The 116,716-nt window shown below is 40.4% G+C and overlaps 5 protein-coding genes across 5 annotated transcripts; 2 read left to right on the top strand and 3 right to left on the bottom strand.

The window, feature by feature from the left end:
- Nucleotides 1–26,871: 26,871 nt before the first annotated feature.
- Nucleotides 26,872–35,350, top strand: LOC127656239 (C-X-C chemokine receptor type 3-like). Its single transcript, XM_052144454.1, has 3 exons — nucleotides 26,872–26,951; nucleotides 31,479–31,859; nucleotides 33,728–35,350. Exons 2-3 carry the CDS (start codon nucleotides 31,482–31,484, stop codon nucleotides 34,439–34,441), a joined length of 1,092 nt encoding a protein of 363 aa, XP_052000414.1. The 5' UTR covers nucleotides 26,872–26,951; nucleotides 31,479–31,481; the 3' UTR covers nucleotides 34,442–35,350.
- A 23,080-nt stretch (nucleotides 35,351–58,430) lies between these two features.
- LOC127656388 (C-X-C chemokine receptor type 3-like) lies at nucleotides 58,431–64,553 on the bottom strand. Its single transcript, XM_052144702.1, has 3 exons — nucleotides 64,534–64,553; nucleotides 61,965–62,345; nucleotides 58,431–59,295 (listed from the first exon to the last, which is right to left on the bottom strand). Exons 2-3 carry the CDS (start codon nucleotides 62,340–62,342, stop codon nucleotides 58,582–58,584), a joined length of 1,092 nt encoding a protein of 363 aa, XP_052000662.1. The 5' UTR covers nucleotides 62,343–62,345; nucleotides 64,534–64,553; the 3' UTR covers nucleotides 58,431–58,581.
- A 7,749-nt stretch (nucleotides 64,554–72,302) lies between these two features.
- On the bottom strand, nucleotides 72,303–82,473 carry LOC127656000 (C-X-C chemokine receptor type 3-like). Its single transcript, XM_052144116.1, has 3 exons — nucleotides 82,200–82,473; nucleotides 80,684–81,076; nucleotides 72,303–75,018 (listed from the first exon to the last, which is right to left on the bottom strand). The coding sequence occupies exons 2-3, from the start codon at nucleotides 81,029–81,031 to the stop codon at nucleotides 74,239–74,241; spliced, it is 1,128 nt and encodes a 375-aa protein (XP_052000076.1). The 5' UTR covers nucleotides 81,032–81,076; nucleotides 82,200–82,473; the 3' UTR covers nucleotides 72,303–74,238.
- Nucleotides 82,474–90,869: 8,396 nt separating this feature from the next.
- LOC127656245 (C-X-C chemokine receptor type 3-2-like) lies at nucleotides 90,870–94,443 on the bottom strand. The gene is made up of 3 exons (XM_052144463.1): nucleotides 94,396–94,443; nucleotides 93,061–93,178; nucleotides 90,870–92,952 (listed from the first exon to the last, which is right to left on the bottom strand). The coding sequence occupies exons 2-3, from the start codon at nucleotides 93,094–93,096 to the stop codon at nucleotides 91,852–91,854; spliced, it is 1,137 nt and encodes a 378-aa protein (XP_052000423.1). The 5' UTR covers nucleotides 93,097–93,178; nucleotides 94,396–94,443; the 3' UTR covers nucleotides 90,870–91,851.
- A 15,622-nt stretch (nucleotides 94,444–110,065) lies between these two features.
- Nucleotides 110,066–114,291, top strand: LOC127656066 (toll-like receptor 13). The gene is made up of 2 exons (XM_052144226.1): nucleotides 110,066–110,131; nucleotides 111,045–114,291. Exon 2 carries the CDS (start codon nucleotides 111,118–111,120, stop codon nucleotides 114,052–114,054), a length of 2,937 nt encoding a protein of 978 aa, XP_052000186.1. The 5' UTR covers nucleotides 110,066–110,131; nucleotides 111,045–111,117; the 3' UTR covers nucleotides 114,055–114,291.
- Nucleotides 114,292–116,716: the final 2,425 nt, after the last annotated feature.

The raw sequence follows: 116,716 nt of genomic DNA, 5'->3' as shown, positions 1-116,716 counted from the left end.
TGAATGGCAGTTAGTGCACTATATCTCAGCATTAAGTGAACGAAATGAGCGAATTTGGACGTGAGTGTCGGAGCTCTGGGGCTGGTGCAGAAATGTCACATGTGAAATGTTTAAATACTTGAGCCTTGTAAGTTATTCTTATTAAATAATATATTAGTACAATAAATCTTCATTCTGTTTGTCATTTAATATATACTGAGTGTTAATATAAAGAGTAAACATTTTAAAATGCATCTGTATGTTTTGTCTCTCTATATGTTATTTTAATCCAGTAATGATTTGTCAAAAAGTAATTTAATACAATTCAGCATGAAATAAAATATTGCAGGAGTGAAGGAAGTAGTAAAGTCCTAGCTCGTACGTCTTCCCCATGGTGGATTGTGGGCAATTAACCATCATCGAGTGTACTTGAAATGTACACTTGAAATTAAAGTGCATTGTGGGTAAGAATGAGTGAACAAAAGTAGGGAACGAGTGGCTCACTCAGAATTCAGTCACTCCTACAAAATAGCGAAAACTCGAAATAGTGCTCTTTTTTGTGGATGGGGGTGGTTTCACACACAGCGAGTGTTCCACGATCAGGGTTTGTGCCCTATGTAGGTTGTGTACTCATTTAGAGAGTGGCGGTATGGCTGTACAGAACTAACGATCTAAATAGTTACTACACTGAAAAAAGAATCTACACAGGACTTTTGAAGCTATGAAATAGCAAAAGAAGGCATTATATTTCAGCATTTTATATAATGTCCTTGTGGGACATTTTCACGTTTTCACGATAATAATTACTAGAAATGTTTCCAAACCTTTCATCTTATTGACAAATTCATCCAGATCTGACAAGAACCCTTAAAGGAATAGTTCACCAAAAAATTACAATTCTCATTATTTACTCAACCTCATGCAACCCCAGATGTGTATGACTTACTTTCTTCTGCTGAACTTAAATGAAGTTTAAATGAAGAATTTCTCAGCTATGTAGGTCCATACAATGCAAGTGAATGGGTGGCAACCAGAGTAAGTGAGCAGAGTTGGAGCAGAGCGAGGAGTGGGGCTTTATGATTTTGCCTGGAGCGAGGAGTGGGTTTGTGTCATTGGAGTGCCATTGTTTTCTTTCGCTCCAAGAGTGCTCCACTAATGCTCCATCACTGGCAAAACACCTGTTAACGGACCTTAATGCAATAATTCACCACGTGTTAAGCAGTGTTAAACACTATTGGTATAAAGGAAAGATGGAATTTCTGATATAACCTGAAAGAATGTGATAAACAAAAAAATAGTAATTTAAAATCTAGCAGCACTTGGTAATGTTCGACCTCCAGCGCAAAGGTTACTTTCTCTTTCCGTTTTCGCGCTCCCTATTATTGAGTTAATCTTGTGGTAAAGCTTGACTTAACTACATGCTTGTGTCTTGTCTCTTTATTCCTGCATCAACTGCCGTTTATTGAAAATTAATGACGAGATGGCGAAGGAGAACACAAATGTGGAGGTCATTGCCATGATCAAAGGGTTGTTGTGAAATCCTAAAAGCTGTGTCCAGAAAACACAGTATAATCCATTCATATGTGGAGAGAAAATCTAAACATCATCAATACATACATTTATATCTCTCCCCTATTAAATATTTTGAATAATCATATCATCATTCTAATCTAATGCATCACAAGCTTAACTGTAGGCTATTATGTTTCACATTAAAAAGAATGTAACTTTTAATAACGCAAAACACCAACTGAACTAATCAACATGTTAATATTGCATAGTTTGAATTTAATCGATTGCCATCTGAATTTATTTTAGTGATGTAGGCTAATTTATGCGTTATACATTTGCAGATGAAGAAGCTCAGCAACTGTGAATAGAGGAAGACGTAAAAACGCTAGTATTTCTAAAAGTGAACTCTGTGTTAAACATATAGTTTTGACAGTCTTATCTAGATTTGATTAAAAAAAAAGAAAGTGTATAACATTCTGAGAATGTATTTTTTATTTTTTTCTCACAGAACTATAGGGCAAGGTTAATTAAAAGAAGTGCAATATTGAAAATAATAGGCAATAATACATAGACATTTTTTTTTTTGTAATTTATTAATTTGTTCTGGTAACTTTACAGTGGAGAGTTCATTTTGCCATGGAGCAAACACGGAGCAGGGTTTCTCTAATCCAGGAGCACGAAGTGGACAACCCGGAGTGGAGCTGGAGTGGAGAGATTAAAGAATACTTTGAGCGGGTAGGGGAAATTATTACCTCTCCACTCCACTCACATACTCTGGTGGTAACATTTTAAAGCTAAACAAACAAACACAAGTCAGCATAAAAGTAATCCATAAGATTCCAGTGGTTAAATCAGTATCTTCATAAGTGATGTGATAGGTGTGGATGAGAAATAGAGAGAGAGATCTCTTTCAAATTCTTCTTGTGTTTTTGGTTATTCACATTCTTCTCTGCATATCGCCCCCTGCTGTCTGGCAAAACAATGACAAATATTCTCACCACACCTATTTAATCCATGTGAGACATGGATTAAACCACTGGAGTTTTATGGATTACTTTTATACTGTTTTATGTGCTTTTTGGAGCATTAAATTCCTACAGAACTAAAATAATCTTTTAAAAATCTGAATTTGTGTTCTGCAGAAGAAAGGAAGTTATACACAACTGGGATTGTATGAGGGTGAGTTAATAATGCGATGATTTACCCAAAAATGAAAATTAGCTCTTTAAAGTGATAGCTCAGCCAAAATGTAATATTCTGTTATAATTTCTCTACCCTCATGTTGTTCCAAACCAGTGTGAGGCTTTGTATTATGTGGAACGCAATATATGTTAGACAGAATGTTAGGGACTGACAGTCTCGGTCACCATTCACTTTCAATATATATATATATATATATATATATATATATATATATATATATATATATATATATATATATATATATAAAACATTCACTGAAAGTAAATAGTGACTCATGCAAACACTGTCTAATATCTCCTTATTGTTTTGCATGGAAGAAAGTCATACAGGTTTGGAACAACATGATGGTGAACGATGACAGAATTTCCAATATTAATAATAATTCTGTAGTACGTGTTCAATGTGTATTATGTAATGGAATATAGGGGATTAAATGTCTATTATGTCATTTGTGAAACAAAAAATAGGTATTGTTTTAAAGATTACAAGCTGTACCTTACAATGCATGTAGGACATGACCATAACTAAACAAGTGCTTTTAAATTTGCAGACATATCAGAAGTCTTCTGTTTTGACTATTTATTAATAATTTTGCACTGCACATATTATTTTAATCAGTAAAATTTGTTTTACTCTCAGAAAGAGATATAGCGAGTAATAGCTTATAGCGAAGTACATGTTTTTGACATACATGTTACATGTAAACAGGTGTTGCTTAAATTCCACGTTTTCACCTATAACTTCACGCATCATATCAGTAATGTTGTTCCATTTAAGACTGGATAAAATATTAGTTTTATTTAAGTTTAATTAAAAAAATTACACAATTCAATTGGATGGAATTATGTGTCCAGATTAACAGTACATGATCTTCAGTGTTATGCAGCGGCTTCATGATATGCTTTGACAATTATGATACATTTATTTTTTAAAGGAACCTTACAATTTTCATAATTTTCTGTAAATATGAGTGTTGAAAAAAACACTATACAAATTAATATGACTTGACTAGGCTTGACCTCTTCACTGAGCTGCTATTTGTATCAATGTGCAGCACCCATTGCGGATTGTTATTTTTGTTGCATTGCAGCATTCTATTTACTGTTAGGGACCACTGTCTTAATGGAAGGATGGCATTTATTCTTTTACTTGAAAAAAAAATATATATATATATATATATATATATATATATATATATATATATATATATATATATATATAAAAAGGAACCCTTTTTACCATTATTATGTGGTGACAGTTTTATAAAAACAACAAGGCATTCGAGGCTGTGTCGTCATACTGTGAATACAGTCACGGCTGAAGGACGTTCCGCTTTGCATCATGCCCAACAACGTTTTTCAGCCGTGACTATTCACAATATAACAGCCTCTTGTAATTTATTGCTTGATTATAATCTGTCCAACATGAGCACTGCCATTCACAATCAGAGGAAAACAATACATATACACACACAAGCAACATCCTGATCAGTAAATCTATTTAATCAAAAATTATTATATTCATTGTCTGCAATAGCTGAATACATGACTGTATTAAAAGCTCCAACTAGAAGACAAGTTCATGATGTTCTCCAGTTTTCAAATATTAAAGGTAACAAAGAGTTGCTGACTCCACTGCTTTCTGTGTGTTTGTAAAGACAAGGAAAAGGCTATTTAAAATGTTTTGAGGGATTTTATTTATTTTTTTAATCTGAAGAAATTTGTGATTAAGAACCTGCATACAGATTTATGTAGAATCAATAAAGTATTACTATATAAACAGCGGTGTCTTGGCAATCAATATTTCTGAACAGGTTTACATAGCATATAATGTTACTTTAAAAGACACATTTTCTGATTGTAATCGACAAATAGATTTGCTCCAGATGTTTTTTCTTGATGTGCTCCAGATGTTTTTTCTTGATGTACTCCAGATGTTTTTTCTTGATGTACTCCAGATGTTTTTTCTTGATGTACTCCAGATGGTTTTTCTTGATGTACTCCAGATATTTTTTCTTGATGTACTCCAGATGGTTTTTCTTGATGTACTCCAGATATTTTTTCTTGATGTACTCCAGATGGTTTTTCTTGATGTACTCCAGATGGTTTGTGTGTGTGTGTGTGTGTGTGTGTGTGCTCCAGGTGTTTGTTTTTCACATTTTGAAACTCTTTTCACCTCAAGTAGCCCTAAAAAGAGAAAATCAACATTAAACTTATGTATTAACTATCTCTTCTGACTTTAATCAGCTTATAATAGTAAACATAGAGGGAGTGCAATTTCACTGGTCATTTGTACCTTGCTTTGGTGATTATGTCTTTAATGGTCGCTTTAAGGACTGGATCTACAGATCTATCCACCATCATTAAAAAATGTTCATGGCTGGCCAGAAATGTAAGGGTGGTCCGGGCCTGGTATCTATAAAGACAAGTTTAGTTAGGTACTTTTCATTTACAGAGCTACATCCCAGGTAATGATTAAAAATGTAACCTTAAATCTCAGCATTTTAGAGAGCATATACTGTAAAATAAATACCTGACTTCTGAAGCAGAGTCTACAGCCAATTTGCAGATGGCGTTAAGAAAGCGACCACTGTAGTTCTTCTTGGAACTGACTAACTTTGATGGTCCCAAACGTTCTGCCAGTTCTTTTAGGCAGCGAGCAGTGCACTCCCTAACTGCTGAATTTCGATGACTGTGCAATATTGCAGACAAATGTCCAGAACAGTTAATGCACAGCAGATAATTCTGATGTACTCACTTTGCTAATGTTCATTAATGTTGAAAATTAATGAACTTGAAAAATACATTCCATTAATGTTGAAAAAGTTACAAGTTCATTATTAGATGATATTATCACTTGTATTAAAAAATTACTAAAACTCATACTTCAGTCCCTCCTCTAGGACTGCATGCAGGACCCCGGCAGGACCACAGTTTTGTACCATTTTACGAAGGGCCCTGCTGACATCATCATGGATGAACTGACTTTTATCCACAGCCTTCTGAAGAAGGGCAGTGGCAGTGAGCTTCAATTCTGAGTTCATGCCACCCTTCAAGTGTTCGTAGAGGTGCCCCAGTGTTACTATAGCCTCTTGGGAAACAGCAGAGCGAAGGTTCTTAACCTAGATGGTGTCCAATTATGTGTAAGTTAGTTGAATCTACTAAGCATTTAAATCTGTATTTCAATAAGAAATACAGATTTAAATATCTTTGGGAATGTAATAAGAATAATTTATTCTTGTAGTTGTACTGTGAAATATTGTCAATCACCTGTTTCGAAACAGCAAGGCAGATAGCATCCAGATTTTCCACCAGGATGCCCGGCTGATGTTCTGCCATGACACGCACTTGCCTCAAACCTTCTATCTTCTTCTCCCTTTTTTTGTTAAAGACATAAACATATCGTTTTTAAATATGATCAGACTGAAGGTCTTCTTTTCTACTTAATGTCTATCTTTCATGGTTTAACCCTTAAAGTGATAGTTCACCAAAAATTCTCTCATCATTTAGAACATTGCACCAGTACAGATGTGTATGACTTTTTTCTTCTGCAGAACACAAACAAAGATTTTTAGAAGAATATCTCAGCTCTGTAGGTCCTCACAATGCAAATGAATGGTGGCCAGAATTTTGAATCTCTAAATATTACATAAAGGCAGGACAAAAGTAATCCACAAGACAGTGTTAAAACTATATCTTCTGAAGTGATATGATAGGTGTGGGCCAGAAACAGATCAATATTTAAATCATTTTTTACACTAAATCTCCACCTTCACTTCCACATTCTTCTTCTTTTGCTTTTTTGCCATTGCATTCTTCGTGCATATCACCACCTACTGGTTGAGGCTAGTCAAAGGTGGAGATCTGGAGACTTTTATTTTATTCATTTCCTTTTCTCCCCAATTTGGAATGCCCAATTCCCAATGCGCTCTAAGTCCTCATGGTGGTGTAGTGACTCGCTTCAATCCGGGTGGTGGAGGACGAATCTCAGTTGCCTTCACGTCTGAGACCGTCAAGCCGCATCACATGGCTTGTTGTGTGCATTAACGTGGAGATGTATTCTCGGCGGCATCCACGCACAACTCACCACGTGCCCCACTGAGAGAGAGCACCACACATTATAGCAAACATGAGGTTACCCCATGTGACTCTACCCTCCCTAGCAACCGGGCCAATTTGGTTGCTTAGGGGACCTGGCTGGATTCGCTCAGCACACCATGGATTCGAACTCGCGACTCCAGGGGTGTTAGTCAGCGTCAATCCTCGCTGAACTACCCAAGACCCTGAGATCTGGGGTCTTTTGGATTACTTTTATGCTGGCTTTGTGATTTTTGATGATTTAAAGTTCTCTTCACCATTCACTTGCATTGTATTGACCTACAGATTTGAGATGTTCTTCTAAAAATCTTCATTTGTGTTTTGGAGAAGAAAGAAAGCATATACATCTCGAATGGCATGAGAGTGAGAAAATGATGAGAACTATCCCTTTAATATATATTGTTACCATTCTTCGTTGTCTGTTGCCAGCAGCCGAAGGGCTATTCCTGGACTGAACAATGATCTTTTGTGTTCCGGGTTTTTCTGCACCTCAATTTTTTTCCTGATGTGGAACATAGGGGTGACCTTTCTGCCAGAATTCTCCATCTTCGGAACATCTACAGGCTTGGTCACTGTTTTTACTAAAACAACACAAATAAAAATTGTCCTCAATTAATTGACCAAACTTTAAAATCAGGAACAATTTCTTATGGACTGTTTGGAAGATGTTAAATGATGGTTGTCTAATAATTGTCTCCAGCTTTATAAAAGTAAGTCTGAGATTATCATATTTGACCACCCAATATATAAAAATATGAATGCTAGTGTACTTGCTCCCTAAGCAATGACCATGAAAGACTTTGTAAGAAATCTTGGTGTCACAAATGACTCAACACTTAGTTGATAAACAGATACATTCTGTTGTAAAAGGTAACTTTAATCAACTTAGAAGTATTTCTAAACTAAAACTCTTACTCAGTTTTAAAGATTTAGAGACTGTTGTTCATGCTTTTATTATATACGGCCTGGACAATTGTAACTCACTTTATTCGGGAATCTGTCAGTGGCACCTATCCCACCTGTAGCTTGTGCAGAATGCTGCAGCCAGTCTACTGACTACTGTATAGTCGGAACTAGCTATTCATTACTGAGTTTTTTGCAATGATGTGCTCTTGGCCTTGGTCCGTTCTTATCTTATTTATCTTTTAACCAATCTATAATGCCATTTTTCTATACGGAGACTTACCTGATATTTTCCGTTTGAACAAACTTCCAAGCCTGGGTATCTTGCTCGTCCATTTTACAGAGGCAGGTGGATAATAAAGTGGAGAATGAGGTGGCATATCCGGAGGTGTGTTTTTAAAGGGCAAGGGTGGCAGCTCTGGTGAAGTGTGAAGCTTTACTGGACTGAGGCTGTCCGATAAACACACTTCTTCTTCCACCTCAACTGTATGTGCGCTGCAGGCTTCAATTCTGTGTGCTACCACATTTGCCCCGTCACACATCCTGTCCTGAAGCGCTGTCATCTCTTCCAACAGGCCCTTTACATTTAGATTCTCCTTGTGGAAAGGAGAACTTTCTATTTTCTCAGGTGGAATGAAAGGTTTGACCTTCCTAAAGCACCTGTGAAATATTTTATGCCTGTTGAAAGGTGGGGTGGGACTCTGGTGCCCACTGGCCTGAAAAGGTCTTGAAGGTTGAGCAGCAAAGTTCTCATTCAGACAAGATGCTGCGATTCTGTTGATCATAGCATCCTGGCTCTGTTCAAACCTCTCTGCCAGTTGATGGCCCCGGGATACCAGAGATGCCTGGTACTCCTTTTCCATTCCCTGTAGGTTTACAGGTGAACTGGTCTGTGAATATAGGAACAAGAGAAAGGATTGTATTGAACATAGGCGTTGCATATATATATATATATATATATATATATATATATATATATATATCTCAACAACTGTATTCATGTATAAAACCCCATATTCATGCATGCCAGCACATTCAAACTTTGTATAGAGGACCAACACTATATCATTAACCTAATATATCGTTATCCAATGCTCTAGTTTAGAGTTTGATAGTTTTAGATTGTTCAGAATAGTCATTGGGCTATTTTTGTTTTAAATTTACAATGAAGCAGAGGTTTAAGCGGGAGAGAGATCTGATCTTGTTTTTGTTTTTATTTTGTATTACTTATTTTTATATTTGTTAAATTGTTCAACTAAATGTAATAGATTAAGATGTAGTTCTGTCTTAAAACAGCCTCTGCTTTAGCAATATTGCATTGTTTGCATTCATGCCAATAAAGCCACATTGAATTGAATTTATTTGAGAGAGAGCGCTCTCCTCGTAACTTACCTTAACCGGTCTGCTACCGCTCAGGAGATGTAGATCCTGTCGGATTTCTTGTAGCAGACTGTTGACATCCTGTTGTTTGGCAAAAATGTTGCGAAGCAGATCTAAATCCATTTTATCACTCAACGATAAAACAAAATGAACTGAAGTTTGTGAAAGATTGCGCCTTCATACAGCTCAAATGACGTTATAATTGATTACTGTGTCACCATGCATGGACGTTCCATGATGTCAGATGTAGAACGTCTGAGAAGTTTGTTTACATTCGAAACATTTCAACGTATTACCTGATGCAAAACTCTCGGGCCTACAACTCAGTCATGATATTTGTATTTATATACAGTATAAATATGTACATTTTTTGTATCATGACCAGTTTCTTTTCAATAGGATCGATACTACATTTATTTATGATTGCGCAGATCTCAGTAAATGTATAATTCATGTATGATACTTTGAGTCAATATGTTTGAATAGGTAGCCTAATAATCGAGAAGAAAAAAAAAGAAAAAGAAAATATAATAATATAATAATATATATATATATATATATATATATATATATATATATATATATATATATATATATATATATATATATATATATATATATATATATATATATATATATATATATATACATATATATATATATATATATATATATATATATATATATATATATATATATATATATATATATACATATATATATATATATATATATACACACACACATACATGGTCTTAGGAAACTTTATAAACGCCACATAACTACACACACACACCCTCTACTTTATGCTATACGTTTCAAATGTATTGATATAGACCAACGCTTTCAAAAATAATACAAAATCCACCATAAAACATTAATTATTACATTCATTAAAGAGATGTAATACAAACAGTAAACAAAGGGTGAATAAAACCATTAGGCTAATTTTGGGGAGCAAGTAAATAATTATACACATAATTAAATAAATTCTGGTTATAAATATAAATATTTAGACCTATAATTGTAAATCCTGAATATATAAATGTAACTCTGAAAATATAAATATAACTTAATATATTATATATTTTCCATATTTCCTTATGATGATAGTAGGCAAGCTGTCAAATTTAAGGCAGGATTTTATTATTATTTATGAACATGAATTGGGCGGGTACTCACCAGTACATAGTACCTGCACTTCTCTAATTTACATTGAGATCAGAATTGCATACTACCATACTACTCTTACTATTACTGCCAATGACCGATATGGCAGAAGTAGTACAGTAGTATATGGTGTATAAAATTTCAAACAAGTCTGGGTTGTACTTGCTTGTTCTGATTATTGGGTGGGTTACCTCCCCCTGAAATCTATGCCACTGCCCAAATTAGACCCAGGCCCACACAAAATAGTAGTTTATTTTTTTATTTCTGAAAGTGTGAAAGAACTGTTTGAAAGCACCACCTTTATGTTGCAAAGGAAAGTTTGGAGAAAATTTGGCCCAACCATTTTTATAGAGGCCCACCCAAATGTAATTTCCTGGCTACGCCCTTGCAGCAAACATGCATATGTCCTGATTGAGTTTAGTTCTAAATGGGAGGATAATAGAGAAGTAAAATCAGACAAAATACTCTTTTTCAGTTTTAAGCTACAATTATTTTTACTACATTAGATTGTCATTGTTCTCTTATGTGGGGTGACATTGTCAAAGATTCAGACTTTTGCAGATCTAAATGTTCTTCCACAGTTTTCATAAACAACACTACATTGTATGTTTTTATTTTCAAAGTACATTTAATGTTTTAGTTGAGGTCATGTTTGTTCTTCAGCTAGATCTTAAAAAGCAATTTATGGCTAGACTTTGAGCATGTTAATTAAATTCCTCTTTTAATTAAATACTATTTTGAAATGTAAATAAATGCAAATTATAAATCGTTTTGTTTTTCATGTTAACATGTAATTTACAATGAAAGTTAGGTAAGATGAATGTGGAAAATAATAAACAGGCCCCTGCAAGAAAGTAGTTTGAGCCCTGCTATATAGTATAAAACCAGTGTATTTTTTTAATGAAAATTTTTAATTTTATTTAATTAAAACAAGCACTGTTTTCAGGCACTGACAACATGTAGAGCAGATTGGCTTTTTGCCATCAAGCCAGCATTTGCCAATAGAAATAAACTAGGTTGCAAGTTAACATTCTCTCCACTATGTGACAGTAGAGCAAATAAAACGGATTTAATTTCTCAGGTATTGAAAAAAAAAAAGTGATTGCATATTCTGAATCCAGACTTATACAGAAACTGATGTTTCAGCAGTTTTCGTTCTATACCTTATATCATCTTATATTATATTAACCATAGAAAGCCGGTCTGCAAAGAAATTATCAAACAAGAAACTAACCAAACATGAATAATAGCTCACAAATCTGAAATGAATCAGCTACGTATGTTGTGAGCTGGAGTAAAAATACTGAATGCCAACAAAGACACAAGTTGATGCAGAAGCTTTTTAAATCTATGACATAAACATTCTTAATCATTAGAAGTGAAATGCCAGTGGAAGACCACATATGAAAGCTAACTATATCCAAAATGTGCATTTATGATGAAAAAAAAATTTGAACAGAGAAAAGATCTTTGAACACCGACTTTTTCCGCTGTACATAGTAATGAAGTGGCAGCAAACATACACGTTGACTAGAAATGAATCTGTACTTAAAATCAAGGCAGCTCAGTCCTGCACCTGGAGATTTACCATACTGACTAGTTTACTTTGTGTAAGCTTGAATGATTTTCTTCAGAAAGTTAAATCAAGAGTAGGACTTCACACTCTTTTTTTTAAACTGATCGTTCACCAGAATAAGTAAGCAAGTAAATAAACTGTTAGATTAAAAAGTTAATTAAAAATGTGATCAGAAAATAATCTACTATGACCATCTTGTTGACAAAGAATAAAGTTACATATTAGGGAAAGTAGATGTTGAAGCGTTAAAATAGGTGACATATTGGGGGGGGTCTTTGGAAAGAAGTGATATTTCCTGTCTGTAGGCCTTCATTCTATTTCACTGCACAGGAAACCGCAGAAGTGTAGCAGGCAGAGAGACCCATGCACATGAATTGTTTTTAAGTGACATTTGCAATTGTCATCTGCAGAGCGCTTGCAAAGTTCACACACCACTTGCTAGATTTAAAGTCCAGGGCAGAAAATGGAGAAATATTTTGCCCTGCGATCATACTCACTGACCCAGTACCTCTATCCAACCTCTAAAACAAAATGGGTGAGAACGTGGTAATGTGGTGATGTGTATTTTCTTCTGATCGTGTAGGGTGAGGAAGTGAGGGTTTTTAAAGCCATCAGCTATGGCAACGCTTGTGGCTGTTTACAAACGGAATTATAATTTTGGATCAAACAGCATTTCCTGACAATAATCACAAAGCATTCAGCTGTCATTACAATTAAAGGGATAATTCACCCAAAAATGAAAATTCTCATAATTTACTCACCCTCATGCCATCCTAGATGTGTATGACTTTCTTCTGCCAAACACAAATTAAGATTTTTAGAAGAAACAATCCATGTGAATGGGCCCTGACCTCCAAAACATAGATAAAGTCAGCATTCGAGCTGTAATCGAACAGATTACGTATAAGCGTGAGGAAATTATAAGATAATAATTTTTTATTTTGGGGTGAACTATCCCTTTAACTGCTTAAAAAAGGTCAAAAAGACCTTGGTCCAGTTGCAACAAATCCCTTTGTAATAATTGTAAGCTTATAATCACTACAGGTTTTATAAACCTAAGGATAACTATGGGGTTTGTTGCAAATAAATCCAGATTGATAAGCATTGGTGCTTGCAAAAGAAAATTCACTATAGGCACTAACTGGTTTGAGAGAGAGACCGCCAAATTTGTCAGGGGACTATTCAGACCCACCTAAATCAGTGTGCCAAATTTCACACTGGGTGGGGTTGTCCTGTGCCTAACAATGAGTATTTACTGATAATGTTGACATTTTCCCATCAAATTACCATGACAATGCTACAACAGTCTTTTTTATGGAAGTTGTGTAGTGTCACAAAAATGTGTTACTTGGTGTTCTCAGTTCCTTAATTAAATTAAACCTGGCTCCAACACCTGCAGTCAATTCTGCTTCATATAGCTGTGTGGTTTTGAACAATCCAATCAGCCATAAGACACTGTACTTGAGAACAAGTAAGAACAACAGATGCATGCTAAAAATACAAATTATAATGAAACCATAAGTAAGAATTTTGGTTGGATGTGTAAAAAAATAAAAGCAACACTTGTTGAACATTTCATACTGAACCTTTATTTAAAAAAATATATAAAATCTTCCTCACAATAAAACTACTGAATTTATTTAGTTCTGTAAATGAAAGCACTCTGTTCTTGATAACCTTTTTTGCATTGTATTTGGTTTTGTTAACCATTCTTCAGTAAAGACATTTCTTATTCTTTGATAAATATATTTTTACTTTTTCTTGGTGCTTTATTCTTTGAACCGGTTTCCCAAAAGATTCCCAAACGTATACTTCCAAGAAAATTTAAGCTAGTATTGAACTGAATTATGTGTTAAAGGCATGTTTTGCATATCTTGGAACTCAATAAAGTCAATAAAGCTGGATCCAGAACTGCTGACAGAAGCTTTTACAAAGAATCTTACAATCTGGCAACTGTCAATCTTGTTCTGACATTCTATATAAATAATTATTGTACAAGCAGTCCATTCTTTCACTTGCATTTTCAATATCATGACTCAAATGATAATCAAGTAAGCCTTGGCACCTTCATTCTGTCCTGCATCCCTCATGAATAACCCCAATCTTCAAGTTAAGGGTGTTTCAAGTTAAGGAATGTCACTTTACTTTTTCCCTGCACCACCAAAACATCACACTTGGTCTGAGCTACAGCTAAAAACACAAGGAGATCACACAGAAAGTCGACATGTTGAGATTTTTGCATTAGTTTAGATATGTGAACCATTTCCTGTGGTGCTACTGATAATGCGCTGTGTCAGCAGCCTCAGAGGCACAGGTGTGAGTCCCTCGTGGAAACAAGGAAGTAATCAGATGGTGAGCGTGGTACACAAACAATGGTGAGCGTGATTCTGAGGTTAAATTTTCCTTCTATATTTTTACTCCTCTGACAGTTAGGTTCAGGGTGGGGGTTTGGGTTATGGCTAATAAAATGTTGATTCCTCCTCACTGCATTACATAGTTTACAACTTACAACAACTTGCTTTAGAAGTCACTTTTAGCGACCCTCTGTGGACATTTCAACCAGAAACTGGAACATACACATATCCATACGTTCAACAACACTTCCCACTTTGGCCACCGGAGGCAGTGGTTTGAATTTCAGCAAGTACACAACGGTTTTAGCTGAAGACCTTTTAACATACTGTCACCAGATTCACTGTGAGATCAGTCTGTCAAACATAAGAGCACCATAAAAATTATCACAAAAATCCATTCTATTTGTGCAATATATTAGTCCTCTGAGCCCTTATGGTAAGAATGTGTGAGGAATAGGCCCAAAGTTTCATTGTCAGTGATGTCAAATGCCGTTGGCACTCATGTCTTGTGACCGGTTGTGACAAGCTAAAGTGTGCATGTATCATTTGAATGCAAACTGGCCACATAGAATCACATTACTATTGCTAAATGAGTTTTACTTGGCCCTTTCGGCAAAACTGGCCCAGTCAGCAGTTTTGGTCTCATTTAAATTTACGCTCACACAAATCACAAGTACACTAGCAGAGTATCAGTTCATAAATGCTGTTCCTCACACAACTCCCTGTTCCTCAAACAATGTTATTTTACAACATCAAAACACTTTTGCTTTAGCACAGGACTTGAAAAATGATCAATTTTAACGTTTGGATTACATAACTACATTTAAATGCTATTTATAGTGTGATCAATTGCACTAGTATTTTACTTCCAATGTGAACTAGGACCAGGGTACAAATCCAATATAATATGTGATTTGAGACGTGTGGTAAAATTGTCATAGAAGCACCCCTTAATGATAGTTGCTTAAGCAATTGTGTTTTCACCTTGCATTTGCTGGCAAATTACACTATCGGTTATGTTTAGTTTTAAGGTTTAGGGTAGAGAAATTGGTTTTCTTTATTTTAAACTCAATAGGTCATTAACCTTAAAAACCACATCTGTATTTCATCTAACACTTGCTTTTTATGATATTGTTGGTAAGGTAGAGATGTAAGTTTTGTTGATTTAAAACTTGATTGAGAATTAACCAGAAGTGACACGGTATGTGTAATGAACAATGTAATTTTATTTAGCAAAAATGTTGCCACATTCACATACTTTTCATTAGATGTTCACTCTGCTCCTCAGACAGAATTATTACACAATTTCATGGACACTTGGACTTTTATTGGACTTCATTGTAATTTTTTTATCAAATTGTTGTGACTGTACAATTTTTCTTGTTTAAATTGCGTGGTTAGGTTTAGGTGTTGGGAAGGGATTGGGTGCTCAAATATCTATACAACAGTATAATGTAGCGACAGTTATATCTGCTTGTTACATGTTACATATTGAAAAGTGGTTAGGGGTGGAATTAGAGGATCTAAAATATCGATATGATGCATTTAAGCATTATTAAACAGATTGCGGTTAAGATAATCATCCGAACTGAGAGACCGTTCAGTGACATTTGCATGCTGCAGGCAAAACGTTTCAATATTGACACCTCACTTATGAGACAGCACTGTTCATTCCCACCTGCTATATAACAGTCCAGTGAGTGCATTTTTCTTTAATGTCACAAAAACAGTTGATTCATGTACACTGCAACAATATCTTACAACTCATGTAAGATATTGTAATATTACAGTAAATTAATAATAAACAGTGCTATTTTCTAATGTTATAGATGTGATTTAACAGGCACTTTTTATAGTACACTTACAACAGAAATGGTCCATCTGCAGCAAACATGAGGTTAAGTGCCTGACTTAAGGACACAATGAGATCTAAAGGTCATGATTCACCTCATGTGAGGTTTGAATCAGTAACCTCCAAATTACTAACACAGATCTTTAACCATGCATGTCAATAACCATTTATATTACCTAATTTTTAAAAACTATTTATTTTAATAAAGTGCTTAGCTTGGAGTGTATTGGCAGAAATACCACATCTGAGGGGTATTCCAGAAGGCAGGTTAAAGGGTAAGTTCAACCAAAAATGAAAATTATCCCATAATTTACTTGCCTTCAAGCCATCTTAGGTGTATGACTTTCTTCTTTCAGCCAAAAACAATCATAGTTATATGGAAGAAGAAAGAAAGAAGAAAAGAGGGGGAGAGAGGAGAGGGGAGGAGAGAGAGAAGGAAGAAGGAAGAATGAAGAAGAAAAAAAATTGCTGGCTCTTCCAAGTGTCATGTTTATGTTTTGTTCTTGTTTTCATGTCTTTTATTTTGTAAGTTTAGTTGCTGTTCTGGTCATGTGGTGTCTTGTCAAGTGTCTTGTTTTCATTGGTCCATTGTTTGATTACTTTTTTATCAGTTCAAATTTGTCATTGGTTTAGTTTAATATTCTTGTTATCTTGTTTATAATTCTGCCTGTTCATTGGTTGTCTTGTTACCTATGTTTGTGTATTTAAGCCCTTGTGTTTGCCATTGTTTACTATTTGCCAATACATCAGGTGTTGTAAATGTAACTTTGTTGTTTTTTCCTAGTCAAGCCAAGCCAAGTCAAGTTTTAGTCAAGTCATGTTTTGTTTGTCAAGTTTAGTCTAGTCGTTCTTGTTTCTGTTTTGTTCATGTTTATAGTTAGGGTTCTGGTTATCACGATTTATAATAAACTACACTTGGCTTCACCACATCATCATCGTCTTTGTCATAACCAGCATCAGCATCGTTACACCAAGCTTTATAATGGGAGTGAAAGGTACCTTAGATTTTGAAGACCAAACATGCGCATCCATCCATCAAAAAAGTAATCCATTCGGCTCCAGGGGGTTAATAAAGGCTTTCTGAAGCGAGCGATGCATTTTTGTAAGAATGCAAGACATTTTTGGATAATTATATAAACTATAATCACTGGCTTCCGTTAACGGCCATCCGCACGTTCACAAGAGAGTTAAGTTCTGTCGTGTGACGTAGCGTAAGCTCCAGTGAGAAGTGACTACCGCGGAAGCACCCGTTGTTTACAGCAAAGGAAAACGGCGAAAAGTGAGCTTTTTCACTATAATGTAGATTTGTACTTAAAATGGTGTTTGTGCATCTATCCAGTCATTCCAATAGTCCATTAATGGCAGCAAACACTCTCAGCCTCTGTTGGCATTACCTCGCAATTCCTGCATGAGCACCACCACGTCTCCTGTACTCTCCGTCTACCAGATTCTTCTGTTTTTGCCGCTGCTGCAGCCTCCATCTCCTGGAATTCCTGGTTTGTGTACTCCGGTTCAGACAAATAGGGCTGGGCAAAAAACTCAATCTCCTCTTCTCTTATATCGAAATCCTCTTATATTTTTCATTAAAAATCCTTGTTGTCTTGTAACTTGTGACCAGCGTTTTGTTTTGCTCTATCCTCTGTGCTTCCACGTTTGTCATTTCTCTCTGGAGCTTACGCTGCGCCTACATCATGCGCCTACATCATATGCCAGAACTCGACTCGCTTGTGAACGCGCAGACGGCCGTTACTGGAAGCCAGTGATTATAGTTTATAAAGTTATAAAAACTTATATTTTTCTTACAAAAACACATCGCTTCGCTTCAGAAGGCCTTTATTATCCCCCTGGAGCCGTATGGATTACTTTTTTGATGGATGGATGCGCTTTTTTGCGCTTCAAAATCGAAGGTACCCTCCCTTCCTACGCTCCCGTTATAAAGCTTGGAAGAGCCAGGATATTTTTTTTACAGTATATAACTCTAATTGTGTTTGGCTGAAAGAAAGTAATTTACACCTAGGATGGCCTGAGGGGAGTAACTTATGGGATCATTTTCATTTTTGGGTGAACTAACCCTTTAAGTGACTTACCCGGGGTAAGTTTACTCCGAATAGGCGGATAACCACAGCTTTCTGTTCCAAAACTGAGGGAACTTTCAGGGTGTGTTGGTAGCCATAGCAACTTACTCTCTGAACATAACCGGCTCCGGAGTATGTTATGTTCCAGAGTTAGTTTGTCTCAGGTAGATGTTGGTACGTTTCAGAGGCTGTCAGTGCATGCGTGCCCTTTTGATAGCAACATGGTGGGTTCAAAAAGTTCAGATTACGCACAATATTATACTTTTAAAGCAATGTTAGTGTAAATTGCAATCTTTAATTTACCTTACAAATCTTCTTTACACTGGCATTTCCAGTCTCATACTGCAGATTTGCATAAAAAAATGAACAAACATTGTACATTGTGCTTTAACCTTTAATGGGAAGGTTTTAATGCATTACGCAGAACACATTGGAAAGTATTGTACTCACATTCTACTCTCTTTATTATCTGAAAATATAAATGGACATGCTGTCATTTAGAGTCACAGTGCCCTCATTTAGCTGGTGGTCAGGTGATTCAATGAAAAGATGTATCTTTCTGATGCTCAGCCTTCTCTACTCCATCAGAAACTGCACATGGTCCATCTCTAAATAATACATTTTGTTCTGCCTTTCAATAGGGATGATTTACAGCTTCCTATTAACAAGGAAGTGATGAGTTACTTTTCCCTAATGCTGAGGTCATGAACATCTATAATGTATAGTCAGACACATGATCTTCAATTAAAACAACATAATTTAATTCCATACCAGTTGCTGGAGGCAGATGGACCCTACGGAGTGGTGGTGGTGTAGTGATCTAAGCACATAACTGGTAATCTAGTAATCAGAAGGACGCTGGTTCGAGCCCCACAGCCACCACCTTTGTGTCCTTGAGCAAGGCACTTCACTCCAGGTTGCTCCAGGGGGATTGTCCCTGTAATAGGGTCTCTGTAATTCGCTTTGGATAAAAGCATCTGCCAAATGCATAAATGTAAATGTACTGTACATGACAACACAACATGAACACAATGGACATGTAACTCTTATCATTGTCCACCACTGTTACAGCAGATCTTCATCTTTTAGTAGTGGCCTACTAAAAAACATTATATTAAATCTATGGAAAATAATGACAACAGTGCCTACAATTGAAAGAGGTTATATTAATACAATGAGACCATCAGCAACTGTGGGAAATTAAAGTGATATGATTGAGTCTTTAGAAACCCCAACTGGGTACATCAAATGTATGGTAGAACTTATAGATTTATTAATGAGAAAATTCACGCAATGATTCAGTATAATTTCTGTCAAGCAAAATCTCAGTCCTAACCAGCTCCTATCGCTATGGCAGGCCTTCTTAGCGTCTGTTTCCATGGTGACTCGTGGATTCAGTGATCTGCTGAGAATGCCTTTCTGAGTTCACCATGAACGCGCACAAACTCTGAGTTTCAAACTCATGGTTGAGTGAACTAATCTGCCGCAGGTGTTCTGGAATCCACATACCGCGAGTAAGCAAGTTTTGGGTTAATCAACCGAGAGTTCAGGGTTTATGTCACGGTAAGTTCACCTTGCTTTCTGGAATACCCCTCTGGCCTTTTTATCTTTGTGAATTTTAGAAAATTATAATTTAAAGGGGTCATGTCATGAGGAATAACATTTTCCTTGATATTTTGAAATATAAGATAAGATGTGCACTTCAGTACAAGATGGTAACTATATGAGTGTGTGTGTCTTGTTCATCCTGCTTTGGACTATTGTTACAACCCCTGAGCTGTAGAGGTTGTTGGATCAGGGTGCTCCTGCATTTGACTTGGTTACAGAAGACTACAACACGCAAATGTCTGACAACATCTCCCATTGTGCCTTGCAAATCCAATCACAAGACTCCACCTCAACAGTTCTTCTTGGTTTTAAAAAAGCCAGTTGATGACCTTATGTTGTGATCTCTTCTCCCTATAGCTTGAATAGGGGTGTTTAGCCATTGACAGTAAAAATTACATTGTGGTGAAATAGGATTTTGTATACATTCTTAGTTTGTATAAATTAATTATTCTGGGATTGTGCTTCTTTGTTAGGATTTTGCTTTTTGTTGTAGGGGTGAGTTGCCTTTTATTTTCCTCTTCTCTTTTCTCCTGGTTTGCTAGTCAGGGAGGGTAAGAATTGTATTTTTGTTAGTTTTGGTTAGGTAAGAGTTTTTTGTTGTTGAAAAACAGTTAGAATTGTTTTTATTTTTTTGGCCTAAGGCCTGTACCATGAAGGTCACTGAATGAAATCAGGGTTTCAGGACTGGTTTCAAATTCAAACCAATCTAATCAGGCTTAATTGGTTCCATGATGCAGCTCATCAACTTTCTCTGTCAACTCAGGCTTTGATCCTGACTTAGAGAAATTATTACACGCTCAAGCACATGAATGAGTGACGTTTGCTGCACACAACCAATCATGTGAGAGAACGCGATTCACTTCTCGCAAGAGATTTACCTCTCTGCTGAAAGGTGATTATTATGAAAATAAGAATTTAAATTAATTTAAACTGTGCGCAACACATTGCTTAAAAAATCTATAAAAAATCTATATATTTTTTAAATGCATTTACACTGACAAGAGTTCAGCATGAAATCATGATGACTTAAAACACACGATTTACACAGTACATGGGATAACTGTAAAATGATGAAGCAATTAAAGACAGTTACACAACAAGGAGAAACAGCAGCTGCTATGAGAGCTCAAGAGGACTGCTGCAAACAAATTCTTAATGTGATAAAAAAAAAAAAAAAACAGCTGGTATATCAATGCGTAAGTGAATTCTTATATTGCTTGCTTTATTGAGAAAAGGCCAATGAAAATTGCAGAGTGGAATTTGCATGCCACTCTCCGCCCACCGACATATGGGTATAAATGATATGGGGTGAATCACTCATTCAGATTATTTCTTCAGAGCCGAGCACATGTGTGTGTGTTCGTCCTCTCACCTTGCTCTCAGCTGGATCTACGGCACATTACAGCGGTCACCCTCGCACGGAGTGTTGTACTTCCCCTGGTCTCTTCGGCGACCGAGCCATTTTCAAATCTAAAAGAAGGTGATTATGAAGATGAACATTTATCTTTGTATCACTGGATGTGGCCATTATCTCTCCCCACCGGATGGCCACAAAATCTGCCTTGACTGTTTGGGTCGCCAGCATGCTGAGCCAGCATTTGTGGAGGGGTCATGTTCTCATTATGAGAACATGCCCATGAGAACATTGTGGTCGCGGCTCTCTTACTTCTTCGTGAAGCAGAGAGCCACCGTGGCTGCTTCCTGACCGGTTCGTCTTAGGTGGGAACCCAAGCAGCGGGGTCAGTGAGCACCGCGGGCGATTTGGATGCAGAAATGGGAGTGCTTCCGCCGGGTCAATCCCTGCGGTCCTCCCACCCTCCAACATGCTCGTTCTTCCCGGTAGAGTATACAAGCAGGGCAGGCGGTCCCCATCTGGGTGGATTTAATGTATCGTTCGGGGCTCGTGACGAGGATGAGATTTCAATTGCAGCATCGGAGAGTAGGCTGCTGCTATCAGAAGCGGACGAATCTCTTGAGCTCCTGCCCTCAAGCAGTAGAGCTCAGGATGAGGCGGACGCTGAGATGGCAGCCGTGCTTGCCCGGGCAGCCGTAAACATCGGGCTCGAGTGGAACCCTCTGCCCTACCCTGAGTGTTCACGGCTAGATGATTGGTTGCTGGGCACGGATCATGACTCACAGCCAGACCCCACCCTTCCCGGAAGTGCATGAGGAGCTTGCGGAGTCATGGAATGCACCTTTCTCTGCCCATACCCGCTTCGTCGGCTCATCCATTCTGACAGTGGGGCGGTTAAGGGATATGTCAAACTTCCCCAGGTAGAGCGCGCTGTTGCGTTGCATTTATGCCCGTGGGACACAGCCACCTGGAGGAACTGAACATGGATCTTCAAGAACATGGTACGTTTTCTTCATCCCTAGGAGTGAAGGCTTACAACGCCGCAGGTCAGGCCGCCTCTGGCCGCAAGTCCACCAGGCCAAGACGCTCAAAGATTTGCAGGAAGGTAGCGTCAGACAATGTCCACTATGGTGGTCCAAGAGCGGCACCTGTGGCTCAACCTTGCTGAGATGCGTGAAGCCGAGAAGGCTCGCTTTCTCAATGCACCCATCTCGCAAGAGGGGCTTTTTGGCGACACTGTCGAGGACTTCACCCATCAGTTTTCGACAGTGAAGAAACAGACAGAGACTATCAAGCAACATCCTGCTGCGGCACGACTTGGCTGCCAACAGGCCTCCGAGGTCCCACGCCCCATCTACTGCAGCATCGGCTCAGGCTTCCCCACCACTGGAGCCTGTGAGCCGGTTACGAGTCCTTTTCGCAGGAAAGAGGCAACATCTGCCTTTTAGCCTTTAGCCAGCCGGCAAAAACCCCGGATGGGCTTCAAGCTTCAAAATTCTATCTTTATTTATTTATTATTTATCATTTACAGGTAAGAAGATATTTATTAAGAGAAGTTAAAGTCAAAGAAATAAAATGGAAATACATCCATTAATATATTATATAATTGATACATACAATAAAACTAATTCAATAAAAATTGTAAAAAGTGCACTTGCAAGAGATTTACAGGACACTCTGAATTAAATGATTCTGTATGTAGGTGGGGAGGAATTAAAAATACAAATTTATCAGCAAGACTGGGAAGAAATATCATATAATACATTCCATACTACTCAATCCAGTGTTTGGAGGGAATCTGCTTGGAAGATACAAATTCGATTTTTTTACAACACCTGCTATTCAAAGTAAATACAATAGCATGGTAAAAGAGTTCTGAGAAATTGTGGAGAAAAAAATGCTCATTACAGTCAAATTCTATATAAGTGCTCTAAATTGACAACTTATTGGAATTAAGTGATTAGACAGATTAATTTATTATTTAACTGCACAATAGAAATACTTCCCGAAAAACTTATTTTGGGTACAATGCCATTGTATCCTCTGCTCTCATCCAACAACAAACTCAGTTTGCCAGACACTACTGGATAGGGTGACCATACTTCCTCATTTTTAAATTTGCGAAAATGTCCGGGATACGGTTTTAGTTGCATTATGATGTGCGTCTGGTCTAATACTTAATTGTGTGTGCGGGTGCATATTTGCATTGCTTTAACCCCTCTTTGTAAGTCCCGCCTTCTCGCACACTGTAAAGGGATCAATGGAAAGGAGGCGAGAACCGGCTTTTCAATATAAATAATAGTTTAATGATAAACTTAAAAGACAACATAAACATGTTGGGACCATCAATTTACACCAGCGTTAGACATTTTATTTTTTAGAAACAAGCCAGGGGTACATAGTACACAATACTACAGATGTATTTTACAATAATGCCAAGACATTATATTCATTACATAGTGCAATGGTTTTCAATGATTTGGAGTTGTTGGAGGTACAAAGAGTATTTAAATAATATTTCAAGTCTTTACAAAAAAGTGCAAATAAGAGGCTTTATAGACATAAATTTACACTTATGTATTAAAAACTTGGCAAGAAAAATAAACAGATTAATCAGAAAATATTAACTTAAGTTGTCAAATCTGTGAAAACCAAATAAAACGTCTTTATAAAGCAAAGAAAAACTAGTTAAAATAGAGGTACGTACAAACAAACAATCTTTTCATCTACAGCATTACAGAAGGAGCAAAGTGGATCTATTTCAGGGAGCATGTTTCTTAAATAAAGATTTACTGGGTAAAAACGCTGTAACAGTTTAAAGGACACCTCCTTAACCTTGTTGGTAATTAAATATGTATGAGGTAAAGACCATACGACCTGCGTCAGACATGCTTGTGTCACGTCTCGGGTGTGTTGCGTCATAAAAATAAAATGTTTAGGTCACTGTATCGAGTTAAATATAGTTTAATACTCAATCTTTAAACACATCTTAAGATCCCTTAAAGATCGCATTTACGCTCCAAGTGTTTTGAACGCAAGAAATTGTTTTCTTCACTGTATAAACTGTATGTTGCTCACACAGCTGGAATTTAAATTACAGCCCTCTGGAGTAAACAGGTGGTACTACAAGCTTGAATTTCTCAGTTAAGCATTGCGATTAAAGTGCGTTAATTTATTTAACGCGTTAATTTTTGTCAAATTAATCGCACGTTATTAACGCGTTAAATTGACAGCCCTAGTTACAACCTGAATCCACCTAGGCTTAGTTTGAACCCCCCCCAATACTCCCCGTAACTCCAACAGATCGGCCTAAACCTCATGCCCACACCAGTGGCGGCAGCTTCCCCCACCTGAGGGGAGAAAAGGGTAGAGACAGGGGAGAGAGAGAGACAGGAGTGTTAGTATGGTGCCCCAGCCTTGGGGGATTGTTCCACCATTTCTGGGGAACGGGATAGTTTGGAAAGAAGGATGAGATGGGGCGGGGGAGGGACCACAGAGAGAGAGAACCGCTCTATGCAGCTAAATGTTCCTCCACCACCTCATGGCTTCATCCAGCAACGCCGGTCAGTGGCACTGGACTCACTCCGCAGTTCCTTTCGGTAGTTGGGAGACTAATTGTTCCAGTACCACGAGAACAATGACAACCCCCAACGTCACTGGGCTCCTCAGCCAGCACCCACCGCTTGCAGGCATTAAGGAGCAAAGGCAAATGGGTGGCCGACTTGGCTCAGCATCAGACAACGGAACCACTGGCGATGCAGGATGCGGGGTTGTCCTCCACCTCCTTCCTGATGACCGAGGATGCCTGACTCATGGCCCAATAACTCCTGGTCGAATACCTCCTGAGGTACCCTGAGCTGATGAAAGCCATCAGAACCAGCAAAGTTATAAGGCTGTGCGCTCCAATAGAGGGCCAGAGCTCATCATGCATATACTGTACTTGCAAGGACACTACGTCTGAAGATTGAAGGGATCCACCTCGATTTCCTCCAACTCAATTCTTCAGCCCCACCATACCTCCTCATGTGGTCCATCGGGATCAAACAGAGGAGGCAGGTGGGAGGGCGCAAAGATGGGACCGTCCCTCAGAAAGAGGGTGATCCTTTAACGTAGTGTCCGGAGACTCATGCCCTTGCAATTAAGGCAATCTGTCTCCATGACAGCAACTTCAGAGAAGGTGCAGCCCAGGCCGCGAAAGCAGCTCTCATGTTCATCTGATGGCAGGGTGTGTTGCTTGCTATGGGAAACACTTGTGGAACGACATATTAAAAAAGACATGTTGCAGGCAAGTGCCTCTTTTTTTTTATATATATTTATATCAACATATCTATGAAAAGGATACAATATATAATGCCTGAATGCTGCAGGAAGCAGGTGGAATCTCGCTGAAGCTTGCGTTGTCGCGGCAAGTGTCGAAGCGCAGAACCTATTCACCAAGCACGACTTTGATGGTGAACTCTTCACAGGAACACTGCAGGGTAGCAATAAGTCGTCCTGTCCGTTTCATAGCAGAGACGATCCGTCCGCTGAGGTATGTAATTCTACGACAAAGCGTAGAGGGTTTCCAAGACGATGTCCTCGGTCTTGAAGGAATATAATGTGAATGAGCACCCGCTCATACAGGCAAACTACATGCCTAAATGGCGGAGCTAAAAACACCATTGCCAATCAGAGGATTGGTGTGATTGTATAAGGGTTTCAACGAGCTCATCCAAGAAGGACTCTCCATAGTGCTACTAATGTCAAGTGAATTGACTCTAAGGGAACAACAACAAAAAGACAGGTGGAACTGATGCATGCACCAGTTTAGATTGGATTGTGGTGCACCCCTAAGGTGCAAATACAACTAGTGACAGATTAAGATTTTAGTTAGGAACTTCACTTTTTATCAGACTGCCAGTCTTGAATCTAAATCTGTCTGGATCTGATCATTTGAGCTCAATGTCCATTTTTGGCTACCCAGTAAGATGTAAAGCTCTGCTCATCCTCTCTCAGTTCCCTTTTCTTTGACAATGAATAATACAACTCTCCTTGATTTCTCTTCTCTATTCTCCTTCAGACTTTTATTTGTACATTTCGCTTTGCTGTCTACAGCGACAGGTACACACTGACACAAATAACAAAATCTCTGCTCATAAGGTAGAAAACCAATAATCAAAAGGTTCACAAAGAGAACAAATGGTGAGAGAACAGGACGTGGTGTAAAGGTGTGAAAAAAAACATCCCGTTGCACAAGCAACACACAGAAGGATCGGGTAAGTCATCGGGGGAAAAAAGAACGTTATACTTCCAATTAACTATTTTCTACTCAGTTGTTCAAAATCTCAATGGAGAATTTCATAACCATACTGAAAGAAAAAAAAAACACTTTTAATTAAAAAAAAATATATATCCAAGATAAACAGATAATTGCCTATAAAAAGCTTATCTCATTAAAAAAAACTAGTGAAATGTTGAAAAAATAAAACATCAACAACTGACTGTTAATTGCAAATACACAGTACTGATCAGTTAGAACACAGGAGTTACAATTTCTCTGTAAGTAAGGTTTTTGCTGGAGAATTACAGATCCCTACAAATGATGAAGCTCATGAACAGTCAGTAATAAACAATGACTGTTTAGCCAGCATGTTACATGTGTATATTTCTGGACATTTCTAGAGCATAACATTTCATTGACAAGAATGTTAAAGTGAGCATTTAAAATAGAATTGTGAATGAAAACTGATCGTTATCATATTTCCCCTTCAAACCATGGTGCTCCCTGACACTGACTCCTCCCTCTTCCTACCCTTCTGCATACTTTGACATATATTATTATAATTGAGCAACTCTCAAAGTGTCAATCATTTTGGTACCTCTCAACTGCTGTGAGAATCCACATTTGCGTAAGTTTTTCATTTTTAAACCTTTCTCAATTTCAGGCTACTTATTTTGTATCTTGAGCCCTCACATTAATGCTCTCATTTTATACACTCATAGAAAAATGTACTCATCTGGAAAAAAATTTGATCCCAAACTGTTTTTTTGGGGAACAAAATGTATAAATGTCCCTTTAAATGTACACAATAGGTCCTTAGGTTACTTAGGTTATAAAGGTACAAAGGGTCCTCTTGGGCATACATCCCTCTGACTGCCCTTGTCCCTTAAAAGGTAGTGTAGTACTTTTTTCCCCCCTGAGAGTGGTATACATTTTTCAAGGCTGTTTTATTGTTGAAGTAATTTTACTCTTGCATCCTATTGCTGAGAAAAAGCATTGGATTTAATTTCTTGCTTTCCTTTTGTTGAAGTGCAATATGAAATTACAGTATATTGTTAATCAGCTTCAGTTCCATCTGCGATTGATGACTTTAAGAATTCAGAACCAAAAAAAAGTATAATATATCCTACCGGGACAGTACAGAAACAAACCGAATGAGAGAGATTATTTTACTCTTACTGTCAGTTCATCTAAAATAAGGGGGAAATACCAGGCAATGAGAAATTATCACCTCCAAAGATTTCAGTTTTCAATAACATCAATTGAGAACATTGTTCAGTAAATAATGTGGTTCCCCTAAAAAGTTGATTCATAACAGTATAGAGGTACTACACAATGTTAAAAATGAAACTAATTTTCAATGAAATGGTACTTTTACCAGGAATGACCCTCAGAAAGTTGATAGACTGTTACATCAGCACCAATGTAAATGTAAGATTTAAATTGAAATGTGTTATGAATGAAAAGGAGAAAGACATCAAAGATGAAAAGTGTGGTTTTCCAATTTCGCTTATCTGTTCAAATGAGTCAATTACTGGTTTGATCCAGGTCAAATTAACCATGGATTTCTATAGTAATATTGTAGTAACCATGTTTAATGCAGTTAACCATGGTGTTACTACAGTCATATGCAATGGTATGTTTCATTTTGTGGTTTCTATGATTTTACTACAAAATACCATGGTGATACTACAGTTACTAGTTAAACTAGTTAAATCTATGGTTCATTTTTGTAAGGGAAGGTTTAAGTATAGGTGTTGGTGTAGGGTGTCTATGGAACTTTAAATAAACACAATAAATACATTGCAGTGATGTTCCTATATTGTTTGTTAGTATTTAATTAGGATTGAATATAGTATCTGCCACTGTTTGTACTGGGATTATTTTTCACCTCTAATTAAACTAATAACATACTGTATTTACTAACATAGTTCACTGCCGTGTGTTTATTGCGTATTTAGTGTCCCAAAAACACCCTGCACCAACCCATAAACCTAAATCTAACCTTACCTTACAAACATTAACCATGGTTTTACTACAGTAACCATAGTATCACCATCGTATTTTGTGGTAAAATCATAGTAACATTATTTACACTATATTACAGTAGTAGTACAATGGTTAATTGCATTAAAACTATAGCTTCTGCAAAAACTGGTTACTACTCACTAAAATCAGTTGGGTTAAAAATTACCCAGCACATAGCCTAATGGTGTGTTGATATAGCACCGACCAATTGTTGGGTTATTTTAATCCAGTGCATTGGGTAGCAAGTTTTACCCAAGTAATTGGGTTATAAAATAACTAATTTGTTGGGTTTTATTTTTTGGGGGGCCAAAATGTTGCTTTAACCATCCTAGTATTAGTGGTACTATTATTATTGTTGACATTATTATTATTATTATTGCTGTGTAAATTAATTATAATGCACAAGTTACAAATATCTTGAAAATGCTTTATTTCCATTAAATTAAAAGTTAATGGTTAAATTAAGCAAATGGTTGCAATTGTATTATCAATTTATTTCCTTTTTATCATTAAGTTACTTACAATCATGTTTCAATTTACAAGAACCACCACAAATAAATAAGTAATAAATAAGTAGGCAATGGTGTAACTTTGATGGCAAGGACGAAGACGATGGAGTGACGACCCCAAGTGCAGTTTATAAAACAAAAGTGAGATCCAAAAACCCTAACTAGAAACATGAAACATGAACTTGACTAAACTAGACTTGACACAAACAAAACTTGATTTGGCCTGGCTTGGCTTGACTTGACTTGACTTAAACAAAACAACTACAACAAAGTTAGATTAACAATACTCCACAAAGGTCAATGGCAAACATGAGGGCTAAAATACATTGAAATGGGTAACAAGTTAACAAGACCACCAACGAAAATACAAGACTGAAAACAATACAACAAGACAATGAAACAAGAACCAATAACAAGACAAGACTAATAAACAAAGGAACCAATGAGAAAATAACATATGAAACATGGAGGGAACAGGATAATCACATGACTAGACAAGGAAGTGAACAAATTTCAAAATGAAGGACCTGAAGACATGAACAGGACTGACTTCTCAAAATAAAAGACACGAAAAACAGGAGCCAACAGAATAAGCATGACATATCCCCTCCTCTGTGGGGCAGCTCCCAATGTCCCAACACATGAACAAAAACAGAATAAACATGACATAATTCCAGTGTTCTGTAGGGTGGGGGTGTCTTGAGGCGTGGGGCATGGCGAGATAGGGTGTGGGGCATGGGATCAAGACGGAGTCTGAGGGGGTGAAAGAATCGAGGGGCGGAGCAGACTGCGGTTCGGCTGTGACATGGCATGGAGCAGGCTGAGGCATGGCTGTGACATGGCATGGAGCAGGCTGAGGCGTGGCGGTGACATGGCATGGAACTGACTCAGGCGTGGCGGTGACATGGCCTGGAGCTGAATCTGGCGTGGCCGTGACATGGCCTGGAGCTGAATCTGGCATGTCCTTGACATGGCCTGGAGCTTTTTTTTTTTTAATAATGTTTCAAGGTTCCACTTCTGAAGTGTTTCCCTCACATATGAATCCATCACATCCTATTTAAAAAATATAGTTCATATAAAGTAAATTAACAACTTGTAATTTCCATTTCAAGCAATGGGCTTCATTAACGAGGCGATCACAAAACGAGCCAGAACTATCTGAAAAGTAGCTTCTGATTAGGCTATCACCCAATGACATGTAGATGCTGGCTATTGTGTAATACAGGGGCTGGCAACCTATGGCACACATGCCAGTATTGGCACACTGAGGGGGTAATCACTGACACACCAGCAACGGGGAGAGAGGAGTAGACTATATTTATATAAATTCTACACCTGCATTCCAATCTACATCTTGATGTAATCCTTCCTCATGATTACGCAGTGTGTTTTCTTCAGCTGAATGGGAAGCTAAACACTATTAAAGTGTGATGAGACTCGCGCTGCGTGTGCAATGCATTCACACATCACCAGCCAGTCTTACAATTTCTTTGCGCGTCGGCCAAATATATGAAAAATTATGTATGATTTCCAAAAAAAAAAGTGTCGGGACGAACACAGAAAGTGAGGGATTAATAGTTTCTACGCCACAGTTTAAAATAGGCTGGCTTTATTGCAATGTCGGTAGCCAAGTGAGCAGCAATTCAGCAGACCCAAAAGGGGAAATTATTTAATTATTTAATTTATTCAGTGTAACGTGATCAATGGAAAGGAGGAGGCGAGAACCAGCTTTTCAATATAAATAATAGTTTAATGATAAACTTAAAAGAAGACACAAACACACACACGACGGACATGTCCGTAAACGATCTCTCTCTCCCGCACGAACCCCTGCAGTCGACCTTTATCCCGGAGGCATAATTAGCCTAATACGGGACCGGGTGTGTAGGATCACGACCTGGCCCGCCCTCCGCCCTGCCACATTCAGCTATTATTATATGTTGATAAGGAAAACGAAAAGTGTTCATATTGGCAGTGGCACTTGAATTTAACCTTCCATTGAAATTTTAAATGTCCTCACTAGACCAGTTTTAACCCGACTGGGAGCATTATTATAGAAACAACCCAATAAACGTTAGGAATAACCCAACAGAACGACCCAATATGTTTAACCCAGATATTGGGTAAAATAAATAACCCAAAGTTTTTTGGAGTGTACAATATTACTATGGTAAAACCATGGTTAAATTTACCCAGATTTAGTGCATTACTTGGTTACAAAACATTTTAGATCTTTGTTTACACATTTAATTTTCTTGGCAGCTCAGACTTTTAATGTCTAGTTGTCCCATTGCCCCCTTCTGGTAATAAACTTTACTTCATCAAATATACTTACGATGCAAAGGATAATGTAATATCTTGCTTATAATTGTAGGAGTGCTGATTGGAGTAAATTTTGTATGTTGACATTATTAGGTGACATCTAGGCCGTCAAATTTTATCATACACATTTTCACAGAATGCGTGCACAGTTCAGACTTTCACATATGAAATGCTTGGACAGTCACAACTTTTAGTCACTAGTTAGAACTAATCAAAGTAAAAAAGTAAATGTGTCAGCATTTTGTCAGAGTGTGCAATGATAGAAATATACTAATTATAATGATTTTTCTTTGAAGAAGATGGATGTTAAAACAAAGGTCACCCTGAACAGTGAAGATTTGACTGGTTTTGGGGACAACTACAACTACAACTACAGCGACTATGATGATACCTTCTGTGGAGTGGTTTGTAGTCAAGACACCAGCATGCACTTTGATGCTATTTTTATTCCGGTCCTGTACTCTGTGGCGCTGGTGGTGGGGATGGTGGGAAATGGGCTCGTACTGGTGGTGCTGTGGAAGAAGAGGATGAACTGGAATGTCACAGACATCTTCATCTTCCATCTGAGCATAGCAGACAGTCTACTGCTGCTAACACTGCCATTCTGGGCTGTAGAGGCAGCGAAGGAGTGGATCTTTGGGACAGGACTCTGCAAGCTGACTGGAGCTTTGTTCAAGGTGGGCAAGAGCTTTTAGGTTCACATTTCTACGTTGATTTTTACATGAAAGATTAAACAAATTATTCCACTGTTTTTTGTTTATTATGTTTTTTTTTTTTTGTTTCTCCTACATCAGTAGTTCTCAATGCAACCCCAAAATGGATAGTAGGGCTGGTATTATATAATGGATAAAACAATGCTAAATGCAAATAATAAGATGCAACTAACCCATAGAGTCATGCATTGTTTGAACAGCCAAATGGAGAGAAGAAAACCCTTCCCAAATTGCTTGTTGACATCAAAGGCTGTGCATCCAATCAAACTAAAGTATTTTGGCACAAATACATCTGTCACTTGGTTGAAGCTAGCAAAATTAGGCAGACCCCAAAAGATTGTGTAACATTGCCTCCTCATTGAAAATCATGAATGAAACTATGCAAGGAATAGTAAAGAAATGGATATGCAAAGAAAATTCAAAGCAGACTTAATTAAATATGGGTTCACTCACAGTAAACAGTTTGTACAGACCACAATTTGCTTTTTGTGTGGTGAATAATGGGCTACTGAGAGCATGAAAGCATTGAATTTCGAGAAATACTTAGAAGCCACAATTTAAATTTTCCAAGTTGATTTCATGTTAAATTTTGCATGTTGTTGGGATTTCTTAGTTCATTTTTTATATTAAAGCTACACTATGTAACTTTAGGATGTCTAGCAGTTGAAGCCTAAAACTGCAAGTTTCTTCCTGAGGAACTCTTCACGTCAGTTGTGATTCAGCACTGCTCTTCTGTGTAGATGAATAACGTGGTTTGAGGACTCATAGATTACCTGCAGAATGGAGTCACGATGAGCTATTTTCATGTTGACATTATATTATTTGCTTAAACATTTATAGCAGATATATTACTTACTTAGAGGAAGATTAACAATACTGTTAATTACATTTTAATATGATTATTAAACAGTTTTATCCACAACACAATACACATTTATGTTTGAATTGCACTATACATATAAATTTAAGAGGTGAAACTCGTGAAATTGCTGAAATTTGTTTTTATATTACAATCTACAGCCAATGCAAGTGAACTGTAATACTACAATAGTAGGTCTTTGCGCTGCAAACAATAAGAGTGTAATACAAAAACACAAAATGAGGATTCAATAAGGATAAAATATACTTTATTGAACATGAAAATAAGTAGAAATATGCAATATCTCAGTTACAATATGTGGAGCGGAGGGGGCGGGGCCGGATTGGAATATCACGCGCCCGGTCCCCAATTTGCCTGATGAGGCGCGCGAGGGATAAAGGCGGCCGGTGACGATGGTTCGAGAGAGAGAGAATTACGGGCATGTCCGTCATGTGTGTTTATGTTTGTGTGTTTTGGTTTTGAGTTTCATTAAATTATCATTTATGTTGACAAGCCGGTTCTCGCCTCCTCCTTGCCCATCCTTTAACTGAGTTACACAATAATACATTTTTAATAGTTTATTTGGAAGTAAAGTTACAATTATAACTCTACATTATAATCAACTTGAGATGAGCATACATTCACGGGGAACCACCTTGTATAGTGGCTATTATTATATTATCTGCTAAAAGGAAAAACATGGCACGTGTCTGTACACTGATTTATTGCTCCAAAAATACTGTAATGGTTTACACTTGCTTGCAATGTTTAGACCATTAGGTCTTCTTCACACAAAAAATGCGATGGCTCAAGCCAGCAATTGCTCATGGATCGCTCAGTCGTTTTCAAAAAGTTTTTTTTGGTAACCAGAATAATCATGGCGCAGCCCAGTGGTTGGTCAGGAAAAATGTAGATACTTAGTAGGAAATGTTTAGGATCAGCTTCAGGTTTAAAATCTTTCTTCCTTCATCAGATCAATTTCTACTGTGGCATCTTCATGCTGGCATGCATCAGTCTTGACCGCTACCTGTCCATCGTCCATGCAATGCAGATGTATTCTCGTAAAAAGCCCAAGGTGACGCACTGTTGCTGTCTGGTCATCTGGCTGTTCTGCCTACTGCTCTCAATTCCTGACTGGATATACCTTATAGCCACTCCAGACTCCAGACGTCAGGATAAAATTGTATGTGTTCACCCCTTTAATTCCTGGCATTTGGTCTCTCGTCTACTCTACCATGTGGTGGGTTTTGCTCTACCGGCACTCATACTGCTGTTCTGTTACTCCTGCATCCTCCTGCGGCTGCAGCGCGGCTCCCAGTGCATGCAGAAAAAGAGAGCCATGCGTGTTATTGTAGCCCTGGTACTGGCCTTCTTCATCAGCTGGACACCCTACAACATCACCCTCATTGTCGACACCTTCCAAAGCAAAATCAGCACCAATAACCAAACATCCTGTGCCAGCACCACATCATTGGATGTAGCCCTCACAGCAACTTCCACATTGGGCTACTTACACTGCTGTGTCAATCCAATTCTTTATGCTTTTGTGGGGGTGAAATTTCGTAAGCATTTGTTGGACATGCTGAGACCACTAGGCTTCACACTTAAGGGACCAGCAAGGCTGATGTCCCGGAGGAGCTCTGTATGGTCAGAGTCAGTGGACACCTCAAACACTTCTGCTTTCTGAAACGTATATGCCATCAAATTGGTGTATGTAAACAATCAGTGATCTTTTTCTTCAACAACCTTTTGAACTGGTATTAATTCAAATGTGAAAGGTAAATATATTGACAGAGGAGTAATGTACATATAAATATATATTTCTCATGGCTTTCCTGTAGGCATAAAGGCTGTATTATAGATTGTATTGAGGCAGGGAGCTACACATTGGTAATGTTTTTACAATACGTATACAGTTCATAATCATTCAAACATGAAGTAAAAAAAAATGTATTAAATAAAACAAATGAACATGATCTACTCAGGGCTGTATAAATATAAGATCATTGAATGGTATAAATGTTTTGTTGTTGTTTTTATATTTTTTCACTATGAATGATTGGAGTTGCTAAAAATGAATAAACAAGTATTACAAATTAGAGTTCTAGTTGTTGTATAAACCGTTGCTGAGAAAGTTTATATCAAACTATTTGTTTCTTATATATGCTAGTTTTCTTATATAGTTTTCCAACATGTGAATTAATGTTTTTAAATGTATATCTGTCAGTTTGCAGTAAACACATTTTCAAATAGGTTTAGTCATGATAAGGACAACTGTTGCAGTTCTTTTAATGTTTACTGTCATTCTTATATGCTCTTATATTTTTGATGGGTAACGATTTTATGAAATATAACCTCCTTATGTAATTTTCAGTTAGAATAGCTCATTGTACATGCTAGCGTTTGTCTTTATTTGCCTAGCTACAACATGAACTGTCCCTTCTGTTTTTTTATTTTAATGCTATAAAACTGCAATACAATAAAAGAGAATATAAGTTATAATATGTATTAAGTAAGCATAGGCTAATATGTTTTCAGTGTTAACATCTTTAATGTGTTACATATCATATACCTGCCATTTTTAATAAATTTAAGATAGACGTCTCACCGCTATGTTCTTTTTGTAATCTTGAATTGGAAAATTTTATACATTTATTTGCACCTGTATTTACTCTAAAAACTTCTGGACCCAGGTATTTATGCTAATATCTATAAACATTTCATAAAATAATTGCAATAAATTACACCATGATCCTGTTTTTGGACTGTAGGCCTTCCCATTATTGATGACACTCTAAAATTAATGTAAGCAAAATGTGAAGATTTATTTTGTATCCCCAATATGTACATTTTTTGTTTGCATGCAGAAAGCATTCAGACCCCTTCACTTATTCCCCCACATTTTGCAATGTTGCAGCCTTCTGTTAAAATGCTTAAAACAAATTTAAATCATCACTCCATACCCCATAATGAAAGGGAAAAACCATATTTTTGATAATATATTTATTAAAAAGAAAAAACTGAAATATCACATTGACATGTATTGAGACCCTTTGCTATGACACTTGAAATTTAGCTCAGTTACATCCCATTTCTCTGGATCATCTTAGAGATGTTTCTACACTTTAATTGAAGTTCACCTGTGGCAAATCAAATTGATTGGACGTGATTTGGAAAGGCAAACACCTGTCTATATAATGTCTCACAGCTAAAAATTCATATCAGAGCAAGAACCAAGCAATAAGGTCAAAGGAATTGCCTGCAGAGCTCAGAGACAGGATTGTGTTGAGGCACAGATCTGGGGAAGGCTACAAAATTTGGGGCTACATTGAAGGTTCCCAAGAGCACAATTCTATAATTCTTAAATGGAAGAAGTTTGGAACAACCAGGACTCTTTCTAAAGTTGGCCGTCCGGCCAAACTGAGCAATCTGGGGAGAAGGGCCTTGGTAAGAGAGGTGACAAAGAACCTGATGGTCACACTGGTTGAGCTCCAGAGATCATGTGTGGAGATGGGAGAAAAATTGCAGCACCTAAAGGACTCTCAGACTGTGCGAAACAAGATTCTCCGGTCTGATGAAATGAAGATTGGACTGTTTGGCCTCAATTCCAAGCGTCATGACTGGAGGAAACTAGGCACTGCTCATCACCTGGGCAATACCATCCCAATGGTGAAGCATGGTGGTGGTGGTATCATCATGCAGTGGGGCCTGGAGAAGTGGGTATACTCTTAATTTATGCCCACCATTTTTTTAAAGCAGCCCAGCAAAGGATGAATGTAAGTCACTCTTTATAACAATATGCACTAGTCTTGCATATTTAGTTCATCCCAAAATGGGATGCACACTGTCACTTCTGCTGCTTGTCTTCACAGAGTAAGGATTATTATGAAATTAATATTAGCCACAGAAGAGGTGCAGATTTTGCAGTCAATACTGGCCCAAAGACCAAGAAGGTAGGAAGAGACAACAACATAATTGTGAATTTTGCATGAACAACTAACTATTCTCTAACCTTGCAGGTAGTCTATGGCAGTCTTTACTGGGAGTTTTTGCATTTATTCACATGCAATTGCAATGTTTCCCATGAGATTTTTTGAGACTATGGGGGGTGGACCTCCGACCCTCTAGGGGGGTTCAGGGGCATGCTCCCCGTAAGAAATGTTGTATCTTTTAAAGTTAAATACTTCCATCTGGTGCACTTTGAGAGCAAAATAAAAAGGCTAGTGTTGAAATCTTGTAAACAGTGTTGTGCTCTTAAAGCTGCATTAGACAACTTTGAAATAAATTGAATTGAGAAACAGTGCCCCTAATTCTTCCCCATATACATGATGCTCTTCACCCCCAGCCAGGGTTTACTTTAGAGCTATTCACAAATCGAGCCAAGGCCTGCCTCGCCAAAAGCGATTGGCTCAAATTTGCTGGATTGACATAACCCCACCCACTTTTTTCACTCTGAGCTAGAGTCTGTGGCGCTAACTAATCTATCACAGGGCCTCATTTAACAAGACATCATGTTTATATCAAATTATTATTTCCATGAATAAATACTACCTACTTTAGCTTTAACAATTTCATGCTATAACCATTCTGAAAAGCAGGGTAAAAACTAGGGATGTCAGTTTCAGCTTTTTATCTTTTAACGTTACCTGAGAACACTAACGATAGCTAGCTAATGAAGGTGCAAGCAGTGTAAAGTTATGCCAATTAACCTAGTAATGCTAACGTTAATTTATGTTAATCATCATGATTGTAACTTCGGCAGTAATATTATCTGTTTGCTCTTGTACACTGATGATGATAAATTGTGTGTTGAGTAGTGTATAAATGCAGTGGATACATTTAATGTTAGTTAACAACCCTCTACGATCATGTTGGAGAAAAAAAAATCATCATTGGATAGTACATTTTTGTTTTTACTCGCCAGACGTTTGACCTCATGTAAGCACAATGTAACTAAAAAAATATATTAAGCAAACTGAGAGAGGGGGCCTCTTCATATATATTCATCCAATATAGTATATTGTAATTTTATTTGATTTTGCTTTATGATTTTAATCACATTTTAGCTTTTTAAAAATGTACAAATTTCACATTCTATACATTTTTATGATATCATGAATTTGCATTTTTTCTAATGAGACAAGCTGTTGTCACTGTTTGAAATTTCATACATAGTATTATGAAAACAATTCACAAGGTGGGAACCTAATAATGAAAATTAGGGGCTGACAATTAATTGTCAAACAAATAATTACGATTATGATGATTAATTGCCCGTTTGAGGTGTTTCACGAGTATGACGATTAATTACCATACAAACTCACTATGACCCAGCCAACCAGTAGCTATTATATTGTATTGTATTGTGCAATGGTAAAATATTTCTGCCTTAAATTCTTCACTTTCACACATTATTTGAAGGTTCTCTGATTAACTCACAAGCCCTTATTTTTCATGAAGGTAGACTTTGAGATTGTGTTTCTTGCATTTGATCAGCTCCACAGAAATAGAGCAGGACATCTTATCTGTCTCACTGCTGCACTGCGTGAATAAACCCAATTTGAATTACATGGCCGTTAAATGAAACTGGAGTCCTTTGCGTTCACAAAATGAATACGTTTATACCTTGCTTATTTTTCACGGGAGTTTGGCGAAAGTCTCTGTAGATGGCGTGCACATCAGAACCCTTGAAGTGATTCATCTTCACAACTGTACTTTTTCCCGCGCTCATCAGACAGCATGCAGGGAAAGACGAGGCTGAATCCAGCTTCAACTGTTTGTATTCAGTAAAAGGGACTTGGTGTTCGAAACTACACAACTCTATCACTGGCGAGTGAAATGTTAATTTCATTATTGAAAGTGTGGCTGCATTTTATTATGCTTTACTTTACTTGTTGCCAGTGGCTAATAACAGATGTTTTTTGGTCGCACAGTGAGAAATTTACTCGCATATGTGAGTGATTTATTCGCAATGTAGAGGGCTGAGTTAACGTTACTTACCTCAAAGATTTGTCATCGTCCTCAACCAAATAACGGACAGAATACTCCAGTGCATATATCTGTGAGTGTGTGAGTGCGTGAGTTTACAGCAACGGGTGAGGAACTGACTGCCTGGGCAACGAGAGAGCGCAAAAAACAGCCTTTTATTTGACGTTATTATGAGACTGAGAAGTGCCAAAAAAATTATGGGACCGTGGCGGGGCAAATTAGACTAGTCAATTAATGGGAAACACTGCGATTGGGTTAGCTACACATGAGCTGGACTGTCATATTTTTGGCTAATGCAGGACACTGCTGAATGATGCGCATCAGAGGGGATTTAGAAGTGGGTATACGCCGTATACCTGCGTATACCCTGCACTACATCCCTGGCTGTGGGGGTGTTTTTCAGTGGCAGGGACTGGTCAGGGTTGAAGGAAAGCTGAATGCAGCAAAATACAGAGATATCCTTTTCTCCCCAATTTAGCATGCCCAATACCCAATGCGCTTTAAGTCCTCATGGTGGCGTAGTGACTTGCCTCAATCCGGGTGGCAGAGGATGAATCTCAGTTGCCTGTTGAGCATGTTACTGCAGCGACCTAGCGTGTGTGTAGGCTCACGCTATTCTCTGTGGCATCCACACACAACTCACCAAGTGCCCCACGGAGAGTGAGAACCACATTATAGCAACCACAAGTAGGTTAACCCAACGTGACTACCCACCTTAGCAACCAGGCCAATTGGTTGCTTAAGAAGCCTGAATGGAGTCACTCCGCACACCCTGGATTCAAACTTGCGACTCCAGGTGTGGTAGACCGCGTCTTTACTTGCTGAGCTACTCAGGCCCTCAATACAGAGATATTCTTAATGAAAACCTGGTCCGGAGTGCTTAGGACCTCAAACTGGGCCGACGGTTCACCAGTGGGCCAAGCACCAGCCAAGACAAAGCAAGAGTGGCTTAGGGCCATCTATGTGAATGTCTTTGAGTGCCCCAGCCAGAGCACGAACTTGAACCCAATCAAACATCTCTGGAGAGACTTGCAAATGGTTGTTCACCGACTGTCCCCATCCAACCTGACCAGCCTGATCGCTGGTCAGCTGACCTAACACATTTGACCAAAATTTCAAAACCAGGGTTCTTAAACCTTTTCCAAAGTAAAATTCAAGCACTTTTCAAGCTTTTTCAAGGTGCATTTTCAAGCTTTTCCAGCACCTTACTGCTGTGGTAAATTATGTTTACATACATATACGTACTTCATCACATTAAATCAGATGTTATTGTGCCATTAAAAAAAAAACATGCAACAATGTGAAACCAGGTCTCTAGCATGCAAAATAATGTGAGTGGAAATTACTGCGTGTGAATGTGGAAAACTATTTCTCAGTATCTATTTGCCCAGAGCATCACACTGCCTCTGCCAGCCTGCCTTCTTACCATAGTGCAACCTGCTGCCATCTCTTCCCCAGGTAAACGACACGCATGCTCCCGGCCGTCCACATGAAAATGTGATTCATCAGACCAGGCCACTTTCTTCCATTGCTCCATGGTCCAGTTCTGACGCTCACGTGCCCATTGTAGGCACTTTCAGCAGTGGACAGGGCTCAACATGGGTACTCTGACAGGTCTGTGGCTACGTATAACACATGAAATTCAAGAAATGACACTTGCTGCCTCCCCTTGACAGGTGCTATTGTAATGATAGAGTCAATGTTATTCTCTTCACCTGTCAGTGGTTTTGTGGCTGATCAGTGTGTATAATATATTCGTTGTAAATGTATTAAAAAGAAACAGACTTAAATATCACTGACATAAGTATTCAGACCCTTAACTCAGTACTTAGTTGAAGCAACTTTGGCAGCGATTACAGCCTCAAGTCTTTTTTGGGTATGATGCAACAAGCTTTGTACCTGGATTTGGGAATTTTCTGCCATTCTTTTCTGCATATCCTCTCAAGATCTGAGAGGTGAACATGACCACATGTGATGTCGTCATGATGTTTCCGATAGTTTCGGTACCCTAGGATCAGCGACTGCCAACACGCTGACATGCAGCATTCTTATCAGACAAGTTTGCAGTTTTTTTCAATGTGTTTACTTTTCCACCTGGCACGACTGGCAGTGTGTTGCATCAGCTGCGTGAGAGATTAGGGTTCAAATTCAGGCAGTAACCACGTTTACTAATCAATGACGAGCATGATACAGAGTTTTCACTTTTCCCTCTAACATTAATTTTGTACTCCACTAATGGTTAAGGTAAGGTTTGGGTTGGAGGATAGAATCTATAAATATATTCTTTTCTCTTCATTGTATAATGTCCTGTAAAGCTGAAAACAACTTGCTTCACTACTAGTTTTATCAAACTACATAATGATGACTCATAGACATTACAGTTTTATCTTCTGTAGATGCCTGATCTTATGTAAAGCTGCAAATAAAAATGACTTGACTTTTGGCGACCTCTCCTGGACGTAAATGGAGCTCACACGTGTCCATATGCCATTCAACACTTACCACTTACCACCATTGGGGGCAGTGTTTTCAGGGTTCGTACGGGTGATGGAAATCCTTGAAAATGCTTCCATTTGAATCAGGGATGGGCAACTTTGATGATAGTGAGGGCCACAAATATTTTATCGTCACTATCAGAGGGCCAAATGTGACCGTGCACTTCCACCAATGGGATATTGGAAAATTAGAGGTACTATTTTAGAACAAAACATACGTATGTATGTCTGTATTACAGACTCTGCTTAGTGAATCAACCTGCATGTCCATATTCAATAATTTTTTTCTGCTTCTTTTCATGAGTGAACTTTTAACATAAACAAACAAAAACACATTACTGTGGCAAACATTTTTTATTATTATTCCAGTGCAAACATGTTGGGCTCTCAAAAAACATTCAATGATGGCACAAAACTGAAAAGTAGCCTATTAAGTGAAAATACTTAATGGGATATTGGAAAATTAGAGCTACCATTTTAGAAGAACAAAACACATGTATGTCTGTATTACTCTGTAATATTTAGTGATCCAACCTGCATTTCCATACTCAATTATTTTTTCCTGCTTCTATTCATTAATGAACTTTTAAACAAAACACATTACTGAGTAGCAAAAATGTATTTCTATTTTTTTATTATTATTCCAGTGCAAACATTGTGGGCTCTCAAAAAAAAAAAACATTCAATGATGGCGCAGCACTAAAAAAGTATTAAGTGAAGCATACTTTCCACCATAGGCTATAGCTCACCTACAGGGGAGAAACGTTTAAAGTTAATGAGATACTTGTGGTTTCTCCTGCTGGCGTACAATAGACTTGGATGTCAATGTCAATGTTAGTGCAGCCAATCCTCATGAGCTGAAACAGAACGTCATCGCTGATCCTGTTTCTCTCTTTCAACTTAATATGTTTCATTGTGGAGAAGCTGCTCTCGCAAATGTACGTGCTCCCAAACATGCTGGCCATTGACAGTGCAAAATCCCTGAGAAGTGGAAAGCGGGACTCTGGTAGTATCCTCCAAAATGAAACTCCCCTCTCACTGCGCTTTGCTTGAAAAAACGGGTCTGACTGAATTTCGCAGAGTTCAAGCTGCAACTCGGAGGGTTGCTCGCTGACAGGAGCAGAGAGGGGGTCAGTGAATAACGCTATTCGTGGCTGCATGGCGTGGAAATCATGGAAGCGGCACTTAAACTGCTGCTGCAGTGTTTCGATGTCGGCTCTGTATTTGTGAAAAATGTTATCGCATTCAGGGACATCTCTCCGCATCTCTTCACAAGCGGGAAAGTGTGCAAAATGTTGACGATTGGATGAAAATCCTTCTTTGAAAAGCTCTAATTTACTCCGAAATGCATTCATGTGTGCGTAAAGGTCGGATACAGTTTGGCCTCGCCCCTGTAACTGTGTGTTCAGGTGATTGAGGTGTGAGGTAACGTCCGTAAGAAAGGCCATATCGCAAAGAAACTCTGTGTCTCTGAGTTTTCGGGTGTAGGCACTTGTATCGCCTCGAACACTGTACTCCAAAAACACAGGAATTTCGGTGCGCAACGCAAAAAACCGCTCCAGACACTTTCCTCGGCTCATCCATCTAATCTCGGTGTGCATTTGTAAATCCCCATACGCCGCGCTCACTTCATCCAAAAAAGCTACAAACCTCCTGTGACTGAGAGACCTATTCCCTCCTCGTATGAGATTTGTAACTTTAGTCACCAGATCCATAACGTGACTGAAGTTAAGTATCTTGGCACAGAGAGCCTCCTGTAGAATTAAAATAAAGATTAGGTTCAGCGCTAAAATCGACACATAGGCCTATTCTGTCATATTAATCTCATAAGGCCGCCCATATTCATAATCATAAAAAGTGAGCTGAAGATAAAACAACTCACCTGATGGATGATGCAGTGCAGTATAGGACAGTCCACCCCGCTCTGTTGGAGGAGCCCGGCGAAACCATTGTGTTTTCCTTGCATCGCAGGTGCGCCATCAGTAACGACGGCTGACAGCTTGTCAAAGCCACCATACTCATCCACAACACAGTTAACGGCGTTGAAAATATCCGTCCCTTTAGTAGTGTTGTGCAACGACACCAATTTTAAAAGTTCTTCGTGTACAACAAATTAACTGTCAATCGTTCTAGTGAAAATCAGTAGCTGGCTAATATCCGTCACATCTGTGCTCTCATCCAACGCTAATGAGAAGTATTTGCAGTCGTGCATGACTTTTCAATTTGCCATCGACGTGATTATGGATGTCAAAAATTCTGCGTGTCACTGTGCGACGGGACAAGGAGACAGTTTCAAATTTTTTAGCCATATCCTCGTCTCCAAATGATTTGGCCATTTCCATTGCACACCTCTTCACCATTTCACCATCTGACAAGGGCTTCTTGGCTTTAGCAAGCTCCAGTGCCACAGAGTAAGACGCCTTGAGGGCAGACTCCTGTGTGGATGTAATTCTGGTAAAAATACTCTGTTGTTGATTGAGCTTTCTTTTCAGGTCAGCTATAACAGCGGCCCTAGCAGCTCCGGTGTACTTTCCATATTTGTCCCTAATGACGACTTAAGTTGAAATCTTTAAATACTGATCTTGTTTCCAAACACACTAAACACATAGGTCTACATTTGAATTCTGTAAACAGATAATCTGTTTCCCATCTCGTCTGAAAAGTACGATTCTCTTGATTCAGTTTTCTTTTTTTTACCGCTCATGGTTCTCTCTCTTCATCGTTGACTGTAATGAAGCAGATCCGACTAAGCGCGTTTTGCATAGGAGGCGCCCTCTATCGGTATACTGTATCATTACCATTTGAAATTGGTTCAGATGCGGTAAAACCCGTGAAACCAACATTTCTATGGTATTTGAAAATTGACCCGAGGGCCGCACTGAGTGAGGAGGCGGGCCGCCATTTGCCCATCCCTGATTTGAATGTAGTTTTCAAGGTTTGAAAAGTGCTTGGATTTTGGATAAAGTGCTTGAAAATGTAATTGCATTGGTTTCACAATAATTCGCTATCTTACTGAATAGTTCATTTTTTAGATAAAATAAGCCAATTTGCTTTTGCATAAAACGAAAACAACTCCACACTATTCTGCGTGTGTGGCTATAGTGTGATCTGCCGTTCTTTTTTGATGTGCGCCCTCACTGATGGAACAAGGTGGGAGATGATAACATGCCGGGAGGTTGCTGCTTCAATGAGTGTTGGCTTGAGAACGAAAAATACAAATTATGGTTAAAACGAGGACCAAATCCTCTAGTAGCCTCCTGTAATGTCTACAAAAAGGATGTGCAGCTTTTCACCATGGGAGAGTCTGCGCTTTCGAGCCATGTGAAAGGTAAGGTGTAGGGAATTTTCGATTAGGCCAAGTTTATTTAAGCTAGCTGGCAAATTCACATGCTAATGATGAGGGATGAAAAAAGTTTGTTCAGTGCGTGCGCTCACTGTCTGAATAAGTGAATTCTCTCATCATAAACAACAAAGTGCAGATAAGATGTAAACAAGAGATTCATTTACCAGTTTAGACAGTTAGATTCAGTGATTATAACGGGAGTTTATGCAGGAGCGCATAGTGAGCTCGCGCTAGACTGAATTCTTCCGTTTCGGTGATGGGGAACGTTCGTTGCTCGCTTTCTGTATATCAGTATTTCCCAAACGCGGAACATTCTGAGATTAGTCGCCAATTAGTCGATTTTAAGAGGCTTTTAGCAACTATTGGCCAAATTCCTGCTTGTCAATCTGTCCGGAACGCGCAAAGCGCTGTTGTGTTCAGCATCAAACAGTTGCTTGACAGCAGCAAATGAAAGCTGAGTGGAAACAATGCCCAAACCAAAGTTTACGAAGATTTGCAACAAAAATCCCCATGCTTTCGTCCAGGTCGAGATCCGTGAGAAGCAGAATGTATGACATGTATAGCTGGCACTTGTGTATCAGTTGCTAATAAAGGTGCAAGAGATTTAGAAGCACACATTATCTCTGCAGTGCATAAAGGGTCAGCAAAAGGTCAAAATTCATCAGGTAAATTAACGGACTACTTTTTGTGACCAGGTAAAATTATCACATTGCTTCATTTTCAGTGGCCATTCAACTCATGGCATCAAATTTTTTACTTTTGTAGATGGACATTCAAAAGAATGTTGGACATTTTCATTTATATATCTGAAGTGGTTATTCTGAATAAGTTTTATCTTAATTTGTTACTCAATAGTACAAAAACGTATACGTAAAACGTATTTATATATGTTATGCTAATAGTGTCTTTTTCACTGTATTAAATTTTGCATTCATAGTAACACTGTTTTGAATATGGTCACCCTACAGTTCTTTCAATTTAATCACAGTCTAAAATAACATTCAAACCCAGTTCATGTATTTCTCACTGGAAAAAATAATTGTGTGTGCCCTCTAGTGTAGAAACAAAAAAATTGTTGTGTCATAAAGGTCAGAAAAATATGCAATGAAATAACTCAATCTTTTGCAGTTAAAAAAATGCATCTATTCATGTGTTGTGCGTCACACAAGTATCTTTTTTTGCCAGCCAGGCACATTGCTAGGTGACGTAGCTTAGTGATAGCAAGTAAAATAATTCACTGTTTAACCAGACTCGCACATGTCAGTCATCCACGATTTTAGTTGAGTTTTAGTTTTTTTTCTTCCGCATTTTTTTTTTTTTTTTGCAATTTGTATTTAAGTTTAGATTCATAAGAGGTTTTGATCTCTGCAATAACGCCCTTAACAGGCAACTGAGATTCGTCCTCTGCTACCCGGATTGAGGCAAGTCACTAACGCCACCACGAGGACTTAAAGCGCATTGGGAATTGGGCATGCCAAATTGGGGAGAAAAGGATATCTCTGTATTTTGCTGCATTCAGCTTTCCTTCAACCCTGACCAGTCCCTGCCACTGAAAAACACCCCCACAGCCAGGGATGTAGTGCAGGGTATACGCAGGTATACGGCGTATACCCACTTCTAAATCCCCTCTGATGCGCATCATTCAGCAATGTCCTGCATTAGCCAAAAACATGACAGTCCAGCACATGAATAGCCAGACGTGGCGTCAGCCGATTTTGCCGGGGCTTCAGCCACAAATGTATTTTGAAAAGTTGACTGACAAATATGAAACCGGACAATAGCCTATGTAAACCCACAAAATCATAAGTTGTCTTATTTCATTGTGCTTTGGCTTTGCACACACTGCATACAGCGTGTAAAAATAGACTTGGGTCTTAAAAATAATCTAGCCTATAGAATAAGTTTCTTTGCTGTCGTTAGCCTATGGGCTACTCAGTTTCTTCCTCTCTGTTGAATATGCAGCAGGTAGAAGATGAGTTGACATCAACTAACGTTACTTAGTGGCGAGTTAACAGCAGTTAGCAGGAAAGACCGCAAAAATGAAGCAAATGAGGTTTTGGGGATTTTTCCAAAGTCAGAGGGTAAGAATTAAAATTTCTTTGTGAATCCATTGCTGTAAACTCACTCACTCACAGATATATGTACTGGAGTATTCCATCCGTTATTTGGTTGAGGACGATGACAAATCTTTGAGGTAAGTAACGTTAACTCAGCCCTCTACATTGCGAATAAATCACTCACATATGCGAGTAAATTTCTCACTGTGCGACCAAAAAACATCTGTTATTAGCCACTGGCAACAAGTAAAGTAAAGCATAATAAAATGCAGCCACACTTTCAATAATGAAATTAACATTTCACTCGCCAGTGATAGAGTTGTGTAGTTTCGAACACCAAGTCCCTTTTACTGAATACAAACAGTTGAAGCTGGATTCAGCCTTGTCTTTCCCTGCATGCTGTCTGATGAGCACGGGAAAAAGTACAGTTGTGAAGATGAATCACTTCAAGGGTTCTGATGTGCACGCCATCTACAGAGACTTTCGCCAAACTCCTGTGAAAAATAAACAAGGTATAAACGTATTCATTTTGTGAACGCAAAGGACTCCAGTTTCATTTAACGGCCATGTAATTCAAATTGGGTTTATTCACGCAGTGCAGCAGTGAGACAGATAAGATGTCCTGCTCTATTTCTGTGGAGCTGATCAAATGCAAGAAACACAATCTCAAAGTCTACCTTCATGAAAAATAAGGGCTTGCGAGTTAATCAGAGAACCTTCAAATAATGTGTGAAAGTGAAGAATTTAAGACAGAAATATTTTACCATTGCACAATAAAATACAATATAATAGCTACTGGTTGGCTGGGTCATAGTGAGTTTGTATGGTAATTAATCGCCATACACGTGAAACACCTCAAACGGGCAATTAATCATCATAATCGTAATTATTTGTTTGACAATTAATTGTCAGCCCCTAATTTTCATTATTAGGTTCCCACCTTGTGAATTGTTTTCATAATACTATGTATGAAATTTCAAACAGTGACAACAGCTTGTCTCATTAGAAAAAATGCAATTTCATGATATCATAAAAATGTATAGAATGTGAAATTTGTACATTTTTAAAAAGCTAAAATGTGATTAAAATCATAAAGCAAAATCAAATAAAATTACAATATACTATATTGGATGAATATATATGAAGAAGCCCCCTCTCTCAGTTTGCTTAATGTATTTTTTTTAGTTACATTGTGCTTACATGAGGTCAAACGTCTGGCGAGTAAAAACAAAAATGTACTATCCAATGATGATTTTTTTTTCTCCAACATGATCGTAGAGGGTTGTTAACTAACATTTAATGTATCCACTGCATTTATACACTACTCAACACACAATTTATCATCATCAGTGTACAAGAGCAAACAGATAATATTACTGCCGAAGTTACAATCATGATGATTAACATAAATTAACGTTAGCATTACTAGGTTAATTGGCATAACGTTACACTGCTTACACCTTCATTAGCTAGCTATCGTTAGTGGTCTCAGGTAACGTTAAAAGATAAAAAGCTGAAACTGACATACTTAGTTTTTACCCTGCTTTTCAGAATGGTTATAGCATGAAATTGTTATAGGTTGCATTTATTCATTGTAAAAAAAAAATCTATATAAACAGGATGTCTTGTTAAATGAGGCCCTGTGAGAGATTAGTTAGCACCACAGACACTAGATCAGAGTGAAAAAAGTGGGTGGGGTAGTGTCAATCCAGCAAATTTGAGCCAGTCGCTTTTGGCGAGGCATCGGTTTGTGAATAGCTCTAAAGTAAACCCTGGCTGGGGGTGAAGAGCATCATGTATATGGGGAAGAATTAGGGGCACTGTTTCTCAATTCAATTTATTTCAAAGTTGTCTAATGCAGCTTTAAGAGCACAACACTGTTTACAAGATTTCAACACTAGCCTTTTTATTTTGCTCTCAAAGTGCACCAGATGGAAGTATTTAACTTTAAAATGTACAACATTTTCTTACGGGGAGCATGCCCCTGAACCCCCCTAGAGGATCGGAGGTCCACCCCCCATAGTCTCACAAAATCCCATGGGAAACATTGCAATTGCATGTGAATAAATGCAAAAACACCCTAAAAATACCCAGTAAAGACTGCCGTAGACTACCTGCAAGGTTAGAGAATAGTTGCTTATGCAAAATTCACAATTATGTTGTTGTCTCTTCCTACCTTCCTGGTCTTTGGGCCAGTATTGATTGCAAAATCTGCACCTCTTCTGTGGCTAATATTAATTTCATAATAATCCTTACTCTGTGAAGACAAGCAGCAGAAGTTAAGTGACAGTGTGCAAATACTATTGGCCCATTTTGTGGTGAACTAAATATGCAAGACTAGTGCATATTGTTATAAACAGTGTCTTACATGTCACTGTTTATAACTCTTCATCCTTTGCTGGGCTGCTTTAAAAAAAATGGGGGTGTAGGGTGCTCAGTTTTACTATCAGATACAAGTAATAATTCATGTTTATTAATTATTAATTAAGAATTAAATTAAATAATATAATTTAATTAGTTAAATTCTATCCTCTGGGCACCACTCTTTGACAAGAGAAAAATGATAGTAAGTGACTGATCAAGTCTCATAAAATTCTACCCTGAAGATTTTGATTGACAATCAAAATAATCAAAAAGGGAAGAAGCTAGTCAAAATATTGCCATACAAATCCAACAGCAATCTGGTTACAGTTGGCTTCTAACAACAACAATTTAACAATACTGAAGTAATGCAGGATTTCTTGACGTGGCAGAGGCTGGCTTAAACACAATATACAAACAAACAACTAGGAGTACTTATTATAATATAACAAGATTTATAATAATCAAACAGCAATGAACACTGCCAATACTAGATGAATATAACACCTAAAAAAGAAGATCCTCCACCATTTAGTTAGAAATCCTAACTAAATGGTGGAGCTATATGCTTGTGTATGTCTCGATTCGGTAACAAAGACACAAAATGGCAGACTAAACTCCATGTGTGGAACCAGTACAAAATGTTGGATTGGTTTCAGCCTTGGACTAGGTTCAAATGGCGAACCGAATTCAGAATGGAAACTAGTTCAAAATGGAGGACTAGGTCGGAGCCAACGATTATTTGAAGGTGTAGGGAAAGAAAGATGGCTGGATCAGATCCAGCACAACGGCGCTAATACCACGTGTGGGTGATAATGAGCAGACACAAAGAAACTGAATGAAACAGGTGGGAGAATTTGAAAAATGCCTGATTCGTACATAAACCGCGGTGCTGCTCGCTCCGTAAATTTCAGTGTGTGAGAGAGAGAGAGAGGGAACAAACAGGAGTTCATGCAATTTAACAGAGGATACACACTGGTAACAGCACGATTGAATTGTTAATTCAGATCACTAAATAAAATAACATTTCCCCAAAAATTACGATCTCACAAATCAAAACAGCAATCGGCGATCGTAGTTAAAATGTACAATTGCAATCAAAACATCAAATATATAAGATTTAGTTTTATAAGACAAGTCACAGTTTCTAAACTAAATCTGCCCAGCTATCAAGCCTTACTTGGGAAAATCCTGTGTGATTTCAGCAGGGTTGTCTGTTGAATTCCTGTTGCATTGAGCGGTCAGGAGAAAACGATCTGGATTCGGTCCTTTGTCTTACGCTCGTCAGCGAGAAGCGTTGTTTCTCGGGTCCGGTGATTGAGAGAAACGCGGGAGGTAGTCAACGTTGATAGAAAATTATTGAGAAGGGAAGCTGGTCGCCTTTTCCATTTTCTAAATAAATTCACTGTTGTCTCGCAGTGAAAATGAAATGAACCGGTTGTAAAAGTACACTACACGACTGGAACAAAGCCAAGTTAATCTTACTCTACCATGGCCAAATGGTGAGGTTAGAAAAACGTGGTCTCTCTTTGTCCAGAAGAAGGGAAATTCCTTTGTGTAGATATGTCTCTTTAGAGCGCAGCGAGGCTGTAAACAGAGAGAACGAAATCAAATCGGACCGCTGGTTTTGTTAAAAAGATGACGTCATCGGTCAATGACGCTTGAGATGGAGTCCATGGGACTCGCGGGACTTCCCGTTTGGCCGAGTTCAATGTCTCCCCTTCAATCATAGAACAAACGGCCATGCTGTCTCTGCTGCCATTTTTAGTGGGGCAAGGCCCTACAGGGGGCATAAATTAAGAGTATACCCACTTCTCCAGGCACCACTACACTACTGCCCACTGCATGATGATACCACCACCATGCTTCACCATTGGGATGGTATTGCCCAGGTGATGAGCAGTGCCTGGTTTCCTCCAGACATAACACTTGGAATTGAGTCCAAACAGTCCAATCTTAATTTCATCAGACCAGAGAATCTTTAGGTGTTGCAGTGATGGTTGTCCTTATGCAATTTTCTCCCATCTCCACACATGATCTCTGGAGCTCAACCAGTGTGACCATCAGGTTCTTTGTCACCTCTCTTACCAAGGCCCTTCTCCCCAGATTGCTCAGTTTGGCCGGACGGACAACTTTAGGAAGAGTCCTGGTTGTTCCAAACTTCTTCCATTTAAGAATTATAGAGGCCACTGTGCTCTTGGGAACCTTCAATGTAGCCCCAAATTTTGTAGCCTTCCCCAGATCTGTGCCTCAACACAATCCTGTCTCTGAGCTCTGCAGGCAATTCCTTTGACCTTATTGCTTGGTTCTTGCTCTGATATGCATTTTTAGCTGTGAGACATTATATAGACAGGTGTTTGCCTTTCCAAATCACGTCCAATCAATTTGATTTGCCACAGGTGAATTCCAATTAAAGTGTAGAAACATCTCTAAGATGATCCAGAGAAATGGGATGTAACTGAGCTAAATTTCAAGTGTCATAGCAAAGGGTCTCAATACATGTCAATGTGATATTTCAGTTTTTTCTTTTTAATAAATTATATTATAAAAAATCTGGTTTTTCCTTTTCATTATGGGGTATGTTTGTTTTAAGCATTTTAACAGAAGGCTGCAACATTACAAAATGTGGGGGAATAAGGGGTCTGAATGCTTTCTACATGTAAACAAAAAATGTACATATTGGGGATACAAAATAAATCTTCAAATTTAGCTTAAAATTAATGTAAAGTGTCATCAATAATGGGAAAGCCTACAGTCCAAAAACAGGATCATGGTGTAATATATTGCAATTATTTTATGAAATGTTTATAGATATTAACATAAATACCTGGGTCCAGAAGTATTTTGAGTAAATACAGGTGCAAAATAAATGTATAAAATTTTCCAATTCAAGATTACAAAAAGAACATAGCGGTGAGACGTCTATCTTAAATTTACAAAAAATTTCAGTGTTAACATTAAAGATGTTAACACTGAAACCATATTAGCCTATGCTTACTTAATACATATTATAACTTATATTCGCTTTTATTGTATTGCAGTTTTATAGCATTAAAATAAAAAAACAGAAGGGACAGTTCATGTTGTAGCTAGGCAAATAAAGACAAACGCTAGCATGTACAATGAGCTATTCTAACTGAAAATTACATAAGGAGGTTATATTTCATAAAATCGTTACACATCAAAAATATAAGAGCATATAAGAATGACAGTAAACATTAAAAGAACTGCAACAGTTGTCCTTATCATGACTAAACCTATTTGAAAATGTGTTTACTGCAAACTGACAGATATACATTTAAAAACATTAATTCACATGTTGGAAAACTATATAAGAAAAAGTCTAGGTTACGTATGTAACCTCCATTCCCTGATGGAGGGAACAAGACGTTGTGTCAGAGAAGCGACACTAGGGGTCTCTCTTGAGCGCCGATATTCACCTCTGAACTATGAAAAAAGGCCAGTGAGAGTTGGCAACCAGTATTTGCATGTCCCGCCCCCAGACATACGGGTATTTAAGCGGCGCAAATACGGGAGTTCAGTACCGTGGCATTACACACAGGGGGAATCCGAACAGGAGGCCTTACCTGTGGAGCCCCTATACCAGTACAGGGTAGCTTGCGGTACCCGCAGTGGTTTGGGTCGGCGAGTTCCTCCGCTGAACTGCGGACCCGCGAAGGCTAGGGAGGTGTCAACCAGCGGCCCAAAAAATGTGATCTCCTGGGAACAGAGGTGCACTGTTTTCCCTTGGTTAGGAGGAAAGGGCGCTAGGCGCAAGTGGTTCACCCGGTCAGATCGTCAGCGTGCTACCGAGTTCTACAGGCTCTGACCTGAGAAAACACGGGACGATACTGACTCAACTCGGAGATTATAGAATCTCGCAAAAATGTTAGGTGTTGCCCAGCCCGCTGCTCTACAGATGTCTGCTAGGCGGTGCCCCTAGCCAGTGCCCACGAGGACGCAACACTCCTGGTGGAGTGAGCTCGGACCTGCAAGGGGGGGGGCACGGCCTGGGTGTGATAAGCCAAGGAAATGGCGTCGACAACCCAGTGGGCGAGTCTCTGCTTGGAGACAGCGTTCCCTTTCTGTTGTCCCCCAAAGCAGACAAAGAGCTGCTCAGAGCGTCTAGTGCTCTGTGTGCAGTCCAGATAGATACGTAAAGCACGTACTGGACACAGCAGTGAAAGGGCTGAGTCTGCCTCCTCCCGGGGCAGCGCTTGCAGGTTCACTACCTGATCCCTGAAGGGTGTGGTAGGAACCTTGGGCACATAGCCCGGTCGCAGTCTTAAGATCACGAAAGTGTCTGCCGGACTGAACTCCAGGCAAGAGTCGCTAACAGAGAACGCTTGCAGGTCCCCGACCCTCTTGATGGAGGCTAGCGTGATCAGCAGGGCGGTCTTGAGAGAGAGGGCCCTGAGTCCATCTGAGTCTAGCGGCTCAAAGGGGGGTCTCTGGAGTCCCGTGAGGACAACCGAGAGATCCCAGAAGGGGAACAGGTTAGGCCGGGAGGGAGTCAACCTCCGGGCACCATTTAGGAACCTGACAATTAAGTCGTGCTTACCAAGATACTTGCCGTCTACCGTGTCGTGGTGGGCCGCGATAGCGGCGACATACGCCTTGAGGGTGGAGGGGGACAGCCTCCTCTCCAGCCTCTCCTGTAGAAACACGAGCACTGACCTAACCGTGCACTTCTGTGGGTCTTCGGCTCGGGAAGAACACCAGTCTGCGAACTGACGCCACTTTAGGGCGTAAAGATGCCTGGTCGAAGGGGCTCTGGCTTGGTTGATAGTGTCTATGACGGCCGGTGGTAGGCCGGCTAGCCCTTCCGCGTCCCGTCCAGGGGCCAGATGTGGAGGTTCCAGAGGTCTGGGTGCGGATGCCAGAGCGTGCCCCGTCCCTGAGAAAGAAGATCCTTCCTAAGGGGAATTCATCAGGGAGGGGCTGTCGTGAGGAGCGTGAGATCCGAGAACCACGTCCGGGTGGGCCAGTAGGGGGCCACCAGAGTGACTTGCTCCTCGTCCTCCCTGACCTTGCATAGCACCTGTGCAAGAAGGCTCACTGGGGGAAAAGCGTACTTGCGCAGCCCTGAGGGCCAGCTGTGTGCCAGAGCATCTGTCCCGAGGGGAGCCTCTTTGAGGGCATACCAGAGCAGGCAGTGGGAGGTTTATTGGGAGGCAAACAGGTCTACCTGGGCCTTGCCGAACCTGTCCCAAATTAGCTGGATCGACTGGGGGTGGAGCCTCCACTCTCCGCCGGGCAAGCTTTGTCTTGATAGCGTGTCCGCTATCACATTAAGGTTGCCGGGGATGTGAGTGGCGCGCAGTGACTTGAGTCGCTGCTGGCTCCAAAGGAGGAGACGACGGGCGAGCTTTGACATGTGGAGGGAGCGTACTCCGCCTTGGCGGTTTATGTAGGCCATTACCGTGGTGCTGTCTGTCCTGACTAGGACGTGCTTGCCCCGAATTAACGGAAGAAACCTCTTTAGGGCAAGAAAAACAGCCAGCAGCTCTAGGCAGTTGATGTGCCAGCGCAGCGGGCCTCGGTTCCACCGGCCTGCGGCTGCGCGCCCATTGCACACGGCGCCCCATCCCAGTTTGGAAGCGTCGGTCGTAACCAGAACACGTTAGGACACCTGCTGCAAGGGCACTTCTGCCCTTAGAAAGCAGAGGTCTGTCCAGGGTTTGAAGGCTTGGCGGCAGGTAGTGGTAACTTTCACCTTGTGCGTGCCCCGGCGCCATGCTCGTCTCGGAACTCGAGTCTGGAGCCAGTGGTGAAGTGGTCTCATATGCATCAACCCCAGTGGCGCAGCCGCCGTGGAGGATGCCATATGCCCCAGGAGCTGTTGGAAACGTTTTAAAGGGACCACAGCGCTTGGCTTGAAGGAAGCGAGGCATTCCAGCACTGACTGAGCACGCTCGTTGGAGAGACGTGCTGTCATTGAGACTGAGTCTAACTCCAAACTGAGAAAAGAGATGCTCTGGACCGGGGTGAGCTTGCTCTTCTCCCAGTTGACCTAAAACCCTAAACGGCTGAGGTGCTTGAGCACCTGGTCTCTGTGTGCGCATATTAATTCCTGCAAGGAGGCCAGAATGAGCCAATCGTCGAGGTAATTGAGTATGCGTATGCCAGCTCCTCGGAGCGGGGCAAGAGCCACCTCTGCGACCTTCGTGAAGATGCGAGGGGACAGAGACAGGCCGAAGGACTTTGTACTGATATGCCTGGCCGTTGAACGCGAACCGCAGAAAGGGTCGATGTCGAGGGAGAATCGAGACGTGGAAGTACGCATCCTTCAGGTCCATCGCTGCAAACCAATCTAGATGCCGGACGCCAGATAGAATTTGTTTCTGGGTGAGCATTTTGAACGGGAGTTTGGACAAGGTCCGGTTGAGAACTCGCAAGTCCAAGATCGGTCGTACGCCGCCGCCTTTCTTGGGTACAATGAAGTAAGGGCTGTAGAAACCCTTCTTTGTTTCCGTTGGAGGGACAGGCTCTATCGTGTCCTTGATTAAAAGGGAGGCGATTTCTTCGCGCAGGGACTGAGCGTGTCTGTCATGCACTGCGGAGAAATGAACGCCCACGAAGGGGGGCGGAGACCTGGCAAACTGAATTGCGTAACCGAGTCAAATGGTCCGGTGCAGCCATCGCGACTGGTTGGGTAGTGAAAGCCACGCCTCTAACCTCCGTGCTAGGGGCACCAAGGGGACGAGAATTTTGGACGTACCCGGCGGGGCTTCGCAGTGGTGCGAAACAGGTAACGCGGCGTTGGGGGACAACGTGGCATCCCGAGGCTCTGGTGCTGAGAGCAAACTCAAAGCACTTACCTTGCTCCGTGCACCCAGCGGGGGGCGGGTTCGTGACTGAGGAGGAGGTCCGACGCTGGCGTCCTATGGACTCGTCTGAACCGGCCAGCCGGGGAACAGTCGTTGGGCTGAGGGCGGGGGCACCGCATCCAGGAAACCGGGACTGTTGAGGCCTGAAAGCAGAGTGCCGTGAGAAGGCATTTGCGGGCCATTTGAACCAGAGGTAAAGGAAATAGCTCTTTTATTGAGAATTTGGGTACGGGTGCGGCAAATGAAAAAACAAAGGATTCTCCTCCCGGCCCTCCACCGGGGGACGGAGCGGTCTTACCACCTCCAGAGCTAACTTCTTGCACTCTGGGTCCGCTGTCTCAGGAGCGCCTGGGAGCCTTCCAGGTCCTCGATGGAGTCCGTGAGACAGGGGGCGTATGCTTCCCGCGGTTTGCTCGACGCCGGGGCTGAGAGCTGGGCCCGGGTTGAGGCGGAGCAGAAGGTCTTCTGGCCGCGGGAGGACACCCTCGGCGAGCAGATGGGGCCTGGGCCATGGCGGCAGGCTTGCGGCGAGGAATGATGTGAGAAATGGCCTCCGTCTGCTTCTTCACCAGGGAGAACTGCTGAGCGAAGTCCTCAACGGTGTCGCCAAAGAGGCCGAACTGGGAGACAGGGGCGTTGAGAAAGCGAGTCTTGTCGGCTTCACGCATCTCAACCAAGTCCAGCCATTGCTGACGTTCCTGGACCACCAGTGTGGCCATCGCCTGCCCGAGCGCCTGCGCTGTGATCTTTGTTGCTCTTAGGGCGAGGTCGGTCACTGAGCGCAGTTCCTGCAGCGTGTCGGGATCAGGGCCACCCCGTGCATGTTTCGCAGTGCCTTGGCTTGGTGGACCTGCAGGAGAGCCATGGCATGCAGGGCAGTAGCGGCGCATCCGGTAGCGCTGTAGGCCTTCGCGGTGAGTGAAGATGTTGCTCTACAGGACCGGGAAGGGAGTACAGGGCGACCCCGCCAGGTGGTAGTGCTTCCGGGGCATAGGTGGAACGCATCAGCCCTATCCACCTGGGGAATCGCCGTGTATCCATGGTGCGTTCTGCCGTCGAGGGTGGCGAGGGCGGATGAGCAGGTGGCGGTGCGACGAGTGGAGAGGGGTGCTCTCCACGAAGACGTCAGCTCATCATGCACCTCCGGAAAGAATGGAACCGGGGGGGGGGGTGAGGCTGTGAGCGGCGCCCAACACCCAAGAACCAGTCGTCCAGCCGTGATGGCTGTGGGGAGGATGGAGGGTTCCAGTCCAAGCCCACGCTGTTGGTTGCCCGGGAAAGCATATCGGACATCTGTGCGTCGGCCTCTTCCTGGGCGTGCAAACCCGAAGGCGGCAGCCCAGAGGAGTCCTCAACATCAGAGCCCACGCCCTCCGATGTCGCGGTGAACTCATCTGCTTCCATCGCAAGAGGGTAGGCAGACTGGCTGTGAGGCGAGTCACCGCCACCTCGAGCGGGGACGGGAGTCAACGAGCGTGTCGGGGCACGGGTGGTCCGAGGGGCGTACCGGCGAGCTGCACCGCTGCCATCCCCGAATCGCCTCCATCGCCAGCCGCATCGTCCTCAATCCCGTGGGAAGAAGGAGCGACGTGGGGGGCGGCTGGAGTGGCTTGCTTGCGGTTGTAAGCAAGCTGCGACCGCAACGTTGTCATGGTCATGTTCTCGCTATGAGAACATGAACCATCCACAAACGCAGCCTCGGTGTGATCCCTACCCAGACACACGAGACCACGCCTGTGGCCGTCGGAAGCGGAGAGTACTCTACCGCATCCAGGAACAACACAGGGGTGGAAAGGCATCTTGAAAAAGACGCATCCTTAAAAGGACGTTCAACGCCGCTGTGTTTTTGCTCTTTTAGAGGAAATTACTCTTTTAAATAAAATCACTCTTTTATGAAGAAAAAAGAACTCGTAAGAGATCTTTATTATCTGCACTGTCGAAGCGCTCAGGGGCAGGAAGTGCACAGCCGTGCAAACAGGAGAAAGCCGCTGTTGTGCCGTAGAATACAACAGCATGCAGCAGAGGGATAGCAGGAACTCGGTGTGTACACGCAGCAGTTGCAGACACGACCATCGGCTCCGAAGAAATTTTCTGAATGAACTCCCGTATTTGCGCCGCTTAAATACCCGTATGTTCGGGGGCGGGACATGCAAATACTGGTTGCCAACACTCATTGGCCTTTTTTCATAGTTCAGAGGTGAATATCGGCGCTCAAGAGAGACCCCTAGCGTCGCTTCTCTGACACAACGTGGAGAACTAGCATATATAAGAAACAAATAGTTTGATATAAACTTTCTCAGCAATGGTTTATACAACAACTAGAACTCTAATTTGTAATACTTATTTATTCCTTTTTAGCAACTCAAATCATTCATAGTGAAAAAATATAAAAACAACAACAAAACATTTATACTATTCAATGATCTTATATTTATACAGCCCTGAGTAGATCATGTTCATTTGATCATGTTCATTTGTTTTATTTAATAAAAATTTTTTTACTTCATGTTTGAATGATTATAAACTGTATATGTATTGTAAAAACATTACCATTGTGTAGCTCCCTGCCTCAATACAATCTATAATACAGCCTTTATGCCTACAGGAAAGCCATGAGAAATATATATTTATATGTACATTACTCCTCTGTCAATATATTTACCTTTCACATTTGAATTAATACCAGTTCAAAAGGTTGTTGAAGAAAAAGATCACTGATTGTTTACATACACTAGTTTGATGGCATATATGTTTCAGAAAGCAGAAGTGTTTGAGGTGTCCACTGACTCTGACCATACAGAGCTCCTCCGGGACATCAGCCCTGCTGGTCCCTTAAGCGTGAAGCCTAGTGGTCTCAGCATGTCCAACAAATGCTTACGAAATTTCACCCCCACAAAAGCATAAAGAATTGGATTGACACAGCAGTGTAAGTAGCCCAATGTGGAAGTTGCTGTGAGGGCTACATCCAATGATGTGGTGCTGGCACAGGATGTTTGGTTATTGGTGCTGATTTTGCTTTGGAAGGTGTCGACAATGAGGGTGATGTTGTAGGGTGTCCAGCTGATGAAGAAGGCCAGTACCAGGGCTACAATAACACGCATGGCTCTCTTTTTCGGCATGCACTGGGAGCCGCGCTGCAGCCGCAGAAGGATGCAGGAGTAACAGAATAGCAGTATGAGTGCCGGTAGAGCAAAACCCACCACATGGCAGAGTAGACGAGAGACCAAATGCCAGGAATTAAAGGGGTGAACACATACAATTTTATCCTGACGTCTGGAGTCTGGAGTGGCTATAAGGTATATCCAGTCAGGAATTGAGAGCAGTAGGCAGAACAGCCAGATGACCAGACAGCAACAGTGCGTCACCTTGGGCTTTTTACGAGAATACATCTGCATTGCATGGACGATGGACAGGTAGCGGTCAAGACTGATGCATGCCAGCATGAAGATGCCACAGTAGAAATTTATCTGATGAAGGAAGAAAGATTTTAAACCTGAAGCTGATCCTAAACATTTCCTACTAAGTATCTACAGTTTTCCTGACCAACCACTGGGCTGCGCCATGATTATTCTGGTTACCAAAAAAAACTTTTTGAAAATGACTGAACGATCCATGAGCAATTGCTGGCTTGAGCCATCGCATTTTTTGTGTGAAGAAGACCTAATGGTCTAAACATTGCAAGCAAGTGTAAACCATTACAGTATTTTTGGAGCAATAAATCAGTGTACAGACACGTGCCATGTTTTTCCTTTTAGCAGATAATATAATAATAGCCACTATACAAGGTGGTTCCCCGTGAATGTATGCTCATCTCAAGTTGTTTATAATGTAGCGATTTCATAGAACAGTCATGTTTATTAATTTGTTTATCATGTAACCATCTGTCTGTTGTAACTTTACTTCCAAATAAACTATTACAAATGTATTATTGTAACTGAGATATTGCGTATTTCTACTTATTATTTTCATGTTCAATAAATTATATTTCATCCTTATTGAATCCTAATTTTGTGTTTTTGTATTACACTCTTATTGTTTGCAGCGCAAAGACTTACTATTGTAGTATTACAGTTCACTTGCATTGTCCACTTAGGCTGTAGATTGTAATATAAAAACAAATTTCAGCAATTTCATGAGTTTCACCTCTTAAATTTATATGTATAGTGCAATACAAACATTATTGTGTAGTGGATAAAACTGTTTAATAATCATATTAAAATGTAATTAACAGTGTAAGCCCGTTTATCGGTCCAATGGCGGTCTCCAATAATACGGGTGAAGGTCTCTGCGCATTACTGTCTTTCCTTTTACACAACAAAACAAGATTAAATGAAATAAATTTTCTCTTATGTATTACCTCGTTATTTCATCTGACTCCATAAATGAAAAAGGTTTTAATGATATCTGAGCTTCATTAAAAGTGAGCGAATGCTTGATTATTCTTTTTAACTCTTTTAATTATATTTTACCATTCAGATTAGGAAACTATGTTGCTTTGAGGTCCTTGCATGTTTTTCTCTTTTATGCGGGTCTCACGATCACAAGCACATCAGCTTTGGATCATGAAACAGAGGTAATTGCTATATACCTAAGATCAGTCACATTCACGTTTACACAATCAAACATACTTCAGTATAGCCCCATGGAATTGCATAACGTTTTCTTCAGTAGAGGTCACGGCCACTATTACAGATGTAAGTTGACCAACATAACTTCTCTTGTAATAGCTTTGGATTGACCATGCGTGGTTTCCCGCATACACTTATCTGGAGAAACATCGAATTAAAACAGAGGTTAGACACTCAAATTTAGATTGGTCAAGCAGCATGTGCTGTTCTAAACGGAAATTCCCTTTTTGTCTTTGCAAACCAAGTACACTTGAACCGATGCCAAATACTAATCGTCACTAATCTGACGCAGACTTGCATTAACATATGAATCGTTTAATCTGCTTGGGAAAACAATTTCAAAGTCAGTCAGAATAAAATCTAATGTTTACAATTTATTGACCAGGTAAATAGAACAATAATTCAAAATCCAATTCATAGAGTGAAATCATCGATCAATCATATATAATAACAATTCAGAAATTGAGGAATTTATAGAAATATTTACCTGGCAACGAGAACTAAAAACAGCAATCGTGTGGGAAGTCTACCTACAGACTCCACGAACCTTTTGCCCATTTTCCTTATAAACCCAGATAATTCAATATGCTCACCAAATGGTGGTGTCTGTCATTATAATTAGATTTTGGTCCCCTATTGAGGGGTTCACAACTGTGGGATCAGAATTTGTAATTGAATGGGTTCTTGATTCCTGTAGATTTACATATAGGAGGTAGTTTGTATGGAGGATCTGGGGAAGGGCGCACCTTTAAGGGGCACACCACATTTCTCATATTTTATAACTTCTTTTAGCTTTTCATTATGGCTGGGAGAATGAGACCAGTTTACCAGGTGCATGGAGACACTTTAAATAATACTAAACATGTATATTTACTTTTTGTACACACTTAACATTGCATAGGTTTTTAGTGAGCTTTAAGTGAGGGGGAGATGATGAGACTAGAAATGAGGTGCGAGCTGCACTGTATGCTGCGTGTCGGATGTTGCTGTTACATATGCAAGAGAGAGTCCAAATGTTAATTCTCATGAGAGCCTTTTGTTTTCTCGAGGAGTAACCCAGACTCGCTGGCACCCGCCTTACAACAGTATTGTTAATCTTCCTCTAAGTAAGTAATATATCTGCTATAAATGTTTAAGCAAATAATATAATGTCAACATGAAAATAGCTCATCGTGACTCCGTTCTGCAGGTAATCTTTGAGTCCTCAAACCAAGTGACAGATGTATTTGTTCCAAAATACTTTAGTTTGATTGGATGCACAGCCTTTGAAGTCAACAAGCAATTTGGGAAGGATTTTCTTCTCTCCATTTGGCTGTCCAAGCAATGCATGACTCTATGGGTTAGTTGCATCTTATTATTTGCATTTAGCATTGTTTTATCCATTATATAATACCAGCCCTACTATCCATTTTTGGGTTGCAATGAGAACTACTGATGTAGGAGAAACAAAACAATAATAAACATGTAAAAATCAATGTAGAAATGTGAACCTAAAAGCTCTTGCCCACCTTGAACAAAGCTCCAGTCAGCTTGCAGAGTCCTGTCCCAAAGATCCACTCCTTCGCTGCCTCTACAGCCCAGAATGGCAGTGTTAGCAGCAGTAGACTGTCTGCTATGCTCAGATGGAAGATGAAGATGTCTGTGACATTCCAGTTCATCCTCTTCTTCCACAGCACCACCAGTACGAGCCCATTTCCCACCAGCCCCACCACCAGCGCCACAGAGTACAGGACCGGAATAAAAATAGCATCAAAGTGCATGCTGGTGTCTTGACTACAAACCACTCCACAGGAGGTATCATCATAGTCGCTGTAGTTGTAGTTGTAGTTGTCCCCAAAACCAGTCAAATCTTCACTGTTCAGGGTGACCTTTGTTTTAACATCCATCTTCTTCAAAGAAAAATCATTATAATTAGTATATTTCTATCATTGCACACTCTGAGAAAATTAAATATGTGTAAACAAAGATCAAAAATGTTTTGTAACCAAGTAATGCACTAAATCTGGGTAAATTTAACCATGGTTTTACCATAGTAATATTGTAGTAATCAGTTTTTGCAGAAGCTATAGTTTTAATGCAATTAACCATTGTACTACTACAGTAATATAGTGTAAATAATGTTACTATGATTTTACCACAAAATACGATGGTGATACTATGGTTACTGTAGTAAAACCATGGTTAATGTTTGTAAGGTAAGGTTAGATTTAGGTTTATGGGTTGGTGCAGGGTGTTTTTGGGACACTAAATACGCAATAAACACGCGGCAGTGAACTATGTTAGTAAATACAGTATGTTATTAGTTTAATTAGAGGTGAAAAATAATCCCAGTACAAACAGTGGCAGATACTATATTCAATCCTAATTAAATACTAACAAACAATATAGGCACATCTGTTAATTCTCATGAGAGCCTTTTGTTTTCTCGAGGAGTAACCCAGACTCGCTGGCACCCGCCTTACAACAGTATTGTTAATCTTCCTCTAAGTAAGTAATATATCTGCTATAAATGTTTAAGCAAATAATATAATGTCAACATGAAAATAGCTCATCGTGACTCCGTTCTGCAGGTAATCTTTGAGTCCTCAAACCAAGTGACAGATGTATTTGTTCCAAAATGCTTTAGTTTGATTGGATGCACAGCCTTTGAAGTCAACAAGCAATTTGGGAAGGATTTTCTTCTCTCCATTTGGCTGTCCAAACAATGCATGACTCTATGGGTTAGTTGCATCTTATTATTTGCATTTAGCATTGTTTTATCCATTATATAATACCAGCCCTACTATCCATTTTTGGGTTGCAATGAGAACTACTGATGTAGGAGAAACAAAACAATAATAAACATGTAAAAATCAACGTAGAAATGTGAACCTAAAAGCTCTTGCCCACCTTGAACAAAGCTCCAGTCAGCTTGCAGAGTCCTGTCCCAAAGATCCACTCCTTCGCTGCCTCTACAGCCCAGAATGGCAGTGTTAGCAGCAGTAGACTGTCTGCTATGCTCAGATGGAAGATGAAGATGTCTGTGACATTCCAGTTCATCCTCTTCTTCCACAGCACCACCAGTACGAGCCCATTTCCCACCAGCCCCACCACCAGCGCCACAGAGTACAGGACCGGAATAAAAATAGCATCAAAGTGCATGCTGGTGTCTTGACTACAAACCACTCCACAGGAGGTATCATCATAGTCGCTGTAGTTGTAGTTGTAGTTGTCCCCAAAACCAGTCAAATCTTCACTGTTCAGGGTGACCTTTGTTTTAACATCCATCTTCTTCAAAGAAAAATCATTATAATTAGTATATTTCTATCATTGCACACTCTGAGAAAATTAAATATGTGTAAACAAAGATCAAAAATGTTTTGTAACCAAGTAATGCACTAAATCTGGGTAAATTTAACCATGGTTTTACCATAGTAATATTGTAGTAATCAGTTTTTGCAGAAGCTATAGTTTTAATGCAATTAACCATTGTACTACTACAGTAATATAGTGTAAATAATGTTACTATGATTTTACCACAAAATACGATGGTGATACTATGGTTACTGTAGTAAAACCATGGTTAATGTTTGTAAGGTAAGGTTAGATTTAGGTTTATGGGTTGGTGCAGGGTGTTTTTGGGACACTAAATACGCAATAAACACGTGGCAGTGAACTATGTTAGTAAATACAGTATGTTATTAGTTTAATTAGAGGTGAAAAATAATACTTTACAAAATAAAAAATAATTTACAAGAGTAAAATTACTTCAACAATAAAACAGCCTTGAAAAATGTATACCACTCTCAGGGGGGAAAAAAGTACTACACTACCTTTTAAGGGACAAGGGCAGTCAGAGGGATGTATGCCCAAGAGGACCCTTTGTACCTTTATAACCTAAGTAACCTAAGGACCTATTGTGTACATTTAAAGGGACATTTATACATTTTGTTCCCCAAAAAAACAGTTTGGGATCAAATTTTTTTCCAGATGAGTACATTTTTCTATGAGTGTATAAAATGAGAGCATTAATGTGAGGGCTCAAGATACAAAATAAGTAGCCTGAAATTGAGAAAGGTTTAAAAATGAAAAACTTACGCAAATGTGGATTCTCACAGCAGTTGAGAGGTACCAAAATGATTGACACTTTGAGAGTTGCTCAATTATAATAATATAGGTCAAAGTATGAAGAAGGGTAGGAAGAGGGAGGAGTCAGTGTCAGGGAGCACCATGGTTTGAAGGGGAAATATGATAACGATCAGTTTTCATTCACAATTCTATTTTAAATGCTCACTTTAACATTCTTGTCAATGAAATGTTATGCTCTAGAAATGTCCAGAAATATACACATGTAACATGCTGGCTAAACAGTCATTGTTTATTACTGACTGTTCATGAGCTTCATCATTTGTAGGGATCTGTAATTCTCCAGCAAAAACCTTACTTACAGAGAAATTGTAACTCCTGTGTTCTAACTGATCAGTACTGTTTATTTGCAATTAACAGTCAGTTGTTGATGTTTTATTTATTCAACATTTAACTATTTTTTTTTTTTTTTTTATGAGATAAGCTTTTGATAGGCAATTATCTGTTTAATATCTTGAATATTTTTTTTTATTAAAAGTGTTTTTTTTTCTTTCAGTATGGTTATGAAATTCTCCATTGAGTTTTTGAACAACTGAGTAGAAAATAGTTAATTGGAAGTATAACGTTCTTTTTTCCCCCGATGACTTACCCGATCCTTCTGTGTGTTGCTTGTGCAACGGGATGTTTTTTTCACACCTTTACACCACGTCCTGTTCTCTCACCATTTGTTCTCTTTGTGAACCTTTTGTTTATTGGTTTTCTACCTTATGAGCAGAGATTTTGTTATTTGTGTCAGTGTGTACCTGTCGCTGTAGACAGCAAAGTGAAATGTACAAATAAAAGTCTGAAGGAGAATAAAGAAGATAAATCAAGGAGAGTTGTTTTAATAATTGGCAAAGATAAGGGAACTGAGAGAGGATGAGCAGAGCTTTACATCTTACTGGGTAGCCAAAAATGGACATTGAGCTCAGATGATCAGATCCAGACAGATTTAGATTCAAGACTGGCAGTCTGATAAAAAGTTCCTAACTAAAATCTTAATCTGTCTGTGAAACGTTTCTCAGAAGGAGGACACAGGAAACGGAGCTTTCAAAAACCCACAGGTAAGGCTTTAATGATTATTATGTTTCTTTCCACAAATACTTCCACATATAAACTGTTCAACACTTTTCTGGAACACTGAGTTCTCTTGCGCCAGTCTCGCTCTCTCCTGGAGGCTCTGTGGCAGCTTTTAAACCGCTCTCCCCGTGCTCACTGAAATTAGAGACAGGTGTTAAACATAATTTAGCTCAGGTGCAAGCGCCCTTACTGCTTTTTCTCCCGGACGGGTGCTTGACCACGCCCCCCGCTGCCACATACCCCCACCGCCCAACTCAGGTCAGGGCGCCATCCAGCCTGCCTAACCCCCCCCCCATTTCTGGAGAGTAAGTCAGCGACAGCCATCTGCACCCCCGGTCTGTGGACCACCTTGAACTTAAAGGGCTGGAGGGCCAGATACCAACGGGTAATCCGTGCGTTAGTATCCTTCATGCGGTGGAGCCATTGAAGTGGGGCGTGATCCGAGCAGAGAGTGAAGGCCTGCCCCAGCAGGTAGTATCGGAGCGTGAGGACCGGCCACTTGATGGCCAGACACTCCTTCTCCACGGTGCTGTACTTTGTTTCCCTCAAGGAGAGCTTTCGGCTGATGTACAGCACCGGGCGCTCCTCCCCCTCCACCACCTGCGAGAGTACGGCCCCAGCCCTCTGTCTGAAGCGTCTGTCTGCAATAAGAAAGGGAGAGATAAGTTAGGTGCATAAACCCCCCACACACACACACAAAGTGCGGGAACAAGAACAACCGGGCTGGACCAATCACTGTGGGATTCCTCTATTACGCCCATATTGAGCATCGCATCCAATTCCTCCCGCACTATTTTATTTTTATGTTCGGGCAAGCGATAGGGGCGTCTACGTACCACCACTCCCGGCTCGGTCTCGATGTGGTGCTGGATGATGTTCGTACGACCCGGTAGAGGGGAAAACACATCTGCAAACTCCTTTTGTAATTCAGAAACCTCTGTGAGTTGACGCGGTGAGAGGTGGTCTCCACAAGTAACCGGGGTGCTATGATTACGGTTTTTATTTACCTCCGGTCCGAGCTCCGCTCTCTCCAGAACTACCGTGGCCAACGTCACAGGGACCTCCTCCCTCCACAATTTCAGGAGGTTGAGGTGATATATTTGACGCGCACCCCCCCTATCGGTTCGTTTAACCTCATAATCGAGATCCCCCACTCGTTGTGTGACCTCAAAGGGTCCTTGCCACTTGGCGAGTCATTTAGAGCTCGATGTTGGGAGCAATACGAGTACCTTATCTCCCGTATGACAGGGGTACTCAGCTTAAATTCCTTTATCTGAGTACCCCTGTCATACAGCCAGCGTTGGCATTCTTGAGCCTGGAGCAAATTCTCCTGTGTTAATTGCCCAGTGTGTGGAGTTTTGCTCGAAGATCAAGAACGTACTGAATTTCATTCTTACTATTAGAAGGTCCCTCCTCCCAAGCTTCGCGGATGACGTCAAGCACTCCGCGCGGGCGCCACCCATACAGCAGCTCAAATGGCGAGAAGCCAGTGGAGGCTTGCGGGACCTCTCGTACTGCAAATAACAGGGGGTCGAGCCAATTATCCCAATTCCTAGTGTCTTCGTGTACGAACTTACGAATCATATTTTTGAGCGTTTTATTAAATCGCTCCACTAGGCCATCGGTCTGCGGATGGTACACGCTAGTGCGAATCGACTTAATGCCCAACAGTTCATAAAGCTTTTGAAGTGTACGTGACATTTCTTTCAGAATCCCCACCCGGGAGATTATCTTGAAGAGTGCCCCTGCAACACTACGTGCTGAGATGTTGCTTAGGGGCACTGCTTCCGGATATCGCTTTGCATAATCCACCAGGACTAATACAAAGCAATGTCCGCATGCTGTCCGTTCTATTGGCCCGATGAGGTCCATTCCAATTCTTTCAAAGGGGACCTTGATCAATGGAAGGGGGCACAATGGCACTTTTGGTGTGGCCGGTGGGTTTACCAGCTGACATTCACGGCACGCCGTACACCACCTGCGGATGTCGCCGCCAATGCCCGGCCAATAGAAACGGGCTATTAGACGGAGCAGTGTTTTCCTTTCTCCTAGGTGACCCGCCATGGGATTATAGTGAGCCGCCTGGAAAACCATTTCCCGGTGGCTCTGTGGAATCGACAGCTGTGTTAAATTCTCCTTTGTCTGAGCGTCCTGCATCACTCTATATAACCGGTCATTTATAATGGTAAAATAAGGGTATGAAATGGCGACGCCCGGCCGGAGTTGTTGACCATCGATTACTCTCACTTGGTCAAAGGCGTGCTTAAGGGTTTCGTCCCTCGACTGCTCTAAAGGGAAATCCCCCTCAGGGAATTCCCTGAGAGGAGGGGTGGGAGCCCCGCCCCTTCCCTCGTCATTCCGACTTGAAGCAGTCGAGGACAGCCCCAGCTCCGCCTCCCCTCCAAAAGCATCGCACATCTCCTTATTTTAGTGCAGGACCCATCCGCGCAAATTCCCTCTCATACATTTTTAAAGCCTGGCCAATCGGTCCCCAAAATCAGCGGATCACACCTCACCCTCACCAATTTAGCTGTGCCCAAAGCCCCGGGTTGAACCAAGCGTTGGTGGATGGTGGTCTGATTACACCCTGTATCCAGCAATGCTTGGTAAGTACCCCCCTTGATTCTTACCGGAATCCGGTACGCTCCAGCCCGATCGGGGGCAGCCTGCTGGATATCGGAGACCCGCACCACAGTCCCCACCTCCATCAGCGGACACTGATCCCGGAAGTGGTCCGGGTCTCCGCATCTCCAACACGCTGGCCCAGGCGCTACGCCCCTACCTGCAGCGGCGGGCGCCCCCACCTGAGGGGGAGGGCGGCTGAATGTTGGGGAAGGGGAATGTGTTGCTTCCCATGGCCGGGAAGTTGGTCTCGGGAGTTCTCCTCGCCTACGTGGGGCAGGAACGGGCCCTGGGGAGAGAGCAGAGCGAGAAGGCAAAGAGGAAGGGGAGGGAACAGGGGAAAATACAGGGGAAGGGGGAAGAAAGAGAGCGAGAGAGGGCTCCTCTGCCCTCAGGATCGCCGCCATGTGGTCCTCCGCAAGCCGGACGGCTGCCTCCAGCGACGCCGGGTGGTGGCACAGGTCCCACTCTGCCGTTCTCCGGGGCAAGTATTGGACGAACTGCTCCAGCACCACCTGGTCGACGAGTTCCTCAACGTTGCGGCCACTTCTGACAGGCATCCCGGAGCCGTTGGGCGAAGGCAAATGGGCGGTCGGATTTCTCCACCTTCATGCTCCGTTGCAGGATGGCTCGTTTCAGGTCCGCGTAGGCCAGGAGGTTCGTTGCCGGCAGTTGTTGAGCCGCGAGCTGGGCTTCCCCGGACAAAAGAGGGACAAGGCGAGCTGCCCACTGATCGTGCGGCCAGCCCCAAATCTCGGCGGTACGCTCGAAGAGATCCAGGAACACTTCTGGATTGTCTGCTGCCCCCATCTTTTGCAACGCGGGTGGTGGCAACAAGGCGCGGGTGTCTGGGGTCGTGGCTGTGGTCGGAGTGGCCTTCTGGCTCAGGAGACTCTGGATTGCATGCTGGTCCTCTGCTTGAGCCCGCATGATCTCGAAGAACCGGCGATCCTGGTCCTGCCGGAGCTCAAGCAGGGATTGTTGGTGGCTCTGATGCATTGCAGCGAGGGACTGGAGGACCCCTGCCAACTGGGAGGACTCTACGAGGCGATCACCTTCCATCATTTGACAAATTTGAGTCCCGGGCTTTGGCACCAGTGTGAAGGAGTTTCTCAGAAGGAGGGGCACAGGAAACGGAGCTGTCAAAAAACCCACAGGTAAGGCTTTAATGATTATTATGTTTCTTTCCACAAAAACTTCCACATATAAACTGTTCAACACTTTTCTGGAACACTGAGTTCTCTTGCGCCAGACTCTCTCTCTCCTGGAGGCTCTTTGGCCGCTTTTAAACCGCTCTCCCCATGCTCACTGAAATTAGAGACAGGTGTTAAACATAATTTAGCTCAGGTGCAAGCGTCCTTACCACTTTCTCTCCCGGGCGGGCGCTTGACCACGCCCCCGCTGCCACACTGTCACTACTTAAAATTCTGTTGTATTTGCACCTTAGGGGTGCACCACAATCCAATCTAAACTGGTGCATGCATCAGTTCCACCTGTCTTTTTGTTGTTGTTCCCTTTAGAGTCAATTCATTCGACATTGCTCACTATGGAGAGTCCTTCTTAGATGATCTGGTTGAAACCCATATACAATCACACCAATCCTCTGATTGGCAATGGTGTTTTTAGCTCCGCCCCTTTAGGCACGTAGTTTGCCTGTATAAGCGGGTGCTCATTCACAATTTATTCTGAATGTTTTTCCTTCAAGACCGAGGACATCATCTTGGAAACCCTCTACGCTTCGTCGTAGAAATACGTGCCTCAGCGGACAGATCTTCTCTGCTATGAAATGGACAGGACGACTTGTCACCTGTATATCAAGAGCCCACAACAAGGAGACTTATTGCTACCCTGCAGTGTTCCTGTGAAGAGTTCTATGCTTCGCCATCAAAGTCGTGCTTGGTGAATGGGTTCTTTGCTTTGACGCTTGCCGTGACAACGCAAGGCTTTAGCGAGATTCCACCCACTTGTTGCAGCATTACAGCAGGATATATTGTATCCTTTTCATAGATATGTTGATATATTAAAAAAAGAGCCACTTGCGTGCAACATGTCTTTTTCAATATGTCGTTCCACAAGTGTTTCCCATAGCGAGCGGCACACCCTGCCATCAGATGAACATGAGAGCTGCTTTTGCAGCCTGGGCTGCACCTTCTCTGAAGTTGCTGTCATGGAGACAGACTGCCTTAATTGCAAGGGCATGAGTCTCCGGACACTAAGCTAAAGGATCACCCTCTTTCTGAGGGACGGTCCCATCTTTGCGTCTCTCCCACCTGCCTCTGTTTTATCTCGATGGACCACATGAGGAGGCATGATGGGGCTGCGGGTTTGAGTTGGAGGAAATCAAGGAGGATCCCTTCAATCTTCAGACGTAGTGTCCTTGCAAGTACAGTATACGCATGATGAGCTCTGGCCCCCTATTGGAGCGCACAGCCTTATCACTTTGCTGGTTCTGACGATGGAGATGACATCATATCCCTTCAAGCATCAAAAAAGTCTGATGACTCACCGCTTCATTTCGAATGGCCCAAATGGTTCACACAATTTCATATGCTACTCTTCCTCGCCAGGTACACTGGGATGGTAGACAAATGTGTTTCCGTATGCTGTGTTCTCACAAGAAACAGAAATGCACTCGCTGCTTGGGACGCACACACATTCTCACACTGCGCATCCTCACTGGATACGCCGGGATGGTAGACAAAAGTTTTTTTGTGCAATGAGCAGTCCACCTCCTACCTGCTGACCGAGGATGCCCGACTCGTGGCCCAATAAGTCCTGGATTTACAACAATTGTCTCTGTATCCTGAGAACTTAGAAAAGGAATTAATAATTCTTTGGAGGCCAGGCATATATCTAGTGAGGTTAGAGGCGAATAATAAAATATAATCTGTGTAAAGCAAAAGCATATGCGCCATACCTCCCATCACCACCCCTGGAAAATCATCTAAAATTATATCAATTTAATCCATTTGTTTGTACTGCCGCTACCGTAAGTCTGTAAAGTGACTTAATCCATCCAACAAAAGTATTCCTGAACCCATACAGTTCCAAAATCTTAAAAAGGTAATCCCATTCTATCTTATCAAACGCCTTATCAGCGTCAAGTGAGATGGCAGTGACCAGAGTCTGATAATTTGCCACTGATCACACGATATTGATGAAACGCCTAATGCTATCAGCTACGGCCCCAAATAAACCCAACCTGACCTGTATGTATAAGAGATTAATTGGTTAACCAACATTTTTGTCAAAATTAAAATTTTAATTGTACAGTAAATCTTAAATTCGCTTTGATCTTTGTCCTTTTTAAGAATCGGACTGATCCGGGCTTGTGTCATGGATGGGGGAAGCTTTCCATTCTTTAATGATTCCGTATAAACTTCCTGCAAATGTGGAGCCAATTCTGTAGCACAAGATCTAAAAAATTCAACGGCAAAGCCATCTGACCCTGGAGCCTTGCCTGTAGGCAAGGCCTTAATTACTTCACCAAGCTCCTCCAAGGTCGTCTCAGAATCAAGAGAATTTTTTTTCTCATATCCTCATCGGTAGATGCAGACGTGGAACTATAGAGATAAAGATATAATTCTTGAAAAGCATTTTTAATATCAATGGCCGAGTAATATTTTTATGTTAAATATTTTAGGTGTTTGTTGTTTATCTAAGAGACCAATTGTGTTTTACTGTACATCAGTTCAGCACAGTTTTGGTGTGGTTTCCAAATACATGACCTAATGATCAACATGACAAACCGGTCTTAGTAGCATGACAAAACAAGTCTGTGTAGGATTGTACTATATACACATCCACACAAAAACATGTGAAGTTGAATCTATTCTTTCACTCAACCTTCCTCTACCATGGCCACTACATTGAACCTTAAGCTTTTTGTTATGTGGTTACTGGCCCTGCCCCTCAAAAATGTAAAACAATGAATGCACGAATGCAAATGAGCACTGACTATTAATCCATCATGCTCCTACTACAAAGCAGTAAAATAACGTCACTGAAAGAGCAAAAAAGAATTACAAAACTCTTCTAGTTCTTCAAGAATTTTTATTTTTAGGCTGTTTGAATACATATATCTGTGACTATCATCAAGATTTGACTACAAATATGTCTGTAAAATTGCCAGTCATGCAAACACACACAGACAGGAAATGAACATTTCACATTGCAACTTGAAAACTTATGCAATTTCCTCCCACAGAGTGAGATTAAATTCTCCAAATACATCAAACAACAAAAATATCTACTCTCATTTTGTTCATGTATTGATGACTCATGTGGAAAACTATGTGATGGAATATTTATGATATCAGATCTCATGACTTTTATGGCAAGCATATTGTCTAGAATGAGGAACTGGGGTAGGGTGCTGAGACATGTGGCTTTTTTTAATGTTTGCAGTCAAAGAACCTTTAACAAATCTTTCTAGGATGTCACTCCATTCAAAATGCACCGTCTTTGATCACAAGCACATTCAAGCCTCTGTTGATTGTCTGATAGTTTGGAAATAAGTAAGTCTCTTTCTCTCTGTACACATGCATGCTGTAATCTCTTTTCATGGGGATTCCACTCATGAGAACTGCAAATGTGCCTAAAAATTCCAACAGGGGCCTTTGCCAATCTTTCATCATTCACATACAGTGCCATGGAAAAAGGGAGAAAGGGACTTTCCTCTAAAAGTATGTGACTGGAACACTTGGGAAAGGAAAGGTTGTGTAACATGGGAAAAGAACCCTTCATGACCCTATCTCACATGACCCTGTCATCATTCTCTCACTTCACCATGAATAGTCATTTATGCAAATAAAATATTAATAAACAATTCATTTTATAGCCTAAATGTTTTTTTGTTTTTTTACTCATGACAACAATTTACATTTACCTCAAGGTCAATATAATAAAATTGCATTATTTTCACCTTCACTTATTAACGCTTATGTAAGTGACAGAAGCCAACCTCCCAGAAACCACTTCCTATAGAAATCTAACAGTCAATATGTCATAGCTATGAACAATTAGTGGTATCAAACATGGGAGCTGAAATAGTGTTGTGATAGTGTTGATAAAATTGTTATAGTACACTTTCACATTATATCTTAGGGATTTTTTCCTGCTATAGTCACCTTTGGCTTGCTCACTGGGAGTATGCAGGCATTTTTCTTTATTTAGCTGTGTAGAACAACATGAAAAATGAAAAAACGTGCCATACAAATACATTGAATTGAACAATTTTAAACACATTTCTCACTGACAACAACATTGAAGGGATAGTCCCCCAAAAATGAATATTCTGTCTTCATTAACTTGTGACTTTCTTCCGTTGACTACAAGAGGAGACATTTTTATAAATGTTGATGCTCTTTTTCCCATACAATGAAAAGTGAATGAGAACTGAGGATATCAGTCCCTATATTCTGTCAAACAGATTTTATGTACCACAGAAGAATATTGGTTTGGAATACCATTTTTGGATGAACTATCATATTTAAGAATAAATACAGTACATAGCAAGCTGTAACATGATTGAAGCACAAAATTGAAATATCATTGCCTGTTCAGCTTTAGTTATTGGTACTTAAATGTCATCAGCATACTAATATAGTTTCACAGAGTACACATATTTAAAGTAGACTTTAAATATTATCAACAAACACAAGTACGATCGAAGATTATCAAACCACTAGTAGTGGGTGTAATCCATTCCCAATGATAACAGTTTTTAACAACACTATTCCAAAACACTTAAGGCACAAAAAAAAAAATTATAAATACAACAGCATTGTGAGAAATTAGATAACAGTTGGTTAGCATTTCTTGTCCTTTTTTTATTCTTCCTTTATCATCCATAAACAAAATTCCTCAAAACGGGGAGGGACTATCATTGGGAATTGTACAGTCACTATATGCTTACATGTTAAATAAATTATATATAAAATAAATTTAATTATTTAGAAAATACAGATGCTACTTTTAATTATCCTGATCCTGGGTTTTGTTTGTTTGTGTAATTCCATTCATAAGCTGAAGTGAACCTTGTTCCTTCTCTTGGACATTAGTGCTATCATTTACCCCCACTGTGTCCCAAAGGGAAACATCATTGCTGTCTGTATCACAACCACTGAACTTGACCAAAGCCAGAGTGCGTCGCTTGAACTCTTTGGAGAGACAAAGGTAAATCACAGGATTGACAACACAATGAAGAAGCCCTAGTATATCTGTTGCTTTGCTAGCGGTCCATCTCCTTCCATCACACCTTTCTGCTCCTGTTGTGGAGACATTATCCACTGGCTGAGCAGTGTCTACAATGAGGGCAATGGTGTAGGGTGTCCAGCTGATGAAGAAGGCCAGCACCAGGGCTACAAGTACATGTGTCCTTTTGTCCTTCTTCTTCTGGATGCCATTGCAGGCCTGGCGTAGGTTTAGAAGAATGCAGGAACAACAGAAGAGGATTACTAGTGCCGGTAGAGTGAAACCCACAACAAGATGTAGCAAACGCGATGCAAGACGCCAGGAATCAGAGGAGTAAGAGTAATTGCATTCCCATTTACCATGATCGGTTTGATCACTGATGGCCTTCAGATTGATCCAATCGGGAATGGACAGTAGCAGACACAAGAACCAGACGATCCCGCAGCAACAGTGAATCACCAGAGGCTTTTTGCGAGAATACATCTGAACACTACGGATGATGGACAGGTAACAGTCAAGGCTGATGAGGGCCAGCAAGAAGATGCCACAGTAGAAATTGATCTGATGGTTAAAGATATAATGAAAGTGAACAGCTATTAACATTTATGACACAGTTATCTGAAATACTATATTCTGAATGGTCAATCACAGAATGCAGCATTGAAAATTTGTATTTGATTTTTAACAATGACCATTGGCACCATTGTATAACTGACTGTTCATCTAGGAAACCTTCCTATACAGTAGTTTTGTACTTGTTCGGTCTTTGTGGTCTCTACAAGTAAGCTAGTAAAATAGTTACAACTCAAATCAATAATTCATGTCCATTTATTAGGCAATGTACAGTGAGTTGGTCATTATTGAAAAATAAATGCAAGATCTTATTCATGAATAATTTCTGAAAAAGATTAATGATATTTGTAAACTATAAATGTACAGTAACAAATGATCTGTTAAACTTTGACATTTCTAATAATCACTTTTATATGTTACAAAGTGTAAGGCTTTACAGGAATAAAAGTGTAATACAGGGTTCCCACTCTTTTCAAGGGACAATTTTCCAGGATATCTTATGTGCCCAGCAAGTGACAAAAATACATGCATCCATTTAAATCGAGCTGATATTTTGGCGTTTCGGTGTGTTTGGGATGGTAGTTTCTCAACTCTCCAGATAAGTAGTTCACTACATGGCCCAGTGTAATTATTAATCCCCATAAAGCTGTGATTTAGGGCTGTCACGATTATGAAATTTGGCTGACGATTAATTGCCAAACAAATAATTGGGATTATACTGATTAATTGTCTCTTTAAGGGTCTTATTTCTTAAGGTGCATGTGTGCTTCATACACCTTAAGAAGTCATTCTTGCATCTTTAACTTCAAATTAGGGCTGGGATAAACGATTATTTTTTAAACGATTAATCTAGCGATTATTTTTCGATGCATCGATTAATCTAACGATTCATTTTTTTCAGTCCGATTCGATTAATCGATTTGTGACAACACTGGTAATACCGGTTTCATCGGGGGTGGGGGTGTATAAAATGTAAAAAAAAATACATTTGCCGGGAGTTTGATTGACTGGCGATCTGATCAATCAATCATAATACGCCATTTTTGTCCGACAAAGTAGTCAGGAGAGAGAAGATTAACGTCGGTGGATTTGAATTTGAATAATGGATTGTAGGCTACTGTACTGACATCTTTCCGCGGTTAAAACAACAGTCCTTCTGATGTAGGCTACATTCATGTTTAGCCTATTTGATGCTATAAATTAACCAAGGAAAAGATGATCGGTTCACGAGCAGCTTTAACTGAGGCAATCAGTCACGACACATTAAAGAGCCACAAAATAGTAGGCCTATTTATGGTTTAATTTTCTTTGAATGACCAAATTTGAAAGTTGAGACTTTATTAAATGTTACCTGCTTGGTCCTGTCTGTCAGCGCTTTGTCAGTGTCCTCTATGTATTTTTCACGACATTCATAGCTATAAGCGAAAACTTTAGGTGTCGACAACGTATTATAGCCTACTCCAACATCGAGTGCAAAGTGGGGAGTTCAAAAAAAACTTACGGTGCTCTGTCATCTGCAGCTGCAACCGGGTGGCGCCTCTTAAGGTGCTGGTGCATTGCCGTGGTGCTAGAATGGAAGGCCATCTCCATTTTGCAAAGACGACATATCACGGAATTGTTTTCTTTTAAATTAAAGAATTCCCATACTTTAGAGGAACGAGTGCATGCCGCCTTGCACTGAGGAGCCACTCGTGTTGCTACTAGTCGCCGGCGCCGCCATCTTTGTTTTGGGTCCGACGAATCGACGCGCATATTTTGCGTCGACGTATTTTTTGCGTCGATGTCGCGTTGTCCCAGCCCTACTTCAAATATAGAAAACAAATAATAAAATGGGGATACAGGACTTCCTTTTAAGGCTTTAAAACTTATGAATGACATGGAAAATAAGGTTTTAAATATCATAATATTTGTAAATACATAAAGATGTCTCTTTTTGGTCAACTTTTGATTTGGTCAATTTTACATTTACACTGTTTTTGGAACAGATACAAATATTTTATTTATAAAAATATATATAAAATATAGTTTTATTTTATTTATATTATATAATATTATATTACGCAAAAGTAAAATATTTCTGTCCTAATTTCTTCACTTTCATACTTTATTTGAATGCTTTTTGATTAAATTCACGAGCCCCTTTTTCTCATGAAGCAAAAAGAGATTGTTTCATAATTTTATCATTCCACATAAATAGAGTAGGTATGAGTCTCTTCTGTGCCACTGTCATTAACATGTGTGTATGAACCCGCTTTGACAAAGAACGTTTAACATTATATGATCGTTAAATTAAATTGAAACTGGATCACTTTGCGTTCAATATCAAAGTTTATATTTGTTTGATTATAATGCCAATGAGTTTGGCACGAGCCTCTGCTAACGGCACGTACATCAGAGGCCTTGAGAAGCACTTCACGCATATGACGTTCCTTTGGGGTCAAAATTATGACTTTGCATCACGCACTCATCTCATCTCACTGAACATGACATCTGCGTGTGCCTTCACATCGCTTCACTCGCTCTTCTGTATGAACGTGATGTCTGCGTCTCGTTAATGCGCCATCTGCATCTGCTGCTTCACTTGCTCGTCTGTATGACCGTGACGTCTGCGTCTTGTTAACGCTGCGTCTGCCGCTTCACTCGCTCGGCTGAATGAACGTATTTTCTGCACCTCCTCTATAGACCTTTTCACAACTGATGATGCGTTTCCACCTTATTTAGCAGCGTAAATCTAGCAAACTTTTTAATATGATAATTTTTTTAAATATTGAGTGTACATTTATAACATTATGCTTTTTATTATATTACCCTGGAATTCGTTAATTATTAATAAAAATTAATTACTACAGCTGTGAGGGGGTTTCTATTACATCTGCTGAGAGACAGTAAATAAGTCAGATAGGAGAAGATGCCAGGTTTTGTTTTTTCTCCATCAATAACGTAATTTTGACCCGATGCGACTTAGTCAGGAGAGAATTTATTTCCAGAAAATACAGTGAATAAATAAATAATAAAAAATTTATTTGCTGTGCCATTGCAAGAAGTAATTTGCAAGAACAAATTTGTTGGTTTATCATTATCCAATTAGCGCTCTTGGAATCTGTGACTACATTATACAGCATACCTACGTTACTTTTTGCATAGCCGAATTTAAAACTATTGAAGTTCACATGAACTTAAATATGGAAAAGTTCTTGAAAAGGAAAACTATTGACGAGGGTTATGTGGGATAGTGTCATGGGATTTGTTAATCATAAAAAGTGTGCCGTGGAAGAATAAAGGTTGGGAAACACCGACCTAAACCACAATGCGTTCAAAAAAAGCGTCCAAAAGAAAACACACAGCAGTATGTAAAATCTGCAATCCAGTGCTTACCGAGATGGCAGGGACCATGTCAAACTTTTATCGGCACATAGAACGGAAGCATAAAGAAAGATAAGCTAAGTGTAATTGATGCTAGCAAAGCTAGCTAGCTAAGGTTAGCAATCTGCCTCTTGCTTGTTTAAGAAAAGACAGAGAAAAGTGAAGATTTAAGTATTGAATAATTGTTTGATGTATTCAGTACTTAATGATGGTTTCTAGGGGAAGAGTCATCCAGAAAACCTGATGCGATGCGTGCACAATTTTATTGTTTTAGGTGGATTGGAAACTTGGAAAAGGAGTGTTGAATAAAGATGGTTCAGTTGATTTAGTGTTTGTTTGTATTTGTTTGCTCATAGAAAACAAAGTAAAATTCACACACATACAATTCACCTATGCAATTCCATTTAATGATTTTATGAAGACACACACACACGGCAATAAAATCTTAATTTGGTTTAAGTGGGTGTTTTTATTCAGGTCAATTTGAGTAGTGTCTATGGTTTGCATGTTACACATTTTATCGCAAATGTGTAATGAAGTGTGGGACTCGCACTGGTCTGGTCTTGGTCTTGACTCGGTCTCGCCCTGCCTTAGTCACTCTGCTCTTGTCTCGGTTTAGGTGGTCTTGACTACAAAACTGCTTTTTATTATAATAATATATTATGTGGCAAATAAGTAGATTTCATATAAATTATAATTTTATTTTCTATAGTTTGCTATTATACATTTATTTATATTAGGTAGAGTTTTTAAATGTAAGAATCTCTTTTCTCATTCTAGTTATGCATTATACTGACAATATAACAATTTAATCTTGCCATGAAGTAGATAAACAAAAGAGTGTGATGCAATAAATTCTTATTTTTAAGTTAACTGAACAAGTTGGACAAGAAAAACACAACATATAGGGGATAAAAGGGACAATAGTTAAGTGCTTAAAAAATGACAGACTCAGACATCACGTTCATTAAGACGAGTGAAGAGAAGTAATTAGGGCAGATGCTGACACGCTTCAATGAACCGTGTAACATACGTTCGCGAAACTGAACACAAATCACACAACTGCAACACGTGAATGATGTGTGACTTCTGCCTAGACGCTTCACTGACAGACGTTGTTTACGTGACGTCTGCATCTTGAATATAATAGAATAAATAGTAGAACGAGTGCGTGATGCAAAGTCATATTTTAGAGCCTAAAGGGACGTCATACACATGCTCTTACGGACAGGAGCTGCTCTGGGTTGATGTTCATGGTGCAGCTTGTTAACACTTGGAGTTTAACTGAATGACACACAAACGCACCATTCATTGCATTTATATATTCACTTAAAATTCCCCTATTTGGGCATTAAAATATAATTGGAATTTGAACTGCACAATAAATCACGTTTATCTAAAATAACCGTTATCGGACGATAATTTAATAATTGCAACAGGCCTACTGTGATTTAATTACACAGTAATGTACACGTACACACACACACACACACACACACACACACACACACACACACACACACACACACACACACACACACACACACACACACACACACACACACACACACACGCACACAGTGTTTTCAGTGTATGAGTGGCTGGCTTCACACATTCATTTTGAAGTGTGCATCATTTGCAGATTATATATTTGTTCAATCAAACCAGGGGCAGACAGGGAAGAGAATTCAGCCCAGGATTTTACATAGAAAATGGCACAAAAGTTGTTTGGGGACACAGCAAGCCGTTTCAGCTTATTGCTGCCCGTTCGGCCCCGTTTCGCGGCCGGCCCACCAAGACCCATTTCTCCCTATGGCCAGTCCGTCCCTGCATTTAACCGTTGACTCCAATTTTGATTCCTGATCGTTACCATGTTTTTATGCATGTCAAACCTTGCTAGCAACACAGTCAAACAGTTCTGTTATACTAAAACATTTTCCAGAACAAATTATTATTTTCCAGGACATTTAGGTATTTTTCTAAATTCCAGGTTTTCCAGGATGCGTGGGAACCCTATTAATAACATCTGTAAGTATTTAAATTTAAATGACCTAATCCTAAACGGAGTACATTAACAAGCACATTATCTCATATTTCTAACTATTTGAATATACATTAACTAATTATCTGTCAAGCACAAGTTGATTATTAATGAATTATCAATGAAAGTAAAAGTTCAAGTGATATCAAAATATGACATCATCTCATTTCAGACCAATAAACTACATACATTTATTTAAAAAAAAAAAAAACTTTAATCCACAATAGACCGTTAATGTCCCCGTCTCACCTTGAGCAAAGCTCCAGCCAGTTTGCAGAATCCTGTGCCAACGATCCACCCCTTCACCGCATCTACAGCCCACAGAGGCAATGTCAGCAACAGCAGACTGTCCGCTATGCCCAGATAGAGGACGAAGATGTCCATCACACTAAAGTTCCATCTTTTTCGCCACAGTATTACCAGTATGAGTCCATTTCCTAGCAATCCCCATAAGAGCCCCACGGAGTAAAGAAAGGGAATGAGGACTGCCATGGTTCCAGACACTTTGCTAGATGGGCAGCCCTCCTCCTTGTATTCATAATCACTGTAGTCGAATGTGTTGTTTTGCTCAAACAGTCCGTACAGATCTAGCTCCATGTTGGACTAAAATTAAAATAGTCTTTTATCAAGGCTCGGAGTGTGCTGCAATGAGACAGAGCAGACAATAGGTTAATATCCAACTCACACCAGTGCAGCTCCTGGTGTGATTTAAGAGAGTGGTTTCTTATGAACTCATGAGTCACATGCTGGGTTTTCACAATATGTGGTAACAATTCTGAAATTGAAAGCGTACATTCCACATCATTGGGTGGGACAGCTGACTGCTGTAAATAAATCTGTGATGAATGTGCACACACATACACACACAAACGAACCTACCTAGACACTGAGGAACATTATTGATCTTATACTGTATTAGCATCTTTTAATTTCTGTCAGTCACAACTTCTTATCATCAACATATTTAGCACTTTTACTGTTCTACCTCAAACAGCTGCGTCTTATAATATTACTGCTACTTTTCAACTCACTAGTGCTATAAATTAATCATATATATATATATATATATATACACACATATACATATACACACACACACACACACACACACACACACACACACAGGTGGCCAAAAGTTTGGAATAATGTACAGATTTAGTGGTTTCAGAAGAAAATTGGTACTTTAATTCACCAAAGTGGCATTCAACTGATCAAAAAGTATAGTCAGGACAAATCTAGACAGGCCCCATTTCCAGCAGCCATCACTCAAACCCTTATCCTTGAGTAATCATGCTAAAAATCTAATTTCTAGAAAACACTTGCCATTATATCAAACACAGTTGAAAGTATTTGGTTCGTTAAATGAAGCTTAACATTGTCTTTGTTTTTGAGTTGCCACAGTATGCAATAGACTGGCATGTCTTAAGGTCAATATTAGGGAAAAAATGGCAAAAAAGAAACAGCTGTCTCTAGAAAAACTACTTTGAAGTAATTTAAGAAGTTCTGAATTTTTTTTTTCATCATACATTAACAAGTTCAATATGGAAAAACTAGCTACACTACGAGTTTGTGAGTATTGAGTTAAACATAGAGATAAAACTCTAGTCTAGTTTTAGTTGTCGAAACAATAAACATTAGACACGACACTTCACGCAACAGAGCTTCTGGCGTGAGAGCACAGGACAGAGGAAGCAATAAACTGAACATCAGAATCATAAACCTCTTATCGTGTTTTAACGAGCGATGAGAAGAAACACAAACTTACAAGTGCGCTTATGTTCCCGTTTTGCCTTCTCTCTGTTACCATCTCTTCAACTCAAACTGTCTGCATGTTTGTTTTTCTTTTACGTAAGCCATCTGTTGAGAGTCGTTTGTTTGATCCTGGCAAATACACGCGTAGAGATACGGAGCGATAGTAGGTGACCGGATCCGGGTATCACGCAGTGTTGGTTTTCTTCGACTTGGCCTAAAGCCGTTTGAAGGTTATCATTTGGTCCCGGTAGCTCTCTAGCTCCCTCATAACAGCAAACCCCATGCAATTTTACCCCTGTTTATTTACATGCACGCGCGCACGCGCACACACACACACACACACACGTTCCAGTTTCCACATCAACGCAGCAGTGTCCTCTAGTGTTTGAAGTTCTAAAATGAAGTATATATATATATATATATATAACTCAGCTTTCAGTTTACTAACGTCATTATATTTGACATGAGCGTTTTCGAAAGTATCCATTTTCGGTGGAGAAAAATGGCATTACAGTGTCGATGATAGGCCAGCAAAATCAATTGATTTTCAAATGAAAACGAATTAGTTGGGCATGGCCTTTAAAAAATGTTTTGTAAGTATTTATTTTTACCAGAGACCAATATTTTTTGTATTCATAATAGCGGGAAATGGACATGAAACAGTAGGCCTACCGCCACTCCCTATATGCATATTACGCAGTCTGCCTGGGGCACCAACCAGTGTTGCCAACTAGTTTCAATGGAAAGTCGATAAATGTGGCTAGATGACGTCATACGCTAACTAACATATCTAAGACGTCATCGCGTCTCATTTGCACTTTACATAGTTTCCGCCCATTACATGTTTTTGCTTCTCTGTGCTTACCGTACATACTCAGAATCACTCAGACAGAAAGTTAGAAGCGACGGTAACTTTCTTATATTTTCTCTCACACAGCGTTCAGCATAACAAACCACTATGTGCATATTTACTAAAAACCTATGTGCACATTTACAAAACAACAACAAAAAAAATAGCCTATTTGCATGTTTAGAAAAAACTGCATGTTTACAAAAAATTGTGCATGTTTACAAAAATACTATGTTCATATTTACAAAATAACTATGTGCATATGCAAAAAAAAAAACTATGTGTATGTTTACAAAAAACTATGTGCATTTTTACAAAATACTACCTGCATATGTACAAAAAACGATGTGCATGTTTAAAAAAACGATGTGCATGTTTAGAAAAAAACTGCATGTTTACAAAAAACTATGTGCATTTTTACAAAAAACACTGTGATTCTGATCTAATTCCACATCACTCCATGTGGGTGCTGAAACAGACTTCATCATCATCCACAGGATCCATAACCTCAGTGCTCTTCACCTGTGGGGTGATATTGGGTGCAGAGGAAGAGCTAGAACCTGCTGCAGGACATGTTTTAAACGAATAGGCTGCTGAAGTGCCAAAGAGCTGCAGCACCTTATCTGGCAGTTTGTGCTCCTAGCGTGCATCTCCAGAGAGTCTCAAACCATATATAATATAAAGAATAGAGCTAAGTGACTGAAGGGACATACAATTCCTTAGTTTGTTTTTAATTACACCCATTTGACTGAACAGCCTTTCTACCTCAGCTTTTGAGTGTGGGAGAGAGAGGACAGAATCTGCAGCAGAAGCAAAGTCTTCATATGGGTTTATACCTGAGGAATCCTGGTGTTTCTTCACCTCAGCCCAGAATGCCATGGTGTTTGTTGTTTCCTCAAATTTCTGTAGATGAATAGACCTCCACTGATTAATAATTTTATCTATCATGTCTGGGGAATATCCTAAAAGGTTTGCAATAGAGGTTGACCGATTAATCGGTCGATTTTTTGAATTTTTTAACATAATCGGCATCGGCCAATATCCAAGTATATCAAGCTGATTATTAGGCAGGCGCATCTGTGGGTAGTGTTGTTGTGGAACATGTGTTCGACACACGCTGCCCCTAGAGTCATTGCCCCTAGAGTGAGCAGACCTCATCCAGTGCCTAAGGAAGGAGCTAAGTTCCTTGGAGAAAATGGTAAGGATTAAATTTGTATAACTCCTTTATATTTAATTAAAAACTTTTGATATGTTACTGCCAACTTCAAGAAAACGCGACAAACACGATAGGCAACATGACGTTCGGCTACTGTGGATATTGATAGTGTAGTTGAAGTTGCATTATCACAGCAGAAGGGTTGCTATCATGTCACAATAAGTAAGCAAGAATTTTGCAATTACAGACAGTGAATCTGAGACTTTTATTTGTTCTCTTTGTGTGTCTTATATTTGAGAGGGTTGTCACTCAATGCAGATAAATAAGTAATAAAAATATACCAACGCTGTATTGAAGGACTGGCTTTGGTAAGCTCGGACGTTATCGGTTCTGCTGTCGGTACTAGAGAAATTAAGAAAATACATTCTTTATTGCTATAAAGAGAAAGTTATTTTATATCGCCAGCCATTTCTATGTATAATAATATGAAACCATTTGTCTGTGATGCAATTGAGCTATTCGCAGTCAGAGAGAGAGAGATCTCGCTCACGCGGTGCCACAGCGAGCACAACACAAGCCCTGCTTAATGAGTGACAGAACTAAACATTCAAACGCAGCCTGGTTTAGATCTGTGATTATTAGTCTGATTTTATTTTAGATTTAGCCTTCCAAAGATTATGAAAATAATATTTATACATAAGCCGCATTCTGTCGAGCACAACTTCCTTCCCTTCACAGCGGTGCACTGATATTTCCCCTAAAACTCAAACTTAATGTCAGAATCAGCACGATCCGTGATTGTTGTAAAATGCAGTCTAGCTACTGTTGCTAAATTGCGGGATGCGTTTAATAATAAAAAGAGCGCAAGAGATACCGTTCCCAAGGCGGCGGTTGATTATTCGCTGTCAGGATTCCCTTGTTGTCTGCCCAATGTTTCACTTGTCTTTGTCTAAAAAAACGACACTTCCCGCAATTCCCGGTTCTCATCACTGCCATCATTGTGTCATTGTTTGCACCTGTTTGTCGTTTGTGTTCCTCCTGTGTCTGTGTATATAAACCCTGTTTGTTCTCCACTCCTTGTCATTCGTTTTACGTTGATGAATGTTTGTTATGGATGTTTCTTCCGTGTTTTGCTGTTCCTGTTTATGCCTTGTTTCCCCAGTTCGTGTTCCTTCGAGGTTTTCTTGTTTCTAATGTTTAAATTTTTGTTTATCCCCTCGTGGATGTTTTATTTGTTCCCAGTGTTTTGTTTTACTCGTTGTCTTCTTGTCTATTTAAATAATAAAAACTGCGCATAGATCCAACCCATTGTCTGCCTCCTCCTGCATCATAACATTCGCACACTATAAATCTAACACACCCCTTATCAATTTTATTAGTTGTAGCTGTGTTGCTTACAACATACAAATGTCTGCCTGGCATGATTTTACCCTTCTATGGTTTTAATTGTAACAGTAGCACACCTATATTTACCCAATCTTGTTATCCCTCTGTTACCAGTTTTGTGGGCTTCCTAGAGAACAATTTGCAGCAGAAGCTGTAGACTGCATCAATTATTTTTGAATAAGTGAGACAGCTCCACTTACATTATTTCCCCATTAATTAACTTTCTGTAGGTGTAGTGGAAGCTTCGGCCATCAGGTTTTTCAGGGAATGTGAAGTTTTCCTTTATAGGCAGTGGCCCTCTGCTTACCAGATCAGTCCTTTCTGAGTCAGACAGGAGGACCACAGAAGTAGAAGGACCTATAAGGAAATTACATTAATAATTATAATTAGAAATATTAATCTCATGATATTCTACAGTAACTGAACAAATACAAAGGCTGCTGTGCTATTAACTTGCCACATCTGCTGAGATTGAAACAGACATGGAAGGAACTGCAGGATCAGTTGATGTACGTGCTGGGAAGTGCTCATCGCCTGCAGAGGATGGACCTGATGAAAGATGAAAATAATAATAATAAAAGCTAGCCATGTTAGATGTCATATTAGAAGGTAATGCAACTGTCGGTCAAAAACAAAAAAGGTCTCACAAAAGGCATGGTTTATCCATATAAATATATTGATCTGGGCTTGTTGAAAAATCATCATCAGATGTAGCACTGGCACTTGGGGCAGGTGGCGTTGGTTGTGCCCCCCTCAACAGTGCTCCTAGGGAAATTTCATAATTTCATAAAATTTCGTACATATTTGACAAAACAGAATGTTATTTTAATAACATAAATTATTATACACAGCAGCAAGTCATCTCTACACCTAAACAACAACTCTTAATCTATAATTAGCTAACTGAGGAATAATAATATTGGAATATGATAGCAAAGTCCCCAAAATGGTAGACTAATGTAAATAAGGTTAAGTTGTGGAACAGAAGCTTATTTTTTTTACAAAAATATATACCCAGGAAAGTTATTTTTTACAAAGAAGACAAAAACTTTAAGGAGATTGGAGATTCACTTAAACACAGTTTATGTCTTAAATGGACGTAGTTATGGAAATAGTTGAGAGAAAATATGCTGCATCAGGAGTCTATTAGATCTGAACTCGGTCTTAAAGGGGAAGCTGTCTATTAAACATGTGACGATTGAGCCATTACTGTGAATCAAACAACAAAAGGCAAAGAGAAAATCACTTACAGCTCTTGAATGAATAACTTCTGCATTAATCTATGATAAACTATGCAGTGTTATTTTACAATTGATTACTTTATTAGATTTCTTTTTAGACCACACCTGAACAGTAATGTTAGTAGACCTTCCTGAAATAAAATCACTGTGCCTATATAACGTTTATCTTTGTGTAATTGTTTATCTTTTGTTTATCTTTGTTTAATATATATATATATATATATATATATATATATATATATATATATATATATATATATATATATATATAAAAGAACTGTTAAGAATACCGTTAAAGTACCGGATCGATAAGCACTATTGGTAAGAGTAGTGATACCATTAAAACCTCAACGATACCCATCCCTAGATATGCCTGTGCGTCTCTTGGATGCTCTGAATATTGGATTACGTGTCTGGATTGCCCCTTAATTAAAGCTGCATTTGGATCTCAACCTTCGTGTCTCGGAGCAGTTCGTAACACCTGCTTTGTTTATTTAATATATTTGTTATAAATTATTTATACAATATCTTAAGTAATTATTTGTGTTACATTTTATCTTTCAAATAAAAGGTTCAAATAAGAGGTTAAAAACAAGCACATATCGGCCAAATATCGGCCAAAATAAATCGGCAGCATTAATCCGGATTTCAAAAGATCGGCATCGGCCTGAAAAAACCAATATCGGTCGACCTCTAGTTTGCAAGTTTTGTCATGTCTACAAGGCTCTTGCTGTGCTTTAATGTCTCCCCCACACTAAACAAAGACAAGTGCTGCAATATCTCCACATTATCTGGGAGCCTTGCTCTTAGTTCATTAGCTAAGTAGATGGTGTAGCTCACACATCTCCTTCGGATGCAATCCTCCTCCTCAGGAGAGAGATTCAGCTGTTCTGCCTTGGACTCAAATGTATAGCCAAGGTTTGGCTTGGGAGAGATGTGTCCATCTATTGGCTCTTTGAGCACATACATTTTTTCCCATTGGGTTAAAGATCCTGCTGCAGACAGAGTGTATAAGCCTCATTAAACATTCAAGCAGTTTGTGTGGATCTGACTGTTCCCCCTCAAAAAGCCTTAACAGCACACTGTACCTCACTAATGATAGATTTTAGAAAAGTGAGGTACAGGAGGTTCTGTGGGTCACTGTACATGGAATGTAGAATATCTGCAATGTAGCAGTGTTCACTTGCCATGGTGAAGCTGAAATGCAATTTTAGCTCCTCCCACTGATCTAAGATTCTGGACACGGCAGGCTCAATGGAAAGCCAGCATGTGGCACAGACCTTAGTTATGAGTAAAGGCCTCTCCCCACAGTTTATTTTCTCATAGACAGCCTTGTATTCTTCTCTGTGCTTTGATAAAATAGAGAACCAATTATAGGTTTCTCTATCCAGGAATTCCACACTACATGGAAGTGTGTTTTTGGAGGCAGAGCTTACAGCTAACTGTAGTGAGTGACACACAGCGGATGAGGACCAGATGTTTTAAGTCACCCTCCTCCCTCAGAATTTTGTGCACACCATTGTACACTCCTGTCATTACAGATGCATTATCTGTGCCAATACCAAGCATATTCTCCCATTTGAGGCTACAGTTCCCAAGAAAAGGCAAAACTGCTCTGGCTATTGTTCTAGCATCTCCTCCTTTCAGCTCGACAAGGCCCAGGTAAGTGGCCACCTCATTAAATACCGAATTATGAACCCAAGGTGCTTTGAGACATCGGTGCTTTCATCAAGAAGGAGTCTGTATTGGCTGTCCCCAATGTCAGCCACCAGTCTTTTTAGAAAATTTGGTGCCAGCACTCATTGATCATTTCTGTACACTTGGTACGGTGCATCCAAAAATGTTGGGCTTCATTGGAATCTGGAAAAGCAGCCTTACATGCCTGACCAATGTGGTCACATGAAAGAATGGAACAATGCTCTGCGATAGCCATTGCCATTGTTGCCTCTGCCTGTTTGAAAGAGTCAGTGTTTTTTGAAGAATATGGCGATGTAGATTGCTTAGATCGGTTATTTGTTTGTTGACACATGTTTTTTTTAATGTCAGACAACTTGGCACAGAATTCTGTCTTGCAGTAAAGTCAGTAACCCTTTGTGTCATTGCCCACATATGGCTTCAGCCACCCCTTGAACTCAGGGATTAACTCCCATTCTGTTCTATACTTTTTGAAGTATATTTTAGAGTGTGGCATACTGTAATAGCTACTTTTTTTAATGTGTGTAATGTCCAATTCTGTGTGTATTTGTATCAGTATTTGTGATTGCATTGTGTGTGTGTCTACAAATGTTGCGAAATGTAAAGTTTGTTACATGTTTGAATAAAGTACAATGTACAGAGTTGTTTAAGTGAGTGTCTGAATTCAGAGAGTAAAAATCTCCTGTGATTAAGTGCATGAAAATAATAAAAATAAATGGTCAAATTAAACTCTTTAAATGTAAAATTATAGGGGAGCAAACAAACCAGATTCGTGATTGGCCCTTGACAACGCTGTTTGCACATGCGCAGCTCGTTCACATCTAATTTAGTATATTATAGACATTGTTTGTCATTCTTATCTGATGTACCTAGTGTGCTTTGATATCATTTCAATAATTTGGTGAAGTGATATGGAAATGTATGCGGTCAAGAAGACCTGGAACTATTTAATAGCTGTGCGTTTACTGAAAATTAATTGCACACCTTAGAATGTCTGTCAACAAATCAGAATCAAGCATTCAACAGACCTGGTATAAATACTAACATTTCATATTCATCACAAATAGCAAATCACATGCACCCTGAAATACAAAATTTGTATACACCATTGATTGCAAGATGAGTCTCCAATATTTTTTTGTAACATTTTCCCAGAGGAGAAAGACTGTCATTTTAAATGGATGTATTTTCTTGGTTATTTTTGTCAACTTTGCCAGGTACCCTAACTTATACTCTCACTGAGCACTTTATTAGTAACACTATGGTCCTAAAAAAGTGCCCTAAATGGTCTTCTGCTGTTGTAGCCCATCAGCCTCAAGGTTCGACATGTTGTGCATTCTGAGATGCTGTTCTGCTCACTATAATTGTACAGAGTGATTATCTGAGTTACTGTAGCCTTTCTGTCAGCTTGAACCAGTCTGGCCATTCTCTGTTGACCTCTCTCATCAACAAGGTGTTTCTTTCCCCAGAACTGCTACTCACTGGATTTTTTTGTTGTTGTTGTTTTGCTTTTGGCACCTTTCTGAGTAAATTCTAGTGAATTTTGCACGTGAAAATCCCAGGAAATCAGTAGTTACAGAAATACTCAAACCAGCGCATCTGGCACCAACAATCATGCCATGGTCAAATTCACTGAGATCACATTTTGTCCCCATTCTGGTTGTTGTGAACATGAACTGCAGATCCTAAACCATATCAGCATTACTTTATGCATTGCACTGCTGCCACACGATTGGCTGATGAGATAATCTTATGCATAAGTAGATGTACAGGTGTTCCTAATAAAATGCTCATTGAGTGTACATGGACAAGCTAGCAGATATGGACTAAAAGCCACAAAAGTTCTTTAAAGATAAAGAGAGATGTGAAATCTATAACTCTTTGTAACTCTCAAAGCTGTGGTCTTGCGTAAAGCGAACATTGAGCTTCTGTGGATTTTCACATTTGACTTTCAACATTTCCTGATCCTCTGTCAAATCATATCCTCTCCATACATGACTTGGCAAAAGACCAAAAAAGCAAAATACTCTGTAACATTTATAAGATGCTTATTTGGTTCCCTGGCTGTAATTTTAGTTGCTGTGTGTGTGTGTGTGTGTGTTTAAAGTTGGTAATAAAGCAAATAAAAGAACCTCAGCTGTTCATAGGAGTTGAAAATAGACTAGAAAATAGCTGCCAAGATGGCTGCCTTATCAAACGATTTGCTTTAAAGGGACTTCTCTGCATATGTTATTATTTCAAGCACTTCATTCTAAGTACATTCATTATGTCTCTCATGTAAAAAAAAAAAATCAAAGCAAAGAGACATAATTAATAATTGTAAAAAAAACAAAAAAACCCACTGTTTTTGCTGTCAATATTTATTGGATTTGTTTGTATTAATTAACTGTCTCCTGCACACAGTGTTAAGTGTTTATCACATTTGTCAAGACTTGCATTGTGGTTTCTGGGGAGACTTTATTTTTAGCAGAAGAGAAATTTATGTTATTGCTAACATGTATTGACATTGTAATCTACACTAATCTCTGATTTCAATATTGAAATGAATACAGTGATAACACATATTGACCTGTGCTTCCTGTGTGGCTGCCGTTCTCAGAATTGCATGTATCTTCAAGGAAATTAACTGCATGTCTCTCAAATCTTTATGACAATCATGAGTATCTACACTTTATTAGAGGTTGCAAAAACTACAAAACAAAAATTACATTAAGAGAAAATATCCTTTAACCTCCATGATTATGTGTTTGATAATCCACTCATAATATCAAAAAACAGATTAAGAAATAGACAAACAATGTAAAGCACCATCTGATGTTACAGTGTAAGAGGAGAGCAGTGGTATAGAACCAATAATGCAAATCTTGAAAGATAGAGGAAAAAAGTTAATTGGTGCAGTTTTGAAGAATGGTTTCACTTCTTGTTTTTGACCCAGACAACCAATGGGATAATTCATTGTTATGTTACAACCGCCACAACAAGGCAGATATGCTAACACATCAAAATAGACAATATTAACAATATCTATAAAACAGGAATAGATTTGATTTTGAAATGTGATTTTATAACATTAAGGCTCTCAAATAGCATATATTTCAGAAAAGATGTGCTTCATTAGCCAATGCCCTGGTTTTAAAAGTGAGAACTTGCATGTAAACTATTTTTTTTATGTCACTCAATCTGTACAAACTAAAATAGTGATTCCTTTTCAATTCCTGAGTAAAGCAATTGTCATTTCACCTCTTGTCACTGGTGACTACTCTTCTTTTTCATTCCATGCTCATGCCAGTCTTTATTTTCCATTTTTCAGTGTATTTCTTCTCTCTCTCCACTCTTTTCATGCCATGACAGAGAAGTAGGAGGTATTCTCACTATCCACTGAGCTGAATGATCCAGTAGGCCTGCGGGTTGATCTCCGACTTTGTGCCCATCCTTCTAATCCAAGGCACCCTCGGGGTCCTAACAAAGTCTTGCACATCTGGGCAAGCTCATGACGGAACTTTACCCCCACAAGGCCGTAGAGAAGTGGATTTAAAGCACAATGTGCCAGCCCCATACTTTCTGTTACCAGAATGCCCACATCCAGCACCTTGTTCAGCCCGCAGGTGTTGGCAATGACCCCCAGGGTCTTTAGACTGTCAGTCATCCGCAGGATATTATAAGGTGCCCAACTGACCACAAATACAACCACCAAAGAGATGATGAGCCTCAGCGAGCGTCGTTTCTGTCTACGCGTGCTGGTGTGGCACAATTCTTTGAAAATGCGTATGTAGCAGTAGAGCATGACCAGTAGTGGAAGTACAAATCCAAGAAACAGGCTGACCAGCTGCATGCCAATCTGCCATTGCTGGGAACTCTCTTGAGAAAACACAATTTGACACACCAGCTGATTTTTGCCATACAACGTCACCACATCACGGTAGTGCACATCCACAATAGAGAGACACAAGCAGACAACCCAGATCACAGCACATGCCAGCTGAGCTTGGCAGCTCTTGCGTCTCCAGCTTACATTGACAGCATGCACGATGGCCAGGTAGCGATCAAAGCTTATGCAGGCCAGGAACAGCACGCCGCAGTAGACATTTAGTGAGAACAGCGCTCCAGCGATCTTACATGTAGACAAGCCGAAGATCCACTCATTGATCCACTGCACAGCAAAAAATGGCAGTGTCACAGCCAGTAAGAGGTCAGAGATGGCCAAATGGAGCAAGAAGGTGTCTGTGAGTGAGAAGGAGCAGGGGTTGTGTCGAGATTGCCGATAGCGGCGGATCACACACAGTACCAGAATGTTACCCATTAGTGCCAAGATAAAGACCAGGATGTAAGACAGAGGGGCAAAGTTGCTGACGAAGGTCCATGTCTCCTTCAAACTGCAGGGGGCAGCATCGTCATTATCATTGTCAGGATAGGTAGAATTGTAGTCATAATCTGTAATCTGTAACAGAGAGAGCAAAGGAATTTCAGTTTCTTGTTGATTTTCAAAGTGAAGTGTTTTTCAAACATTTTAAGCTCATAGAGGTATTTGATTCATACTAACACTTACATCATAGACATTCGTGGTTGATGAATTATCCTTCATGACAAGTAGTATAGTGGCCTCGAGATGCACTTGTCTCTCACGCTGTTTTGTTTGTGTCTCTCCGTTCTTTTGGGGCAAATGGCTGGAGAGAAAAATACACCGTGAAAAAGTCAGAGAAGTACTTTAGACCATATAAAATTACTACTAATGTATGTTATACAAATACTGCAAACGGGAAATGAAGACTATATGAAAAGGGAAATAAAACTGCATTCATTTGACAAAAACATGTTTTTTTTTTTAAATTCCCAGTTTGCTGACGACAGACAAATTCTAAAAGCTGCTATTTTTTTTACAAACATCTTACATTTGTTCAATTGTAAAAGTTTGAAAGGTGGCAATGGCACGTTGGTACAGCTGAAAGTGTACAAAAATTGAGTTTTAAAATATAAAGTAAAGACTTTTAAGATTAAAGATTCGTGGGACAAAAAGCAGGATTAGAAGAGTACTACCGAAACTTAAAATGCTGAGAATTAGTATTGCATAAGTTTGAATCATTATCTTTCATAATTTACCACATGTATTTTAAACATTTTCATAACATAATAAAATATATATATATTTTTTTACAAAATATCACTTGGAAAAGACAAGGAAATTATTTCTTGCAGTAACTTTTATACTGAATGCAAAATAGAGAAAATGTTCTTACTGTCATTTATCCTTTCACAATGCATTGAAACTGTTTAAAATGTAGTGAAAATCACTTCACTGGCTGCCGGTTCAAGCTAGAATTGATTTTAAAATTCTATTGTTTGTATATAAATCATTGCACAACCAAGCTCCCAGTTAATTATCAGACTTACTACATCCTAACAATCCACCTAGAAGTCAGAGATCCGGTTATCAATATCTCCTCGATGTCCCACGCTTGAGGCTAAAGCATAGAGGAGGGAGAGCCTTTTCGGTTGTGGGTCCTATTTTATGGAATAGTTTGTATCAGTTGCCCCCACGACCCGACTTCGGATAAGCGGTTGAAGATGGATGGATGGATGGAGTTTGTATCAGTATCAGATTGTCACCTTCATTATCTGTTTTTAAATCTTCTTTTAAAACTCATCTCTTTTCACTGGCTTTAATAGCATGTAATGTCCTGGTCTTAAATTGTTGTGTGTTTTTATAATTTTGTATTGTACAGCACTTTGGTCAGCCTTGATGCTGTTTTTAAATGTGTTATAGAAATAATAGAACTTGAACTTGACAATGACGTTTTAATATGATTAATAAAATTATGCTTCTCTTTATTAAATCAAAAGAATTATATTTATCAGGGATCAATAATAAATACAAGTATCTTACCCGTTCTCTCTGTATTATCAGTGCAGAGGCTGATTGGCCCTGATGGAGGTCTGATTATAACTAAAATAATCCAGGAAACACAGTCATCTTTGTGCTTCCTGACCACATTTTTTCTCTCTTCCCTTTTGCTCTCTCAAAAAACCTGCTCTAACTGGAAACTTTTGAACGTCCTTCATTGGTTTCTTTAACGAGAAAAGCTTGAAATATCTGTATTTGTTTCATATTACTTTCACGTAATATTTCACATAATATTTTAAAAGTAGCCTATATCTTTCGTCTTTTTCCATCAGTTCACTGCAGAGAAGATCGTTGATCATCTGTTTCTCCATGAAGGGGAGAGACAGTGAGAGAGAGACAGAGAAAAAGAGGTGCTCAACAATCATCTGTTTTTCCGAAGTCTTTAGATAAAATGTGGTCACTGTGGGAAGCTAGTTCGATTTTGACAGACTGTACAGACTATAGTTATTCTTAGTTATGTTATTAGGCTGTATTTTCATAGATTTTAATCTGCTTTATTGCAATAAATTCTGTTGATTTAGTTCTGTGATAGTTTCCATTTTGTCTTGTTTTATAGATATTTATAAATCTCCTTTGATATCACAGTTAACATCACAGGAAATGGAGTTGGAGAAAGTGGTTTTGTTTTAAACTAAAGAAAAACCCACAGCTTCCTTTTACTGTTTCTAAAAATTAAGATGCTGTGTGAGTTTGGGCCACGAGTACGGGGGGCTCTGCTTTCTAAAGCTATGCCTGAATGTTACTGTCATGTATCTTGAATTTATAAAATGAAACTACTGAATAATCTGACCTACGCAGACATACGGTTCTATACTTTTCACAAAACTGCTCTGAGGTCTGTTAGCGCCTACTCTGAATTTAACCATATCCTTTTTTTTGTTTTTGTTTTTTGTTGCTGTATTATATTTGCTATATTCTATATACTAGTATATTATATATACTAGTGAAGGCAGTCACTTACTGCAAAGAAAATGGGATAGTGCTCCTTTCTTTCCCACCCCACTGTTCTCATAAGCTACAGCCCCTTGATCGTAGCGTCTATGGTCCATTCAAGAAGTTAATCAACACAGCCAGTGATGCATGGATGAGAATGAATCCTGCAAAAAAAAAATTTAATATATGACATCCCAAGCCTGTTCAGGATTGCATTCCCCAATGCTGCCATGCCAAGCAATGTACAATCTGGTTTTACATTTACATTTATGCATTTGGCAGACGCTTTTATCCAAAGCGACTTACAGTGCACTTATTACAGGGACAATCCCCCAGGAACAACCTGGAGTTAAGTGCCTTGCTCAAGGACACAATGGTGGTGGCTGTGGGGTTTGAACTAATGTCCTTCTGATTACCATATTACCAGTTATGTGCTTAGACCACTACACCACCACCACCTAGATGTACAGGCATCTGGCCTTTCAATCCAGACATTTTCCAGGAGTGTGACTATGCACCAACTCAGGACACAGATCGCCCTGAACTCAGCTGACCAGCCAGCCCAAGCCTTTTTCCCAGTTGACCATGCAGGTCAAGCCTTTTCTCAGACTCAGCCAGACCTCTCAACTCAAGCTGCTCAAAAAGGTTTCAGTCCTTCTGCTCTCTGTCCATTTCCCAAAGCAGGACCAAGGAAGATTGCCAGTAGGAAGAGAAAGAAGAGGCAATCAGAAATTCTGACAAATACACCTGCGAAACAGGCACTTGAAGAGGAAGCAAAGAAGAGGACCATTAAAAAAAGTATAACCCTGCCGTCTGGAAAGGGTCCAAAGAAGAAAGCAAAGCAAACAAGCAAAAGGTCCAAGCCCAATGATCAAGAGGATTCTGAAACCTCAGATGATGAGAATATCTGCATTGTCTGCATGGAACACTTTGCAAACTCGAAGCCAAAAGAAATGTGGGTCATGTGTGTAAACTGTCAGTTCTGGGCCCACAAAGCCTGCACTCCAGGGGCAGCCATCTACATTTGCCACAATTGTGACAGTAATTGAACCTGTGACACATGAACATTCAGGAATACAGTCCACACACACACACACACACACACACACACACAAACACAGAAATAGTTTTTCAGATAATGTTAAGTTTTTAAAAAAAGGATGTATGTGTGGCAGGATAAGTGATTTTACCATCCTATTGGCCTGGTTGGAGTGTGGTTTTGGCAGCCCAATGAGGTGGGAGCTGCCGTACCATTTAAGGACCCTTATTTTGATGGGTGTATACATGTCCTGGTGAGTCTGGCTTCCTCACTTCCTGGCATTTCCTTGTTGTTTCCACTCAGGTAGGTTGAGGTGTTGCTCACTCTTTAATGATGTGAACATCTCGAGGCTAAAAATGCTGATCTACCATTTTTAATAGAGCGGCGCTGGTGGCGTGCGCGTTGTGGCGAGTTTGCGGTGAAGGTTGCTTTCAGGTATGTCTGGTATTTACATTTTCTAGATCGCATATTGTGGAGGTATTTATTGTATTGTGTTCACAGTAACAGCAGCCTTAGCAGGTGGGTGAATGATGGTCTGTACACTGAGCCTCAGGTTTTTGTGGTGAACAATCATACAACTTTGCGTCTGGTGGTTACTCAACCAAACTGTAAGCATGGGGAGTTTAACCTCAACAAATCGCTAGCTGAAGACACTATATGTGACGCTACTGCTGTTTTGCTTATGGGCATTTTGTTTTGTTTTGCTTATGGGCATTTTGTTTTGTTTTGCTTATGGGCATTTTGTTTTGTTTTGCTTACGGGCATTTTGTTTTGCTTATGGGCGTTTTTGTCTCTTTTATTTTTGTTTCTTTAATTTGGCCTCTGTGTTGCTTACGGGTATTTCTGTCTTTTGGTTTTGCATCTTTAATTTGGCCTCTGTGTTGCTGGGCATTTTATTCTGCTGCTTGTCGCTGTTATGCTTTGCGGCTCGCTTGGGCTTCCCAGTTAAGCGCCTCGCGTTTGCTGCACTGCATATCAGCTCCTATTCGTGTAGTTCGTTTCCCCCTTTGTGCTGTGTTTTTGTCTGTGTTAATGGTGTTACAGTGTGACGTTATCTTGTGGTTATTGTTTTGATTTAAGTTGAGTAAATGTGTATAATATAGTGTGGGAGGCAGATTATTAAAGGTTGGTATTTCCCACACTGTCACATTATACCGGATGTGGTGTATGTTGTGTTCTTGTATATTGTTATTTCTGTGAAATCTTGTCTAATTTGAGTCTCTCTTTTCTCCAGGAGCCAGTGAGGTCTTTGTGGGGAGCAGGGGAGGCTAGTTGTCGTGATTCAGTGGTGTGTTTCACAAGTGTGCTAAGTATGCCGACACAACTTTATGGTGCGTGTGGTGTTTGACAATTTGGCGTGAATTTGAGGTGGGTTTGGATTATCTCTCGAGTCGGCTGGCCTGCCTTGCTCCTGCTAAGCCTGGCCCTGGAGAATTGTTATTTGTTTTAAATATTTATTGTGCTTCAAGGGAGAGAGAACCTATAATTGTATGTAGTTCCCCTTCTGTCGCTCTCTCCACGTTGTGTCAGAGAAGCGACGCTAGGGGTCTCTCTTGAGCGCCGATATTCACCTCTGAACTATGAAAAAAGGCCAATGAGAGTTGGCAACCAGTATTTGCATGTCCCGCCCCCGGACATACGGGTATTTAAGCGGCGCAAATACGGGAGTTCATTCAGAAAATTTCTTCGGAGCCGATGGTCGTGTCTGCAACTGCTGCATACTACACACCGAGTTTCTATCATCCCTCTGCTGCATAACTGTTGGATTCCACGGCGCACAACAGTGGCTTTCTCCTGTTTGCACGGCTGTGCATTCCTGCCCCTGGGCGCATTGACAGTGCAGATTTAAAAACTCTCACGAGTTTTTTCCCTAAAAGAGTGATTTTATTTAAAAGAGTAATTTCCTCTAAAAGAGCAAAACACAGCGGCGTTGAATGTCCTTTTAAGGACGCATCTTAATAAAGATGCCCTTCCGCCCCTGTGTTGTTTCTGGATGCAGTAGAGTGCTCTCCGCTTCCGACAGCCACAGGCGCTGTCTCGTGTGTCTGGGTAGCGATCACACCGAGGCTGCGTTTGTGGATGGTTCATGTTCTCACTGCGAGAACATGACCATGACAACGTTGCGGTTGCGGCTTGCTTACAACCGTATTGCTCCTTCTTCCCACGGGATTGAGGATGATGCGGCTGGCGATGGAGGCGATTTGGGGATGGCTGCGGGTGCAGCTCCGCCGGGTATGCCCCCTTGGACCACCCGCGCCCCAGCACGCTCGTTGATTCCTGTCCGTGCTCGAGGCGGCGGCGACTCGCCTCACAGCCAGTCAGCCGACCCTCTTGCGATGGAAGCCGATGAGCTCGCCGCGACATCGGAGGGCGCGGCATCTGATGCAGAGGACTCCCCTGGGCTGCCGCCTTCGGGCTTGCACGCCCAGGCTGAGGCTGACACACAGATGTCCGACATGCTTTCCCGGGCAGCCAACAGCGTGGGCTTGGATTGGAACCCTCCATCCTCCCCACAGCCATCACGGCTGGATGACTGGTTCCTGGGGTCTGTGCGCCGCTCACAGCCTCGCCCCGGTTCCGTTTTTCCCAGAAGTGCATGACGAGCTGACGTCTTCGTGGAGAGCACCCCTCTCCACTCGTCACACCGCCACAGGCTCGTCTGCCCTCGCCACCCTCGACGGCGGAGCGCGCCACGGGTATGTGGCGATTTCCCCAGGTGGATAGGGCAGTTGCGATCCATCTATGCCCCGGTACCCCTACCACCTGGCGAGGTCGCCCCGTACTCCCTTCCCGGACCTGTAGAGCAACCTCCTCGCTGACAGCGAAGGCCTACAGCGCCACCGGACGCGCCGCTTCCGCCCTGCATGCCATGGCTCTCCTGCAGGTCTACCAAGCCAAGGCACTTCGCATCATGCACAGGGGTGGCCCTGATCCCGACACGCTGCAGGAACTGCGCTCAGCGACCGACCTCGCCCTGAGAGCGACGAAGGTCACAGCCCAGGCTGAGACTGACACACAGATGTCCGACATGCTTTCCCGGGCAGCCAACAGCATGGGCTTGGATTGGAACCCTCCATCCTCCCCACAGCCATCACGGCTGGATGACTGGTTCCTGGGGTCTGTGCGCCGCTCACAGCCTTGCCCCCCCGGTTCCGTTTTTCCCAGAAGTGCATGACGAGCTGACGTCTTCGTGGAGAGCACCCCTCTCCACTCGTCACAGCTCCACAGGCTCGTCCGCCCTCGCCACCCTCGACGGCGGAGCGCGCCACGGGTACGTGGCGATTTCCCCAGGTGGATAGGGCAGTTGCGATCCATCTATGCCCCGGTACCCCTACCACCTGGCGAGGTCGCCCCGTACTCCTGGCGAGGTCGCCCCGTACTCCCTTCCTCACTGACAGCGAAGGCCTACAGCGCCACCGGACGCGCCGCTTCCGCCCTGCATGCCATGGCTCTCCTGCAGGTCCACCAAGCCAAGGCACTTCGCATCATGCACAGGGGTGGCCCTGATCCCGACACGCTGCAGGAACTGCGCTCAGCGACCGACCTCGCCCTGAGAGCGACGAAGGTCACAGCGCAAGCGCTCGGGCAGGCGATGGCCACGCTAGTGGTCCAGGAACGTCAACTGTGGCTGAACATGGTCAAGATGCGTGAAGCCGACAAGACTCGCTTCCTCAACGCCCCTGTCTCCCAGTTCGGCCTCTTCGGCGACACCGTCGAGGACTTTGCCCAGCAGTTCTCCACGGTAAAGAAGCAGACGGAGGCCATCTCTCACATCATGCCTCGCCGCAAGCCTGCCGCCACGGCCCATGCCCTGTCTGCTCACCGAGGGCGTCCTCCCGCGGCCAGAAGACAAGCTCCTGCTCCGCCTCAACCCGGGCTCAGCTCTCAGCCCCAGCGTCGAGCAAACCGCGGGAAGCGCACGCCCCCTGTCTCACGGACCCCCTCGAGGACCCGGAAGGCTCCCAGGCACTCCTGAGACAACGCACCCAGAGTCCAAGAAGTTAGCTCCGGAGGTGGTAAGACCGCTCCGTCCCCCGGTGGAGGGCCGGGAGGAGAATCCTTTGTTTTTTCATTTGCCGCACCCCTTAACGGGGGCTGCGGTACCCAAATTCTCAATAAAAGAGCTATTTCCTTTGTCTCTGGGGCATATAGCCCGCAAATGCCGTTCTCGCGGCACTCTGCTTTCAGGCCTCAACAGTCCCGGCTCCATGGACGCGGTGTCCCTGCCTTCAGCCCCACGACTGTTCCCCGGCCGGCCGGTTCAGACGAGTCCAGAGGACGCCAGCATCAGACCTCCTCCTCAGTCACGAACCCGCCCCCTGCCGGGTGCGCGGAGCAAGGTAAGTGCTTTTTGAGTTTATTCTCAGCACCAGAGCCTCGGGACGCCACGTTGCCTCCCGACGCCACGTTACCTGTTCCGCACCGCTGCGAAGGCCTGCCGGGTACGTCCAAAAAACCCGTCCCTTTGGTGCCCCTAGCACGGAGTTTAGAGGCGTGGCTTTCACTGCCCAACCCGTCACGCTGGCTGCACCGGACCATTCGACTTGGTTACGCAATTCAGTTTGCCAGGTCTCCACCCCCCTTCTTGGGCGTACATTTTTCCGCAGTACACGGCCAACATGCCCCTTCCCTGCGTGAAGAAATCGCCTTCCTTCTATTAAAGGACGCGATAGAGCCTGTCCCTCCAACCGAAACGAAGAAGGGTTTCTACAGCCCTTACTTTGTACCCAAGAAAGGCGGCGGCTTACGACCGATCTTGGACCTGCGAGTTTTCAATCGGACCTTGTCCAAACTCCCGTTCAAAATGCTCACCCAGAAACAAATTCTATCTGGCGTCCGGCATCTAGATTGGTTCGCAGCGGTAGACCTGAAGGATGCGTACTTCCACGTCTCAATTTGCCCTCGACATCGACCCTTCCTACAGTTCGCGTTCGACGGTCAGGCGTATCAGTACAAAGTCCTCCCCTTCGTCCTGTCTCTGTCCCCTCGCGTCTTCACGAAAGTCACAGAGGCAGCTCTTGCCCCGCTCCGAGTAGCCGGCATACGCATACTCAATTACCTCGACGACTGGCTCATACTGGCTCACTCTCGAGAGTTACTATGTGCACACAGAGACCAGGTGCTCAGGCACCTCAGCCGTTTGGGGCTTCAGGTCAACTGGGAAAAGAGCAAGCTCTCCCCGGTCCAGAGCATCTCTTTTCTCGGTCTGGAGTTAGACTCAGTCTCAATGACAGCTTGTCTCTCCAACGAGCGTGCTGAGTCAGTGCTGAAATGCCTCGCTTCCTTCAAGCCAGGCGCCGTGGTCCCGCTAAAACGCTTCCAACAGCTCCTGGGGCATATGGCATCCTCCGCGGCGGCCGCGCCGCTGGGGTTGATACATATGAGACCACTTCAGCACTGGCTCCGGACTCGAGTCCCGAGACGAGCATGGCGCCACGGCACGCACAACGTAAAAGTTACCTCTGCCTGCCACCAGACCTTCAAACCCTGGACAGACCTTTGCTTTCTAAGGGCTGGTGTACCCTTGCAGCAGGTGTCCCGACGCGTTCTGGTCAGGACCGACGCCTCCAAATTGGGTTGGGGCGCCGTGTGCAATGGGCGCGCAGCCGCAGGCCGGTGGAACCGAGGCCCGCTGCGCTGGCACATCAACTGCCTAGAGCTGCTGGCTGTTTTTCTGGCCCTGCAGAAGTTTCTTCCGTTAATTCGGCACAAACACGTCTTAGTCAGGACAGACAGCACCACGGTCGTAGCCTACATAAACCGCCAAGGCGGAGTATGCTCCCTCCACATGTCACAGCTCGCCCGTCGTCTCCTCCTATGGAGTCAGCAGCGACTGGAGTCACTGCGCGCCACTCACATCCCCGGCAACCTCAATGTGATGGCGGACGCGCTGTCAAGACAAAGCTTGCCCGGCAGAGAGTGGAGACTCCACCCCCAGTCGGTCCAGCTGATTTGGGACCGGTTCGGCAAGGCCCAGGTAGACCTGTTTGCCTCCCAAGAAACCTCCCACTGCCCGCTCTGGTATGCCCGGACAGAGGCTCCCCTCGGGGCAGATGCGCTGGCACACAGCTGGCCCACGGGGCTGCGCAAGTACGCATTTCCCCCAGTGAGCCTTCTTGCACAGGTGCTATGCAAGGTCAGGGAGGACGAGGAGCAAGTCACTCTGGTAGCCCCCTACTGGCCTACCCGGACTTGGTTTTCAGACCTCACACTCCTCACGACAGCCCCTCCCTGGCGAATTCCCCTGAGGAAGGACCTTCTTTCTCAGGGACGGGGCACGCTCTGGCACCTGCACCCAGACCTCTGGAACCTCCACGTCTGGCCCCTGGACGGGATGCGGAAGATCTAGCCGGTCTACCATCTGCCGTCGTAGATATAATCAATCAAGCCAGAGCCCCCTCTACCAGGCATCTTTACGCCCTAAAGTGGCGTCTGTTCGCGGACTGGTGTTCTTCCCGAGCCGAAGACCCGCAGAAGTGCGCAGTTAGGTCAGTGCTCGTGTTTCTTCAGGAGAGGCTGGAGAGGTGGCTGTCCCCTTCCACCCTCAAGGTGTATGTCGCCGCTATCGCGGCCCACCACAACACGGTAGACGGAAAGTGGAAAGGAGGCAGATCCAGTCCTTTCACTGCTGTGTCCAGTATGTGCCTTACATATCTACCTGGACCGCACACAGAGCACTAGACGCTCTGAGCAGCTCTTCGTCTGCTTTGGGGGACAGCAGAAAGGGAATGCTGTCTCCAAGCAGAGACTCGCCCACTGGGTTGTCGACGCCATTTCCCTGGCTTATCACACCCAGGCCGTGCCCCCCCCTTTGCGGGTCCGAGCCCACTCCACCAGGAGTGTTGTGTCCTCATGGGCACTGGCTAGGGGCACTGCCCTAGCAGACATTTGTAGAGCAGCGGGCTGGGCAACACCGAACACTTTCGCGAGATTCTATAATCTCCGAGTTGAGTCAGTATCGTCCCGTGTTCTCTCGGTGGCACGCCCATGATCTGACCGGGTGAATCGCTTGCATCTAGCGCCCTTCCCCCTAACCAGGGGAAACATTGCGCCTTCATTCCCAGGAGATCTCAGGTTTGGGACACTGGTTGATTCCTCCCTAGCCCTCGTGGGTCGCAGTTCAGCGGAGGAACTCGCCGACCCAAGCCACTGCGAGTACCGCAAGCTACCCTGCACTGCTATAGGTGCTCCACAGGTAAGGCCTCCTTCGGACTCCCCCTGTGTGTAACGCCACGGTTCTGTCCCCTCTGGCGAGTGGACTCCCGTACTTCCCTTAGGCAGTCACGGCTGCCTCGGTTGCCGTGCTGTATGTTCCCCCCTCTATAGGCTGGATCCACCACCGCACCGACTTTTCCACATAGGCCCTAAGTCAGGCCTCTGATGGTTTTTGCCACTTAAACTTGCCTCCCCTCTCGGGTACGCGTGGCCTCCGCAGGGTCTTCTCCACCCTGAATAAGGGCTAAGACCCCCTTCCCTCAATGCGTGTAAGGGCCCCGGCCTAAGTTGCTCTATGCGAGAAACATAGAGAGAAAAGAGGCCCGGCCAGGCTTGGCCCGTTCCCAGGTTGGCGGCCAGCACCTTGTTCCCCCCTCCAGGGTAACGATAAGGAATCCTGATGGCTTAAATGGGGCATTGGGGAAGGGTACTTGCAGCCTGATACAGTTGGTCGTCCTGCACGTAAGAATACCTGCTCGCTCCTGTATCAGCAGTTCACGTACACGGCTCAGCGCGTGGCGCTTTTATAAGTGGACCCCTAGTGTCGCTTCTCTGACACAACGTGGAGAGAGCGACAGAAGGGGAACATCTAGGTTACGTATGTAACCTCAGTTCCCTGATGGAGGGAACGAGACGTTGTGTCTCCCCTGCCACGTCGCTGAGCCGAGCCACTGTTGTGGCCGGACCATTTCCGGCTCCTCAGAAAAATCCTGAATGAACTCCCGTATTTGCGCCGCTTAAATACCAGTATGTCCGGGGGCGGGACATGCAAATACTGGTTGCCAACTCTCATTGGCCTTTTTTCATAGTTCAGAGGTGAATATCGGCGCTCGAGAGACCCCTAGTGTCGCTTCTCTGACACAACGTCTCGTTCCCTCCATCAGGGAACGGAGGTTACATACGTAACCTAGACGTTTTAGTAATACTGAAGTGTCAATAAAAGCTATATCTTTGTAATGATACTCCCGTCTCCCTTTTCGCTTATTTCTTTGCCTTCAATTGGTAAAACTTACTTGTGTGTCCTTTATTGGGAGTATTTCCCTGGCTCTCCCCCAGGGTGGCGTAGTCGGGTTTAATTGAAGTTTCCCTCCAGTCGGGAATGCCACATATGTATAAAAATTTGAGAGACCTAGCACAAACAACCACTGAGTTACTGGCACTCAAACAAAAGGTGTTACTTTCATCCCCGGTCTGTATATGTAAATCAACATACAGCATTTACATAACCTCAGAGCAGCTTTTTGTATATTATTTTTGTTTTAACATGAACAGATATGATATTAAATTCTCTATACTGCTGAGTACTGTGCCATGAAAATACTTCATAAATATATTTATAAAACTATAGTCAGGTAATATCACCAGGAGAGTAGGATGCAAGTGCAGTATGGCAGTTTATGAAGTTTAGGCAATAATCCAATAAAGAGCACATGCAGAAGGTCAGGCTATCGGCAAACAGACTTAACAGGGCTAGAAGTAAACTCGTGGTCAAAACAGGCAAAGGAACTACAACAAAGTATCAGGCAGACTATGAAGGATTGGTAACGTTAAACACAAGGGAATAGAACGTATACTTCAGTATATTAAATTGTAAGTTGATAATTTTAGTATTTTAAGTTTTATCTACTTTCAATGACTGTTCTCAACCGTTTACTATTCTGACATATTTATTTGTCAATTAATTTTTATTTGTATTATGCTTTTCTCAACACACATAATTTCAAAGCAGTTTTACAGAATATTATGCTGTAATGTCTTTAATGTCTTCAAGACCTGCAATTAATTTGTGACCTACAATAAACCTGTTCACCTCTGAGCGGCACTATTTCTGTGACACATTCTCAACTCTTTGTATCAGGCACCACTCCTGAAACTTAGGCTGCCTGTTTTAGATCAACATTGTAACATTTATTACACCAGAAATGAAGTTACTTTGACATTTTTTTTTTCTTTTTGATTTATACTTACACATCCTCAATTCATTTCATTTTTAAGTGACTTTTTGATTATTTGTATTGACCTGTATTTACTTTGTCAAAATGATTATTCTTGCATGACAGATTAAATAAATGTAAACCGAAATGTCTGCACAGTATATCTGTTGTATAGGTCTACATTTTAACAATTGCTTATGTACCACAGAACTTCTTGTTTCTAATGATGGTAATGAAACCATGATGCTGTTTCAGATATGTTACTTTATTCCTGTGCAATACATTTGAAACTGGACTGTGTGGTTTTGAAAGTTAACAGTTGAGCAACTTTTTAAATTCAGACATTGTGCAAGTTGGTGGGCTATGCAAGCCTGTGTGTGGTTAAAATGCTCTTTATGAGAGAGGAACTGACTTTTGAACCTGCAAAACAATACCAGAAAATGAATTTAAAGCTATCAGATGTGATACTAGGGGTATAAATTATATATGTTCACATGATTTTAGTGTGATAAAATCACCTACAGTGTTTTCCAGCATTATATTTCATGGTAACAAAGTTGTAATATTGGGTAACTTTACACAGATGAGGTTAGTAAGCGAGTTATCACACAAAATCATGTTAACACGTATAAAGTTTACATCTTATGGCAATACTTTTGAAACAATGTATATTTTTAATATTTTTATTTGGCCTCTTTCACTGCCACTGAAAAGGCCTCACTGTTACCACAATGTTTGTCTTTTTTTTTTTCTTTCTTTTTTAAAAAAATGAGGAATGAGTACAATGTTTTTGTTTATGTGTGGTGATGAACAAATGCTGTCAATTGAGCTTAACTTGTTTTATTATTATTAATGCAATATACAACTCAATAGATACATATAGACAAAAAAAATACAAATACAAAGATATGAACAAAGACATAGACTTACATAATAACATCACAATTCTTTTCAAAAACATAAGACAACTGACAGCACATTTAAAATGATTTCTGGGCACTGTAATGTGTAAACTATATCACATTATATTTCTTTACAATACATAAAGACGTGTTGAGATTTTTTCCCTTCTTTCCCCACCTTCAGCCACTGGATAGGATAATGATGTGCAAACACTTAAGTCAAACAAACAGCTCAACAGATTCACGTAAAACAGTCTTTCTCCTTTTATTAACATCCCTTTGTTCTGACACATTCCCACATAGTTAATCAGTTTTAATGATCAAACATTCTTGTCAGTTTAATCATAGCACTCGTTTTTTCTGTATACTTCATAATTTTATGTAAGGTTTATTTGTAAAACAATATTTTTTGGCTTTGTGTTTCTGCACTTGTATAATTAAACGCATGTCACAGGCAAAGTAGATTTTAGGATCTTATCTAAAAAGTAATTTTCCACTCCAATACTAACTGCAGTCATGTTAACCTATTGATACTCAACAATATGTGGTAGTAATCATAGAAGTTTGTTTAAGCTAAAGCCTCAGAGCCTTAAAAGAATTGTTCTCCCAAAAAGTTCATTTCTTTCATCATCATAAGTAATATGATAGGTGTGGGTGTGAATCAGATCAATTTAAGTAAATTTTTTATAGAAATTCTTATTCGTGCCCAGAATGGGACATATGCATGAAGAATGTGAATCACCACAAACACAAAAACAAAAAATAAAAGTCGAGATTGAGTAGGGAGGAGAATTTATTGTAAAAATGGACTTAAATATTGATCTGTTTCTTGCACTTATCACATCACTTCTGAAGATATAAATTTAACCACTGGAGTCTTATTGATAACTTTTATGTTGACTTGGGTGATTTTGCAACACACTTTCACAACGAATCGTCAGGATTTGTACAACTTTTCTAAATTTGGCTAATTCATATAATATTGTGTGACGGCACTCATTTGAATTCGTACGACTTTCACTACAGCCAATTACGTCGCTGGACATCGTTTCTATTTAACGCACGACAATTACTTGCTTCTGTCACACATAACAGCTTCTTATCATGTTTTCAAACTCTACTGATTGGTTAAGTTTAGCTAAGGGATTTGGGTAAGGGCATAATAACTAATAAGCATACACTTAACGCATCGTGTACACAACTCACTCTTCCGCATTAGACATCCGGGAATTTGCACATGAGGAAGTCGTAAGAGTTTATGCATACAACATCTTACGAGACCATGCAAAACAGCCAACTTGTAAATTATGTACAACTTTTCATGACATTGAGTTGGATTTTTGGAGCTTCAAACTTTTGGCACTTATTAACTTTCATTGTATGGACCAACAGTTCAGAGATATTCTTCTAAAAATATTCATTTGTGTTCAGCTGAAGAATGAAAGTCACACATCTGGGATGGCATGAGGGTGAGTAAATGAGAGAATTTACTCTGATGAGAGAATTACAATTTTTCTTTGAACAATTCCTTTAATGCTGGAATCATAGTTTGTTTTAAAAATAAGGACACAGCACACATACAGAACAAAATGTGGCTGACATATGTTTAAAAAAAAATTTTTGGACATTGTCTGACAAAACTCTGCACCCAATTTATACAGTGCATCCAGAAAGTATTCACAGTGCTTCACTTTTTCCACATTTTGTTATGTTACAGCCTTATTCCAAAATTTATTAAATTCATTATTTTCCTCAAAATTCTACAAACAATACCCCATAATGACAACGCGAAAGAAGTTTGTTTGAAATCTTTGCAATTATCCTGGATAATGGACAGTGTGATAAATGATAATAAAACAAAAAGGAGTGATTTGTAACTTATATTCACCCTTTTCTATATTGATAGCACTACAACTAAACATTATATGATGTTTTACCTTGTGAATTTCATTGTTTTTTTTGTAATGTACAGTAATTTAAAATCAGATGATTGCAACACGCTCCAAACAAGTTGAGACATGGGCAGTTTAAGACTAATAACAATTTGACAGGTTAAAATAATAAGGCAATGTGAAACAGGAGATGTTAAACAGGTGAGGCAATCGTGTCAACAGCAAATTGTGTCCAACAGCCTAGTCCTTCAAGAGCAAGGATAATTCAAGACTTGTCAATTTGCCAACAGATGCTTCAGCAAATAATCCAGCACTTTGAGAACAATGTTCCCCAAAGACAAATTGGAAGGATTTTGGGCATTTTACCCTCTACAGTGCACAGAATAAAGATTAAAGGAATCTGGTCAAATCTGAGAGAGTAATGGGCAAGATGAAAACCACTTCTGAATACACGTAATCACTTATCCCTCAGGGCCCACTGTCTTCAAAACATCATCCATCTGTAATGGATATCATGAGCATGGGCTTGGGATTACTTTAGTAAACCTTTTTTAGTCAACTCCATTCGCTGCTGCATCCACAGATGCAAGTTAAGACTTTATGCAAAGCAGAAGCCCAACAGCAACACTGTCCAGAAGCGCTGCCGACTTCTCTGGGCTTGGTCTCATCTTAGATGGAATGTCGAACAGTGGAACCATGTTTTTTTGGTCTGCTGAGTCCACATTTCAAATAGTTTTTGAAAAACACAGCCGTTGTTGTGTTCTCTGTGCCAAATAGCTGTTATCAGTGTCAGGCCCAAAAGCCAGTGTCTGTATGGGCCAGGGGTGTATCAGGGCTCATGGCATGGGTAACTCGCACATCTGTGAGGGCACCATTAATGCAAACAGATATGTAAAAAAATTTGGAGCAGCATATACTACCATTCAGCACCATCTTTTCCAGGGACGTTCCTGAATTTTCAGCAGGACAGCTTCAAACCACATGCTGGCTGATTAAGCAGAGCGTGCAAGTGCTAGATTGGCCTGCCTGCAGTCCTGACCTGTCGCCAATTGAGAATGTGTGGCGCATTATGAAGCGCAATATGGCAACGAAGAAGACCCCTGAAAATTGTGCAGCTGAAGACCTGCATAATGGCTGAATGGGGGAAAATCCCACTTTTTAAACTTAACAAATTTGTGTCTTCAGTGCCCAAATGCTTAATAAGTGTTATAAGAAGAAATGGTGATATTTCACAGTGGTAAACACTCGACTGTCCCAACTGATTTGGAACGTGTTGCAATCATCTGATTTGAAAATAATGTACTTTTTTCTTTAGCAATGAAATTCACAATTAAACATCATATAACGTTTAGTTGTAGTGCTTTCAATATAGCAAAGAGTGAATATAATTTACTAATCACTCATTTTTGTTTTTATTAGCATTTTTCATACTGTCCCAACTTTTTAGGAACTGGGGTTGAATACTAACCATTCAAATGAAGGAAAATGACGCAACTTTTATTGTGTACTCTATATGATATTGTTATCCCTTACATGGAGTATTGAAATAAATGAAATGGCTAATAGGTTTTACACAAACAATATGATCCAACCCTTAACACTTTGCTTTATATAAAATGACTTACTCCTGTTCCAGTTGCTTAGAGAACCATCATTATATTATATTTTAATTTAAATTATTTATTTAATATGGCCTATAACCATTTGGTTCCTCTTTCAATTCCTGTGAAGAGAATCCCCTGTTTAAAAGTGAGTGAGAGTATTCGTTTGCAAAATCTGAGAAACAGGAATGATTTCACGAAGGTAAGGTACTGAATAATGGAGCTATTTAAATCCAGTAATTATTGTTTTTTTTGTTGTTGAGCAGAATGATCAACACAATGACTTAGAATAAAATAATGACAGATACGAGACTTTGGGTTATTTTGGATTGCTCATTGGTTTGGAAGCGATGAGTCCGAGATTTCTCTTTACTGTCGACTGTAGAGAGCAATCCATTCAGATTTCATAGTAATTTGATATAGCTCTTTGTTTTATGGTCTTTTCACTGTATTCATGACAAGTGTTATGCTTTTACTGTATGTATTTTAACCTCAGTATTGTGAGCAACAGCAGCATGTGAAAAGACAGAAACCTGTGAAGAAAACCATGTCATGCATTTACATGTAAACATGCGGGTGTCTAAATATTTACTTTTATAATTTCAATAATTAGATTTTTTTTCGTAACAATTTTTAAGGAAGTTGATGTTAATAGGGCAAAAAGAAAGAGTCGGAGAAGTGCGTAATCAACAGGGATTAGTTAGGGACTTAGTTCCTGATTTCACTCACATGTCTTGTGGCTATTCTACAGTATTTTAACATTTATGGATTGGCCACATTCACTTTAATTGTAATTGCCTCACTGTAACCCAGATTTTAGGAAAGAATATACAATATATTTTTTTACATAATTTGTTATTCTTTGTCAATGTTAGTTAATAAAAATACAATTCATGTTAGTTCATATTGCATTACTTAATGTCAACAAATATAAATTTTTATCTGAAAAATATATTACAATATGTTGAAGTTAACATGAACTAAGACTAAATGATTAATAAGTATTGATAGTTCATGTTAACTAATGTTAACAAATGGAACCTTATTGTACAAATTACCAAATTTAGTTTAAATTTAAACTGATTTTAACCTCTTCTCTCTTTCTTTTCTACCAGCTGCCTGTGTTGTGACTCTAAATATCGGATTAAGTGCCAGCAAAAGAGGAATTGTACTTTTTAATGAAAAAATATGGCAGACTCTGTATGTCGTAAACTGATCCTGAGGGCAATATTAAGTATATGTTTTCTTAAATCTGCCTTCAGCTACAGTTTCAGAAGTTGCATAGAGATCCCAGATTCAAACCATACAATCTTCAGATGTATTAAACGGCAAGAAACAGATATAATTACAATTGTAGATGATCTGTTTCCCACTGCAACAAACCTCACAATTTCTCGATGCAACCTTTCAGAAGTTCAGAATAGAAGCTTCCAACATCTGCCCAATCTGAATTCTCTAGTACTGGACTATAACCACATTGTTAAAATTCACGAACAGGCTTTCCTTAACCTGACAAAACTTCAGACTTTAAACTTGTCCTGCAATGACATATCATCTCTTCAACATGTCTTCGATGACTTGCACAACCTCACAGAGCTGCTCCTGGGAAACAACAAGCTCAGTAATATTGATATTTTCCTGTTTTCCAATTTGATAAACCTGAAGACTCTCGACTTTCGCCGGAACCACCTGAATAACTTCTCCATTTTGGTTCAAAGCATAACAAACCTGTCCAGCTTGACAAAACTGGACCTTTCTTTTAACAATCTGACAACTCTGCATCACTCCACCCGTCTGCCACAGTCGCTTTCCAGCCTCTACCTCAGTGATAATAAACTATACACACTTGAATGTGACAAGTCTTTCCTAAAGTATGTCAAAGTGCTTGATTTCTCAGACAATATACGACTTTCTTACAAGGCTTTTCAGGGACTGAATTTGGAGAACATAAAGTACCTGCACTTACGCTTCACTAACGTCTCTGCTAAAAAGCTTCTTAATTATACTAAAGTACCACCTTGGCACATCGACTTCTCTGGTTTGAAATTGAAGGATGATCGTTCATTATCTTCGCTGTGTTTTCTTTTGCAACACCACCACCCTAATAAGAAACAATTATCTAAACTCATCCTCCAGAGCAATTCCATAAAATATTTAAAAAACAATACATTATCTTTTTGTCCCAATGTGACTGATGTAATAGACCTCTCAAGGAATGAGATGAAGAACACGGGCTGCTTGCAGTTTCTGAATGGACAGAGCCAACTGAAAAGTCTCAAGATTGAACATAATCATCTTACCAAACTGCCAACCTGCAACAAAACTAAAATTTTTCACAGTCTAAGAACCCTGAGCTATCGATACAATCGTATTCTACAGGTCAGTAGTTTCGCCTTCAGAAATACACCCAAATTAACAAACCTTGAGCTAAACATAAACATAATTGCCTATCTAGACCATAAAGCCTTATGTGGGCTCAAAGATCTCATCATACTTCGTCTAGACAACAACCTCTTGACTGATGTGTACAATGACAGCTTTAAAGATCTTATCAGCCTCAAGACACTTAACCTGCGCAACAACCAAATAGCTGTGGTTTTCAACTATAGCTTTTATACTCTTTCAAATTTAACTATTTTAGATTTAGGTGGGAACAAGATCACACAGCTGAGACCACATGCATTTGATGGGCTACTTAGCTTGACCAATCTCTATTTAGACAGAAATCGTCTGAAAGACATTGACAGCATTCTCTTTGGGAAACTTAAAACCACCCTAAAAGTGCTGGATTTACAGGCTAACCACATTCAGTACTATACAGAAAGTACACACTCTCCATTCATAAATCTGACAAAGCTTCTTGATCTGAAACTTGATGCACAGGAGCCATATGGCATAACCGTGTTGCCTCGTGCATTTTTTCGTGGCCTCAAATCTTTAAGAAGTCTTTACCTCACCTACAACCATATCTCTGGATTTGGTGCTGAAACTTTTGATGACCTAACAAACTTGGAGTTTTTAACTCTGGATAACTCATGTGTTGGTATAGCCCAACTAAAACCCGGTATTTTCAAAAACCTTAAAAAACTTAAGTTATTATTTGTAGAGAACATGGGCATTAAATATTTCTCTAAAGAGGTATTTGGAAATCTCACAGGACTTAAGGTACTGCATCTGAATCACAATGCCATGCTATCTTTGGACACACACTTACTGGACAATCTCCCCAATCTATCATATATTGATTTACGTAGTTGTCCTCTCAGTTGTGGCTGCCAAAATAATGATTTACAGAACTGGACCAAGAGCAACAAGCGACTCCAATTTCCATATCTTTACAATATTACATGCCAAGACCACTCAGGGTCATACTTTCACAACTTTGATACCAATGTCTGTTATTTGGACTTAGGACTCTACCTATTTTCCTCAACTTACACATTCACGGTTTTATTAATCTTATTGCCACTTCTCTATGTCAGACTTTACTGGAAATTTAAGTACAGCTACTATGTCTTTCGATCATGGTTTGGAGAACAGTGGCGACGTATACGGGACCAGGAGGAGATATACAAGTATGATGCCTTTATTTCCTATAACTCAGCAGATGAAAATTGGGTAATGGAACAGCTTTTGCCAAACCTAGAGGGTTCTTTATTTCAACTCTGTCTTCATCACCGTGACTTTGAGCTTGGCCGTGATATTGTTGACAACATTGTGGCTGCTGTATACAGTAGTCGCAAAACAATCTGCGTGGTCAGTCAGAGCTTCCTTCGCAGTGAATGGTGCTCTCTGGAGATCCAGCTGGCCAGCTACCGCCTCTTTCAAGAAATGCAAGATGTGCTTTTGCTGGTCTTCCTGGAGCCAATTCCTGAGCGACAACTATCCACTTACCACCGTATGAGGAAGGTCATGCTTAAAAAGACCTATTTGCAGTGGCCTGGGTCAAATTGTTACGATCCAGCCAGTGCAAAAGAACTGTTTTGGAGCCAGCTAAAGAGAGCACTAAAGAGCAGCAACACTGGAAGCCAAGAGGAGCAGAAGCTGAAGGAGGAGAATGATCAAAGGAGAGAGAAAGTGGGTGTGACACATATAGATGATGAATCGTTTTACCTGATGCCCTGACTTACTACCTGGAAATGTATTTTTAATCTGTACTGGTTGTTTATTTGTTTTTTTTTAATGCAGTGCCAGCTTCAATAGCTATTTTCATGGTAAAATCAGGTTAAAATATAACATTAGGTAATATCTACTCTGAATTACTGAAAATACTGTAGTTATATATTAACAAGCATGTAATAATAAAAATAAAAATAGAAAAGATACAAACTCACAGTAAGCATTGTTGAAATGTTATGTCTTTTTGAGGTGAAAATGTGAAAAGGTGAAATAGCTGAGATATTTTTACTTTCACAAGAATATTGTAGAGTTGTGTTCATGTTCTTGCATATTTTTGTATTTTAAGTTCACAGCAATACATTGTATCCAAATAAAAAATTACATTTTACAAATTAAATTTGGTATATAGATCAGTCTGTTTTATTTAAGGATATCACTTCCTTAAATAACAAAAATCACATTCAGCTTTATATATATATATATATATATATATATATATATATATATATATATATATATATATATATATATATATATATATATATATACAGAATTTAAAACAGACTAAATTAAAAATCATGTTGTAGAACATAAATAAATAAACGTATCAAAAAATAAATTAGCAGCATCCTGGTGTAAAGACAACTATTATTTTACCCCATACACATATGAAACTAAAAGAAAGCAAATGTGTGAGTGTTTTTTTTTTGTGTTTTTTTTATATTTGTTCCGCACAGAAACTGGTCTGATCTTAAGTACCAACCACTGCATTCTTTTCATGCACTTATACTACATGTGTTATCCGTATATCAATATAAACTAGAAAACTCTAGATTATAAATAATGTGAGTATACAAAACTTTCAATTTCAAATGGACAAGTGATGAAGGTTTAGAGGCCCAAATGTTACTCACACAACATGTTACTCATCTAAAGACAGCAATCAGATAGTCTGTGTATCTGCCTCTTACTTGTGCTATGTCTAACTTAATCATCAATAATTATTAGATTACATTTATCCTGGCAAATAGCCTTTGCTAGAGGTAATGGGGAGGATAAAATGCCCTCTGGTGTGTCTAAAGTGAGAGTCATTTCAATCCAATCTGGCCTATGTTGAGAGTTAAATGAATGTGGAAAGCAATGAATGTGGAAGCAGTGCTGAGACAACCTAGCTGCACTCCACTGGTCAAACTGCAAAGACTGAACAATCAAATTTGCTTGTACTATAGTCAAATAGTCCAGAAAAACAAGCTGCAAATTTAGTTTGTTTGTAAAGTTTTTGAATATTGGCCTTGGAGATTGCCTGTCACCCTACACATTTCTATTAATTGTGTGCTGAGGGAAATTAACCTTTATTATTTTGACTCACCATTTCTGTGTGGGATTGTAGTGGTTCATTTAGTTAAACAGAAGGGGGAAAAGTCTTCCAGTCTTGCATCCAATGCTTCTTGACGGAGGCTCCTCTGACCAAGTCCTGCTTAAAATCCTCTTCTACATAATCTCGGTGCATACCATAGTTTGGGGATGCAGAAAGGTCAATAAACATGACTGTTATACCAAAATAGACACCTTAACTCTAAAAAGGGCAATCATATAAATGTACCCCTGAAAATGAATGAATCAATTGCTATTTTTTAATACATTAGGGCCCACATAATACAGTTCCATGTTTTTAATACAGTTCCATGTTTTGGGGGTCAGGACCCCCCCATCTGAGGGTTGTCCCCACTAAAATATAATTAAAATATGTGTATTGTAAATAATGATATATTTTTAAAATAATTGTTTAAGAAATAAAATAATACAAATGCAAACGGGGTAACAACAAAAAAAACTTGGTGTACCCTTCAAAAATTGCTCTTGAGAATTGTTATGTTTATTGCCCCCCAACATTTTGATGAATTTTCGCCCCTGGTTATGCTCTAACTGAAAGCCGTGTCTTTTTTGTAAAGTTTGCAGTAGCGCCTCTCTAGTATTCCAGCAGGGGGCACCAACGGTTTGGAATTGGGACCTCTACTACCTTGCACAAGCAGGCAGCCAGCCTATTCACAACTTCCCTAACAGAGACTGACATAACCTTACCTGCTATTGCACCAGTCCAAGAGTCCATTTCAGATCGAGAGGTCATGGAGGTTAAAGTTAATTGATGATTTGCAGAACTTGCATGTTAGGGAATCCTGCCATTGTTGAGGTTTCCTCATGTTTGGATATTCATAAAAACACTTCTCCTGTCAGAGGTGGAATTTCTGTTTTCTCTGAGAGACTCTGGAATATCAGAGTTATTCTTGTTGGCTTCATCTGGATTGTAAGGAAGCGTATTGCATTCACTTGAGAAAAAAAAATCTACTCTGTTTTTCTGAATTAACGACTTAATTATCTCAGAATTACGAGATCATTTTTCATTAAAAAAAATATTGAGATCCCTCAAAATCCTGCCAGGAGCTCTATTTTAGCTGGATTGCATGGAAGTAAACATGTCCCGCCTTTCAAGTTTAATCCGGTTTTATTTTACTTTGGGTCTGAGACAATTTATAGAGATATATTTTAAACTTGGCCTTCAATACAAAGACATTACTGTCTATGACATTTGTAATACTGTCATGGCTGAGACACGCTTTGATCTTCCAAAGGACACTAATTACACGAGAACTACCGGAAGTCTATAACT

Source organism: Xyrauchen texanus, chromosome 15 (genome assembly GCF_025860055.1).
Source record: "Xyrauchen texanus isolate HMW12.3.18 chromosome 15, RBS_HiC_50CHRs, whole genome shotgun sequence".
In the NCBI taxonomy this organism is placed as follows: Eukaryota; Metazoa; Chordata; class Actinopteri; order Cypriniformes; family Catostomidae; genus Xyrauchen; species Xyrauchen texanus.
Note: the sequence above shows the minus strand (reverse complement) of the source record. Positions and strands in the feature narration are given on the sequence as shown.

Coding starts and splice junctions, on each gene's coding strand:
- LOC127656066 (XM_052144226.1), top strand. CDS start 111,118: ATGGCAGACTCTGTATGTCGTAAACTGATCCTGAGGGCAATATTAAGT.
- LOC127656000 (XM_052144116.1), bottom strand. CDS start 81,031: ATGGAGCTAGATCTGTACGGACTGTTTGAGCAAAACAACACATTCGAC. Junction 75,019..80,683: donor TGGCTGGAGCTTTGCTCAAG/GTGAGACGGGGA, acceptor TTTAACCATCAG/ATCAATTTCTACTGTGGCAT.
- LOC127656239 (XM_052144454.1), top strand. CDS start 31,482: ATGGATGTTAAAACAAAGGTCACCCTGAACAGTGAAGATTTGACTGGT. Junction 31,860..33,727: donor TGACTGGAGCTTTGTTCAAG/GTGGGCAAGAGC, acceptor TTCCTTCATCAG/ATCAATTTCTACTGTGGCAT.
- LOC127656388 (XM_052144702.1), bottom strand. CDS start 62,342: ATGGATGTTAAAACAAAGGTCACCCTGAACAGTGAAGATTTGACTGGT. Junction 59,296..61,964: donor TGACTGGAGCTTTGTTCAAG/GTGGGCAAGAGC, acceptor TTCCTTCATCAG/ATAAATTTCTACTGTGGCAT.
- LOC127656245 (XM_052144463.1), bottom strand. CDS start 93,096: ATGAAGGATAATTCATCAACCACGAATGTCTATGAT. Junction 92,953..93,060: donor CAACCACGAATGTCTATGAT/GTAAGTGTTAGT, acceptor TCTCTGTTACAG/ATTACAGATTATGACTACAA.